The sequence below is a fragment of the Glandiceps talaboti genome, chromosome 4, assembly GCF_964340395.1.
Source record: "Glandiceps talaboti chromosome 4, keGlaTala1.1, whole genome shotgun sequence".
NCBI classification, from domain to species: domain Eukaryota; kingdom Metazoa; phylum Hemichordata; class Enteropneusta; family Spengelidae; genus Glandiceps; species Glandiceps talaboti.
Genome location: NC_135552.1, coordinates 24,671,153 through 24,815,331, shown reverse-complemented (window position 1 = coordinate 24,815,331; position 144,179 = coordinate 24,671,153). Strand labels below are relative to the sequence as shown.

The 144,179-nt window shown below is 34.5% G+C and overlaps 3 protein-coding genes across 4 annotated transcripts; 1 reads left to right on the top strand and 2 right to left on the bottom strand.

The window, feature by feature from the left end:
- Nucleotides 1–40,316: 40,316 nt before the first annotated feature.
- Nucleotides 40,317–79,208, bottom strand: LOC144433509 (zinc finger MYND domain-containing protein 11-like). Its single transcript, XM_078121817.1, has 13 exons — nt 79,072–79,208; nt 59,717–60,010; nt 59,201–59,356; nt 58,898–58,981; nt 56,553–56,645; nt 55,619–55,762; nt 54,762–54,842; nt 54,012–54,130; nt 51,259–51,550; nt 50,362–50,439; nt 48,656–48,832; nt 48,091–48,276; nt 40,317–47,685 (listed from the first exon to the last, which is right to left on the bottom strand). Exons 2-13 carry the CDS (start codon nt 59,996–59,998, stop codon nt 47,563–47,565), a joined length of 1,815 nt encoding a protein of 604 aa, XP_077977943.1. The 5' UTR covers nt 59,999–60,010; nt 79,072–79,208; the 3' UTR covers nt 40,317–47,562.
- LOC144433510 (formimidoyltransferase-cyclodeaminase-like) lies at nt 79,003–100,576 on the top strand. 2 transcript variants are annotated; one of them, XM_078121820.1, is made up of 15 exons: nt 79,003–79,395; nt 83,593–83,776; nt 86,047–86,175; nt 86,989–87,077; nt 89,052–89,231; nt 91,050–91,061; nt 92,976–93,113; nt 93,721–93,852; nt 94,174–94,235; nt 94,664–94,790; nt 95,223–95,384; nt 95,789–95,832; nt 96,279–96,417; nt 96,908–97,003; nt 97,637–100,576. In XM_078121820.1, exons 1-15 carry the CDS (start codon nt 79,342–79,344, stop codon nt 97,721–97,723), a joined length of 1,635 nt encoding a protein of 544 aa, XP_077977946.1. In that variant the 5' UTR covers nt 79,003–79,341; the 3' UTR covers nt 97,724–100,576. The 2 variants fall into 2 exon arrangements, with proteins under 2 accessions (XP_077977946.1, XP_077977944.1); XM_078121818.1 differs by lacking the exon at nt 91,050–91,061 and having other exon boundaries at nt 96,908–97,036.
- Nucleotides 100,577–105,704: 5,128 nt separating this feature from the next.
- On the bottom strand, nt 105,705–130,354 carry LOC144434469 (transmembrane protein 98-like). The gene is made up of 6 exons (XM_078122922.1): nt 130,229–130,354; nt 119,876–120,050; nt 116,835–116,972; nt 115,933–116,082; nt 110,844–110,903; nt 105,705–106,120 (listed from the first exon to the last, which is right to left on the bottom strand). Exons 2-6 carry the CDS (start codon nt 120,013–120,015, stop codon nt 105,871–105,873), a joined length of 738 nt encoding a protein of 245 aa, XP_077979048.1. The 5' UTR covers nt 120,016–120,050; nt 130,229–130,354; the 3' UTR covers nt 105,705–105,870.
- Nucleotides 130,355–144,179: the final 13,825 nt, after the last annotated feature.

The window sequence follows — 144,179 nt, the reverse complement described above, 5'->3', positions numbered from 1 at the left end:
AGGCAAGGGGACGACAAGGAACAATTAAGTGTTCTAGTCAACCATGATTGGCAGACGTGATTAGTGAAATGAACAAGACTAATCAAGCGTATAGGACTGTCTGGCTTTATATAGTGTTCTATGAAATGTCTCTAAACAATCGACAGTGGACAATCATCGTGGCAGTGCAATTGACAGTAAGGGGGCAATGTTCGTGGATTTCAGTAGAGGCTAAAGGAAGCCCTGGTAATACTCTTCAATCCGCCTTCTCCGTTTAGGCTACAAGTACCGACGAATCTTTGCCATCTTGATAGCTTTTTGTCTTAAGTAAGTCATGTTTTTGCTTTGATTGACATTGATGACAAATTGAGTCAGTTTACTGAAAGATGACTTGCGATATACAATATAAGTACGTTTTTGTTCGAGGCAAATCCCATGAAATCTGTTTGGCACATCTGCTGTTAACGATTGTACAGGCCATGACGACACGATAACGATTTTGTGCCACGGGATTAGCTCATCCGAGTTATACGAACTAATATCCATACGTGTGTTTCCATAAGAACGAGTCCAGAAAGGTGCTAGATATGATTTAAGATATTGTTTCACTCAACTGAGCTGTGAATTATGATATATAATTACTAGATTTCCGACATAGATTCATCCCATGAAAGACCGTGATAGAAATTAAGACTACTATCAAACAATCTGGTCACCGCTATCGCAGTGTGGTAATAAGCTGTACTCACGACTCAAGCTTTAAATTAAATTACCCAAAATGTGTGCCTGTAATACTTTGACACTGGGGTGAACTATTCCATTTCTTTAACAAATGCTTTTCATCATAGTAGCAACATCCGAGGTAAATGTTATATTAAACTTTCATTAAACAAGTCATGCCATTGTTCCTGTATCTACACAGGACACATTTCTATTTCATGCAATTATATAAGAGTTAATTTTGTACTCATTCGAAATTGGAGGATTGAGAGAATTTCTCCAATTAACATAATTGGATACATTTGTGGAGTAAATAAGGATATCCTTCACATTAAGCTAAAGGTTTCAGCATTACCTAAATTAATCTCTTGATCTTTTAGTGGATTGTCATTGATTGATTTATAGTATTTATATCACCAAGGAACAGTTCAAAAAAGAAACGTAACTTGTAAAATGTATATTTTATACAATGCACACAGCTCACATCGCTTAGGTACCGGCGAGAGAGCATAACAACGGACATAATGGTATGCTAAGTTAATTCCCAACTACGTAGGCACATGGAAAGTAATTAAATGTATTGGACCACAGTTTAACGCGAGTGAATCTCGAACCTGTATTTAACAGTATAGACTGCTCTTTTTTCCTATGTCCTACAATCACGCATGCTAAGAGATAATCCGGAAACTGTGGCTCACAATTGGCAAGCCGGTGACGCGTAAAATTTGCAGCAAAACACAGAATGTAATCACTTCGTCTGAGACAAGTCGAAATGTGCGCTTTAATTTTGACACTTATCGTGCTTGGACGATCCTCAAATAAGTTACAATCGATAGTGATACTGACTAGCATGCATGACTCAACAAGCGATGTCACTTCCAAATACAGAGACCGTGATATTGAAGACGTTCCAAAACTACTGAGAAATTGAGTGACACGACAACTCCAAACGTTCATTGGGAAATAAAGTAAACAAGGTATTAATTTCAATGAATAAACCATGCATGTTATTTATTGAAGGTATATGGAGAAATCTACTTACTCTAGTACTTAAACGTTGCTTTTTCGAACCCAAAATATGACATGGTCCATCATTTAGTTATGGCTTGATGCGTAAACTGATAAGGAGATGCTAGCTAGTGGCCACAATTGCACGCTCTATAGACGCCATGTTGAATTACGACATTTTGAAACTCTTTCAACGTGATGGAGATACCATTTCAATGTGATGGTGAATTGAGTGACGTACAGCATACTGATGAAAGGTTCTCATGTATATTAATGTCACTGGATTGAAGACAATTAAAAACATACTCACACATAGATATATCAACTCAGTAGATTTTAATTGTCAAAAAAATGTTGCCAGGGTAACATAATGATGCTGTCTAAATACCAAAAAATTAGTCCTTCCAGAGTTAGTGAACGCAATGTGATATTGACGCCACAAATGAAGTGTTATGCAAGAAATATTTTTTTCTGAATAGTTCTAAAATACAAATGACATATGTTGAGTAATTCATCTTTAAAGATGTACTAGCTGCAACTGGAACCGTTTATTGAAAATGTTTTGTTAGGTGCAATTAACGTTTTCGTAATATCGTACACCCTGAAAGGTATTACATTACCTGTGGGTAAACATATTTTGTGTTGCTGTATATAAGATAAAGCAATTCAAATTGATTTGAGGTCCGCACCCAAACATCAGCGCCCTTAGTGGTGAAAATCATTTCATCCTGTTTCTGTACTACTTACGGATAATATCGACCACAGATTAACATGTACAACAACTAATTATTAGTATTTTGATAACCATATGTGTCAGTGAATATATTGTGGTTGCAAAACGATACTCCAGTTATAACATAATGCAGTTTTAACGGTGACAAATTCAAAACAAAGCTTTTAAATTGCTCAAGATATAAACTTAACAATACACGACCTACGGATAATATTTACCACTAATTAACATATACAATGTCCCTTTTTATAAGTAATTGACCAATATTATGGAATACATATATTTGGTTTTGTAAAAAGAATGTCCCAGTTGCAGCTAGTGCAGGTTTAAGTAATATTGTGGGTAGAAGTGCTTGTATTGTTGTATTCAGTCGTATTCATCCAAATAAAGAATATTTGTATGTTCAAAAGCCTATTGTAAAGTCCACTCTTACCTATAGATGACAAGCCTGTTCAAGGCTACCTCTTTAAACTAACCTAAAGCGTGATTTTTGGCATGTTTTTTGTCTTTATAACATGCGTACTAATACAGAATGATGTAGCTTATTGTAAGATATTGCCATTCTTGAAGATGCGTTAAAACTAATGTAATCATGTATTTTAATCGACGGCTTCTTTGTTAAGGACGCTGATCAGTGCACAGACCGTAAGCAATTTGTCACAATTATTACATCATTTGAATCTTTCAGTTGTCCGTGTTCTACAACAATATCATATTTGTCACAGTCAGCAAACGGTATTAATACTACACCTGATTGCAACCCCCTACCTATTCACTTTTCACGTTTCATGCAGACTTACAACGTTTGATGTAGATGTCAGTGATTTGAGAAATGAAGGTCGTGACACTATACAATTCTATGGTGAGACCATTCAATATTTCGTACTACTGTGAGGGAAACGGTGTATGTATTGTCGCATTTAATGATACATTATAGGCTTGTTTTGTAGTTCCTTTCAGATTCTTTATATTGTAATGTGATGTACACCGATAATGAAATATTCCGCCCACGTTTCTATGGCAGTAGGTTGATAAAGATGCATAACAAAGCAGACATCTTTCCACATTTTATGTCACACTGTGTAACTTAAGAGTTGAAGGGTACATCAAAATGTCAGGGAAGACAGTCTGTTTAAGGAAAGGTGACTAGCAAATATTGAACTCTACAGATTCCCGACGCGTGCATTATTAATATACTTTGAAAAATTGACCTGTACGTCAGCATTTGTGTAGATACCCCTTTATAGGTGGTATTCATCAAAGTAAATCGGCCTTTTTGAAGATTTTTAAAATAGTAAAAAGAAAATCTACCATGTTTTTAATGGAAGCACTCGTTTGTTGGTTGTGTTAATCTGCAATTCTACTCTCTGTCGCTGAATATATTGTTGCTCATTAATTGATCGTGCAGAGAATAATGATTTAGTAATAGATTAATATGTACTAAGTCAAACAAGATGAATGGAGATAATTGTCACAAAAATCAATATCATTGATAACATTTATAAACGTATCTGTTTCACTGCTCTCTGTACACGAAACATTTGAATACAAACTAATGTGGGGCTATTTTTCAGGTCAATATCACGACTGTCCCTACAAGATTCTAAGCTGATATCAGCAAATAACATTTGACGAGTAACGCTGGCGTATTCAAAACATTGCTGGTTAACAGGCATCGTTTGCTTCAAGAATTGTCGTCAGAGCACTCATAAAACCACTCTTAATATTCTGTACAGATGCTAGACTTCAAGTTCTGCGCGATATTGACACTTGTAGCTTTATGCGAGAAAGAGAAATTTCAACCACAATGTCTGCGAATTGCTGCAAGATTTCAATTGATGTTTTTTTGAGACAATATAAACCCATATACGTTTATTAATACGTTTGTTAATGAGTCAATTCATTATTTTTTTTACTTCAATTGATGTTTTACCAATACTATACTAGTATATAATAATTGTTCGGGTTACCAACTCCTTCTTCTTTGTTACCATGCTATGTCAGTATTATATGACAATACAAAGCCATAATGTTCTGAATAATTTTGTTGTATTGTATGAAACTGACTACCTAATGGTAAAGGTCCATATATAATTTCTTGAGGAGGAAGTATATAGTGAAATTATGAATATTTCCGAAACTTTAAAGCACGCAGCTATTTAACAAAAGGCTAACATCGGAGGCATATCTGTTTGATAAGAATGTTATTCAGATCACTCACAATATCCGTATTTAAGCATTCACTTTCCTGGAGAGCTCTGAATGAAAGATTCCATTAGACTAGTTGCCAACTCAATGCAATAATCCTTCTACTTAATGACGTAGATAACACCGGGTAACCATTGCTAATTTCCTTTATATAGCACACACAATGATATCCGTGTCAAACCCGTTATAAGTTATTTCAAAATATAAGAAGAATTGACACCAGGGCTTTTTATCATTGCATAGCCACTACAAGCAGCTCTGTTTTTATTGTAGTTCGTTAATGGTGGAAAGTATAACACCTACGAAGATTAAAGCATAATTTGGAACGTTGTCTTTTAGCATTTCAAATGACATGTATGTATGTATGTATGTATGTATGTATGTATGTATGTATGTATGTATGTATGTATGTATGTATGTATGTATGTATGTATGTATGTATGTATGTATGTGTGTGTGTATGTATGTATGTATGTATGTATGTATGTATGTATGTATGTATGTATGTATGTATGTATTTATGTATGTATGTATGTATGTATGTATGTATGTATGTATGTATGTATGTATGTATGTATGTACAGTCATCAACTTTATTAAATACAAGATGTAAATACCTCCAGACTGCAGAAACGAGCAATTTACGAAAGAAGTGTGATGAAATAATATCAATAACAGTTATGACCATTACATGCAAGAAAAACGATTAGATTCAAAACAATGTCATGTACCCCTGCACAGTAGCATAAATAATACTAAAGTGTTTTACTAAACAGAATACATGTTCTAGCGTAGTCTATAATGGTGTATTATTATATTACATGTTCTTGCAAACAATATCTGAAATGTAGTGGTATAATGTCAGTGCGAGTGAAAAGTATGGCAATAGTCGATTTTCCGGTTCAAAGATGTATTGCGAGAGAGGACGTCGCTTAAGTTGTTACATTTAGTCGTGTTTTGTCTTTTTTACGCTTGAAATAACATTTTCATCAGGAAATGATGGAAAGACATGTTGTCCTCTTTGATTATGAGTGATTTTATAGAACAAAGACTAAACGCCATCAATGACAGAGGGGTTTTACTGGTGAACCCAAGGTACGGTCAGGTGACAACCATCCCCCTAAGTAGCGCGTGCAAACCCCTCAGCGCGTACACATTTACATTGCATTGTATTGAGAGACGCGCAATGCATCTTGGAACCGGCAACATGTCTATAGATGTCGAACACGTTAGCTTACTTATACTTGTCTATACGCTACAGTGTTATTGGATATTTGCTTACACCTTACGGTGACATTTCGTCTACTAAATCAAGATGATTGACCTTTTACCTTTAATTGTAATTACGCATTCATTTCTTTTAATGCCATGATGTAGTGGCACAACATTTAATAACGAATGAACATTGACAAGAAACGCAAGTTTATAAGATCTGGATTTATCGAAACGGACAGAATCTACTAAATCATCAGAAATATTCTAGTTTGTCGTATTACTGAAAAGTTACACGTATTAATCTGTGTTACTTGTAACCCTTAATAGCATACTGGCTACGTCTGGTTTATATCAGAGCTTATATCATAATATGCATTTTGCAAAATACACTCACAAAAAGTAATTAGATATGCACGCCTTTTACGCAATATCAGATCGTTCGCCTTTATTGGTAATCGTTAACACATTGGATGGAAATGTTTCGTCATTTCTGTCTGGTTTTCTTTTTTACTACCGTATCATCATCTCAGGGCTGTATCACCCCAATATGTAATAACCCAATATGTAATACTAACCCAATATGTAAAAAAAACCCTTAACCCAATATGTGATAACATTTTAACCCAATATGATATACTAACCCAATATGTAATAACATTTTAACCCAATATGATATACTAACCCAATATGTAATAACATTTTAACCCAATATGATATACTAACCCAATATGTAATAACACCTTAACCCAATATGTAATACTAACCCAATATGTAATAACATCTTAACCCAATATGTAATACTAACCCAATATGTAATAACATCTTAATCCAATATGTAATGATATACTAACCCAATATGTAATAACATTTTAACCCAATATGATATACTAACCCAATATGTAATAACACCTTAACCCAATATGTAATACTAACCCAATATGTAATAACATCTTAACCCAATATGTAATACTAACCCAATATGTAATAACATCTTAATCCAATATGTAATAATATTAACCCAATATGTAATAACATTTTAACCCAATATGTAATACTAACCCAATATGTAATAACATCTTAACCCAATATGTAATACTAACCCAATATGTAATAACACCTTAACCCAATATGTAATACTAACCCAATATGTAATAACATTCACTCTTGTATCGAAAGCACTTAAAAATCGACTGTTTGCATTCCACAACTGCAGCTGTTCAACAGCTTGTCGTATTAAGAAATAAATGCCTATATATTACATTTGTGGTTGTGTTAACGTTTTAAGTAGGGTGTGATGTCAAATGTAGTAATGACGCTAATTTGATTGAAAATACTAACCATACCTAAAACTCGATCCTATCATACGCATGTATTTTTTTCTTCAATCTATTGTATCATAATTATGATCAATTTTGTAATAAAACCTTGTTTGAAGTCGCAGAGTAAAATATATCACAAACCATTTATCAAAGTGCCATATATATATGCCCTGTGTGTCAAGCTACGTTCCATTTAATTTCCGGACTATAAATATCATGATCTAAACCATACATCAAACATTGGCGTGGTGCTTTAACGTTTGGTTAGAAACCATGGACGATAGAAACTTCTATTTAACGAGATCATTCGCAGAAACCAATTAAAGAACTCGTTCAAACTTAATTCGGATGAGATTCCTATTTAATTCTGTAAACACATGAGTTAATTCAAGTTCTCAATTTCATTTATAAAAGGTAATGCAATATTTAGGTGCATTACTAAAACTTACGTGGAGTTGTGTTACCTTATGTTTGCCGCATCTAATTGCCTACTGCTGATAATACACTCTCAAACATTCCCAAAAGCTTATTTCAAGCATGATATATAGTCTTGAATAAAGTGCACTTCATATCTACATAGTACATAGTATAAGTAACTAGCAAATTAAAAAGGATATCATAAAAGGTTAAATGCTGTGAACGTACATTATCTCTTTACAGATATACATGGACACGGGCAATCAATCATAGACAGCTACATAAAGCATTGCGTCGGTCTGTGCTTGGGTTTTAAACTGAAAGTACGCATTACAACAGCCATAGACTGATCGTTTGATAACAGTGTTAAATCACTTATAATGATACAATGTATATGATATATTTGACTGTTTTTCCAAGTTACACTGCCATTTTGAAACTTTGAATTTGATATTAGTTTTGATATACATACATACATAACGCACCCACACAAACACAAACACACACACACACACACACACACACACACACACACACACTCACACACACACTCTCTCTCTCTCTCTCTCTCTCTCTCTCTCTCTCTCTCTCTCTCTCTCTCTCTCTCTCTCTCTCTCTCTCTCTCCTTCAACTATTGGTCACGGTGACGTCAGATTATATTTCCTAGATGGCCATGGGTCACCCCACGACACTTTGTTTACCGAGGGTTGGGCACGAGAGAAATCGATTGTATAGGGGCAACTGCCAACAGGCCCAAGGGAAACTGACGTTCATGTTGCATGATAAACCACAATGCCATGTTTTCTAAAACACCGCATCCACTCCCTGCATCGCACACCTGCCTAAAATATGCAGTAACTTGTAGTCATCTGAAGGGGTATCGCAAGTCGACAGCGAGGATGTTCTCAAAACACCCTACGAATGTGCTCCTTTGAGTCACAGTTATGTACTTTTCATGTCATTTTCTGACACATAGGTGGCAAAAGTGTCTTCCAAAATAGTTATTGTAAAACTCGTGCAGCTTTTGTATAGTAGAATCCACGCAATGTCTAGTAAGTGATACCATATTCATCTATTGTAAAACAAACGTGAATATGGCGTCATCTGTCATTTGTGCGTGCGTGTGTGTGTGTGTGTGTGTGTGTGTGTGTGTGTGTGTGTGTGTGTGTGTGTGTGTGTGTGAGAGTGTGTGTGTGCTCTGTATACTCAGTTCACAAATTAGCAATAGATAAAAGGTACCTTAGGACTTACACGTTAGACTTATATGTTATTGGTGTTCTGTGTTAATTGAGACACTTCATGTCATAAGTTAGCTTATACATTACTAATACCAGTACAGCTGTGTGGCGATGTGCTTTGGAAGCCATATGATTTACTTCGGCATTTACTAAGACGCGTTAAGGGTCAAAAGATTATTTAATGAGATAAAGAATCCGTGACTTTCCTTTAAAGAAGGTCATCTCATTTATCAATATTTCAAGACAGAATGGAACAGTTGTGCTAGAATTCACTAAGTGTTAGCAACAATTCAATAAGCCTTATATCAAGAAGTACCTCTGCACACAGTATAGTCTCAAATCAGTTTGTGTCAGATTCTGAGCATTAAACTCATAGATTAGGCAAACCCCGTCACAATCTCAACTTTAGGATATTTAGAACTATTTATTTTGTCACTGCGCCATCGAGGTATTCGAATCATAACCATATATATATATTATGTTTGTGTCTGTGAATGTTTACAACAGGTTATTGTATATTCTAGAGGAATCTTATTGGCTTAACTAATGGTTGTCTAGAAACTATCACTGAGTTAAACTCTACAGAAACTGTCACTGAGTAAGATCTACAGAAACTATATCACTGAGTAAGCCTACTGAAACTGTCACTGAGTTAAGCTCCACAGAAATTATCACTGTGTAAGCTCTACAGAAACTATCACTGAGTACGATCTACAGAAACTATCACTGAGTTAGATCTACAGAAACCATTACTGAGTTAGATCTACAGAAACTATCACTGAGTTAGATCTACAGAAACTATCACTGAGTTAGATCTACAGAAACTATCACTGAGTTAGATCTACAGAAACTATCACTGAGTTAGATCTACAGAAACTATCACTGAGTTAGATCTACAGAAACTATCACTGAGTAAGATCTACAGAAACTATCACTGAGTTAGATCTACAGAAACTGAGTTAGATCTACAGAAACTGAGTTAGATCTACAGAAACTATCACTGAGTTAGATCTACAGAAACTATTACTGAGTAAGATCTACAGACACTATCACTGACTTAGATCTACAGAAACCATTACTGAGTTAGATCTACAGAAACTATCACTGAGTTAGATCTACAGAAACTATCACTGAGTTAGATCTACAGAAACTATCACTGAGTTAGATCTACAGAAACTATCACTGAGTTAGATCTACAGAAACTATCACTGAGTTAGATCTACAGAAACTGAGTTAGATCTACAGAAACTGAGTTAGATCTACAGAAACTTTTACTGAGTTAGATCTACAGAAACTATTACTGAGTAAGATCTACAGAAACTATTACTGAGTAAGATCTACAGAAACTATTACTGAGTTAGATCTACAGAAACTATTACTGAGTAAGATCTACAGAAACTATTACTGAGTTAGATCTACAGAAACTGAGTTAGATCTACAGAAACTATCACTGAGTTAGATCTACAGAAACTGAGTTAGATCTACAGAAACTATTACTGAGTTAGATCTACAGAAACTATCACTGAGTTAGATCTACAGAAACTATTACTGAGTTAGATCTACAGAAACTATCACTGAGTTAGATCTACAGAAACTATTACTGAGTTAGATCTACAGAAACTATCACTGAGTTAGATCTACAGAAACTATCACTGAGTTAGATCTACAGAAACTATCACTGAGCACGATCTACAGTAACTATCACTGAATTAGACTATCACTGATTCAGCTCTACAGAAATTATTACTGAGTTAGATTTACAGAAACTATATTTAAGTCAATGTTTTTGTTTCAGCCTCAAACTAGGTTATCTTGTAGGACTAAGGATTCATCACCAGTATAAAAAATAAACAATAACTGCGAATTAATCGTAAATAGTATAGCAATCTCTGAAGGGTTACGTCACGGGTATGTATCTTGTAGACTAGTGTTGAAAGTACTTCCATTCATTTTCAAATCGCGAATAAAATAAATGGTTGTTTGTTATTTTAATAACATTTTGTCATAGGATTACCACATAATCACAAGAGATAGAACATTAATAATTCATAGCCTACGCCATGCATGCCAGATGTTACTGCAATTTGAATGCCAGCAATGTGCACTGTCAATTCTTATCAAGAGGCGTGAAAGGGTGAATACATTTCTGAAATGTCTTAAATAAAATGTCGATTTACATAAAAGTTAGGTCTTTATGGTGTGCTAATTTGTGCAAGATAAAGTTCATTCTTGCTAAACATACTGTTAGCAGTTATTTGCTCATCAGCTGTGATCAATCATCCATGTACCAGATAGAGTTAACATGGCTATGCAATTATTAAAGATATTTGCCGATTCCGAAGAAAGTTAAATCTTAAGTTGTGTTATTCTATTATGCTTGTCTATATATGTGTCAATACGTTCCTTACCTTCAACCGAATCAAACGACTTCTCAATTCAAAATAAATTATTTATGTTATATATGAAAAATAATCACTTTCAGTGTTACATTATACACGCGGCATGGTATTATTTTGAGAGAATTTTTCACTTTACCTCCGATAATGAAGATCTAGGTACGTCAAAGGGATATTTATGTTGCTGGGCTCATGAGTAAAATACACGATATTTCAGTGTTGGACGCATCCGCCATTTATTATTTTGCACTTGCTGAACTCAAAAGCCGTGCATAAGGCGTTGTTACCTTTGTTCAGTTTGCGTATTTTTAGAATGTGTACATCCGTCATATTTATGTGCACATATATGTGCTGAACAGACAGGGAGGCCTGTAAATGTCGTATCCAGCTTCTGATATACTCTTTAAAGACTTCATTAGAGACTGTTTTAATGAAGGCTGTAGAGGCCATGACAAAGTTTTCTAGCACTTTTGGCTGCTAATGAGATACTGTTCATAACATTAAGATTTTATAACGTACCATAAGACTTTAATTCATGATGTAATATGACTTTTTTTTATAGTTAATGCTTGAATTCGTAATTAATTGAATTCGTAATTAATTTATCGTATAAAACAGATGTCACTTGAAACGGCTTAACTAGAACTAATAATTAGTTAAGTGTTGTTGATTTTTTTTAGATCTATAGTTTATTTTAATACCATCATAAAAAAAATATCACCTGAATAATAAAGTGAATGCAACTGCAATTGCGTATGTGAGATCAAACAACTCTGTATGATCCGACAATATATTTATCAGTTTCGGAGATGGGAATCCGATGTTTCCTTCTGGCAAAGTACGAATTTCGTGTAGAAAGCTAGTTATGTTTTATTCATTTTGCCGAAGCGGAGACACCACATGACATCTGATAAGATTGAGGGAAGACAATATCTAACAAGATACCCTTCTTTCGCTCCAAGGATTTCGCCAAATATGTGCTAGGGGGCTTCGACTACTTTTGTATGTATTGAAATATTTAGTACGTAAAGGAGTCGACTTACCCCGGTACAGGCGTGGAAAATTTGAAACTGATTCAAATGCAAAATAAGGAAAGGGTAAGACGCTTTAATTGTTAAACAGAAACCAGTTGAAAGCATATGGATTTGTATGGTTGGTATCATATCCTCAATAAATAATGTCATCATATTAAATGTAGACCTTTGATGATTAGTTAGATGTGACGCTTGACGTACCAACAGCCGTAAATCTACCGATGTAACTCAAAATTTTAGAATGCATAAATATCCCTATACATCACCTGAACGTCTTACTACGTGACAGCCTTAATAAGACATGTATGCCTATATCGATTGTAGTAAGCACCCCTCTCCCCCCAGTGCAATCGTGGACGTTAAATATTATAGTATCTATCTAAAAATATGGAAGTGCGAATATTTTGATAAATAAATTCATCTAAACCGTCACTATTGTTTCATTTGTCATTATTGTTCCAGTCATACATCAGTTAACGAAGTCGTTAACAACAACATTAGAGTGGGGAATATCTTGTCACATAATACAGTCATATGTTCACTGATGAATACTAACCAGATCACGTAATGTTTTTTTCATTTTTCAATAAGCTACACCAGTAGACGCAGACGTGATTAAGTTTCCACTTTTCGATGAAGGCACATCAATAATTATTATACATGTGATCAAGGCAAAAATGCATTGTTACTGTATCATTGTATATTTGAAATCCCGAATAAATTTCAAGTTTGGAACGAAAATGTCCAATGAAATGTAACACAGTAAACGCGTAAGTAAACTGGGTTTTCTGTACATACATGAATAAATAAATGTACATCCCTGAAAGCATATGCGAATGCGTACATACATACATACATACATACATACATACATACATACATACATACATACATACACACACACACACACACACACACACACACACACACACACACACATACATACATACATACATACATACATACATACATACATACATACATGACGGACTGATGGACAGCACATGTGACTATCTGATGCTTCTTATTGACTTATTCATTCAGTTATTTACGTAATTACTTGTACTTGATCTGGCATAGTGACATTGAAATGACCTGTTCTGTCTGTACTGTTTCCGAATTCAGTGTGCATTTCTTCACTTGATGTCGAAGTATTTAGTTAATGGTTGACTTAATAATACTCAAGTTATAACAATTCATCATGTTTGAAGTATAAGCGTTGTTCAGGGAATACACTTGATGATGTGTTTTAGGGTTATAGCATAGCAATTTACATGATTAATGAGTGATCAAGAGCACTGGAAAACAAAACCGCTGCTATCATGGGCGATTAACTAGTGCCCTTGGCTGTATTCTTATTTAATGACTTAGCTATTTAGATCATCTCTTTGGAGGAAAAAAACATAGGAACTTTGTTTACAGATACAAAGAACTCGCCCTGCTTAATCCTCCAGACATGGTTGTGGCATTTACAAAAGTCATAGAAAATTGTACAAGCATTGTACTAAATACGAATTCTTTTATGCATATCTATTCGAGTTTGTGTGACTGTATCGGCATAAATTATGCATATGTTCACACTTTCATGGTTTATTTACCCAAAGACTTTCCTGCAGATGTATATCTTGATTATTTTTCATGAAACGTCCATTTCATAATGAACATGAATAATTTACAGAATTATAATTCACTGACAGATTGGACAGTGACCTTTTCTTTAAAAAAAGACGAGAGAGTGCGTTCTAAAAGCTCATTTGAGAGTCACGATGTTTTATCAACCGTTTAAATACCATCATTTCAGTAAGAAGATTAAAAAGTGCTACCATCTGATTACCTGTCAGATCTCCAAGATATCAGAGTAGGAAATGAAGGTAAAGTAATGCGCTTCAGTGACAGGTAGGTATTTAGCGTATCACAATCACATAATTGCCTTAAAATGTCGACAACCTGAAAATATACATTCAGTGTGCATCTATGTTGTGTGTCTGTATGTCTATTTGTTTATGTATATGTCTATGTGTGTGGGGTGGATGGTGTGTATCTGTCTGTCTGTCTGTCTGTCTGTCTGTCTGTCTGTCTGTCTGTGCGTGTCTGCAAGTGAGTGAATAGGAATGTTTGTGTAAGAGCGTATATGTGGATGTTTGTGTGTGTATATATGTCTGTGTACGTGAGGGTGGGTGTGACAGAGTAAGAGAGTATGTATGAGTGAGCGTGTGTGCACGTGTGTCTTTGTGAGACGCATGTGTCTGATGTGTGCATGTGTGGTGTGGATGGGTGGATATATAAATGTGTGTGTGTGCGCGCGCGATAACACACACGCTTAACTGTGTCTGCATATTTATGTGTGCATATGTGTGTGCATGTGTGTGTGTGTGTGTGTCTGTGCATATGTGTCTGTGTATGTGTGTGTGTGTGTGTGTGTGTGTGGCAATTGATATACTCTAATTGTATCTTATTAGGCCAGCGGCAACATACATCTCATTTGATATTGAATATACAATATCTACAGTTATGGTAATTTCAACCGGTAATTTGTGTAACCTGCATTAGCAGTTCGCTCGATTACACTTCCCTTTCCTTCAATAGATAGTTTGCTCAATGTGTTTTTATACAAAGAAACACTCTTTGAATGCATACTGAAAGAAATGGAATGACAAACATGCGCACGGTGTTTTCATCCCTGGCAATACAAAAATTTAAATATACGCCAAGAGACCTAAAAGAATATATCACATTTTAACAGACAGTTATATAAATCTGCAAGTGTAAAATCGGATTGCAAGTTGGTATTTAGTATCTCCACTGCCTATTATGTATGTATGAATAATTGATTGCTTTTATATATTCTCCAGACATATTAATATATATTATATAAAATCAAAACCTGATATTACCACACCAATTCGTCTTCCTCGTAAACTGTAATTTGATGTCATGAAATCATTTTTGTATTAAAAGGAAAACTATGATCTTTATACCGTACTTCCTGTTTTACATTCCTTTCAAAGTCGTCTGTTTCCATTCAAAAGGCTACAAAGCTATATATAGGTAAGAAAAATCTAAATTACTCATTCCCAATAGATTGTTTGTATGTAATTGTATAAATTTGTTTCGTATGTTAACTTCAATTGCCGAACTCAATCTGTGTGTTAACGAGGAGATTGCTCTATACATAGTTGAGTAGCATGCTATTGTAACAGAACATAAAATTGATGAATGTGACGAGATAGCTCAATCCGAAAACTGCGTACATCTCTTGGTGTATAAAATATCTGAGAAATCGGTAATGGGTTTGATTATAGGTACAGACACAATTCCTTGCATGTGTGGTTTTCTTTTTGGCCATTTCTCGTAAGGGATGTACACAAATTATGCTAACTCGCTTGATATACAGTAACCCGGGAAAGGCATTTTTGTCGATAGCACCTTAAATTTATATAACGATTTCCAGCTCAAGATTTTGAGTTTGAATATTCGATATTTATTTTCAGCTTATTGCAGTAAAGTTCTTTCTTACAAAGTGATAGTTCATGTTCTTCAGACTTTAGCGAGTCTCTATCGAGAAAAAGAAGAAGAATTTCTTTAATGTAATCCTTGTTATTTACACCTAGCCAATGCATAGAGACGTTGCGTTATTTGCTTCCTTAGATTCAGCTCTCGCATGACTCTCCAACACTCGCTAGGTCATGGAACTCCTTCTTGAAGGTTCTATTGAAGATCTTCAACTGGCGCTAAATGCTGTTGCATAACAAACACATCAATGTGGTCGCCATTACGTGCAAAGTACTGAACCTTTCCTTCCCAATCAGCTGATTCCTTCTTATTAAGCAACATGTTATGGATGAGAACATTGATGTTGTGTAGTGGCTATATTTTTAGAAATACATTTAACTAGCGACATTCTTTGGGAATTAAGTCTGATTAACCGAGGCATCAAGTAGACTCGTACTGTCAGCTAAAATACACGTACAAACGACTGCTGTTATTTATTTCCTTAGATTCAGCTGTTGAAATGAGTGATCAATGTATGACCCTTATAGTGTCACACGAACTCACTGCCGATAGCTCAGACACATAATCCATGCATGTAAAGTCTTCGGCAAGGGATTTCATGTAGAGTATGAAAAAACTATATATATGAACGGTGGCTGTCCCTTTTAGAAATATGATGCCAAGGGGTTGGGGGGAGACACGTCACTCCGTGATATTATTAGTAAGACAGACATTGTCTATGAAAGGTTCATTTCGGTTTATAACTTTCAATAAATGTCCACTGTTTTTTGGGGTTTGTTTTGCAGTATTTGCCACTGAATGTTATGTATGCGTTTGTGTTTACAAATGTCTGTCTGTCTGTCTGTCTGTCTGTCTGTCTGTCTGTGTCCATACGTCTGCACTCGTGTTTATTGTTTATTAAATAAAGATATTTTCTTTCTTCATTTACTTGCTAATTGAACAATTATGATTATTTTTTCACAGTTATAAAAATACGATCCAAAATGTATGTTATAGTGTAATGGTGCGGCAATTACAATGATACACATTAAAGTTATGCAGTTGCTAATTATTGATTCTCTACTATGAGTGTGTTGTTGTCGGTGGCGGAATGGTTAAACCACTTGTTTCGTACCACTGGTTTCCAGTCCAATCTGAGTGTGACGTTTATAACATCCCATAGCGTATTAAAGTAAGAAGAGTGTCCTTGTAAGAATGTGGGTTTTTTTATCCAGGGCACTTATTTTGTCCTTATGCAACGACACTGATGTAATGAGGCGCTGCACTCAAAGGGTTTCTTCGGAGACAGGCTGGTGAAAGAGCTAGCCATAAGTACGGATTGTTATGAAGCGATAGAAATCTATATTTACATAAGTGAAGTGGTACAGCTCCCCCTCCCCCCCCCCCCCCAAAAAAAGTAACTTAAGTAGATTAATGGCCCCCCTTAACGCAATGAAGAAAAATCTTACCCAATGCAGGAATAATCCCCGTCTTTGAATTTATATTTTGTTTTTTCGGGACTCGTTATTGAAAAGTAGTTTTTTTTGTTTTCTATATCGTGTACTCGGTGCGTGTTGTTAAAGTGCATATTAAATTGTTCTTGTGGTCCAGATGTACGGTTACGTTTCTCAAAAGTGTAATTACACTGCCATTTTTTTCACTGTGAGTACAGGTCGTTAAAGAGTGTGTATGTGGTGTTTGGTATCAACAACCAGCAACATTCTTGAAATAATAGTCGTTGCCACCTTTTCCCAGTATGGTAACTAATTACTGACCATACGGTAAATTGTGATAGTATACGGTGACGTCATTATCTAAGTTAGACAGTAAAAATTCGTGATTTTTAACCCTCTCTCCTCCCAATAAATAATTTCACAATGATAAATAAATGACACAGATTCTCAGATTATTGCGCTTTCTACGCATGACATACTATAAACTAGCGAATGACAATATATTTTTAACGAATAAAGCAACCTTACTTGCTATCATATTCCTCCGTTATCACCGTGTATCGATCGCATCCGTGCGTACAGAAGTAAGGGTAGTGCCCTTACAATCATTTGCCAGCGACTCCTCACGTAATAAGATCAGTTTAGGACACTGCAATAGATACAAGATGTGAATCTAAAGTTTGATCTCATCTAGCGTATGTTCATGAGCGAACAAGTGGTTTATTTTGTTAATCTAATACAAACGTCTAGAGTCTTCTGATGCGAACAAGAAGAATCGGTTTGATTTCATTTCATCTTTCTTCGTTCGACGAAAAACAGAATATAGTGCACATTTTAAAATTTGCCATGTCCCGCTTACGCTTTCGAGGGTTCAACAAGTTTTTTCCCAGATACTCGAACCACTACATGATGCCAATATAATAACATTTGATTTGGACGCTATTCATTGTTCAAGTTATTATCTAAATGCCAGCACAATTTCGCGCCGATCCGTGCTTCAGGATAGTATCGTCCTGACGTCGATCCATCACGGATTCGCAATTCACAGGATTTGAGGCAGCCGTCAGTACGTACACCAGTCCTCAATTAATTCTGTCGCAGGATAAAAGAAGCCAGAGCAAAACACTACCTACACAGTATCAAAACTGGTTTGCCTCGAAGAGGAAGTGTGCATCCTCGGGCCATTATACCTCTATAATCTCAATTTTCCGGAGCTTTCTCACGATGGTAATACTTTGACTTATTTCTTTTCTAACAATGTGATGATCGATAATGCCTTACGCGACCATGAATATATGGTAGCAAATACTCATAATGACAGAAAGCAAATCCTAAGAGATATCAGAATAAATTCATGCTCTTTAACAGTATCTCCATATTCATGCTACTCATTTTCTCCCATAAATCAATGGCAAAGCGCGAGATTGACTAATGTACACATGGAATTTATTTACTTGCAAATTAAATTGTAGTCTGCCAGATATATGGCGCCAATTCGTGTCTGGATTACGCTGTTATATAGAGGGAGTAAAACTAATGCAGGTTTAAAATCTGAAAAAGTCTACCCAGGATAGATTTAAAACGTCTCCTTCATCGGTCGTAAATAGGTAGAATACCGCGAATAAGATATTATATCCTATCTCTTTAGTTGAATTTGTAAAGTGTGCAATGATATTCTTTTAGATTTTAGATATATGTAACATTTTCACTCATTCAAGGCAACATCTTAAAAGTATTATTTATATACACCCAATTTCCAACACAAAATATACACAAAGTACATCACATTCATTTCATTAATTTGCAAAATGCGATACCTTAGAATAACTCATTAACAATGAGAAGTAATAGACATTCCGGCAGATCAGAAACAAATTAAAGGTACGCAGTCAGTCGACACTTTTCCAATAAATTATTTTTTTTACCAAGTCAAAATTCTCGAAAGACATCCTCCCAACATTTACAAAACGATTCATTACCTTAACTCGCGCTTATTCACATTGCGTAACATAAGTCAAATACTTTACACAAAATACCTGTACGAGCTACTTTGTAACTCGTTGGCTATTAAATCATATAAACCGTTCCCATGAGAACGCTAGATGGACAATTACAACTGGCACTGGCAAGCTGTACCAATATTCTCGCAAAACAAAACAAATTGGTGATTTATGGACGTCATGAAACCAGTTCACAAAATATTTATTTTAGTTTTGCTGGGCAAATCGTTTAGTTTTACTTTGCTGCGAAAATTGGTTAAAGTTTGATGTGAAATCGTTGGCCATATCTAACCCGGCTACTATTGGCGTGGTTTTTGAGATCGCCCGACAGTTTGAGCAGGCAGCGTCATTTCAAGTTTATAAATACAAATTTAAAAAAGAAATAAAAGTAAGCATTTAATTTCAGTGACGTCAGCCATTCAATTGGGTTAACAAGACGAGGATATTAATTTGAAATCTTACCTGCTACCGTTGCTTCGATATTCCACCGTATAACCAACCGTCTTCAGAAATTATCGGATATATCCTATACACTGACAAGAAGTCTGGTACAACCGTCTGTGCTTTGCTCTGTTCTTCACTGCACTGTGCTGGCTGGCTGGACTTCTGCACACGTCAACTCTTCCTGAAACCCAAAAATTAACATACATATGAAATCTCTTACAGATAACGTTGACACAAGCTTTACTGCAGTTTTACTGCAGCTTTCCAACTATCATCGTGTGTGGCGCTCAGTGAGCCCAACAACAACAACAGTTGCCAATTTCCAACACCCTACAAAATGAGACATAACAGTCAGTACATTCGCCCGTAATCGTTATTTCTTTTCCAGAGGGATTATCTCTGACTCACAAAATAGAACACTGTAACACTGTTTGTAAACCATTTCTCTTTTAAAAATTCAGATATATCAATCAATGTCATCTCCTCACATTTATTTTGTTTTACTTTTACGCTTTTTACCACGCATTCCACATTTTGTTCACAACATGCTCTGTACCATACACTTTTAATGCAAACAGATCAATCGATGTGATGTCACGAGAATACTTGTTTTATGAATACAGTGTGACACAATCTGATTTTATAAGCTCGAGTGAATATACTTACTTAAACTATAATAGTATGTCGTTGTATATGCCTTCAATGACACCAAAATTGTATTCTGGCAATGTTTAATAGCACACTTGATAGCATAATAACGGTTTTCTGACATTTTATTATACGTGTGATAAATTACGTCATCTAATCATTTATGTATTATTTCTAAATATAATGAGTTCTGCCAATGGCAACTGATGGTTAAATCATAGACATAGATTACTGTCTGTGGTTAAATATGCATGAGAAAGTAGAATACAACAGGTATCTTTAAATCTACAACAAGAATTACCCCTGGAATGTATAAACTCAGCTTACGCCCTTTAACAAGTGAGTTGTAGTTATTTGAAATACGTTATACACAAGCAAATCTCACTTGTAAGGATTTATAGGAAATCAAGTCAGATGGATTAGCAATCGTAAAATTCTCAGTAGATAACTTCCATTACGATAAAATTCAATTACAAATTGTGGGTATCTACTTCATATTTCATTTTATACCTCGAGGCATAGGGATAAGTATTTATCCCTAGTATACAAGCATTCGCTCTTGTACTTCACTGTTATTGTATGATTTTCAAGTTTACCGTTGCCGCAAAAATTTACGAGCAATTTTGAATAAGTGATCCAATGTTTGTTTTGACCGTGAAAAACTAAATCAATAATATCTACCAGAGGCCAAAATCAACACTGTGACAATCAACTACCTTTTGTCGCAAAATGTAAATGCAATGAAGGGATCTACTAACATGATGTTTTTCGTTGTTGTTGTTTCGGGGTTTATATTTGCTGCTGCAGCAAATTGTTTTTATCGATAATCAATATGAGTGTACATGACCTTTTAAACATGCCTTTGTATTTTCAAACATTGGGAAATCTGGTCCAAGTTCAAATCTTGCCAAGAGAGAACTGAATGCTTCATTGCATATTATATAAGTGTTGGCATACCATCTGTATCATGTGTGCATGACCAGGTGTGCAGCTTAATATTAATCAGCATAAAACAATGCGACAATATTTTGTGAGCATGTTCCACATTCACGTAAAAATCACTGTTTTATATCAGTGATATAAATCATTATTTAAAAAAAATGGTTTCAGTGTCAGATTTTTCAACGAGGAAAAATTAAAAAGATAATTACTCGGCAAAGGAAACGATGCTACGCTTGTTTGTATGATAACAAGATATTAGTAATACGTACGTTGCACTAATATGTAATTAGAAAGCACATTTTCAAGGCGTCTCATCAATTATAAAGTCGTTTGGATGTAGAAAATTAATCACCCTTTCTCCAAAACATAGCAATCAATTACGTATAAACGTTGCATATACGAGAACGATAAGTTGCGGCAATTAGCAAAGGATGGAAATTGATGAGAAGGGAATTGTATTCGATCCTATGGGAATCTAGTCATCTATATCGTATCCCCCTTACCAACTGGGAATTGATGAATTAAAGGAATAAAATTGCAAGCACGTTTATCACCGATGTGCTCAGTGTTTTTTGTAAAGACATCTCAACAATCAAGGCATAGTCTCTCTATAGCTTTGTACACAAGAGCAAAGGAAAATATGGCGATTGTATGTATGTGTGCACATGCATGTGTGTATATGTACTATCGAAATGTATTCGTGTATGTATGTATGTATGTATGTATGTATGTATGTATGCATATGTATGTATGTATGTATGTATGTATGTATGTATGTGTGTATGTGTGTATGTATGTGTGCGTTGTGTCTGTCTCTGTCTGTCTGCCTGTCTGTTTGTCTGTCTACCTGCCTGTCTGTGCGCGCGCGCGTGTGTGTACGTGTCTGTGGGATTTACCTGTGTGTCAACAAATTGAAATGGAACTGTACAAAACTACGTGTGTGTGTGTGTGTGTGTGTGTGTACGTCAGATCTGTCATGTATCTATATTTTCAAATAACAAATACGAAATGGTTTCATAAGAACTTTTACTAATAACTGTACGCATTTTAAAACACTCTGAGTCACTAGCTTTCACCCTGTTTCCTCAACAACATCAGGTAACGTGTAGCTATAGTAGGAAGAGTTAAACTGTTCAGTATTGTAACACCAATTTGGTAAAATACAACGACTAACAGAACTATAAGATACAAAAGACACGTGACAAAGAAAAACGATGATAACCTTTGTAAGATATAATGATTTAATAGCAGCATCATACACCCTGCATAATATCGGATCACCTATGGGTAATTAAAGTATTTGTGTAGTTGTACACACAATACGGCAAAATAAATGAAGTCAAATGGATTGTTAGGTCCGCACATTAAAATCAGTGCCTCCAACGTGATCACGGTTTCAACTTGTTACTGTACTACTTATTAATAAAAGAGATCTCTAATTAGTATGTACAATGTCTAATTATTGTATTTTAAAACAGTTTTCAGTGAATATAATGTTGCTTGTCTAAGCTCAAAAATAATACTCCAGTCAGTTACAGCTCGTGCTAATAGATTAAACTGTCTTCAGTTTGTCCTCTTCATTTCAATGGCCAGAGAGGTACGTGGGATACATTATATAAAGTAGGAATATTGTCACCATTTTTGATATTATTATTAATAAGATATTGTATCACATACAGAACATGGTGGGTAAAATTATCAATTATGAAATGATTGAATACTTCCTAGACGTTAATATAACATATCGTAAAGGAAATGTGCTTAATTAATCACTTCCTCTTTAATTAGAGTTTAGCAGTTTATAATAACTTTGTTCAACTTTCTTAGCTATTCAATATATTAATTCACGATTTATTTAGACCAAGTCGGAATTAAAAATTGTAATTCTTTCTAAATCTAAAAGCCAAGGAGAAACACTGGCTTCTATAGATCAATAACCTATCTTTCGATAGAAAATTCTGAAATTGGCATTTTGATAAACATCTCCACAGCTCCTGTTACATCTAATCAATTATACATCACAAATATCTTCCAAACATAAAACGATTTTTTTTCCTGAATAAGATGAAGTACGCACTTAGTATTGTCTTGAGCGATTCATTAATATTCATCTCACTCTATGATGTGGAACGATTTCCTCTATAATTTCCTTGTTGGATGCCTAAGACCCCTTTGAGATGTCACAATCTTCTGTGATCTCCTGGAAAACAGCGGAACCACTAATGATGTTGTCAAGATAAAGTCAGTCATACCACTAATCAAGCTACTGTAGAGATAAGAACAATTTCCTGTTTGTCTAACCTATGTAAGTGTCGTTTTCAAACCAATATTGAACGGGTTTTCAATCTTGTTCAGATGAACATTCAGATAGGTTAGGGCGATAAAGCGCCTGCAGATATATATGTTTCTACGTCGGAATGTTATCACATATTTGTAGTGGAAGTTGCAAGTGAACACATAACTGTTAGGAAGTAGGATTGACGCACGTTTTAAATTTAAGTGTGTCTTATTTCAAATCATTTATTTAACGTGTTCATGTAATGATAAACCAGTATGCATTGCCACAACCAAATTATAGTGTATCGAATAAATACAAGTACTGTGATATTGTGCCAAAATCAACAAAATTAGGTTTCTTGCACGATATGCCCAGCGTGGAAAGGAGTAACAATATTAAACCAGCATCAAGAAAATGTTGAAAATGTTTTATTTATTATAGAGAAATTGTAAGTAATTTCAAGTTTTTGCGATCTACAAGTCCATGTAAAATGTAAAATGTGGGGGGGTGGGGTGTACCACAAACATCCATAACAAGATAGAGTAACGTCAAAAGCGGAAAAATAGAAGGATTGCATTTAAAATAAAACAAGTGCTCAAGAAAATAGAAACCTACCAAATTCATATATTGATGTTTGACTTTTCAAGATTCTACATGTACACTTTCAAAATGGAGGGACAGAGTTACACTCGCAACAGATTGGTTTTGGTACTATGCAAGGTTGAGGTGTATCGACGACTCAGATAAAGTGCAACAAATTGATTGAATTATTTCATAACAACAAAATTTGTTGTACAGACCGATTAGAAATACAGTGGTATTAGTATTTAATACTAATACCACTGTATTACTAATCGGTTTGTAGTCATTTTCGTAGTTGCAGATTATTGTCCGTCAATCAGTTCGTCGTATACTCTATCATATGTCGAGTCAAATGTTATTTTGCAAAATGGAGAAGGCAAGGTTTCGTTGCCGCTGCACTCAGAGATATCCAAACCAACATGATTGCAAGTGTATGCATCTGATTCACATACTATTTATTCGTTATTCATCGTACTCATGGTTCATTACGGCTAGTCCTGAACTTGTACTGACTCACAGACAGAGTTAACATATCTTTCAAGAACAATACACTAGAAGCTGTCTACACGTTTAACGGAAGTAGCTGCGTCAGGCCCGTGCGTCACTTCCGTCTACGAGGCAAAGTTCAGACCAATGTACAGTGGTTTATTTCTTATAGTTGTTTCATTTAGAAGGGTACACAAGGAGACGTGGCATTCAAATATGTCTCTGTTAAGGCCCGTACGTCACTTCCGTCTACGAGGCAAAGTTCAGACCGATGTACTTTGATTTATTTCTTATAGTTGATTCATTTAGAAGGGTAAACAAGGAGACGTGGCATTCAAATATGTCTCTGTTACGGTTTATTTCTCATTCAGTCCTTGTCATGGTAAATGTGCGTTAAATTGATAACAGAATGAAATCGGTCACACGTATTTTCTGTCATTTGAAGACAGCCATTAATATTTAATACAATAAGAAGAAATTGGCAATTCAATACCATACCAATGGGTATTACACAGAGTGAAATTGCGTGACAATCTATATTGTTACTGTCTTGTCTTGATATTAGTCAGATGCGTAGGGGGAATTCTTCTAATACAAAAAATAATGCTGATCTCACGATGCTAAAATCATATTAGAAAAATGCTGTTACTAAAGGTTGTGTTATATATAACATGATTGTTTTCCATTAATATAATTTATGTTATATAATATGGAATACTAGTCTTCTAGACTGGTTAAGAAGAGGATGTTTTGGGTTGTTTTGGGTTTGCTTTTTTGGGGAGGGGGTTGTTTGGGTTCTTTTGTTTTGGTGTTGTTGTTGTCTGTTTGTTTGTTTGTTTGTTTTTTTGTTTGTTTTGGTTGTTGTTGTTGTTTTGTTGTTGTTGTTTTTTTTTGGGGGGGGGGGAATTCTTATTTGCCTAAAATTATTTTGGTTCTGTAGAGTTATCAATTGCTTTGTGCCTTTACCATAGTTTGTCAGTCTTGGAGTTCTCTTTCAATTAAAATACATGCGAAATACATGTAGTATTATATAAGCCAAGTCCGACTCCCTGGATGTAATGTATAACTCGTTATTGTATTGCAAAATGGCAGGTCGCAAAGAATCAAAAACAACGTTTGTCCCCCAAGAAATTCGATAGTGTGATAGATAACACGAAACATGTATTGCTGGGAGACAATTTTTATACAACATATGTATGTTTGCTTTGCCTTCAATATATCACGACATAATAAATTATTGATTGTTATCTCGATTCTTCTTTCAATCCTCCAATGAAAAAATGTGACACTATTTTGTGTAGACTATATGTCTCTCTCTAGTTAATATTGTATATTTTGTAAACCCACGCAATTTTAAACTTTGATTTACATATATCGCATGATCACCTTCATACAATACTTGTCACAAAACAATTCTCTACTATGTATAATTAACCATACCAGTGTTTCTTCTTGAATCGAACGAAGGAAAACAATATGAGGTTTGATCGAGTTATGATACAGTTTGGGACCAGGTTACGACAGTCGGGGGGAAACCGCTTTCTGTTAACTGAGATACACACAGACCTCAGACAGGACAAAACTAACAACTATTGTTGTGACGTGTATGTTGATATTAAACTATTCAATGGATTTGAGTTCGAGTTGGAGTTGGAGTTGGTTTGAGGCATTTCTGATGACTGCTGTTATCTTGCAGTGTACATTTTTTGGTAATTTTCAGTGAAAGGATGATTATATCCACATTACAAAGGCACCGCTATCACTCACCTGTGTAATCTATATCCTATACCAAACAACGAAAGATCTCAGTAAACTGAAACTCGGTTTCTACAGTAGTATTACGTAGATGTCATAGCTTTATCTATGTGAGAACGAGGCAGAGAGCTAGTAGCTCGTACAGTCAAATATCAAGAACATTGTACATTTTAGCAACACTGGTAATAACGATGCCACGATTATGTAACCACAATTGCAATCATAATAAAAGAGATGCCAATTTTAAGTGTAGATACTGCCCAGTGTTATTCATATTTCACGTGACCCACACATCACAGTACTAATTGTTATCAATACAAAATGCATGTTGTCCCTTCGATAGAGCGTTGTTAGTACTGACTCCAAATAGTCTACTGTCAAAATGGCAAGAAATGGCTTACATGTTCAAGTAGCATTTGAATTGAAGACGGCTGAAAAGTGATAACAAAATAATTAACGACGACATTTACGAAACTCGCCGAAGTTCAAAGGTGAGATTGTGACTCGATGATGCAATAGAGATGTCTAAAATCAGACATGGTACTCAAATCAGAATGTTGTATTAGTTATCCACCATATACAAGGATGACAATTCAGGCGCTCTTGTCAAATGAAACGTTTTAGCCACTGTGAAATAACTTCACATTTATTTAAGCTATAAGTATACGTGACAAAGCCGTTATTTCAGACTTACAGGTATAAATTAAATCTTCATTTGTGGGGGTATCACAGCAAAGAAGTAAAGCCAACGCCGTTTATTATGAAATTCGAACATCAATTTTGATGCCCAATGTGAAACTTCAAAACTTGAAATGTGAAGGGTTAGGGTTAGCAAAATAAGATGAGTTCCCTACGGAAGTTCGTAGATATCGTTTTCGATGCCCAGAGGCAGGATGCTGGAAACTAACGATACGGTTTAATCCGTGAATCCGATCCCAAAGCCCTGGTACCATCTATTCCCAGTCTCAGCCATGTCGCCGAGGACTAGTAGCCAAATGCTGAACGAATATAGAACATTGATTGACAAAGTTAACTTCCAGAAACTCGCCAACTCTATTGTTTTACAGGTTGTTTATCACAAGATGGGCGTCACGACGTCAGTCATATAATATTGGAATGAACATTTTGTTATCTTTGACTGGGATATTAATTATGAAATTCCTCAGAAGCATTAAAGTTATCGGATTCCCTCACGACGTGTTATTTAGAAAGGACTTTCTGGGGTCAATTTAGACAAATTCGCGTGTCCTGTACACTGTCATGTTTCTCTCATTGCAGTTTCTCAAGATCGTGTTTAATTAAGATATGTTGTCGACTTCAAGTCTCGTCGCCCACGAACGAACAGTAAAGGGCAAATGTAACTATGTTTATGTTACTACAGACTATCATATTCACATCTCGTTAGACGTACTTTAGTATTTAGAAAATACATTGGATTCAGAATTGTGCATTGGTTTAGCAAGTTCCTTTCATCTTAAAAGTTAAGGCGAAGTGGCTGCTGCTATGGCAACGCCCCAACATATTTCTTAGTGCCGAAAAGAAAAAAAAGAAAGTTAAAAACGCTTTTGGACTGCTTGATTTACATGTAAGAGGACGTTGTTACATCTCGAGATGACACTTGTCACTTGTTTATTTCCATGAATACACGGAGAACGCTGTAGAGGTAGGTTCACTAGACAGGTTTCGTGGATAAAGATATTTCCTAAGTCTAAATCTGCCAAGAATCGTTACAACCTGAGCCTTAACTAATAAATCCCATGGTTGAAATATGGCCATCCAAGAAAACTACATGGCGTAGGTATCATTGAAGAATTACCTAACATTGGTTAATTCACGAGGGAATATAGCATTTTAATCCGATAGAGCCAACTGCGGCATTATATCGTTTACTTGAGAGAAGCTCTCTGGGAGATTTTGATTAGCATTAAAGGTAAAGTTGTGCCGATCCGCTTTGAATGACGACTGTTCTAACTCTAAGCCTTGTTACTATATCCTTTTTTACTACAATCTTAATGCCTTGTCCGATTCTTCTTCATTTATAGGCAAGAAGTCTATGCTTTTGACATTTACAATTTTAAAAGGGTTGTATCACACAATATATAAATGACATCGATACTGTTGTGATATCTACAGGGCCTACAGTCGTGTCTAGAATTAATTAGACATGTTTATATTTTCTTTTTACTGATATCATTACGAATGTGGATTGTAATTATAGCCTTGTTGTCGGATGATTTTCTATACCGAACTATGTTTATTTTTCGGTGTACAGTTTAACAACTAATCGCCATTTTGTTTCGGACTCTTTTGAATCGACACAAGGAGTTTATCAGGCACTGACAAAAACAACAGCATAGACAATGAGTTGGTGGTGTAAAACTCATTCACTGTTGAGAAATAATCATTCGAAAATTTGTTGACCGTAAACTTGACCTCGACCTTGAAGCATCTTCGTCTTCTACATTCCCCACATGGAAGCCTTTACACGGAGAAATGATTTTATTCCCCTGATGTGGTAAAGTTTGATGTGAAGGATTTACTGAGCTTGGTTAAAGTCCATGGGCAAGATTTGAACCAGCTTTCAACTGAAGTGTATCAATGGGGACCTGGTAGGACAGACTATGTTGTGTGAAGAATCAAATTTATGCATGTATAGAGAAACAATGAGTTATGGAAGTCTAAGGACCATTGTGCCTTGTAAGACTTGTTCATAGTAATTTAGTTTCTTAAAATACTTGTCACCCATGATTTCACACTTTTGCATCTTCACTATAATCCAAAACTTTGATAGAATAATAATTATGAATTCACTAAAATTGTACAAAAAGTACAACACTTGGAATAAACATGACGCGAGTATGGTGCCATATGTCTGCTTGTGATCATGTTATTTTGCTTTCACTTCTATATAACTTTAACATCACAAAGTGAAAGCTCTGAACCAACACAATTCGGAACATACCCTATCCGTAATGTGCATGTACCTTTGATTTCAAAAGGTGAAATCTATGAACCAATACAAATCTGAACATGTCATTGTAAATATATCTTTCGAATCATGTGAGCAGGAAGGTTATCGATCACTCAGATCTATATATGTGTGACATTTGGAATCATCAATGTTTCTGATATCGTCATTTCTGGTTATGTAAATAACGGTAAATACGTCAGTCGCCTGTTGCTTTGCTGTGAACGACACTGAAACCTGGTTATTTACGATGAAAAGTACTGTGTCAATTCACGGTACAGTTCCCTCTCCTGAATCTATCACCATCAACTAACATCAACGTTATTTTTATTTCAACTCTTTTGCTTTTCCAATCTAGATCTAGGCCTTTTTTGTCAATATTGGTCCTAGATAAGCCGAGACGTGATATGGGCAGGATATGGGAAAATCTTGTATACTGGCTAATAAGAATATGAATGCCTTCATGTAGCATTAATTGCCGTCAGCAAGTCAACGGATGATGATGATGTAGTATTTGGAGTTTCTGCTACACATTTGAGATACTATTTTGTTACCTTCACCAAAGACTAGCCCAAGTCTCCGGGCTTTTTTGGATTCTTCATTTGAATAAACCAATCTTTTGAAACACAACTATGTTCTTACTGTGTGAAATGATAACCTGAGCAATTGATGGCAAAACAGACGGGTGAACCAGTTGGGGAACTACTAGTAACTAAAGTAGGAAAAAAAGTTGAGGACAACATTTTCCATTAAAAAACTAAAAGCGAATAAAAAAACTCGAAACATTTGAAGATTTAAGATCTATGACTTGAAAAAAATCTCAAAATCTCCAGGGCAAATATTCACCGCATCCGGAGATTATAAGCACCAAATAATACTGTAATTATTGAAAATCACGTGATGACATTATAACCAATGGCAGCACACAAGGAGAAGTCGAGTTGAATAATCAAACAATGATACTCACCATGTACCAGCAATGTCAATAGAACACTGTGTTGTCTTACCAAGGATCGGCTCTCTTTAAGAAGTTTGGTGACTCTAAAACCAACGATTTCAATGGAATACTTTTTTGAATGTCAACCGCACATGCGTACACAAGATACAGAACAGCAAATCAGAAAATCTACAAAAGAAAATGAAGCTGATTTAACCAAATTACACTTTTTTGTTAAAAATTACACATTACATGTAAATGTTTTTTGTAATGGTGGCCATTTCTGATAGAACTTGATCTGTATTTTTTTACTAGCGATTTCTTTTTCTTTTCGAAAGAATGCAGCAGTCTTATATGAGCTGTCTAAGGGGCGAAGTTGTTTCACTTCGAATCTCTAGAACTGTTATAGTAGATGAAATGTTTAGCTTGTATCAAAATGTAATTAAGAATAGACGAAAAATTCGTGGATCCATGCAAATTTATCACAAAAATTACAAGTATTAATCACAATAATTACTTGACACATTCCACCATTCTTTGAAATGATCTCAGAAACCACCAACCACATTATAGTCACAAAATAAAGGACAGATAATTTCACTGTGATTTGAACAATAGGGATAGGCCTCGTCGTCAATAATTTTCCATTTCTATATCCAATAATTGACAGCAAGATAGTTTTGTAGGATTTTATGTCAAAAACTCCTGGTGTTGATGTATATTGAAACCGAATACGGTAAAAGGAAAATTGCTATCCGGTTACAATTTTCCCTTTGATTGTTCCTTTACATAGGAAATACAATATTTGTTTAACATATTCTTCTTGTTGGTAATAATGTGATATAGTGGTACGGGAAGTTGCAATCACATCTGGGGAGGGGGTTTAAACCATTTTAATTCCAAGATTGATACTTAGTATTGCACTGACATTTATCATATTAATAAGAGCTAAGACGTCTACATGTACAGCGAGCAGACCGTATTTGCCTTTATTCCAAGAATAAGAATGTAGAAGATCATTTCTGTTTAATTTGTCCATTTTATCATGACGACTGAATCAAATTTTTACCTAGTTACTTTTATAATACGCCTTATTACAAATGTGTGTCTCTTCTACAAAATCAAAGTATTATTCTAAATAGAAATGTAATAAAGAATAAGGTTTTTGCAACAAAAAAGGGGTACCAGCAAAGTCACTCCAACAAAAAAAAAACCCCACAAACAAATGTCTAAGTGCATATAGCAAATTACATGTAGGTTTTCTGTGATCTATTTATTTTTTTCTTTAAATTCAAGCCATCGTTTGTAAACTATGTTTTTCTCAATTATGTAATAGTTTAAGGCCGGTGGCCTATGATATTGTAATTATTATTATTGTTATTATTATTATTATTATTATTATTATTATCATTATCATTTCATTATTATTATTATTATTATTGATAAGAGCATCCAACATTTTAGAAATATATCTACGTCAGACACCATGATTTACCTATGTATCAAACGTTTTAATCCATTATCAGAAATATTCAGACATCTACGTCCATTATACATTTAACAAACAAATGTTTACTGCCAATTTGAAATAACTCGTTATTCCAAATACAGTCTGAAAAATCTTCATGTGTATAGTTATCTTTCTTCATTATGTGACAAGATAGAAGCAGGTCTCTACCCATCACAATGGGTAGCTACTCACCACAATGGGTTATTTGAAACTACTTATATCATTAAGTCATTTAAGTTTACAAGGGATGCATCGAGATATAAGTAAGAAAATAATGAGCGGTTATTTGATAGTGGTTGATTGGAGAATCCGGTCGACCATCACTTGGAATTGTACAGTGATTCAGACGAGTGCATTCACCGTCACCAAATGACTAGAATTTAATTTTAGAGATGAAACGTTTGAAATGTAAGCTTGAAAACGGTTTGACCAGTCGACGTGGCGCCGTTATAGGGTATAGAAACGAAGAAACTGTATAACCAGCAATGAACAAACCAAAACGTCGCCATGCTAACAACGAGGCTCGTCAACATGCAAAGTAACGATGTACTATAGTGACAAATTGAGCGTAACTCAGTACATGCACGGCATTAATAACGGTTATCGAAAGATGCATAATATGTATGGACATTGAACAATTACAGATAATTCAAAATCGATAACAGAACTAAAAGCACAGACACACTGACAAGAACAACAGAACTCAGAAAGACTATTTAGGAATATTATGTGTCCTGCAACATTGATACAAAACAAACACCTAAGAAACACGAAAATAACAAACTTAGGGAATAATATATAGACGGAAGCTATATTAAACATCTATGTTCTTCAATTAACAATGAAGATCTTCATTCAAAGACAAATTTTAAGTACTATTAAACCGCGACAGGGTGGTGACCCTGAAAGGTCACACCTCAGTCACGTGATAGGAGACGCTGGTAGAACATTTAGAGTTTGTTCTCGCAATGAGCAATTGCGGTTATTTGTGTACTTCTAGGTATTCTTGAATCCACATTCTTGCAAGCCAAAGCTTATTAATTTTCCAAGCAATAAACTGTACCTGTGTCTGTACCTGTATATGTACCTGTGTCTGTACCTGTATCTGTACCTGTGTCTGTACCTGTATATGTACCTGTGTCTGTACTTGTACCTGTATCTGTACCTGTGTCTCTAACTGTAACTATATAGGTATCCATGGTGTACAAGTCTAAACGAAATTTTGATATCTCTTACTTAATAGGCGTAATTTACTTAACCTTAAAATGTCTACTGACCTTGTCATATTTTCCTTAACAGGATGGATATTTCTGCATTTCACCCAAAATGTAGAATCATTCTGGCACGAATATATAACAACTAGATGATTCAAGCGTTGGAGTTTGAAATCAACAACAGTACTCTATTTGTATAATGATGGGTATATCGTAATTATGCTGATGACTTACCTAAGTTGCCCTTTTAGACAGCCAGTGTTTCTTGTTATAGCATGATGTTGTAATGGTTGATTCCTAAAAACTGAACCTTAAAGGATGGCGACTCTGTTAAAAGCAAACCACAGGCTTTACCTAAATAATCAGTCGCAATTCACCGAATGAAATTACAAAATTACATGAAAGACTTCATGAAAGGACGGTAGACAAAGTCCAGACTTAGACATGTAAACCTGAAGCCTGTATAATCATGTCTGTGATATATTTATAATGGTCTTTGGGGAATTCTAGAAGCTAATTAAAATTTAAATCAAAGTTGTTAGAGCAAATTAAGTAAACACGAGTGGTTGAATTGAATTGACTCGCGTTTAACAAACTAATGCATAGAACGTTAAACAGTATAATGAATAAAACGGAAATATAGACCCGATACTTTCTTTCATTACTTTATTTCTCGAACATTGTATGTTGCATACTATGGAATCTAACACTCGGGGAGGGCGGGATAGGGATGGGGGGATCCTGGATAGCGTTGAGGTGCAAACTTATTGTATTCTCATCTCAGTGAATTCGAATATTGGAATTGAATGATCACGTCTAACGATGAGAAACTTATAGTGTTTGTTCAAATTAACCATATAGTTCTGACAAAAGTTCACAATAGCTCAACATATGTATTTGACTAACAGAACCACTAAAATATTCAGTTATCTATGCAATATAAGTAAACGTGGAAATAGCAATTACAAATTTATAACATTCAACGTTTGCTCATAATTCAGGGTTCGAACCAAATGCCATATAAAAAATAGCTCCAAATATCTCAGTATATTTACATAGCAAACTTAGGGGCACAAATTACTGTCGAAAATGGAAGTTAAAAATAACCTGAAAGAATTGCGTTTTCATTTGTACGTTTTCAGAGTCACGGCTGATAATTTCGCACTCTGCAGTGCAAGATTGATATATGTACTTCAGGCCAAGGTGTATGGACTATGACACGTAAGCTTATATATGGAAGACAAATCGAAGTAACTGTTGTAGACACTGTCATAACATGTCTCCTTTGATTTTAGATAAATGGCCTAAAGTAAAGCCATGACAACGAACTGCAATGCAAAAATGGATTGGAGAATGAAGTTAATTCCCTTTAACGATTTACAGTGGCTATGATTTGAAATGTTGAAAGATGTTGATTGTTTTGAACGTTCGCTGATCTTTCAGCTGAGAATTGACTTTAATGCTAACCTTGCAATTTCTACATTTGCGAATAATTAATCACGTGACATTCAACCCTTGATTTTCCAAATAAACGCAAATTATTATTTTTCGTACTTATGTATCCATTCACATGAAAACCTGGATACGAGTATTTACCCAACTGGGTATCAACATGTAGACAAACTTGGCAATGATCGCATATGAAACTCGTCAAACGTAGCTGTGTGGTTATCCTCTTGAAAGTGAACATTACCTTTTATATAACGAAGACAAACATGCCAGTTAGCCGACATTAAGCTGACCTAAATGAACTGTTGAATCAATTTAAATAATAATTTGTAGTATGCCTTAAGTTGTTTTGTAGTGTGCTCATTCATTCGATAGGCCTTAGGTTTGTTGAACCTCATCAGACCACTATAGAGAATCTGAGGTTGTACCCATTCCTTATATATCATTCCTGTCCCGCTTTCACCGTTATACTTGAACAGTGTATTATTGGCTTACATTGTTTTCACTTCAAACGTGTTTGTTTCTTTCTGTTTCTGTTTCTCTTCTCATAGATAAGTTTACAAAACAAGATATCTTACATAAACCCACTGATCATTGCTACTTTTATCTATGAACTTTGAACTTGTGGGACTTTGAACGTTTTTAACTTTTTTTATCCCTTTTAAGTACGTTTTCCTTTCACCCTTTTAGTTTTGTTCAGCGCCTCTGAGCAAACCCTATTTGTTATACTGGCGCTCTATAAATGTTGTTGTTATTATTATTATGATCAACCCATCCTCACCTTACACACACACACACACACACACACACACACAAACACACACACACGCACGCACGCACACACACACACACACACACACACACGCGCGCGCGCGCGCACACACACACACACACACACACATATGCTCGGACGCACGCACGCAAAGGCAGTCAAGCAGGCATGCATACATACATACATACATACATACATACATACATACATACATACATACATACATACATACATACACACACACACACACACACATCGATAAATTAAAAGTATTACGATTATTTTGCATTTTTCGTTTATGCTATACGATAAGTCTGTATATCTTTAAGTAACTTTAATATTACCATATCGATATTTCTGACCATTTCATGCAGTCTTTAGAATTACGTATACTGGAAACTTTTAATTCAAGATCGAGACACGATACAGAGTCAATCGACTTTTGTTGACGTGTTATCAAATCCCACCTCATTAAAAAAAAGTCACATGACTCCGAATCACTGTCAAATATCTTAGCATCTAAAGAAAACTTTTGATGAGAGATATATGTGAACCTTATGTTGCAAATCCCTAAACCATAAAGCTTATCGTTCCAAAACTAAAGAAGCACTATCGTTTCGTTCATCTATGTGGTATTCATTGCAAGTATTCTCCTGAGTAACCCTACTTGATGCGAAGCCCTGATTTGAAACATGTCAAAATATTCATCGATTGAAGATAAAGGCCTATATGCCTAGACTGAACATTGTGAATATACGCAGTGCTATTTTTACATGTCATATCTCAGATATTTTGCGGTCTGCAATAATACCAATATCCCCCCCTCCCCCTCCCCCCCCCCTCTCTCTCTCTCTCCCTCCCTCCCTCCCTCCCTCTCTCCCTCCCTCCCTCCCTCCCTCTCTCTCTCTCTCTCTCTCTCTCTCTCTCTCTCTCTCTCTCTCTCTCTCTCTCTCTCTCTCTCTCTCTCTCTCTCTTTCTCTCTCTCTCTCCTGCAACGATTCCTACCCTTCTCGATCTCACTCTACCCGTCTTATAATAAATCGGATAACAACTGCCGAACTAGAGTTCCATTGACAGACTACATTACCGTATACGCATCGCATTCCTTAAAGCCTATGCAGCCTCAACTTTTCGCTATTTTTCATTAATTTTCACTGATTGAAAAATACCAAACCTTTATTGGGAGCGGTTCAATATCCAGGCACTTCAACTTAATACCTGTCTACGAGTCTTTGATGGTACTATATACACTCTTGATATCCGTTTATACGGTCCCTGATCATGTAATTGTTCGTTGTCAACAATTGTAAATGTATAGACTACTGTTAACGTTTGATCTCAAAGCGACCATAATACATCAACATTTGCTGTAGAAATTACTTATAAGTCGTAAAATAAGATTCTGAAATACGATGACAAGTGAAATATTTTTAGTTGTATCTATTGAGGTTTTCAGTTTTTCATTCCATGGGGGTGATTTGCTGTGTCGTCATACTGCAAGTTGACATTAATGACAATCAATAAGTAGGATTTTTATATTTACCAATTCGTGTTCATTTCACGTAAATTCTACGAGTATTTTGATTAATGGACATTTTATCTCATTAACGATGTGATTAATCGATTTACTAAATAACAATCAATCTTGCCTAAATTGTTAAATTGTGTTCATTATGAATTACTATGAACTTAATATTATTGAAGCTGATGTGACCTACTTCGTAAATTGAAAGAGTATAAAATGACACACTAAAAGTAGACAAAAATCGTTTTAAAATTCTTTCTTCCGTAAGGAAGAGATATATTAGTGGGTGGAAGTCTTTGTGTGTGTCTGTCTGTGTCACCGTTTTCTCCAAAACGGCTTGCTCAATTCAAAAAAATTTTTGTACACATATTCCGTAGGGTAATGGCAAGAACTGATTAGGTTTTAATAAACATTCCATGAATATTAATGAGCAATTTACGTAATTAATGGTTTTCGGGAATTAGGCTATATCTCAAGAATGCGCAATTCAAATTCATTATAACTTGGTACATACATTTGCGATACCAAAACGCACCTGTCCTGAAAATATTACTAATGTAGATTTTAGTTTTAATAAGTCATTGGCATATTTTCGGTAGGCCACAAAAAAGAAAAAAAAATAGTTTCTGGTCAGGAAATGTCGTCTAAAGTGGTGCGAATTTATCACCATTTTCTAAAAAATCGACTTGCTCAATTCAAACAAAATTTATTGCTTGTGTTCCGTAGGGTAGTGACAAGAACTGATTACATTTCGGTAAACATCCCATGAATATTAATTATAACGAGCAATTCACATAATTAACGGTTTTCGGTAATTAGGCTATATTTCAAGAATGCGCTCTTCAAATTCAATATAATTTGATACATACATTTGCGATACCAAAGCGCACTTGTCCTGAAAATATTATTGATGTAGCTTTTAGTTTTAATAAGTTATTGGCATATTTTGGTAGGCCACTAAAATGGAAAACATATTTTCTCGTCAGGAAATGTTGTCTAAAGTGGTGCGACGATGCGATTTTTTTTACATTCTCAACAAATGTTAATTAATCTACTTATCATTGCAGTTACTGTCATTACTACTTTACAGCAAGTATGTATGTGGGGCAGATGTCATAGGCTAGTTCATGATTAGTTTTGCAGTTGTCTTCACTGGTGGCAATTAAGCTAGGGAGAGTTACTTTTGTGTTTTCACTTTCATCTGCAGACTGAATTGGCTGGACAAACATGAAAAAAAATTAACACGGGAAGGGGGGTACTTAAGTGATGGGCATTGACCAGAAACAATTTTTTTTTCCTTTAAAACTCTTTCTATGTTGAGTGCTATAATGCTACAACATTCTATAAAGCTTCACATTACATGTTGTGGTTGGCCAGGCAATCACTAACAGCAATGGGCAAATAGCAATCAATGAGAAAAATATAACTTATTGCATATGTTCTGTTGTATTCCATCAATTGTCTGCAGGAACAACAATCTCAAAACTTTGCCCTTACGGAAGACATTCAGTTTAAATCTGGTTTTTAAAGGTTTTGTCGGCACACATTTTCTCAAAATACGTGTATGGTTACTTATAATGAGGTAGACTTCAGTGTTTGTCTGTCTCTGCTAGATCAGTCATTATATAATAATGATTATACCATACCATGCACAAGCCTAGATATTATCTTTGAACAGAAAATATGTACTACATATCAGTGTCGTTCACGTCACGACAACCAGTGTGTCACTGGTTCTGGAGTGCCCGAAATATGAGTCAAAGCGTTCCAAATAGCTACTATTTTTCCCAATATTTGTCTTCATTCAGCCGGAAAATACTCATGACCTAATGATTTGTCTCTACTCGTCTAGTTACTCGTAGTGACAAGGCCCCCTAGGCTCACTGTGATAAATGTGATTTAAACCCAAACCTTGTCAATGAATTGTTCAGGTGTCTGAAGTCCTCAAATATTTCTCTTTTTGGTCAATTATTAGTCATGAAGGTTTATCCTTGTTTGAAAACTGCTCTTGATAGACACGATTTTTTGCAACCATATGTTGTCTACTTTTAGTATATCATTTACGGGTATCCAATGAATACAAAATCACTGTTACGTTCAGGCCTAAAAAATTGTTGGTTCGGTTACCCGACCGACCTGAACATTTTTGTACGTATTCGAGGAAAAATAAAAATATAATCGCGAACTCGCGGCGAGAAATAGTGGATGCGGAAAAGGACACTGATATAAAACTGTTCTTCCAATCTGTTATGGCTGTACATCTGATGGGATGAGACCAATGACACAGAGACCATATGAAAAACATAACTACCTGAACTAGACACTCACACATGAAAGACATTTTTAAAACAATATACCTACCCCACCCATTCCACTTTGTGTTCCAGTGAGTGGAGGTTCATTCAAATTCACTGGATAAGGGTGAACTGGTACAAAATACATGTACAAAATACTACATGTCAAATGTTAGAGGGCGCTACAATCCAAATGTCACGTGCCGGCCGCGGGCTGAACAACTTCTGTTTGAAAAGAATTTTCTTCTACAATATTGCCACAATTTGTGCATGTTTGATAAGAACATAAAAGACCATGTAATCTTGTAAGCAATGGAGTTATGTGCCACGTCTAAAACAAATACGTTATTTTAATATATCAGGGCTGTATTAGGGGAGAAGGATTATGAACGCCTCTGGCTTCGTCAGCTGCAAAAATTGTAGCGTTAGTTTTGATTTTGAGGTTGTTTTTTTCTTGTTTTTTAAGTTTCTCATTCCATCATTTAACCGTAAAGCAAATTCTACAATCTCTGCAAGGAAAACGCAAAAAGACAGCTGTGAGACAGATCTGCCTCGCAAAGTTTATAGGTCGGTGATACTTCTTCCATGGGTGGATTTTTCTGGTAAATGACGCCTTACCTGCCAAAAAATCGGACATTTCCTAACTCCAACATTAATTACGGAGCCTTCAAGACCCAAGAAATGTTCAGAGGTACATCCACGTTTATATGTACTTCACTGATGCGCCCACTGTTGTAGGATGTCTACAGTCTCCGATACACGTGATAAGTCTCTCACCGATCTCGAGCGCCCTCTATGGCAGATACAATTTTGACAATGGGGAACCTGAAGGCCAAGGTCAAAGGTCAATATCTTAAAAGACAGCTTGTACCTGATAATAGGGGTAGACACTTGAATGGAGCCTCTATGCATTACGGTTTTTGAGTGGTGCAGTAAATATTTATTTTTAACTATAAATATGGCTGCTTTATCAAATTTGCATATCTCGCAAAAAAATTGATGTGCATATGTACGAAATGACATGTAACCTTTGTGCCACACCTGAAAGAAATTGGATATTGCATGTCTGAGAAATGATGTATTATGGACGCATGGACAGAAGAAAGAATGGACAGACAGGCAGAACCCATTGTAATATCCCCCCCCCCCCCCACCACACACACACATACAGACCAGACAGATATATATATATATATATATATATATATATATATATATATATATGCACTTATGTACACACACATGCATGCACATGCAACACAAACACGACCACCCCGGGCCAAAAGAATGACAAATGTATCATATGGTAGCAGTTTTTATTTTCTTGCATTAAAACTTACAAGTGTACAACAACTATGAACATGGGGGAAAATAGTTTATGTGCACAAACTCTACAATTACGGAGGGTTGAAAACATCCAACTGTACAAAACTGCAATGTCAAACACTGTCAACATTTATGTTACTTTAAAGAACAGTACAATACTCAGCATGTTTAGAACATGCCCCAATTGGAGATAAATAGTTATCAAAATGTGTTAACACTCTTGTTCTACTCTAATCAACGACTTTAACAAAATTAACATTTTTTTTATGGATTTTCTGTAATATTTATCAATATAACAGGTTTTAAAAGGAAGCCCATTTGCATATGAATGATTATATAGATTGACAGTAATTTGCGGTCTTGGGAAAGGGTACTAGCCAATTGTAATTTCGACCAATCAAATCAAACATCATGCTGAACTATATGCAAATTACCTCCCAATAAAGAAACCTGTTGGACAGGATCGTCTGCTCAGTAGTACTCTTTTGGAATACCCTATGCATTGTACAACAACACATTAGGTATGTTATCCACATTAAATGTTTGCACCAGTATTTGTCAGCCAAATTATTTGTCTAAATGAAAGGTGAAATACTTGTCAAATCAGGTCCATGATTACTGACTGTGAAGGTCACAAGTTAAAGTTCTAAAGAATGCATGCATATTATTTTCAATAGACCTAAGGTTTACTCATACTTCTTTCACCATTTAGGTAGCACTTTCAAACATTCAAAGTTTCAATTTTAACCAAGAATTGTGAATGACATATTTTAAGAGTTCTTTGACAATGAATGTGGTAACAAAACCACTAACAACACTGCTCAGAGGCTGAAGTTTGTATATATGTTGGGCTAAACATTTAGGTGTGTTCTAGTCTCGGTTACCAAGACTCTCGCCACTGAGGGCTCTGCCTATGAGACCGCCCCAAATGAGAGTCTGGGAAAATGAGATTTCAACTAGCCCATGCAGGGAGTAGCTTTCAGAGCAATGCATCATGGGAATACTTCACGTCCAACATTGCAGGCTGAACAATTTGGGTACCTTCACTACAGATTATCACTTCTCGATTGACTGATATATATTAATTACAACAAACAGGCCTCGTAAGCCCATTTTTTATGCTTGGAAGAAATGTAATGTGTGACTTCCATCACTGGGTAGTTGGAACGTGGTTTTCCAAGACTCTCGTTTGGGAAGGTCTCATAGGCAGAAGCCCCAGCAGCGAGAGTCTGGGTAACCTATGTGTGTACACTAACTGGTGAGATAAGGTATGAAAGCAGAGAATAGAACTCCATGAAACTTGTTGAGGTCAAAGGCCAAGGTAACAATGGACATGATTTAGTAATGACCTATCAAACATATATGCTGATGTGAATTTCATGGTCTTATGATTTCTGATAAAAATATAGAGTGTAGGTACTACTGAGGTGTCAAATATATGAGGTATAACCGGAATGTTTGAAAACAGGTTTAGCCAGTAAGGCTGTGATGAATGGAAAATGGCCAGTTTTCCAATAGCGATCAGACATATCTGAACAAACTATGACCAATGTATTATCACTTTCCATACAACTATTAAATAAATACTAGAAAGAATATAAATAGATTAACACGTTATAAAAACCTCTAGTAAAACTACCATCAAGGGACAGTTTGTTTACCTGTTGATGACTAATGTTTGATTGGTAGGTATAAGTGAAAATCAAAGTTCAAAGCTTTGAGTTGAGCTTCTTGACAGATATAAACTTCAATCTGTCTGCATACCTACAGCACGACATTCTGCTTTACACTCCATTAGTTACATCATGCTTACTGATCATGCTAACCAGAGAAAAAAGTAACCAAGTATAATAAAAAAGTAAGTATGATGTTAATGTTAAATCACTACAGTGGACATGAATATTTCATAAGGCTGGAGAGAGTGGACCATATATGGTTATGTGTTCACTTTTCTTTTTACCATAAATGGTAAACTATAAAACTAGTTTGTTGAATAACCATATATGGTATTGATATAAATATGAATGAGTTGACCATATATGGTTATGTGTATGTACATAATGTTTTTTTTCTTCTTCTTTTACCATATATCGCAAATCTTCTGATTAGTTTGTTTTATTACCATATATGGCATCTATATAAATATGAATGCCACTGGAATGAGTTGACCATATATGGGAATACACAAAGTACAAAAAGAAGGTACAAATGCACATTCAGTAACCAATCTGATTAATATAAGACTTGTCTAAGCTGACAATTTTATAACTGTTTAAACTACATTTAAAAAGTTTAACAACATAGCAATATAGACAATATAATAAACTACTTTAAGAAGTTTAAATTTGGACAAATCTCCACATACCTTTACAACATTTTTTTGACTCATTTCAATTACAATTTTAATTTCTATAATATCAAAATTTGACTCTTCATTCATTTACTAATCATTCAGATCATACACGTAGATTCTTTGTTTTTATCCCATCTACAAATTCAGCTCTTTAGAACTGACTCTTTTTGGTACAGATGACAATCAGTACCATGACTATATATAACGGAGTTATGGAGTCCTCAATTATGAGTGGCATTATGAGTACTATGACCATATACAACGGAGTTAAGGAGTCCTAAATTATGAGTGCCATGACCATATACAATGGTGTTAGGGAGTCCTCAACTTTTGCAACATAACAATGATGCTAATATGTCATAGCTTAGTCCTTCTATCACTGTGGGCAAAGGCATAAGTTTTTTTCTTAACATTCACTTACTTTTGACAGCACTCCAAACTAGAATGCAGGTATTATAAATAAATGGTTTGATGACAAAATTTTGTATATGTATACAACAATATCAAGGTAACCCTTATTATGCCATCAACTGTGTTAACACAATAGCACAAGATTATTTTAATTCCATGTATTGACATTAACATCAACTCTTCTCAATAGTTTGCTAGCATTCCCATCTCCACCCACCTCACCCTCACTCCACTTACAAAAAGCTCATAAACTCATCCTGTGCCACTTTGAGAGTTTGCAGCCAAGATAGTAATGGCTGGAAATAGCATATAACTTAAAGCGATTTACTGATCATTGTTTGGAACATGATATGATTGACATAATGACAGAGATCATGAACTGACAAATGATGCCATATTTGAATTACATGACAAACAGCAGTTTGGTAGACCACACAATACATACTCAGCCATATTAAAACAGCTAGGGAATACAGGCTAGGTTAGACCGCCTCAATGCATACAAATTCATCTACTTGAGTGTGGTAGGCCCAGCCCACTGAACTACTACTGATGCTCTGTCAATCTTCAAGGGCTTGTGTTTGTTCCATAAATTAGTATTTGTATCAATTGCAAGTATATCATATATCACTCCCTACATCACTTTTCAATCAAGTAAAACAACAGAAGGCTTTACCATCTGACAATGCATATATTACAAAAAATGCCATTCTTACCCATATTTAACCCATTAAAAAACCTTCTTTGTCAAAAATCCTCCAGGACCTCCAATCTACACAGTAGTTATCAAGTCATATTTGGGAGGTTTTAGCACTAGTACAAGAGATGTTTAAATTATGCTACCCTCTCAAATTCAGGATTATATGACAATTACACTTTCCCTATGCTCTTAAATTAAAGAACACCCATTTAGGTGAACTCTCTGCTTTAAACCAAAAATCTCGAGTTACATTGATTTCAAAAATATATCAAGTATATTGATTTAGCTGGCCCTTTTAAAATTTGGGAAAATATGCCATAAAGGTAACCTTTACATGTCTAATCTGACTGATATTACAATACCCAATTATATCTCATTACATGTACAAATGTTTTTGAATATGACATTGATTATAAATATTTATTCCATACTTTCTTTGAAGTAACCCACTACTGTGGAAATCAAGCTTTCGGCAAACTTAGACACAATCTAAACTAGTGTGTAGCATGCTGATATAGCTGCAATAGACACGGTATAATTACGCTCACAACTGGGTGGCATGTCAGTTTTCAAGTGACTGCACATTCAACCTCATTCAGTGTTTACACTAATTACTTAATTACAGGGAGACTATATCCACACAACCAAGACATCACTATTACCCACTTGTGTAATTTACCACATGCAACAACAATAGTTTTATTTTACATCAATCTTTGTTTGCCTATAGCTGGGTTGCCACAGTAGTATCATGGGCCCTTCTGTGTCAGCATTATATGAAATGTTTTTTTAGATTTGCAGAGAGTAAGCTTATGGTACATTCACAGCTAACACGAGATCATGCATTTTGACTCCAAAAGTTGGCAACATTATTAAACCTTACATGTCTTGAATAATATGCCAGTACAGAAGAAAACCTGTCCAACAACATTATGTGCCTAATCAAACACCTGATTTACCATTCCAATTAAATTAGTACACACTTGTACATATAATGTACATCATTAATATTTGACCAATGCTATTACAATATTTTGACTTCATGATTCACAGAGTCATTCTTTACTAGACATTGCTTCCTATGCCATACACTCAAAGATGAACTATTTTCATATTAGGAAACATGGTATAACACACAAGCTCTTGCAAGCAACAATGTCATTTCTCCAGTATGTTTACAAATACTGTACACAAATCATCTTTCAATATCAGTAAAACTGTTCCCTAAACACCTGTATTTCTCAAACCTCTACCAGTTTTAACTTACAATTTATCATCATACACCAGACATGATTTAAGACGCACATAAAACCATCTAGTTATTCAAATATCAGCAAGTTGGATTGTCATGATCGTGTTACAATTTGAACACACACATGCAGTCAAAACAAGAAAATATAATGTTACCCTTAAAACCATACCAAATGCTAAGCAATACAAAAGGGTCAATTGTAGAAAAACAACTTGCGTGATGGTATATGTGAAAAAAACAAGGCAAAATCTGCCTGTTTTTAGACACGACAGTTAAGTATTACGGGGGAATAAAATGCATCATACCTATATATGCGTCTGTAACGACTATATATTTTGAAAAATGGAGGGACAACACTTAAACACTGTTTCTTCCCTTGCATAATTTATATATTGTTTTTATAAGTTACATAAAGGTTAGCAAGTTGCATCTCATATAAAAATAGAGATTTGGAGAAGATAGCGTAACGATTGTTAGAAATTACAATTAAGCAATATTTTGGTCAATTTATATAAGTTGTCTTAGTTATAAATAGTAACTTTCAGTAAGGTTGTTTATTGGAAGTAAAAACATACAATGTTTACAATATTTTTTTGCATGGTTTTCAGGGAGTTTACTTTTAGTATACTAAGGACACAATAACAGATGTCAAAAAGAATTGTGTCTAAACAAACAAAAGCACTGGCCCTTGCCTGCCTTGAGGGCGCTAACACATCTTGGTAAATGCAAAATAGGAACACTTCATATTGATTTATCGCTATGCTTAAACAACTAAGATCCTGTAATGTATAAAGACATTTTTTGTCATTTTGAAACTAGACCGTCGGTGTCTTCATAAGACTACCACATTCACATGATGTTATATGAGTACACAAAACATGCCTAAGTTCCCTCAAATGTGATAATTTCCTTTACCTGTAGCAGTTATTTGTGCTTTTATAAAGTGTCACAACACCACACTGGCTCAAGTATACCTAGATGAATATGCTGAATGACCACATCAGTGTATGATAGGAACAGAACACAAAACGTTGTTAGCAACACAATCAACACGGTGATGATTACTATACTCCGAGTGTGTCTGTCTGTCTGTCTGTCTGTCTGTATTAATTATACCACACTATTACTGAATCATAATTGGCTAGGGTTTACCCTTCAATTTCACAAAATAGCAATGGAAAAAGCCTAAAATATGCATGCTAATTTTGTTTATAATAAACAAAGCAAATCTGATGTTCAGAAAAACATACGAAAATAACATTTAAGCGTATAACAGGTTTTTGGTTCAACAACAAACAGTGAGACTATAGTCTAATCACACAAGGAAATGTTTGAGAAATCAATCATGATGTGTAAAACACAGGTAACACAAAATGATGCTGGTTGAGTTGTTTTGATGTTAACACAAACAGATCAAAAAGTTTTCAAAAAAAAGAATGACCCACTTACTGGAAGCATTAGTTGATTCAAAGATGTATAAACTGATAAACCTCATAAAGTAACAATCAACCTTAATAATAATTATATAAAGAATGCATAAATAAGGTATCAAAAGGTTTTCGAAAAATATGCAGGACAAAAAACTGCTAAGGAACAACTAATGTATGGTCAAATCTGATACTATGCTCCAGGAGAACAGGTATTGTTTTTGTGATCTCGTTAAAATATTGGTTGACTGCTGTTATATTGGTAAAGAACCTTTGAAATATCATTCAATGCATCTAAAAGCAAAGTGTCAGAAGTGCTGCTTCATTATGTCTGATTGGTCTCTGAGTAGTGACGCCGTATATCTCTTTACGACCTGATTTTGCAGCCACTACAGAAGACAGTGGCTTCAGTATGGTTGGGCTTGAGATGTTGATAATGACTCAATGTTTTGTTTTTTTTTGTGTTAGTATGGCTTTCAATGACCTGACATCTAGTACAGCAGAGACAGTGGTTTCATAAGCAATAAATAAATAAATGGAGTTTTGGAATGTTATGTTATGAAGACTGAAACTACGAATTAAGACTGCAAAGAATGTCTTGGACTCAACCATACAGACTCAACACCACACATTTTGAAGTATGGATATGAGTTGCATATCTAGTTACTAATCACTCAACTGTTTGGTCTTTACAAATTCAACAGCTGTGCTGAACAAAGCAGTACTTCTCTTCATCTGCTTTTAGAGGTAGTGAATAACTGACTCTGGCTAGATTGCCTTGCTTGGTACTTTGACTTGGAAAAATTACTATGATTAGTTTTCTGGTCCAAAATATTTCTCATTGTTAAATTTCAAACATTTATAAAGATCAAGGCAGCATAAATTGTGTCTCACAAATGCATGTGACACACAAATATTTTAAAATTTTCAAAAAGTCACCAAGTTTGATAAAATCTACATCTATATGAAACTGAAAACTGTCACATCTACATTTAGTCCATCAGATTGACATTTAAGTTTGACCTCTAACCCTGTGGCATGACCTTTGACCCCACTGACATGACTTCATAGCGGGTCTATCTCTTTCGTCTGCACAGTTTCTTGTGTTCTTTGTGCCAGTGAATCTGTTGACAATTGATACTGCAATATGACGTGTTCCAGCAGCAGTGATACATGGCTTCTTCTTCACAGTTTATGCACTAAAAAAAAGAAGATCAAACCATGAATTTTGTCTCTCCAACTTATGAGCAAGTCACTACCATCCAAGGTGTGTAGGCCTGAATGAAGAATTTGGAGATAGTAGTTGTATGGTCAAAATACAAAACGAAGTGAGCATGGATCATAAGATTGAGTCTATGAAACCACATTGGAGATATAATTATTACTTTGTACATTTATTTCTTCAAATGAACCCTATTCAAAGTACCCTATCTATGGCAATACACAGTTCCAAGACTAAACAAAATCCCTAACAAATGTGGGATTCCTTTTGAATCAAATAGTTAAAATCATTTGATATATAACCTTTAATTAACGACAGCTCTAAAATTTTACTGTGAAATATTCTACAAGTTAATAGGTTATATTTTTTCACCAACACATACCCATTGTTTTTTCTTAGCTTGAGAGAGATCTTCTTTGTGTTTGGCTTCCATTTTCTTCATTTCCTCAATATATTCTTCTTGGCATTTTTCTCTGGCTTGTTTCTTTGTCCTGTCTATCTCTGCCATCATGGTATCTTTTATTCTTGATATAGTTTGCTGTTTGTCTGCCTCCATTTCTGCTCTCATCTGTAGATAAAAAGTTTTTTTTTTAAAAATAACTTTTCTCTCTCATAAATTGATATATCCATGTACATTTTTGTATATGTCATGTAGTTTGCCATTTTGCCAAACTGCATTGACAAATTCAAAAATCAGCTAGGACATTGTTCCGGTGCAGGCTGGGCTAGACAAAGTTTTTGTGTTCATCTTGGCTGGGAAATAATACTTACTGTAACCTTGATATCAAATGTGTACAAAATTATTTTGACCACAAATGAATTTTCACTCAGGTTTTCAATAAGTCATGTATAACATGTACCAACCAATTAAAACTAAGACCTTTCTATAATAATCCCTATCAAACTGTGCAAAATTCCATCATCCCATCATTAATGCAGACACATACCTTTTCCAGAGCCTCAGTGATGGCTTCCTCCTTTTCTTTATGATGGTCCTGTTCTAATCTTGTTTTGAAATCAGCAAATATACTGGTGTACTTTTCATGACAGTCACACTTGGCAGGGGGACTTTGCTCAGGAGGACTGGGCTCTTGGGGAGGGCTGTTGCTGGCTGATGTCTTCCGCTAAATTGTAATACAAACCAAAGAATGATTAGTCCTATGTTGTGTTATGTCAAAGGTCAAGTTTGCATTATGATTACAATTTAGGTGTGATGAACAAACTGCTTTCTGATAGTGCTATAAAAAAGTGGGTACAAAACAAATGAAAGATCTGATCTCAGCCTTATGGTGCCAATGGTAAGAATGTGTGAACCAGGGCTTGAATCATGGGCAATTATAGAAAAAATATCAAATTTCATTTAAGGTCAGATTCAAAGGAATATAAATTATCACTGAAACTTCAGAATCTGTCATTTCATGCCATCTTTATTAGTCCAGAGATGTTAACTGCTTTTACCATTTTTCATTTCATTTGACGGAAGATAAAGCCTGAAATGCTCCAAATTCTTCTCATTTACAGACATTTTTGTTCTTGTTAATTTTTGACCATCTAGTGACATCTTTATATTTGCCAATTATATTCTGATGTTAACAGCAACTTTTGTTTGCATTTATCTGTACAGCCATTTTTGCACCAAACATCTTTTTGGACATTTCCAGCCTCTTACGTTCCCATTTATTTTTGGATGTTTGTTAAGTCATTTTTTGCACTCATTTATTTTTAGATGTTTACCATTACCTTTCATATTCATCTAGTTTTATACAAGTATAAATGTACATAGAGCTCTTTTTGTAGTTATTATTCGGGCCATTTTTGTACATGTATACTGTTAAATATATACAGACGCATACAGTTCATACCTTAAGGACTTGACATTTCATTTTTTCATTACATTAAAGTCTTTTGTTGTTGGTCATTGTGTATTTATATTCTTACTACACTATTTACTTGTACATAAACATATAAATATTATAATTATGAGTGTGATAAAGTCCAATCTAATTTTCAAACATTATTGTCTACAGTAGTGATAAAAATTGTCAACCTCAGAAGACAGTACATGTATGACATAAGACTAGAATTGTGTGGGATGAGGATCAAACTACAATGTACCTGCACACTGCTGCTATCTATCGCTGCCTTCAAAGACAGCTACTTTTGCCTTATATCACAGTTTACATCTCAAGTTCGTTACTATTTTAAATGTGTACTTCATACATAACATTGAGGGTGTTGATAATATTCAATTTGTCAATACACTGTCTCAATTCGCCATTAAATTATGATTATATACAATTCCACTAAAAACAAATGCAGCACATATATACAAATCTATAAGTTGTATATGTCAACCAGCAACCAATATAGCTGTACATATCTTCCAAAAATTTTGTTCTTTTGATATAGAAATTTCACCAAACACAAATTGTTATTCATATTTGTATCATTTACAAACAAATCTGCCATTATATATGATGTTTATCATTAGCATTTGAATGCAATGGTTTGAGTTTTTGGTCAACAACATGACTTCTGCACAACCTATTCAACTTACATTATAGCATATCAGAACCAGTGATGTCATTCTATTTTGACATTCTAGCATTAGAGGTAAAATACTATTACAGGTACTGATAATTTATGATCTTACCCGTTTAGCAGGACATGCTTCAGTACTGATGGGTGAGCCTTGGTTGGAATCTTGACTGGAGGTCACATTGTCATTGGCCTAATGAATCAAATATTTGCAATCAATGTGAAGAAAATAGTGATATACCAGATATATTCATTATTCAACTGAGGATTATTTTGATGTTTAGTAAACAATTGTCTGGTAGTGCTATCTAAGAAATGTGCTTGAAACAATAGCGTAATCACATACAAATGTATAATCACCATGTCTCCTTAAAATAAACTTGATAATCTAACTTTTTTGACTCTTTACATTTTGAAACATATCAACAATTTGGTGGATGAACAACTACTTTAGTTGGAGTGCTCATAGTGTGGGTAACTCATTATCTGGATGATTGTTTGATCTCATCAATCTCATCTGTGGCTAAAAACCATGAGTGATTTTGTAATTCACATCACACTAAAATTGCTTTGGCTCACTCAGTCATGTCAAATGGGTGCCTACTAGAAAGTAATTGGTATTCCAAACATTAAGCCAGTGTGCCTAACGCACCAAAAACTACATTCTATCAGCGTCATTATTACAACTCAGTGGCAGGTGTAATAATTCTGCAATACCTTGAGTATGTTGTGGAATAATGCACTTAAAACGTGTGGTGTGTTTTTTGGGGTTTAAATTAGCTTCTCCTTAAGTTACTTTACAATGGAATCCACTGAACTGAAAAGATGTATGATATATCACAGTACTTTCTATCAGAGAGCTGATCTTATCCATTCATGTTTCACGTGTTTTTACATAAATGTAAAAGATACATATTAATTTTTTGGTATACAAAGATTATTTTGTTCAATGCTTCCTCTATGAATATGGCAGTCACACTACCTGCCGTGGGGTCACATTGCCTGTACTTACTTGAACTTTAACCTGCTGGTCACCATTAGAACTTGAAATAGCATCATCTTGTTCAGTGGTGTCTGCTTCTCTGGGTCTTTTCTTACTACGATGAGATTTATGTGTTTTGTGGGTCTTATCAGATTTTTCTCCTTTGTCTTTCTCTTTCTTCACTGGTTTCTCCTTGGCTGACAGGAGACCCTGGTGTTTTTTCAGTTCTCTGCAAGCATTATGCCAGCCAGGTGTGGATTTGATTTTCATCTTTTTGATATCTGTACCAATGTCTCTAACATTAGATTCTGCAATCCATGCCCTGATTGACAACAGAAAACTTGGAATAAGCATGTGATTACTGTAAACACATATTTTGGCACTTAAATATTTTAGTAGTATGGTAATTTTTCACCTTTGGGTCCATTTAAAAGTGGCACATGAATTGGGTTGTCAATGGCCGAGTGGTTAAACAACTTGCCTCTTACCACTGCAGTCAGGGTTCAAACCCATTCAGGGTTTGATTAAATTTACCACACTGTAAGTAAGAAGAGAGTCGTTCAGTTTGACTCTACCGAACAACGCAGATTTTCCCCGGGTACTCCAGTTTCCTCCTGCATTAACACTGAACCCTGAGGGATGGCCCTCACTGGACTTCTTGGGAGACAAGTGTTTATATACTTAAAGAACTATCCAGTATAAATAAAGATTATTATTATTACATGCTAAGTCTATAAGCTTTTTCATATTGAGGGCTATATTATTTCCATTACAAAAATTAATACATATGCCAAATGAATGCTTAATATATGATAGGATTATATTTATTACAGTATTAGTTTTTGTAATTAGAACGTTTATTTATTAATAGATTGCCAAAATATGTATCTTCATAAATTGCAATTCTTGTGGAAGTATTATTTTTAATTGAGTATTTGCCATGGACAGTGTAAGCAATTAAGTATATAATTTGCCCTGAAACTATCTCACAAGATGTTATCATGTGACAATATTGTGTGTATAACACGGCATGCAATCAATGATTTGATTATTATATACATGGTAAATTCACAGTAAATATTTAAAGCAAAGAAGTTGGAGAGGAACTCTGTCCAACGTCTATGCCTAAAAGTGAATTAAAGTTTGATTGGCACTATGCTGTATCATAACGCCAATTAAGGATGTTTAAAAAGCCTATTAAAAATAATTCTGCATGTTTCTCTTTCAACATTTTTTCTAATCTGAAAGTCAAAGAAAGGATGATATTATATGCAATAACATTTTCTTGAAAAATTTGCTGTCAGCAAATTATGAGTAGCAAAAAAAAATAATTAGTGAGTAAAATGTCAAGTGAATTCGTCAGTGAAATGAATCAGCAAAACATGTGATTAGTAAATATGTAATTATCAAAGGTGACATATGTGAATTGCCAAAAAATTTAATGAGATGTCAGAAAACATCAAATAAATACCTGATGTTACATCAATTAATGAAAATTAATCAGTAGTTTCAAAATGAAAATTAATCATCAGAATTTCAATACCTATTAATCACTACCTTATGGAATAAGTGACGACAAATTGATGATTTTAATAAAGCAATACATAGCCAGAAGTTGACATTTAGTACCAAAAAAGGGGCGAGATCAATAATTCAATGTAGGATTAAAAACTAAATTCTTTTACAGTGGTGGGGGGGGGGGGGGGGGGAGTGTTTTGAGACATTTCAATTCTCATCTTACAAAATGATATCATTTCAATGGATCTGTTTTGTACCCCTAAATACAAATATTTCTAAAAAAAATGTCATCAAATTCAGAAATGGAAGAATTTTCAGTATAGTAAATGCACAGCACTAAAATAAAGTGTCAACAAAAGAACTATTTTTTCCTGAGGCCTATAAGTAAAAGAATTTTGCTTTTTATCCATCCATACATTGAACTACTGATCTTGCCACTAATTGGTACCAGACTGTATTGATTCAAGCTGTACAGTAATAACAATCCAATCATTTAATAACTAAAACTGATACATGTACACTATTAAGTAGTATTGTATTTCTGTGTCCTAAGTATACATGTATCAGCTCTCCATGTTTAGTGTGATGAGAAAACAAGTCTTTGTAGAACACACAGCCCCCTCATATAAATTACTTCAATGTGACTGAATGCAGACGTGAGTTATGCGACTGAATGTAGACATTAGTCAAAAGAAATTGGTGGCAACAAATAAATACAACATGGTATCTATGATAATGCAGGAAAATTGCATGTCTGAGAAATGACGTATATACAGATGGACAGATGGATGCACCCACCCACCCCACCACACACCCACGCATGCATGCATGCATGCATGCACAAATGGACGGACTGATGGAGCTAACTGCATCAACACCATACATTTGTACATGTAGTTAGGAATGGAATAACAGGGAATGGTGAATTATGAACTATTATTTGATTCTTTTTGCTAATAAATTCCAAATGTCATAGTTCAATATTCTATAGACATCTACAATAAATGGAAACACTATACAAGTTTACTGCAGCAGATTCACACCACAGCAAGTTCAAACACTGGTAAGAGTTCCTTTAGCTCCAGCCATAAATCATCTTTAGACATAAACATACATGTAAATACCTAGGTGTTGGTATTTCTGTATTTACATTCCTTCAGACGCATTTAAAAAAAATATATTTAATGTACTTTATTGGATAACAACACACATGAACAAAAGAGGCATTTTATTAACATAAAGTCTGTTTTGTGTATCTGACTCACCTTTGATGTAATGCTCCAAAGAATCGCACATCTACCCGGTCGCCTTCTCTCTGAATGACTTTTGCTGGCCAGAAGCCAAAACCTTTCATTTGTGCCCAAACCAACTCATGAGTGATTGACTGCAATAGAGAAAATATAATATGTAACTACATATTATATACTGAAATGGAAATGGAGTGTATCTAAAAAATTATCTGCAGAATATGTACAAGATCTGTTAACACTGCAGCAGCTGTTACTGCAATAACTACAGTTTTTCATATATTTTGTATTTTCAAAATATTTATGTTCTTGCTCAAGCATGTATGGTCATCTAGTGATCAAACCCAATCAATATATTGCATCTCATAGACTTAAAATTTACTGTGAAATGATTAAAATTAAAAAATTAAAATTAAATTGTCAAGAACATGCTTTCATACCATTACACTAGTGTGTCATAACAGTGAACACAGTACCAACAACAACCAGGGGTTAGATATTATAAAGTCAGCTAATCAGAAAGACATGTACTGTTTCCGGTAAATACTTGGTATTTTTTCAAAAGGCAGAAATTTAACAACAATTTGCAAAAAGGTAGCAAGCTGTAGAGATTTTGAAAGTCACTCAGCAAAAATATTGAATTGCTCACACAGTAATGCACTACAATCATTTGCTGAAAACACTTAATGCACTATTTATATACATTTCATAGTTTAGAAACTAAGTCGTGTAATTTCTAAAAATAAATTTGTGTCTTTATATACTCACACATGGTCTACAAAACCAATCTTTTGATGTTCTACAGTTGGACATCTTGTAACAGTCCTTACACACTTTTATTTCACTTAACTGTAGGGTAATAAACAAACAATAATGTCAATTACAATAACAATGGTCTATACTGTATCTAGAATTTCAGCATTTGTACTCAAAAATAGCTATCCATCATCATATTATTCTGATAAGGACATGGTTATAAATCTGCATATGTTAGGATCGAATTGTATCAATTACTAGTATAATTCAAGAATCCCTTTGCTATTTGCCTGGTGGCAACATGCTGTCAACACCCGGATGGTGGAGGTATGACCTCCTCACCACCAGATTACTATCAAATACTGGTGAAACGTTAGTGCCAGCTCAGTGTCAGCAATGAGGTAGGCTAATGTTAACATACAGTGTAGGGTTGGGTGTAGGTATTGACCCTTCTAGCTGCTAACACATGATGGTGAGATGTACATGAATTTGCCAGGCTGCATACATTTGTTTTTATGTAAACTGTATCTTTAATGGCAAAATATATTGACTTTTAACCTATCATGGTTTATTGTGATCTCACTGACGTACGAAACCGAGACATTCAATTATTTATAAGCTTTTATAACATTTATCTATATTTTACAAAATTATGCAATATCATATTTCTTATTTGACACTGAAGTAAATAACAAGTTTCACATACAAATGAATACATACATGAACGGTCAAAAGTTTGATTAATTGTTTTTGGCTGATTATACCACTAATATTATTATTTTTTAAATTTCATTTATGAAGTACACTGACAATTTTATTTCCCTGACAACTACACAAGGAAAATGTTGGGTATTTTTCAAAGTACTTACATCATGTTTGCAGTCTTCAACTACCATTTCACATAACTCTACACGTTCACTTTCAGATCCATAGTATACGATATTGTTATGAAGCATCAAATCGGCATCACCCTCAAAGTCTTCTAAACTGCGATATTTGTTGTCGTCTACTTTCTGTGTTAAGAAAAGTTATACAAAATGAATTTCGCCAAACAACAATCTCATCACCTTCTGAATCAAAACATTTCATTGCATAACTATCATCATTTCAAATATGACGAAGCATACAAAACAAAATCAGAAAAATCTATACATGGATATATGCATAGACTTTCCCCTACAATGTTTTTGTTGTTCAATCACAATTTGACGGAAAAGTAAAATGTACTTATTTATTGTATATTATGCAGTGTTGCAGCCAGCCTTTTGAAAGAGTGGAACATAGTGTCCCAAGACTTTCATTTTTCATGGTCATTATAAATTTTGGGGGGACATTATAAAAAAGAGCGCCAATGGCATTGTAGTACAACTGTACAGTTTTTAAAATATTTACCCACATGTTGATCAATGCTAGGTATTTGCTGAATGATTATCCAGTTGCCTATCCAACCCTGTTGTTATCTATGCAATGTATGCGATAATTTCGCATGGTCATGTTGCTAAATACATTTGCATACAATTTTAGTGTGTGTCATCTATGACCCGTCACTTCCAAAATTGTGGGTCAGGTCCAAAAAATGTGTGTCAAATGACCCAAAAAAAACCTCTGGCTGCAACACTGTATTATGCTGCCAACTATCAGTGCCACAATTGTTTGCAATGGATTTCTTACTTCTAAATTGCATATTTGTTTGTGATTTCTTACTTCTAAACAGCATATCTGTTTGTGATTTCTTACCTCTAAAAGGCATATCTGTTTGTGATTTCTTACCTCTAAATGGCATATCTGTTTGTGATTTCTTACCTGTTGCATGGAGCTGAGGTCAGTGTGAGTATGGATCAAGGAGTAGAAGTATGGTGTGTCTTTTAGATTTAATTTCTTGTACAATTCTCGAGCCTGCACAGAAGAAACAAAACATGCGATATTTTGAAATTATTAACTATATTGCACTCCCTTAGTATTTAAATTTGCCAGAAAACACATTAGTCCCCAAATATTGATTATACCATCAATCAGTTTTGCTGGATATAGAAATAATATTCTGTGCAGACTTTCACATTCACCTTCAATTCTACATATTATTTTTGGCTGCATTTACACAAATTTGAAAAATAAAAACACCAGTGTGTTGGGCCAATAAACAATTGCATCTTAAAGGTGTTTCAAATTCAAATACCTGTATGTCGAGATGAAATTAAAAGAAACCGTTGAGTTTGTTATACATATTTACATTAAACGTGTTCAATTTCCGTTTGCAGAATTAGTATTAGTGGTAATAATTAGGTTTAAATTGTTCATACTGAGTTAGAAGTATTAAATTGGCCTTAACAAATTCAAATTTGTTGAATAGGAAATTGTTGGAACAAGATTAGTTTGAACTCTGTTGCTCTCCATTTACATCACTTCATAATAAAACATTTCAACATTGCTAAATAACACACAGCTTGAAAAAACTGATTTTGTGAAAATGGACCTAGTAACCAGTAATACTTATACTATAGTGAAAATTATGTTTTTTGGCACTGGATTTATTTTAGCTTAATACGCACAAAAGCTTTATCCGTGGAAATACATATACATGTAAGTCTTGTTACCATACTTTACAAGTTGTCATATTTCTGTATTCAACTGTTGTGAAAGTTGTCAATAATAGCATCACTGAATATGGCAGTCCAAAGGCATGTTATTTACAAATACTTGTTCGTCAAATTAAAAGTGTACCTGACATGTCCTAAATTGATATCCTACCAAATTTATCATATGGCAAAATAAAAACATTTACAGTATTTGAATTATTGGTTTATTTCCATCACTGTTTTTATCTCCTTTCAATAAGTAATTTAGTCATTGCATGGTTTGACTGTATCAATAAGCCTACATCTATTATAGAACTGCTAGTCAAGTGATTCTGATGGGTGATTCTCACCAAAATATTACATCAAATTCACAATTTATGCATTTCACCCTATCTTGTTGCAAATCATACATAACTGTCAGTTCATAATTTTCATAGCCTTCAACAGTTTTTACGATGTGAATTGTTTAGTCCTCAAGGATAATATTGATTAGTTTGGTGTTAGTTTCTAACTAACAGATTTCATAAGTTTCTTTGGTGCATATATGTGTGTAGGTGTGTGTGTGACCATCTGTTTCATTCTTAGCTATATGTGAGTTTCAGTCTAGTCTTTTATATCTGTATGAGATCAATATGGTGCAATTACTTCAGCACTGACTGCACAAATAATGACATATTGAATTTTACATTTTCTTTTTGTGGGGTGGGGGGGGGGGGGGGTGGCAGACAATACTTCTCAGTAATTTACTTTCAAAACTATTTTCAATTTGATCTGAAATATTAGAGGAGAAATGTAGTTTCAGAAAGATAAAGTCTAACTGCATTTGGTCATAATATCATCTCAAAAAGTATTTCATAATATAATTTCTCAATATTTGCAAGAAATTGATTACCACATCATCCAATATGTAATTGCCTTTCCATCAACACCTGGAAAAGATAGGACTTACAGGGATAACATTTATTGGGAACAAAGACAAGCCTGATTTCATTTCAGCTGCATTTCTTGGAGATGCTTTAGAGATCCAGAAAAGTCCATTTCACCAAACCTGCATCGTGCAACGTCTCTAAATCTACCCTTGCCAAAACAATACTGAGGCTAGTGATGAAAGAGATTACGAGAGCTTTTTCCTCTCTTTTGCATAAATTTGAATTCTGCAGTAGCTAATTTGCATAACAATTTGATTCGCTCATAAAATGTTAACATTTGCATATCAAACCATCTAACTTGCACAATAGTATGACTAACTTTGAATAACTTAATTATGATCTTTATCTTTCCTTGTTCTGCTCATTCTTTTGCTGAATTTTTATCTCTTTTACTATTTGACTAAAGCTGTCGTAATTAATTACGATCTTTATCTTTCCTTGTTCTGCTCATGTTCTTACTTGTTTTAAATTGCTGGTTTTTTTATGGAGAGTTTTTATCTGTCGGATGTTTATGAGCGTGTTTGCATTCTTTTCTTTCCCGAAATAAAGTTTAATAATAAATAATAATAAGAATTAACATTGTATACATAATTAACTCCTTTTCAAATTTATGATATTAGTTTAGTGTTCGTACTTTCCCTACCTTTTCCTTCATCCTCAAAAGAGTAAACCCCAGTAATTTATTAAGTTCTGATCGTCCAATGGTGTGATTCTTCTTTCGACATGCCTGCAAGACAAATAAGGAGGATTTAATATTTTGTTCAGCCACAGGATTTAATAAACACTTCTTTATAAGCTACATGTATTTATATATCAGCTGAGTACACATGGCACAATTGAATGTAATATTACAAAATGTTATAATCAATGGCAGTTTAATGACTAAGAAGTTCATTAGATGCATATCAAAGGTTTGAATGTATACCTTTAAGTTATTAACACTCACCACACAAACCCAGCAGTACCAATGGCCATGTTCTGGTGCTGGTTCTTTCCTCTTTTCCAGACATTTGGAATGAGCAACACGGAAACAGCCATGGCAACGGATAACTTCTCCCGATTTATGACACTCAAAACAGTACCAGTCATGGTCATCTTTTGTCTAGTGATGACAACAAATTCATAAAATTCATTAACTATCTATGAATTGTAATTATCATAATTAATTTTTCTATACCCTATATATACATTGTAAGTCATGTGGGTGTGTGTGTGTGTGTGCGCGCGCATATGCACACATATACATAAATGTACAAGAAAAAGTGTATATGTACATGTACATATACATTACATTCAATTCCAGACTGAGCACTTATTTCTTAAACACCATCATATTCTATACTGACATAAACCTATGTGACATGTGCTTATTGTGTACACGCATTCATTATTTGTTTGTTTGTTTGTCACACACATAACCCCTATAACTAATAGCCCAAGTACCCCATGAACTAGTACATACTGATTCATCTGGCTGTTCAATACACCAGTACCCTTCTTGTTCTATTCCAATCTTAGACCCTTTGTTTCCTTTGGAGATCTCTTTAATTATCAAGCCATCCTTGACTCCATAGTTCAACTGTCTTTGTGTATCCTTTGGGTTGATATGATATTCTCTTGACATAAACTTGGTGATTCTTTCCAGGTTGGCAATTTGTTTTTGTTCCCGAATCACACGGATGCCTTCCCACAGTTGCTGTAACATCTGGGTGTCGGCCTGACGTCGTTTCACAACTCGTGGCATGGTTTCACTGTCCTGTAGCAAAAAAATATGAAAAAATATGAAAATTTACAGTCAATATTTCACATGGCTACTTGTCCAGCTAGATATACATGTTTGTATGTACATGTGTATGTACATCTTACATGTGTGTAAATCCCTCCAATCAACCCAAACATCACTGCCTCTGTCTGTCTCTGTCTCTTTGTATGTACATATGTACATATGTATGTATGTATGTATGTATGTATGTATGTATGTATGTATGTATGTACATGTATGTATGTATGTATGTATGTATGTATGTATGTATGTATGTATGTATGTATGTATGTATGTACGTACGTACGTACGTACGTACGTACGTACGTACGTCTCTGTACTGTATGGATTAGATCATTCTTTATATTTGTTTCCAGATATTCCATACATTTATGCACACCCATTCACTTGTCACAGACAATCCAATCATTTACTGTCAGTCTGTGAGAGTGGGGTGGGTGGGTGGGTGCAGCTATGGAGGAAAATATTTTGTTTCTTTGAGATTTGCTAAATTACATACAATTCATGTATTATATAGTTTGTATATAGTTTGTAGACAGGTGAAATCTACTACGAAATAGTATCCATGTAACTTTGTTTCCCATCAGAGTTACATGTACATTGAATTGTATATTTATTAAGGTAATAGTATACAGGAAACCATATGGATTTCTGAAGAGTTCTATTCTTAGAATCTCAGTCACCCAGGTTTTAATAGTCCAGACACTTGGCTACATGTATTCAATATGTTGTACCGGATACATTTAGTTAGCTCTCTGGGTTAGCATTTTCATTTTTAGTCATGCTGCTAAAAATTAAAAATAACATGTCTAGAGACAAAGAAATTACTGAATTACATTTCTATAAATGTATATGCATAAATTGATTGATCTGATTTGATTATCCATTGATGTCAAAAATTGAAATATACAACTATACAAAAAAAAAGTCAACGGATATGAACACGTCAATAAATAAGGTATACACGTGTACATTGTACATAAAAATTGAGAAGAAACAAGACTCAAACAGGATAATCTGATTAAATAGAGAATTTTGACAGCTTAGAATCTTGCACATATGTTCAGTAAATGTGGATTTTTTAACACAAAACACGCCAACATATTAATATCATATATAGTGCTACACTGTATTTTAAACCTCAAATTGTATTCAGAAAACATGACAACTCGTGACAACTAGACATAATCCGTGCCATCTGTGCAGGCATGCCAGAATGCTTTTAATTACAATGTACAATGTACAATGTACAATGTACATGCAGAAGAAACTTGTTTCTGCTCTACATGTACAAAATGTATATTTATTGACTTATACATGTATGCATGCATGGTTCTTCTGTGTGACAGCAGCATAATTTTAATGATATATATATATACACTGATCATTACCTACATTTTGTATATGCATGTACATGTACAACTACAGACCAACTTCTGTGTGAAATGGATTTGTTTTGAAGAATTTCAACATTAGAACATTGCTTTTTTGTCAATGAAATATGATTTTCAGGTCTACTTCTGTAACTCTCACGTGAATATAGCATGTAGCAAGTACAGTAGTGTATGAATATGAAATATAAGTAACAAGTACCTATAATATACACATTATGCATGGGGAACAGATGGCAGGATAGATGGGAAAAGGGTGGGGGTGTCAAATCACAGAACATCTCACCTACATGTATCTTATTTGAACCTACGAAATGTATATGTACTACTGTACCTGTTTCTTGGAGGAAGATATTACAGTTGTGATATTTACAACTGACCAAGAAGGGGTTACGAGTTGGGGTACTATTGTACACGGCCCCTTACATAGTATGTAATGAGAATGACAGAACATACATAATGTATATGTACCAGGTTTGGTAAAATGGATATGTTTCAAGTCAGATATCATACAGTATGTGTATAATGTAACTATAATCTGTTGGGAACACAATACCATGTTATGAACAAAGGACATATGATTCTTTTCACTTATATTATTATGTATGATGTACACTGAACATACTGTACAATTTACAAAGTACATGTTCGTGCATATAAGTATGTTCACATGCATGCACATACATGTACATTGTACAATGCATAGCCAGTCTGAATATACATAGTATCAAAACCACACTAGTAGTAGTATATACAAAACTGTACATTGTCCATGTATTCAATGTCAATGTATACATGTACATACATCTACATGTATGCTTGCAAGTACATTTACAAAATGTATACAAAGGTGAAAGCCATTGTACATGTACATACAGGTAACACAGAAGTGGCTTCATTTCACTAATTGGAATTCAATGAAACCACCTTTACTAAGTGTATCATGTAACAACAAAACCTGGTTTAAATTTCACATCCAATTACTAAACAGTATTATTTACAATGGTTTCAGAACCCTAGTCACAGAAAAGAAATGATCTGGTCAAACATTCTGTGTCAAGAATACTGACGAGAACTCAGGTGCACATATTTTTGACTGAAATTTGTACTTACAAGCCCAATCATGTTACTATCACACATACCATATATGTATCTCCCCCAATACATCCATGGTTCATAACATACACAATCAATTCATTTTTCTTTGTTACATCCTGTTTTGCTATGTAGATTGAGATATATATTATTATTATTATTATTATTATTATTATTATTTATGGTTTATTTATACTGTACATACGAGCCTACTGACTGAATTGTGACAATATTACAACTGCAAATATTAAATTGTATTACATTGTTACAAATAAATTTAAACTTTGTACTCCACTAAAATACTTGGATAAATCCACGGGCCGATGCACTTTACCGCCATCTGTCTGGGACAATATTCTGAAGTCAGCATGTGTAAACAATGTGTGATTTCACATCCCTGAAGAAGACCTGAAGACTCAGGTTGAAAGCTAGGATTTATCCAAGTATTTTGGTGCAGTACAAAGTTTTAATTTATTTGTATTTATTCAACTGCACAGATAAGTCTTCATCATAGTATTACATTATATTCAGTATTCACTGGTCTATATCTACATATACATTGTGTATTTTACATTGTATTACATGTACATGTACATTATATTCAGTATTCACTGGCATATCTACATATACATTGTGTGTATTACTTTGTATTACATGTACATGTACATTATATTCAGTATTCACTGGTCTCTATCTACATATACATACAATGTAGTGTATATTACTTTGTATTACATGTACATGTACATTATATTTAAGCCTACCAGGAAATGTTTTAGAATATATCTCAAGTGCATTTAGTAACAGTATAGCTCACTATTCTATGAGAACTTTTAATACATATCTTGGATAGCAATGTCCATAGAAATGACTGAATGGGGTGATCAGTGCATGGTGAAACTTATTTCCTACTCCAAATACAAAGCCATGTCATCACCACTGTATAACAATACCTCATTATGGTGTAGGACATAATTCACACTCAATTCTATTCCTTTTATCACAATTGTTCACTACTTCCTGGTTAATACAATGTAGACAGTGAAGTAAGTATAACTGGTGACAGGTCAAACTATCATGTCAATTAATTATATTATGTTTTTCATAGAATTACACATTCAGATTTGTCTGATGATTATTACACAGATATCAATTATTAATCTTTGCTACCATTTAATTTTGAAGTCCTAAAACTTACAGAACACAGTGTGAAGGTATTGTAAGTTATTATCCAGGTATGAGGACTTTGTATAAATACACCCGATACTTGTAAAGTGTGTGGATTGAACATAATGGACATGTAATAAAATTATGTAAGGCCAAAACACAACATATATGTACAGTACATGTGTGTAATACATGTATGCTGTCTTCATGTATCAATGCAGATACCTTAGAAAACCAACTGCATATCTCCCAATTAGTGTCTTCTTCACTCTCTTCATGTTGTTGTTCATATGCAGTATCTACATCGACTTCATCTTCACTTGTGTGTTCACAGCAAACACATCCGTGTGAAATCTCTATCACCCCATTCATTGCTTGCACTGCTTTCCTTCCTCCATCGTACCACTCATCACCATCTTCTCTCTTCACAATTTTGTGATCAAAACCATCCCCTTCAGCTCTGGTAAACCTCTTGATAGAATCAAACTGATCAGTGTTGTACACCACACCTTTGGCAGACATTGCTGCTGTTGAGGTATTCCAACTTGATTAACAACATAAGCTTTGTGCCACATGGCACGGTGGGTCATCTGAATAAAACCTTCTTGTTCTGACATGTCAATTTCCCTTTGATATTCAGTCAGCACGACCTGATACCTGAACTCACCATTTCTAATTCTATCAATAAGATTTATAACCCTCGATGAAAGAGACAACTGTGTTGCTCCGTCACAATTTTTTACTGCCAGAATGATCTATGATTCATTCAGTGAGACTGTCATTGTACATATAGCTGTCACTAGAGATGTCATCGAAAGTGAGACTCTTTAGTGCACTGACTGTTGGACACATTGTTTAGTACTACATGTACATGCACTAAATGGTGTGTATGATGTAGATGATGTAATATACATTTGTACATGTACGTCATGTAGCCTAGAGGAAGTGTTGGTGTGATCAACCAGACATTTTGTGACTCCTTACCTGGACAATCAGTAAACTGATTAATACTACATGTAGAAATGAACAGGGTGAAGGCAAGTTAGTGTTTAAAAATAGAGTTGAAGTTTGTTGAGAACAGACAACCACAACGAATTTAACTTTTTAAAACTTTTGTGTGTCATCATCAGTATTTTTTCCTTTGATTTTTTGATACTGATGAATTCACATATAGACACAACCACACATTTCTACATACACTGTAATGCCATTCAGGTTTGGGCTATGACAGGGCTATACACGTACAATGTACATGTATGTTGTTGCATGCTCACTACATGTATCATGTCACATGTGGAACCCTCAAGGCTTTCCCAGTCAGTCCACAGGCAATCCTAGAGTCACCAAGGCCTGGCAATGATGAAATGATGAAAACTGCATATTCTTACAAGTCACCATGCATACATTTGTATACATGTAAATCTGTACACAATGTAATACGGGAATAACATGTAAGTGAACACCAAATTTTGGTGTGTCACCAGAGGTTGCTATGCACCAGTGGCATACACTGTATTTGTCATATTTGGAGGACACAAGATAAAAATATCATTCTGAATTTTAGTATTGGACAATATGCATGTGTGAATAAAAAAATTGAAAATCTATAACAACACCATCATCTCTTTTCTAAAATTTACATTGTAATACACATACACATGTGTCATATGTGTGAACATGCAATGTACATGTATGTGTATTATGTAAATATACATGTATGGAGTTACATTTATAGCCTACATGTAGATGCTGCGTGGCTATTAATCTCAAGATCTCTCTGTGAGAAGAGTTTCAAAGCTATGGTTTGTACATGTACAGGATAAAATATAATGTTCATGTACAGTACATAAATTTGTATTAAAAAATAAATTTCCAATGACACAGTACCTTTTGTCTGGGAAATTTATGATGCTTAACCTTAGGAATGTGGGACATTAGGTTATACACGATTTATGTCACACATCATTGTCTGGTGACCCACAGTCCTTCAGGGGTAATAGTCAATCCCATTGTACATGCAAGTGTGTTCTGCCTAACTGCTTTGTTTGGAGTGTAACTGTACAACCCCTTGTGTCATCAGTATTTTCCAAGACTAGCCAAACACAAGTATCAATAAATTAATGACAAATCACTATTACCAATTCTACTCATGTACCTACTTTCTCCAGCATCAGTTTTGAAAAGTGCATGCAAGACATGTACATGTATGTCATATTTTCCTGTTCCTTTTTTCGTAATCTAAAAAAGTAACTACACATGTACAAGAAGAAGTACATACATGTTTGTCATCAAAATATTAATACAAGAGTAAGATGGAAATGTGTCAAATTTCTACAGTCATATACATCTACATGTACATGTATTGGCTTCTAGTACTTAGATGTTATTCCCAATATTTTTCTCTTAGGTCACTAGTACTTTCCAGCTGAATGAAGAAAAATAACATAATTATACAAGTGCCAGTAATATCAAAGAAATATCAGGGGAAAGTAATGGCAATTTTGAACTTTCTGACTCATATTTTGAACACAGCCGAACCAGTGATGTAGACAAGCATTGGCGTGATGTAGCACAACCTCTAGTATATAGTCCATTTTTTTTTGTTCAACTTGGCTCATGCATGGTATAATACCTTGTATATGTCACTACACCTGTGTTAAGTTATGGCAACTATGGAGGAAATAAGCAACAAACAATCGTGTTGGCAAATACAAATGTAGTAATGAAATGTACATAGAATGATAGAGCTTGAAATGTACACTGTACATGTAGTACATATTAATTTATAATTCAATTTGCAAATTCCTTCAACTGAACTATATGAAAAGGATTCGAATGATAAAAAATAACAATGAGAAATTCAAAGTGGGAATACATAAATTCTACAGTACATTGTACCACAGACAATGGAGGAGGGACCCCGACAATGTATGTTCTGCTATTATTGTATACTGAATATATCAGCTTTCATTCATCAATTGATACCATACATACAATACACATTAGGAAACAGTTTGTATAGGAGATGATAATGTGTACTACAATGTCTCTCCTTATTCTCTATAATACAAGTATGTACAGTGTACATTTGATATGTAAATGTACACTATAGTATTACATTTTGTATTCTTGTTTTGTTTACAATTTATTCCATCTATAAATATACACGTCCCTGACTTAATTACTCTGCACATTTTACCAGGGTTCCCTATCATATCTATGTATACTTTTCCTACACATTTCCCAGGGTTCCCAGGGTCCCACATTCATTATCATGGAAACAATGCTATTTAGCAGCTACTACCGGTACATGTAGTATTTTGAAAAGATTGTATTCACATACACATGTACATGTACATGTATAACCAATCTGATTAAAATCTCTCATGTGCTGAAAGTGACTAGATGTCTTTATTTACCTCTATTTCCATTGTTTTGGGTCGTTTGTTTTGCTCCGGGTGATAGCCGCCTTCCCACATCTGACCCTGTCTAGTAGAAAATCTCCTTTGAATCTCAAGGAATTTGAAAGGTTTCTTCAACCAATCAGCACGCTTCTCTCAAAATTATTCGGAGAGACAGCACTGTCACCGACGGGTTGTGTCGTCAATGCAATGCTCCGTGTGTATCTTTGTTTTTTCAATTTCTCCAGTGTGCGCAGCTGCAAATGTAACGCTCATCCTGACTGGCTACTCAAAAACACGAGATTCAGACAAGATTTTCTATTACACAGGGTCAGATGTGGGAAGGTGGTGATCACCCGGAACAAAACAAACAACACAACACGATGGAAATAGAGGTAAATAAAGTCATCTAGCCACTTTCATCACGTCAGATTTTAATCAGATTGATGTATAACCTACAACACATGTATGTAGTGCAGTACACAAGGACTAACACTACTACACTAAATTGACTAATTTACAGCTACATTGTAGATCCTCAATGACGTTTTGATTTTATAAATTTTCTCTCATCCCCATTAGTCCTTCAAAACAATAGGTATGCTAATGCATACCAACATTTTATAAAACAAAAACAGAACACAATACTATTACAATATACCTACCAATGATCACAATTAAATTTGTCATGTTTAACCCTTTCATGACTAGAGACGAGTTTTAAATAATATGGGGACCCAATTTATATGAATATTTTCATAATTACAATAATATTACTTTATTAGGAAGTAACATTTCTTTAATTCCAGTCTAAAATGAAGTTGGTATATGCCAAAAACTTACATAAAACAAGAATTTTGTCCAAACAATTTTGGCGGGAATGTTTTCAGTATTGAAGGGGTTAAAGTTGAATTCAAACCATAGTCTAGGTTTACATGTAACTTATGATTTGTACATCATTATTTTGCAAGTGTTACATTACATGTATATTTTTAAGTGTCAGTGCACTGTTACTGGTACTGTGTAATATTTTTCCCAAAAAACCACGGCATTTTAATAATGTACAATGTATGATTTATGAGTATATTTCAAATTTGCACACTTCAGAATATTATGATATTTGCTGGTACTATACTTCTGTCAAGTGACTGTAAACTGAAAAATATGAAATTGATCCATTACATTAAATATTTTATACTACCATGGGCTATACTGTCAAGTCAGATAGCCAAGTCTCTGGGCTATACTGTCATGTCAGATAGCCAAGTCTCTGGGCTATACTGTCATGTCAGATAGCCAAGTCTCTGGGCTATACTGTCACCAGTATGTAAAGTCAGATAGCCAAGTCTGAGCTATACTGTCAAGTCAGATAGCCAAGTCTCTGGGCTATACTGTCACCAGTATGTAAAGTCAGATAGCCAAGTCTGAGCTATACTGTCAAGTCAGATAGCCAAGTCTCTGGACTATATACTGTCAAGCCAGTATGTCAAGTCAGATAGCCAAGTCTCTGGGCTATACTGTCAAGCCAGTATGTTTCAGTAAGTCAGCCAATTCTCTAGGCTGAGGCTATACTGTCAAATCAGCATTATGTTACAAGTAAGTCAGATCTCTTTACTATACTGTCCAGCCAGTATGTCAAGTCAGATAGCCAAGTCTCTGAGCTATACTGTGAAGCCAGTATGTCAAGTCTCTAGGCTATACTGTCAAGTCAGTATGTCAAGTCAGATAGCCAAGTCTCTCGGCCAGTATGTCAAGTCAGATGGCCAAGTCTCTGTGCTAGTCCAAACTTGTGCATCCTTGAAAATAATTTTATTTATGATTAACATTACAAAGGTTTCTTTTGTTACAACTCTCTGATTATTTTTGGATGAAAATGCTGTCACAGAATCCATCGACATGTTTGTTTGTTTTTAATCGTAAACACACATCATGTCATGCTGTCACCATGGATAAAATAGATATTACAAGAAACATTCATCATTTCACATCACAAAACATTTGCATGTACCATCAGTTTTATGATATTTTTTTTTTGTATGTCATTTATATTTCACAATTTGGATTTTATTTTCACACTCAATTACAAAATGTATCTTAAGGTTGACCAAAATATAAGTTTTACCTATAAAACACTACGAGAACTCATTATGATTATCCTTTCCCTGTTGAAACACAGGAATTATTGACAAATGTCTGCATACAGGTACATGTATGTGTGCTCTCTATGTGCATGCAAAGTAAATATATTAAAGAGATCTACAAAAAATGTAGCCTCTAAATTGGTTTCACAGTAATATGACAGATGACACATACTTCACCATAATGACAAGATTGACAAGTGAAAGGTTTTCTGTATTAAAAGGTGAGAATGGTACATGTACTGTCAATAACAAATTCTACAGTGTAACAACCTTCTCTCTGACTGGCACTGGCAGTGAAACTCCTGTGCTTCACTGTTATTTCTTAATAATTATTATCCCAGTTAGTCACTGGCAAGTAATCAACACATGACGACAACAACATCTCTATTTACATGACTGTATAGGATCATTAACATATCTACATACATGTATATCAAATCATGCACTTGTGCTACTTACATTTAAGAGATTTAAGATAAACTGACATGTACAGTCTCTCTCAGCAATGCCACCAGTGTACAAAGAACATGCACATACATGTACACATGAACGCTTTAACAAAAAGGTCGCGTCTTTTCATTCACTGGCTTTATAGCGTACAGAGTATAATTGTTGGTGGGAAGATGTGTGACCATAGTTGAAGGCCATATCAAAGTACATACAGGGATTCATCTCTGATCAACTTTATTATGGAAGAGTTGGAATTCTATCCCATGATAAAAACAATAGAACTAAATCTGCTTAACAATAAATCACATTGTTTTGCAAACCCCCTCCCCCCAAAAAAAACAAAAAAAAACAACAACAAACAACCGACTAAAAAATCTAACCCCAAAAAAACAAAAAACAACAAAAACATTTTCTGGGGATAACACTGCATACATCACATTAGTCTGGATGCCAATATGGTATCAATGGATAGCACTAGACTAACATTACATGTATGTGGAGTGCTACTGAATGACCTGACAATGACATACACAGTGTGTGACACCATGTGTGGCTGAGATCTATAAGACTACTACAATCAATGGACCATTTCTCCGTTGGGTCATACCAGCAGTACACAATACACAAATTGTAAGGTTTGTGGGCTTTACTGTCTACACTGTGGAAAACGTTAATCTACAGTTTCAAGATAGTATAAAATGGTTCAATAACAACAGTGTCAGGCAGCCAATCAGCTAATGACAAGTAAACAATAGACACGTCAAGCACTGCTGCTCTAAGTGGTCGTGACAATATACCACCAAAGATAATGGTCCTCATAGCATACATTTGTATTTGGGAGAGTACATTTATTTTAATAAAAGAAATTTTCTTTCCTATCTCTGTTTGTTTGGTGGGGGGTGATAAACTGTTTGTGTGTCACACTTTAAAGTTATTCTAAATGTATGTACATTTCAGACTCTGCCATGACCTCATGACCTCCAGGTATATACAAGCGTATTTTCACACGTATTTCACACCTACCAACTACCTTATTGATTGCTGCATAGTGCAACATTGAACAAATGTATAAACTGAATATGGAACAATTGTTGCTGAAATACAATAAAATATGATACTGTGATGTACAACGAAAAATGTTGCTTGCTGTGGAATCATATATCTTGTGGTATTTCTGAACTCAAAGCATAAATAATTTACTTGGTATATTTCGTCTGAATTACTCAGGCTTCGTCTGCTGTTATTGTATACTGCATGTAGCCTGGGTTAATTAATTATTCATGCTCTTGGAACTACTACATATATACAAGACATGATATGTCAGTTCATATTGTACATTGTAAAAAATTTGTTTCTTATTTGATATACATTTGTAGTTACTACAAGCGAATTTGACAATTTCACAAACCAAGCTTGCAGTTAATTTTTCCATATTACATGTATCTTTTCATTTGTTCACAATCATAAAATTTTATTTTATTGTAATAGTATCACAAAAACATGTACCATAATGCTAGGCCTTGGGTACCATCTTTTCCACTAGTTGACCTTTGACCCTTCACCTCACCTTATGGATTGACCTTCACAATTCAAAACAAAGAATGACTCTTGTACTATTTTTGAAGTTCAAATAGGCCTTGTTCATGACCCATAACCATGGTGATATCAACAGAAACTGATTTCACAGACTTGTATGTTGACCTCTGGGTTAACCAATACTACGTTACAACGAACATTGTAGCCCGTGCTGTTTCTGTTTATTGAAGTCATATATATGTAGGAAGTCCTTCCTACATGTACCTCCATGTTGGAGTGTACTCAGCAGTGTCACCCTTATCAAATGAATACAGGCCATCCTCTACTTCTTCTTTGAGGGAACAATTAGGGTGACTTTAATGGCATTATTAGTATGAGCCCTGGATATCACATGTCAGACAGTAACTCAATTCATGTCTGGAATGACAAGACTGAAATCAGAGTCTTGGAATGCCATTATACCCATGATCATAAATCATATTTCAGTACATTAGTACTTATCTAAAATCAAACCCATACAAAGATCACTGCATATTGTTTACTTTGATGAGACAGGAAGAACCTTAATGTCAGAAACTGAACACCAACACTACATCATGTCCATGAATTCCTTTCTTTCAAACAATAGGATGGATTACAGAATGTACATGTACAAATGTACCAGACAAACAATACAAAATTGATGTCATGTCATGTGTTTTCTTTTATGTAGTTTACTTATACATATACATGTATGTACTGTACCTATAAGTACATGTAAATGCATTAGAATAGAACAGTACACATGGTTGTATTAGATGAGTATACCATCTATATGTACCACTTACTACAATGTACACTTATATACATCATGTATATGCCCACTACTCATTTGAGGTTTGAGTACGCCATAGAACCATAGACCCTCCACCAGTGGAGGGTCTATGGTAGAACAGACTGAAGTACAGTGTACACGTACAGTGAACAATGTACAATGTGACAGTGTATGACCTTTCACAGGTCATATTAGCATCTCTGGGTCATTGACATATTTTACATCTCATAATTAATTAATGATCAATTTAGAATTCAAATAAGGTCAAAATACATGGCTGTATCAGATTAAAGACAATTCTGTTCTCTTCAAATTGGAAAGTCTGAAAATGTACACTGTACATGTACAAGTGTGTACCTAGTCTGTAAGATACAGACATCCATGCCACACCATCAGCTGGCTGATGTATCTTATGTGCAGTACAGTCTATAAAGTATGTCCCATGAATGCATGACGATGAATATTCATGGCCTCTGGGTTCATATAGTATCAACTGAAAATTTCTAATCACAGTTAAACATTTTCTAGAAGCAAATCTCAAATTTTCACTAACATCTCGTCAGCATAATCAGGGATGTACTGCAATTGACTTTATCATGTGTGACAAGGTGTCAGCAAAAATTTGGAATTCAACAGAAAATGTTTCACAGAAAATTTTCATTTGATACTACTGCATGTATAATGTAATTGCATGCAAATTGCAATATTAGAACATTAACAATTCTGCCTACATCACAAGTCATATTAATTTAAATCTTTATTTTTCTGTTTTTCATCTCCATAGACATGTAGAAACAATAACTAATATGACAGAAAACCATTGTGAGAGAGCAAGTGTGGAGTACTCCAAGAGCATAGTATTTGCACGAGTGCTTGCAGTGTTCTATACAGCCAATGCTTTCACAAGTGTAGTAGTGTGTGTAAGCGTAACAGAAAACACTGCAAGCATGAGTGGAAATACCCCTGAGTACCCACACTGGAACTAACATGGAATGGGGTTCTGTTATTATTATACAATGTACGTATGTTTATCCAAAATGGCAAAATTTTCAAAATTTCATAAAAATGACACTGTGTAATCACACACTTTCATGTACACTGAACAATTGCACCCTTCTTTGCATATTATTCACATGCAAGTATGCAATAATGTTATCAGTATTACACTGCAGTGCAAATACCACTATGCATACTAGTGCAAGTGATCTCTGGTACATATGTTCATGTAATAGTAATAATACCACTAGTATACACATACACACACACCAGTGCAAGTAATCTCCAGTACATACATGTATGTCAAAACTTACAGATAAATGCTTCATTCAGTAACAACAATTTACAAGGTAATAGCTGTGTGTTCTTCATTTACATCTCATTCATATTAATGTTTAGGCCCTGAGATACCAATTAAGTCATCTAAATTTAATTTACTTTACCCTGGGAGATTACACAAGGTCAACATAAACAATACTTTTGAAATACGAATAATACACATATGCATATGCATATGTATATATATATATAAATACATACATGTATATATTTATATATGATGCATGCAAATTGTTTGTGCATTAATATTTTGCATTTTGTGAAAAATATTTTACACATATACATTACAGCCTTTATATTCGTAAACAGAATATACATTTGCCAGCATCAAACATACATTTGTACATGTACATATACATGTACACATTTGTATAATTCATCTTTCCACAAGTATGTACTACTACTGGTACAGTGGTTATGTATTATTTACTAAATATGCACATGTGACAAAACAAAATACAGACACTGATAACACACAAGCTTACAAAATGATACATTTTTATCTCACTGTGAACACAAATCAACATTACTGTCAGATGAAACAAGGATGATTCAAAATATAAAAGTGTTTGTGTTCACAGTGAGATAAAATGTAACATTTTATATGTGTGCTTGCTATCAGTGTCTGTATTTTGTTTGTAATTCGTACCAAAAATGTTGTGTGAGATGTAAAAATGCACTGTGCTGCCTAGTTGAAACTCTACAGTCTTCTTGGTTTCGTAGTTATCGAAAATGTCTTCCATGTACAACATGTATCAAATGCATAAAACCTTCCATACATACATTTTAGTACCAGCATTTTAGTATGCAAGTATTGTGACAGAAAGAGACAATTTTTCTTTATTACCTATTGGCAGTCATTCTTTTGGTAGACAAACAATAAGAGAATTTTGATGATATATGTAGTTATGGATTTATTTGACATACTAGACAACTACAAAGACACTTGGCCCGGAATAAACATCAAACTTCAAATTAATCTAATTGTATTGAAGTCAACACAACTACATTTGTACATGTAGATTCAAATATGATGCGGAATAGAGATCGAATCTAATCTGTCGAATTTAATATGAAAATGAACAGCTTACAGGGTGTAGTGGCATATGACATGCTCAAGGGTCAAATCACATAGCGGATTGGACAGGCTTTTTCATACACAAAATAAAAGGAGACAAAAATTTCACCATAGTGTGCTATTTTAGTGTTGGCAGTGCAAATGAAGTTAATTTCAACACGAGAATGAAGTACAAGCTGAACATTGCCACCATACATGTACATTTACATTTGAAAATGACATGACTTTGTTTGCATAACAGGTGTATTGAATTCAGGTTTTTTTGTATTAGGTTTGATTCTTTTCTTTTTTTAATATGACAAAAGTTCAATGCTTATTGCGAGTTGCACTTCTATTGTTATTTTCGACAGGTACATGTACATGTAGTGTCGTATTTAATTGCCTGTCGAATTCATTATTAGTTGTTGCAACTAATTGCAATTAGTGTCGAATTTATCATGACATGTACATCATCTAATAATTAGATTGGACACATGAGAAGTTCAATGTATATTCCAAGCATCATTCACTTCTGAAAACCTCAATTTCATACCTACATGTAATAAAATAAACTTCAAATTAATTTTTCTCTAACTACATTGTACATTTGCTCAGTATCTGAAAGAATTTCCATTTTCACATCCACGTCATGTTTTGAAATTTGTTGCAGTTTTATGAGGTAAAAGCTTAATATACAAATACATACATTGTACATTCAAAGAAGTACTGGTATTTCACCCTAACTGTTCTCAATACATTATAAAAGATTAATAAATGTGGAAAATGTTTACTTTTTTACACATTTAATAAAAACACTTTATCACTACAGAAATTTTAAGTCACTTTTAGAATCTGAGAAATACATTACAGTTTTACCAGACAAATATCTTATTTCAGCTATTGCACGTATTAGATGTTCATGTGATAGTCAACTGGTATGTGTAAAAGGAAGACAGTTGAATATAGAAAGAAATGAAAGGATTTGTAAATTTTGTACTAAAAGTGAGGTAGATGATGAATTTCATTTTATTTTGACATGCCCCTACTCTGAGGAATTACGAACCAAATATATTTTAACCCATCATCTAGAAAACAGAACCTATTACACTTTTATGAAACCATTGGGCTGGCTAAATTTATTTTCAAAACCTTTAAGAAAAGACAAAATAATAGAGAAATATAATTTGTTGTTTTGTATTGCTACCGATGTGTACAGTGATCTTATTTGTGAAATTTCCTTTTTTTGTCAAGTAACCTTTGAACCTATGAAGTTTATGAGGCTGTGAAATGTAACGAAAAGCCAGTGGCCTAGTTTATGCAAATAAACCTTAATTGAATTGAATTGAATAAATGTGTAAAATGACTTATGTTTGTTATTATATATACAATGACAAACTTTTACTAATTTTTTAGCTTTTTGCCATTTATTTGCCATCTTTCACATTGATTTTTCAAGTAGGAAGCCCTGAAGAAATTGTTTTAAAAATTAAAAATCCAAAATAAATACCCTATCCTCATCCATATGGCCACTTTAATGTCATGTTACATGTACACATGTAGGCATGCATTTGTAGGTGTAGATGTGACTTGTCAATGCAAAACAGAATAGAGGTTATCCCGGAAAACTGATGGAAGGCTTACAATTTACAATGTACATCACTGCAAATATGAATGCAAGTGTATAAAAAAATTCATATAGTATACATGTACATGTACACTGTATATTTTTACATGACATGATAATCTACAACATCTGATCCAATGATAATACTCTGAGCCTCTTTGTACATAATACAGCAATATGGTTTGTAAGCCCTTGTATATTAAAATGTTTATAACACTGCCTTTTCAAAATTATACGCAATCATTATGATTAAGAAACATGAGAATATTAATAATATGATCAATTTCTGTTATTGTTTGTCTTATTTGCATCAAACAGGATACAGGAGGGTGTTCTGTCATTTACAAATTTGATAGATTTCATTAATTTTACACAAAAGCCTACATGTAGATCTGTTTGAGAAAATGTTGCTATATTTTTGTACTTCGTCCTTTATACTAGTAAGAATATTTACCCTTTCAGCTCTGCATTAAGTTGCAATCCTAAGAAGAGTGAAATCTACAATATAATTTCAAATTTAACGCAAAATATGTTGTGTGTCACACTATCTATTTTAGAGTCAGTAATAAATAATGAGATTAACATTATTAGTACAATATCAGTAACATATTTGCATATTAATTTAAATTAACACTTGTAGGCATACTTTGAACAATACTGTTAATTGTGTTCTAAAGGATTCATTGCCGTCTAGTTATTTTCATTTTGAACAATGTTACTTCACTGAATTACATTTTGTACATTAAATATACAATCCACTGCATAATGTTGCAATCATAGTGAGATTAGTTACTATTACTCAGAAAATGGTATGCAAATGAGATAAATAAATCATGAACGTGTGGAGTAATACTTCTACATTGTGTACTACAGGTAGCTCAACATTACAGTACTACAGTAAATGAAACACTTCATTCCAGTGAGGCACTCAAGTCTCTCAACAATCACACAAAAATGATGAAAAGTACATAAAATGGAAGTTGCATATAATATAGTAAATGATATGCAGACACGTAGACAGAAAGGAAAAACTACAAAACAGACCTGAATTGGGCTATTATGAATATAGAAGTAAATTACCATGTGTGTGTATATCCGGAGGAGGGCAGAATACTGATGTGGTAAATTGGTTTCCAGACAATTGACATTATCACAACTATTAGATGACAAACACTCAATTTTATCACTCTTCTACTTTCCTATATTGTTGCCAATTTATATTCATCAAAAGTAATTTAAGGAATGCAATAATCCTAGGATCCAATTCAATGCAAACCTGACTGATAAGCTTGCTTTGTGTACAGTGTCTAACTAATACAGTTGTCAGGTAGAAATATAGAAGATATTCATCCTGAACAAAAAAAAATCCAAATTACTCCTTTAAAGCTCGATAGATAAGACAGTAATAAATTACTGTGACAGAAGGTTATGGGATTTAAACAGAGGGATTTAAATCATGGGCCTCCTGTCACAAAATTCAAATATACCTGTATACATGAAATTGGCAACAATAAACATTAATGTTATAATTTATGTTCACATAGAATTCATATTTCTGCCATTATTTCTGGTGATTTATGCCATTAGTAACATTTTGTAAATAAAATGAACACCTATAACTGACTGGTACAGTGTAGCTGAACTGATATTGTGATAAGGTGGGAGATATGGAGAAATTTAAAGGTTGAAGTACTATTTGCATTGTCTCCTTTATCTTTTCTCTTCTAAATTGTTTGACAGTCTATTTGCACAAACAATGTTATAGTTCCAGTCTACATTAAAGGAAAGAGTAAGTGTCAAATTTTTCAATTTTTTACAAACATTTTGTGTAATTCTAATTGTCTATTTATGTTTTATTGTTATTGAATATGACACCTAGGGTGATGGTACTTTCAAAAGACAAATCTACAAATAACATATAATATTATTTTACTTTATCATGTAGTGGGCGTACACTGTCCTTAAAGCCAAGGCAGTGTCTTTCAAACTACAACATACTTCACAACATGTTCATATCAACATATGGTATGAACAGCTTCTGATAAATAACACCACTCAGGGTACGTGTACATGTCAGAAATATCAGTCAATGACATCTAATGAAGATGTTGACAATTACTGATAGTGATGCAGTATGAATGAACAGCTTACATTTTTCATGTTCAATATAATAATCTATCATGACTCTACACCCATGATCCAAGGTAAATCCCAAAAACAAACATCCTTGGAATAGGGCAGACAAAGGTTGGCGGGGACACTACTTATGAGTCAAAGAACTTCTTCAATGACAGCAACATAATAAGGTTTTCTTTAAATATGTATTTGACGATCATAGCTACAACCATATTTGGGTTTTTATTTCCACAACAAAGCAGCGCCTAGAGGTGTACTCTACCGAATAGATCATCAATCAGTCCGACTACTTGAATATCATTATAATATTCGATGAGTTGTTCGAGAACCCAGTCCGGGAAATATCTATCAAAATAACTCCTGACACGTCGTGGCGTTTGCCGTCACATTACCAAAGAAAAATGATATCATTACAAATTCTCAAACATGGTGTACCGGTCGAGTGGCACTGCCACAGTTGTCAAACTGGCATTGTAATGATTCGTATGTATAATGAATTATTTTTTTTCAGGAACGACTGACTGCTAGTACTGGAGTACTGCACTGCGCCATTCCTTTGCGATGTTGAACGGCGCAAATAAATTGATGCCAGGCGGGTCACAAGCCATCGGTGTCTATATCGACGAATCGGTGTATTTAATGGATAGTCTATTTAACAACACGCACCAGTATTTGACATGTGGGTAGTTTTGATCGATCAAACGTTACCAGACGAGGAACAAAGCCGTTTGCGTGGTGACTGACTCGTCCTCCACACACAATGGCGACCTTGCACTCCGTCGAAAACATAGGTTTATATTTGTGGTGACGGTCAAGTTTTTACTGTTCAGGGACGTTCTTTGGCAAAGAACGTATGTTGATGAACTGTCTAATGATTCTATACTTACCTATACTTGCTAAACTTGTCGAAAACAGCACTGATCGCTTCGAAATCTGTTGATTTGCCGGGAAATACAGTCACCCACTACCGATAAACCATTTCCTGACACGGCTGATGTGGAGGACGTCATGTAAACATGGTCCCATGACGTAATCTACAGAAAACTATGACGTAGTACACACTCAGCCTTCGGTTCACCTGAGTTCAAGACAACCGTCATCACACTGACTGATCGAGTTACAAGGTGAAACGGAAACATCCAGACCTGGAAACCACCATGTCAAGGATCGTAGAGTGCGTGCCAAATTTCTCTGAAGGTCAGAGCAAAGAGGTAAGGCAATTTTGCACATGCGACGTGGGCAAATACGTTTGTTAAGCGGGACAACAGTGGTGTGCTCATGAGCTGGCACGTTTCGTGCTTCTAAGTTACCTGTGACTGTGTAATGTTACTACATCGATCGTCGGGGAATATAATATATACAGTCGAGTGACAGTTAGCACTGTGTTTCGCACCACTTCTCGCGCTATACTTCCGTCTTTAATTTCTTATGTTATATTTGGAGGTGGACCTGTGATCTAAGAAAGTTTAAAAAGAGTGGAGTGTGTGCGAACGTGTGAATTGGTCCTGTCAAAATTTGTGAACACGACCACAGGGCGAGGCTCAGATATGTTCATCAGCTTGTCGGAGTGTATTTGTTTCTATGGCAACCAAGCTTCGCGCTGTAACATGAAATGATAACATAGCAATACATAACTAGATAGAGACAACAAGCAGTTGGGTAAATATGACATCCTAGTTTTCAACAACTACATGAATTTAATGAAATTAAACGCTCTGATGTCCTTGGAAATATCTCATTAAAAAGAGGCATTTATTATTTAATTAGCATATTCAGAAACGGGCCACATTAATAGACCAGCTTAAAATAACAATATTGAAAGTTCAATATATATGTGAGGTTAGATATCTAGAACGTTCACCTTTCAGTCACACTGGGCAGACTGTATTCAAGGAGTGAAATAAAGGTCGCATTCACAAGTCCAAACATGACCTCATACATACACTCTAGGTCTGGACAATAACAGGAACAAAGGAGAAATAAAAACCCAACCACCAGTTAGTACCAGTGGGTCTATGAGAAAACAAGACTGTCTGAAGAATTATCAAAGAATGGTTCACACCTTGCAGGTGTGAATAGAGGAAGGCAAATGAATTGCATAGTGTCATGATATCACACAGGAGTGCATACATGAAGAGCAGAAGACAGTGTTCTGTATTATTTTAACATATATATATTTAGTCAGTTTAATATTATCTTTATTTGGTTAAATATATTACAACAATGAACATTGGATATATTATATGCGTGTGTGTGTGTATGTATGTATGTATATATATATATATATATATATATATATATATATATATATATATATATATATATATATATATATATATATATATATATATATATATATATATATATATATATATATATATATATATATATATATATATATATATATATATATATATATATATATATATATATATATATATATATAGTTTTGGTAGTACTGGAACTCTTTCTTGGTGTCTGATGTGTGTCTGATGATCGCAATATGCGTGAAACTCCGAGTTACACCCAAGAAAGAGTTCCAGTACTACCAAAACTATTACGCTCTGCCACTGCGGTATAGAGCACTGTCTTATAGCAGATTGATACTCACCGAGTTATATATATATATATATATATATATATATATATATATATATATATATATATATATATATATATATATATATATATATATATATATATATATATATATATATATATATATATATATATATATATATAGTTTTGATGTCCTTGGAAATATCTCAAAACTATTACGCTCTGCCACTGCGGTATAGAGCACTGTCTTAGCAGATTGATACTCACCGAGTTATATATATATATATATATATATAAAAATGTATATTGATTGTATAGTTAAGACTGAACAGAATATTGTAAAGCTTCTGTTTTCTTGAAATGAAGCACAGACATTATAGTAATTGTGATTAAGCAATTAGATTTGACAACAAATGTCAATCAAATGGTAACCAAGGCAACTGTGGTGTTAGAGTACCTGTTATGCAGTCTATTAGCAATTACTGTGTGACCTTCAAGAAGCACATTAATACATTCGACAGGACCAGACATTACATCATACCATCTTAGTAGTGTAGTATTGTTTGATCACATATTAGATTGTCAACATTCAGTATTTGTGTGTATTCATTCTCTATTGTTTTGATATTTGCATAAAGAATTTGCTCCTATTGTAATGTAAATGTTATGAATAGTTAGTATTTTCCATATGAAAGAATACCAGGATGAACTAAATGTAACAGATGGCATTTTGAGAATTTGACACTATGATATTATTTTTCAGTCAGCATTTGACACACCTGCATTATACTAAGTGTTAGAGATACTTGTGGTTATGGGGTAACACTGGTCTATTTTATTCACTTGAAATAGATTTTTAATGCATAAATTTACATGCTTTCATTGTTCAATTGTTCTGCATAAAAAGTATGTCTATATTCTTTCAAATGTATGGCTCTAATAGTTTTGAATAAAATGCTGTTGGAAATACTTATTTGATTTAGTAATCAATGTTGAGTTTATATTTAAAATAAGATATTTGACAGTCAACATCAAGATGGTGAATTCTAACATGTCCAAACACATCTGTGTTTGAACAGTCTTTTGTGTTTAAATTTGCATCTTATTCTTACCAATAAATTCACAACAGAACAGTTGTCTAAACTCTGCATTTGAATCTATGATGAAATAAGATGTAGAAAAAAAAACATGTTGATAATCTCAGCAGACATTTGTACATAGAGTGTAGTTGTTTAAGTTTGAGATCCAATAATTATGTTCATTCTCATTTCATTTTGTCTAGTTTACAATGATAATGTGAAAACAGTGGATTTCTAAGCATAAGAACAGGCTAACTAACATAATAAATGGTCAACTTTGGAAGAGTGTATGAATATCAGTGTTTGTTAATTTGTCTTCTAAATTTGTATAGTCTGTCTGTCAGGTTGTCTGTGAATGGGGTATCTCTGTCTTTCTCTCCCCTCCATCTGTCTATCTGTCTCTGTGTCTGTCTTTGTCTCTGTCTCCTCACTGCCTTTCCATCGTGTTCACTTGCTTGATTGTTTTTTCTCTATTATCCATCCATCTATCTATCTATCTATCTATCTATCTATCTATATATCTATCTATCTATCTATCTATCTATCTATCTATCTGTCTGTCTGTGAATGTGTGTTAGGTTGCTCACTACTAAACTAACATCTTCACAGCAATGGTATATTTCTAACAAATATGAAACCAAAATAGTTTCTATACTAAATCTACATTATATAAATTCCTATATTAATAACATGATATCTTATTTCTAAATATATACACTGTAATTGTTTGACTGGTGAAAGAAAGACACAGATTACTGTGAAACACACACACACACACACACACACACACACACACTGCACAGTAATGTAAGTTATTTAATAAGATCAAATACCAGTAACCAGAAGAGGATACAGTATTTATGTAATCCCTAACCTGGGATGGTATGAGGATTATCATGACATCATTCATATCTATTTCCAGTCTGATTGCATGTACATGTAGGATATCATAACACAAATAATCTACTGTGTTCTCAACAGGTCTGTGTAACATTTCATTTCAGAGTAATTATTGGTAACTCAGTATGCATGTAGTTCGTTAGGTGAAATTCCTGTGTGATCTTGTATATCTTGCAGCTATTTTACATTGCTTATTTTTGCCCTTAAAAATACTACTTGCTTCTGTGTCTTCAGAGCTCTGTGTGACTTGGCACTTGCAGTACATAGTGCAATGTTATAGTGTCCAGGGTCCATGGCCCCAGGGATCTAGATTGCTGACAAAGGTGTTATTGACCAGAGTGTTATGATGAATTTATAAAGATGATGGTTACGTGGAAAATGTCAAAAATCTCTTTGTTTTTAAAAATCTTTTCTTTCTTTTTTTTTTTTTTGTTTATGTAAATGTGTAGGGAAAAGGACATTGCTGTGTTACATCATAGATAGTAACGAGAATTTCATTGTCTTTGGTTACAGGTACATGTAGATACATGTACCTTATATGCATACACATTGTCTTGTATGCTTATAAATCAGGTCAAAGGTTATACCCAGCAAACAACAAGAAGTGAAGTCTGCTAACAATATTTCCAACAACCAGTATACAATACATGAAAACAAAATTGTACTATTCTCAGAGTCAGAAAATTATTGATAATATTAATAATCCCAAATTTTTGCTGACATCTGGTTGGTGTTGTCAGGAGTGTAGTACAATGGGTTTATGTCACTATCAATATGTTTTAGTTTTCTTAGTATCAGCAGTTGGTTGAGCTTGGAAATTCTGTTTCATTTGATTTGTAATCATTTTATTTCAAATCTACATTTGTTTAGGTGATAGAAGCCATAGCAAATGCCATAGGGAGTACAGATGGTGTGTCTTTACTGGATGTGGATCCTGGTGTATCCACAAACCGTACTGTTTACACATTCGTAGGACCTCCTGATGCTGTGGTGGAGGGCGCCCTCAATGGGGCCAGGGTTGCTTACCAAATTATTGATATGACCAGACATACTGGTAAGTATTTTGATGTCATTAAACCTGACAAGCCATGCATATTACATGCATTTTGTAGAAGACTCATTGTCTTCACCGTGATTTAGCAACCCTGGTATTAAAGAGGAAAAATCTGGTAAATATGCATGTTAAAAGAGATGTCATACCTTGTACCCAAACCTCAGGAGAGCTCAGGTAGCTTTTTCCTCCCTACCAGCCTTGCTGCTCATAACTGTGAAAAATATTGATTGTGATATCACCCCTTCCCCACCCACTACCATCATCAGATTGTAATTTCTTAAATATTGAAGATAATAAAATTGGTTTTCTTAGTTTTGACTGACCATATCATATATGTCAAGTTTCTTATTTTCACAATAATATTTTGACAGAAAAGCAAATTGGGTGATCTTTACTTTCAGCTTTATGAAAACTTGTGATTTGCTTTCACATTGTACTAGTATATATTTCAGTTCCAACTGTGTTACTTTAACAAATCTGTATCATGATTTTTCTGAAATGTATCTGACTGTCCGATGCTAAGTACTGTGAACCATCCCAGATCAAAATTAATACCTACTTTTTGACACATTTTGATACAGTAACTGTATTATGTAGTATGTTTCAGCTGGAGACAAACTGATATGATAAAACAGTCACGTCTGTTGCATGTGAAATGTATCAGATTTCAAACGTGCTGTTGGATGCTACCATGCCATAACTGTTATTGTAACACTCTTAGACAGTAACTTGTATACTGATCTGAGTCGAAATTAATATCATTTTACAATATCTGGTACAAATTCTACTGAATATTGAAATGTGTTGATTTCATAAAATAACCAAATTGTATACATTTCAGCTCAAACTGTTGCATGTAACATGTACGTGTATCAATTTCAGATACAGTCAGATGCTAACTGTGAACTGGTCTGGGTCAAAATGTATATGATTTCTTTGACCATGCTGTGTACATGACGACATGTTTCAGCTTAAACCATGCCGTGTACATAGCAACATGTTTCATCTGAAACACTTAAACATAGCCTAAAAACATACAGACACGTATATTGCATATGAAATATACATCAGATTTTAGACATTCTCAGATTACTATCCTCACCAGGTTCTACCATTTTGTATTTCATTGACTAATATGTACATATAACCTGTCATGCTCCATTTCAAACAGTAGCTTAAAAAGAGCCATGTCTGTTTCATAAGGTACAATGTATGTCAGATTTCAGACATTACCAGATACTATACACTGTTGACAGGTGTAGGTCAAAATTAGTTACACTAACTTGATACATTTCTACTCAAAATTTCTTTCAACATACAGTGTAAAGTGGTGAATATTTCACCTCTACAATTACATTAGCCTAAAAAGAGCCTTGTCTGTTTCATGTGAAATGTTAACAGTATCTGATGTCAGACTCTGCCAGGTACAACAGTTGACTGTTCTAGGTCAAAATTAATTTACACTAACTTATGCGTTTGTACTACAAAATGGTACCAGTATTCAGTATTTAATTTCAACATACAGTTACAGTAGTATTAAAAAGAACCATGTCTGTTTTGTGTGAAATATATCAGATGCTAACTGAACAGATCGCTAAATCTGTGTCAATGTGCCCACTAATGATATTGTTGACACGTTTGTCTTTTTCATATGTTTGTTGTTGACATATTTGTCTTTGATATGTTAATTGTTGACATGTTTGTTTGCAGTATATTAATTACACTTGAAATGGTTATCTGGAACAACAAAGATCTTGTTGGCCCTTGCCACATATTAAGTCATTTCTAAACATAACAAAGAATTTAAGTTAAAACAGACTTTTTTATCTTGGAAGTATTATGGCACCATTTTCAAAATTTAAAATTGTGGCATGTATGACGTAATACTTTCTTATGTACTGAAATATGTCAATGAATGTTCTCAATTATCCAGTATGCAGTTAATAATGAAATAATTATAATCTATCATACTTAGATTCAAAACAAGAGCAGGGTCAGCAGGATAGATTTTGTACTGAAATGTAAGACTATGGCACAAGCTGCAGTTCTGACTCACACTGATATGGTTTGCTTTAAAACAAAATCATCCATTACCCATTGAAATTTATGCATATTTGATCAAATTGATATATACATGTATTATTGATGGGTTATCAGTAGAGCTGTATAGAGAATTTGTACATAATCTGAACCAGTACATAAAATACTATAAAGGCCTGCGATTGTCCTACCATAGATAATCATGGTGTGATTTGATAAAATCATTTCAGGTGAACATCCACGTATGGGTGCATTAGATGTATGCCCCTTCATTCCAGTCAGAGGTGTTAGTATGGAGGAGTGTGTTGCCTGTGCTAAAGAGTTTGGAGAACGCCTAGCTGGTGAACTGGGAGTACCAGGTAATGCCAAATCTGCAAATTGCACTCTCACTGACACTTTATAATGATATATACAATATATACAATACTATAGATTATAACAGATGAGGATAAAGGAAGCTTAAAATAATCAGACTGTAGGAATAATATGATGCCAAAGCAAGGAAACAATGTTTTTGAGTGAAATTTGTAGGCAGTTCTGACAGATTGGCAAATTTCCACCAATACTTTGTACTTCGCTATTTTATGTAAGTTACAAACAGTGTTGATCTTTGTTTTTGTTCTTTTTGTACATTACTTGTCATCAGAAGGCAGATGTAGATTTCACTATGTTTCAGATCATACTAAAACAATAATTTTCTGTTTATAAAAAGGGGAAACATACTGTTGACATACACTTCATGCATTTTTTTTTCTATTCCAAAACTTTGCTTGGATTTTTGTCTCTTTTAACTTCTTTCCTTCCTAGATGTTGTTATTGATCTGGTCACCTTTTGCCAGTATACCCAGTTACTACTGAAATATAACTTTGATTGTATTTGTATTATTTTCACATGAATTTCGCCAGCTTTCTAATCTTTGCATTTGTTATAAAGCTTATCAAAAATTAGCCAGAAAATAAACAAAAAAACAATGGATATTTTTGTCATGGTGAAGAACACATAACAAAAAATTGTAGCATATTTTTTGAAAGTTTTGTAAATTTTGTAACTTCCTTCATTCCATTAGTTCACTTCTTTCTTTTTATCAAGAACACATGATAGAGAATTTCAACTAATTTATCCAAATTTTGTAATTCTTCCTTCATTCTGTTGTTCCTTTTCTTTCTATCAGTCTATCTGTATGGGAACGCTGCTACAGAGGATTCCAGGAAAACACTGCCACAAATCAGATCTGGAGAATATGAAGCTCTACCTGAGAAGGTATGTTAAAATTTTAGATTCAATCTAGTATATATCTGTCACCTTACATTGAACATAAATACTGAACATTGAGCCTACAATCTCATGTCACCTTACAAAAAACATAAAAACCAAATTTTACACCTATTTTCATAATCACAGTTTTCAAAGTATAAAGGAAGTAAACAGTTCACTCAGTGGCTTTACTCAGAAACTGGCGTCATGGTACGCTGAAGTTTACAGAGTGTATGTGTTTGTGACATATCTTATCCCCCTATAAATACAGACTCCATACAAACAATACAAGACTTGAATGTATAAAGTTACATAGTTCTGTGTTGATGTGTACCGGTATGTATGTATGTATGTACCAAAGATCAAGTGATTGGTTCACCTTCTCATCTCAATATTTCAAAGTGGTTACACTGCCTACTTCTATGTGTACACAGTATAAATTTACTTTATCGATGGATCATCAGGTCACCTCAATGTCTCCATACGGCTTTTGCAATTTAATCTGTACAGTTCCAAGTCTTTCATTTTTGCACTTTTAAACCAAAATTTTTGTAATACATACTTCATTCTAATGAATTGTTTCAGAGATATTTCACACAGTGTAAATTGTTAGTTTGAAATCAAAATAATAAACTTTATCTGAGAGCTAATGTCCAAATTTTCATTAAAAGTAAAAATCCTCTTGTATTTTTGACAGTGTGAGGTAGTGACAGGGTCAAAGGTTGATCAAGGTCATGACCTTGGTAGTTTTGGGAGCTGATGAGATGAAAAGCTGTTGCCTGTTTTTGTACCTTTAGTGACTTGTTTCTGTAACTCTATGAATTACACCCATATATAGGCTTTAATGACTTGGTTTCTGTACCTCTATGTAATTACACCCTAAATATAAGGTATCAGGCTTTAATGACTTGGTTTTTGTAACTGTCATTACACCCTATATACGGTATAGGGTATCAGGCTTTAATGACTTGATTTTTGTAACTCTATGTAATTACACCCTAGTATATATATAGGGTATTATGATATTAGTGTTTCTTCATTTTATTAATTGATGAATTCATTGACTTGTTGTGAGTCTAATTTGTCTTGTTGGAGATTGATGACAGCAAACAAAGATAGTGTCAGTGACCTGGGTCAACTTTGATACAGACAAGATATACATAAATGTACATACATGTATGTCAGTCATCATGCCCTTGTACAGTATTTATATAAGATATTAGAAAAGATGACAAATTTGACATGTTTTAAAGGAAAACATGTGAAAGGCCAGGGATATGTGACCTCACAAGGTCAAGCAAACATACATGATGTCATGGTGCTGATATAACCCTGAGATTATCTCCAAAGATAACATGATAACATCACAATATTTACTTTGCCACATGGTTATGGAATGTCTGTGTACATTCAGAAAGCTATTCCCCAACTCTGACATTAATTATACCTTTTGATAAATTACTAATAACTTCCCTCGTTTATCATCAAATTTGTTAGTAACAGGCTATATGAGCATCTGGTATCCATTTGTACAAAATTTTATGCATGCAGGAGTTTTTGTGGCGCATGATATGTGAACTAGACTGAGTAATTGCAAAGCTGTCAAAAATGTGTTTGATAGACTGTTTGACACAAAACATTAATCCCAACAGAACCATGCAAACCAAGCTGCTACCACTAAAAGTGTAATTTTAACAGAAATCATAATTGCAGTGATTGAAATGTACTTTTACAGCAATGTCAGCTATGATTGTGTATTGATTGTTTTCCAATGGAAAAATTAATCTAAAGATTTCTAACAGTTTTGAAATGTTATTGATAAGCACTCAGTGATTTATTGAATCAAAGTGTTTAATATTGAGAGAATCACTTACTTAGATAATGTTAAAGGATTCTGAACCTAATACAAAAAAAAAATTAAAGAAAACATGTCTATCCACATAACAGTTCTGCCCTGTCTTCTTTACAAACTCACTATAGCTTCAGAAACCTGAGTGGAAGCCAGACTTTGGTCCAGCTGAGTTTGTACCAACTTGGGGAGCTACCGTCACTGGGGCTAGGAAATTCCTTATAGCATACAATGTCAATTTATTGGCTACCAAAGAACAGGCTCACAGAATTGCACTCAATATAAGAGAACAGGGACGAGGAGCAGAGGAGGTAAGGCTTTTAATTTTAAGTCTGTATTCCTCACACCTATTTAATAAATATAAATACTCTCACATGATGTTTATTGTCAGGATTTCAAAAACAATTATCTTGACCCATCTGTTGAATATTTTGTCTTGTTTTTGCTGAATCTGATCAGTTTTTGGAAATTTTGTTCTAGTATGAGTTTGTATTCAGAATGTTGTTTATTTGTTTTATGTTTCATTTTTGTCTGACTTTAGCTATTGTGGTAAATTCTGTGTGTAATAATTTCATTCCCAGAGCAATAAATTTGCTTTGCCTTTTAACTTCTTCATCTATAAACCTGGCATTTTGTTTGCAGCAAAGCTGTGTATCAACATTCCATATCATTATCACACTGACACTAGTTGTACCGGTACTTATGCACAATACATGCTATGTAATTTACTGTCACTTTACTTATGCAGTAGTAGTGTATGGTATGCACTGTCCACTGTCATGCATGGCTGAAATACACAAATAAAATCTATTTACAAATGATACAGCAAGTGGAATTCACAACTATTGTAACTCTACCATACCATATGACTGTACATTCGTACATACCACACAATAGATCAGTTTTATGTATGACTTGGTCTATCAGAAATAGGTTATTGTAAAAACCATATGTTGTAAAATATGACACTACATTGACCATACGATGGAGATTTGTTTGTCAAAGGAACTAAAAGATAGATTAATCACACTCACTGTAAATATAAAAGAATCATAATATGTTGTGTACTATGTCATTATGGTATTGCAATACTGTGTTGTACATTATGATAATTATGTTTTCAGTGGTTTTACTGTTCCCTGGTCTAGTTCCTATATGATGCATTACAATGACTACCATCATCTCCACTCATGTGTAGGGAAAGTCCTTATTCTAGCACAGAAATCTGTGTTACTTCCACTGGGTGAAGGGTAAATGACGCATGTCAGTAGTATTCCATCACAAATTGAGAGGCAGTTGCAATTGGTTTAACTCCTTTAGACAATTGTTCGTTAACTGAACTCCACCTCTCCAGTCTGAAACTAAAATCATGTGGGGACACAATAACATCATCACCTTTATATGAATGCAGTTGGTGGTATTACAGATTTCTGTTAGAGTAAGGAGTTTCCCTAATGTGAATGAAGATGATGGTAGTAATTGTAACACGTCGTAGGAACTATCCGAACTATTGCCCTGAACTGTGTCAATCAATCAATCAGTCAATGTATTACAATACTGAGTTGTAAATTATGATAAATTATGTTTTCAGTGGTTTTAATGATCCCCTGAACTGTCAATCAATCAATCTGTCAATCAATCAATCAATCTGTCAATCAATCAATCTGTCAAAAGAATGAAAGAAAGCATCAGGCTTGTGAAATACCCTCCAATCAATGCTGCTGAAGACACCAATCTACCCTGAATTCTTTCATGGAATAGATCTGTCGTTAGCTTAATTTTTCAAACTGTTATCCTAAAGGCTGAAATTATCAACAACAAAATTTGAATTTGTTTAATTTGAATAATGGAGCATTGATGTGTGACATCATAGCATAGAGAAACTATGCTATTGTCTTCATCGCTCCATTACAGTTTGACATATAATTGTACAGTGTTTCTGTGAGCTTCATAAAAAACAAGTTATATTGCCAGTTTTTGTTTTCTGTTTGTTTGTTTGTTTGTTTGTTTGTTTGTTTGTTTGTTTATCAATTTACATGTTGTCATCTTTATGCATGTTTTTCATATGTTTATGCATGTTCATCATATTTTTAGGATTTTAATAAATTTAATATTTTCTTTGACTCCAGGGAGGCCCAGAGGTTAGTACTCTTATGTCAGACGCATTCCCCAATATTTTCTTTTGTCAATATTTGGAGGAAAATAGTGAAATAAATCATGTTGAATAAAAGAAAATTTTGGAGAATAATAATATGATCATACCATGTGCAGGTCAAAAATTTTCAAAACATGTAGGGCAATTTTAAATTGTTAGCATACAGTTCAGACAGTCAACTTTTTAAAGTCATTGATACATGGTGAAATATGTAAACATCAGTAGCAAAATTCTTACGCAAAAGTTCAAAAACACTTCCACTGTTCAACATTTCATTAAGTTTACATAGAAATAATTCTGTGACACTTTTAATTTACCAAACAAATGAAAACTGTTGTCATAGAAATTAAAAGACTACAAATAGTATGTGTTTTCAGTGTAAATTTGCTAAGTTGGCTTGCTAGTGGTATAATCTTGGTTACATGTATATACACAATAACCAGCCTAGCCTTGAAGCAAAGATTAAACCCAGAGTTCTCAAATCTCTCAAATCTATTCCTTTGCGTTTCTGTGTGTGTTTACCATTGGTTTGTCAATAGGGAACTTGCAAACCCGCCATGTTGAATGTTGCATCATGGGGGAAATGTGATAATAAATACTAACCAATTAGTATAGTAAACAATGTTGATACATTGTTTGTAACCACAAATAATCAATTCACAGTTACCCTTACAATTGTGGGAGGTTAATTTTATCAGGTATTACGATAACCACAGATAATCCCATAGTCCTTTGCATCTGATGATGCTCAGTCTGGATTGCAAGTTCCCTATTCCGTAATACATCCTACATAAACACATTAAAGTATTCACCCCCATACTGTTGTAGGCTCTTACGTGTGTATTTGTGACGCTTTCAAAAAAAATGCTTTTGGATAATTTTTTAAGTTTATCCTCTGCACAACTTTCCTTTGGTTCTTATCCCATAATTGCTCTATCTGCTCTCTATCTGCTCTATCAACTTCTTCACTTTTTGAGTTCTTTGCACATGTTTTGTTTTATTTGTATTTTTTCCACAGGTGAAACATTTTGCCATAATATTCAAATTTACAAACTCTGACAGCATAAGAAAAACATGAAATTTTTAAATCATCAATGTTTTCTTTTTTTAAATTAAATTATGGATGCAAAAGCTACCTTTGTTAAAGGCCAAGTAGCTATAATCTTCATTGCTATTTTTTCATTAAATAATGCACATTAAAAAAAGTAAATTTAGCTCACTTTCCATAAATTCACCACCAGAAGGAGCTATTTGTATGGAAATGAAAATATCAAACAAAAAGGTGTTTGTTTTGTCTTGTTTTCAATTTGCAGTTCTTACAAGAAAGTTTAATTCAGGGTAGCAAAGGTGGTAAAAAAATAATAAATATATATGATATTGGAAGGGACTTAACCTAAAGTTAAAAACAAACAAATTCAAAGTTTGGTCCTTATATGCTGTTATGACTGTCAGAAATTGCTGATAAACTTTGCCACCTAATTTATACACTGAGTTATTTGTAATTTGATGTGTGACCACAACATCTTTTTATTGTACATAAATGCAAATTCTGTGTGTTGATATTTCTACATGTTAACCTATAGACAGCTAACAATAATAAAGTCAATGTTAGCAGAACTGTGTAATTTATTTCTTAGCACTATAGAGTTGTTGGAAATTAATGTGTAACCATGGTAACTTCACTTTTTAGCTTTGCACCCTAGGTGTATGGTAATTATCAAAATGGCAGCTTTTATTCTTTGCACCTCAGGTGTGAGGAAAATTTCAATATGGCTGCATCTGCACTGACTTCTAAAATGTAATTTATGATACATGTATATTTATTTTTTAGGTTTTTCACTCACTGTTTATCAATGGAACATTTTTTTTTCAAATGACAAAATTTTGTTTGATATTTCAGCCAGGAAGATTAAAGAATGTGCAAGCTATTGGATGGTACTTGGAAGAAGCTAACTTGGCCCAGATATCCACCAATCTAACAGATTTTGAAATTACACCAATGCACACTGTCTTTGAAGAAGCCAATAAGGATGCTAAGGTGAGGTTATGAAATTTACAACTGTTTTTCTTTGTTTATCAAAGTAACATAAATTGAAATATTGTCATGATCAGCGTATTTCTCCAAATATTTATGTCTCTATGGTTTACCTTCAATTGTATACATTTTACCCTCTCTCTTTCTGCTATCCATTCTTCAAGTCACTGACTCCCTCCCTCTCTCACTTGCTCACAGCTAGCATTTCATCAACTCTGACACCCTTTTCTTGCTCACACCTCCCCCCCCCCCAACCTATCTTTTATAGAGGTATACTTTTATTTCCAATGTATAATTCTTGTTGTTTGTTATAGTGTCTTATGTTGATTTATCACTAAATCTTAAACACACAGCATGAATACACTACAAAGAAAAAAAGAGCCACATCCCACTCTACAGGCTTATAGGTCACAGAATATGCAAAATTAGATAACAAATGCCACGTCACATTTGTACATTGTATTATTTTTTTCAATTAAATTCTTTGCATAAAAAGTTTTGTGTTGTTGTATAATAGATTTTGACATCAGTAATGTACAAGTTTTATTTTGTAACTTTTGTAACCCGGACTGCTATCAGCTTAAACGTAATGCACTGTGTGTATTTGTAGGAACTGAACTGGGCAACATGTGGTTCACAAGTGGTAGGTTTGGTACCATTGAAGGCTATCATGATGGCTGCTGATTACTACATTGAGAAGGAAGATTTATTTATACTAGAAGAAGACCAGAAGATTAGATTGGTAAGTTAATCTTATCTTGAGTTCACTCATCAAGACTCACAGTTTGAAATGTCACTTGTGTTGAAGTTTTATTTTCAAATAACAAAAAAAATAATTATGCATGATACAAACCTAGGTTTACCCTTGAATATGAATATGTTTATCAGTTAGAATTAATATAGGCAGGTGTACACCAAATAAACAAACAGATTGACAATGTCTGTCATTCAGAACACGTGAAATATTAGTATTAGACTTGAATGAAAACAAGAATGAAATGGATTAAAACAGGCCTTAATTTTTCAAGTGAATAAATGTGTTTTCAATATTTCTGTTCTCAAGGTTGTTGATCGACTGGGATTGAGTTCACTTGGTTCATTCAACCCAAAGGAAAGAATTATTGAGTAAGTAACACTATATATATGTATACATAGTCATTATATTTAGCATGTGCAGCATCTTGTGAAATTCTGCCATCAATTTCATATGAATGTCATTCACCTGATAGTTTGTGATAGGTTAGACCAATGTACAGGTAGGTAGGTGTAGCCACATTAATCACTAAAAAATGATGTCACAGTGGTAACTTACATTCTTGAGAATAACTGATAAGCTTTAAGAGGCATACAGCCAATGGACACGTTTGGTTAAAATGAGCAGTGAGCAGTCCTGTGAAGCCTCTTGACAAAATAAAACTCATTCAAAAGTTGAACTCTTCAGTTAACTTCAAAGTTAAAAAAAATCTTCTACAATACTTATATAGTGTTTGCTTGTATCTGAAATGTATTATCAGTGATGGGTTTGTGATAATTTTCCCGTATTTGATTGACAGGTATATGATACGTGATGATAGAGATGGACCATTGATGTCAATGAGTTTTAAATCCTTTGTACTCAACATTGGAGCAAGATCCTCAGCACCAGGTGGTGGATCAGCTGCTGCCGCCATCGGTGCGATGGTAAGTCTTATCATGTCTTCATTGCTCAGAACTTTAACACTACATCATTATTTATCTCAGATCTTGAATGTTTTCTTGACACATAAACTGCAGATTTAAAAAATATATATACTCAATGCCAACTAACTAACTTAGCTATAACATAAAAACCTTTGGTCAGGAAATGTATATACAGCAGTGAAACAAAGACTTGTAAAGAGAATATTTTATGTGTTAATTATTTTACACCTCTATACTTTGTTTCCATCAGAAAACATAGCTCAGATATTTGGTTGACAAGGGTGATGTCTTCAATGTATAGCAAATACGTCTGTCAGCTCCTGGTATTCAGTATAGGCAATTGTCACTATTGACGTTTAAAAAAGATGTTCAGTTGATTATTCCAGTGCATTGTAACATACATGTATGTCATCTCAATATTTGTCTGTATAGGGTGCAGGTCTAGGAAGTATGGTTGGTTGGATGACGTACGGAAACAAGAAATTCCATCCATTAGATCAAGAGATGAGAAAACTGATTCCACCATTGCATCAAGCTATGCATGATTTGATTCCTATGGTGGATGCTGATACTACAGCCTTTAACCAATATATGGTAAGTCAGAACCAACAGTGTGATGAATTGACACACAGATACACACACACACACACACACACACACACACACACACACACACACACACACACACACACACACACACACACACACACACACACACACACACACACACAGTAGGTGTTCACCTACTAACCATAACCCATGCAAAGGGTGTTTACACATTACAATAGATGTGTTGATTGGACAATTATTGTAAAAAACTTCTGTGTCTTTGGAGCTAGCTGACAGCATGTGAAGGAAGGACAAAGCATTAGAATAAAATTGCTGTTATGTATCAGATTGTCTTTGAACATGGAAGCAGTCATACAAATAACTGTACACATTAACACATTAATCCTCCTGCCCCCTGTGATGTTAATGATTATTCTTACCCTTTGTAGGCTGCCTGCAAACTACCTAAATCAACTGAGGAAGAAAAAGAACTGTGAGTATATATAATATACATGACTGTTTATTGGTTGTTACAATTATGAAAGCAACTAGCATGTGTACAGACTACCTACCAATAAACTTAACTTGCTGAGGGGTTACTTGGCAATAATCTCTTGAGATGTGAAAATATTACTAACACAAGTTGTACTTTGAACAAATCAGATTTTGTGCACCAATAATCAATCATATGTGTTGACTCCCAAAGACAAATATGGACTCTAAGAGTGAAGACCATAGGTGAAATTTTGATTATAAATGTACTGATTTCATCACTTATAGCTAGCTCTACTTTCCCAAGCTGTGACACCTCTAGTCTACTCAGTAATTGACACAAACCATGCCTACGATGATATTGTTGACTGCTAATATGATTATCCAACTTGTCTGCTGACAAACTTGCTAATACCTTTTCTGGTTGTCTGCTCACTATATATACAGTCGTGATCAATGCATGCAGTCATCATTGAAGACTGCTGTAGCAGTGCCCATGCATGTAGCAGTCACAATAAACAGATGTTGGCCGTCCATGAAAGAGTTAGCTACCAAAGGAAATATCCAATGCAAGTCAGATGTACAGGTAAGTGTGAGACCAGCGTGGTGTGTAGCGCCACCAACATCTAGTGTATTTTTCTTTTCTTTTGTTTTTGCACCTCGTCAGAAATACAAAAATATTTCATCATCTTGAGAAATATAAATCACATCCCTTCAGGCTTTCAAAGATAAATTAATTTAATAGTAAAAGAAATATGACATGATAGCAGAAGTGGATCAGTTTCAAACGTCACTAATATAGTTTTTCATACATTTGATGAATTTTTTTAACTAGTCTGTACTTATCACCTGTACTGCTTCAAGTAGCAGTTAGGAATACTTAGCGGACAGGAAAATGAAGATAAAAAGTTGATTACAAATGGTGAAATTCAGCATAAGTTGGTGCTATCAAATCTGTTCAGAGGCTGAATATTCAGTATACAGCTGTGTGTCAGTAAAAAGAATCTAATTATTTTACTCAGAGAACAACAGAGTCCACTAATTCACTGATTTCTACATCTTACTTTCATTGACAGGTGGGAGCCCGTGCTCTTGAAACAGCTTTATGGGGTGCATATTACAATGTCATGATCAACTTGCCAGAGGTCAAAGATGAGGAGTTCAAGAACAAGGTAAACATATCCCCTGACTGTTTTTGTGATAACGTTGGCTGAGCCTACTAGAAAAGAACAATCAAATCATGAGTGCAGAAAGGACGCTCAGTGCGTAGCAATGAAACCTTGCAAATATGCATTCATTCTACCATTACTAATACAAGATTATGCACACATAATTCTTCACCAGTTATCAGAAAGACAAAAGATTGTACAGTTTGACCACTAGGAGTGCTGTTCAGAAGTAGCTTTTGTACAGTGGCCTCTGTGACAAAAATCCTCACTCCCAGTGTTGTATATCCAAAGGTGATGGCATTCTCAACCACTGTGAAATTATTTTTCACATTTAAAAAAGATTGTTTAGATCAGGTGAAAAGTTACTATAAACAGATTTGTTGACCAATTTTCAAAATTACTGCTTCAAAATCCTCATGTCAGCCATCAACACCTTGACCATTAAATAGATGTGATAACACTTCCATAGAGTGTCCATACCAAGTACCATAATTTTAGCAGAGAAGTAACTCAGATACACGATGGATGTTGATTTTATTTACTTACTGCCTTTAAACAAATACACTAGTAGCTGATGAGAACAAATTAAAATCAGAGAATGTTTTAGTGATAGTGTTGTTGTCTTTCTATTGATAGGCAAAGACTGATGTTGAAGAAGCCTTGAAAATAGCACAGGAAAGCTGTGCTGAAGTCTTAAAGTTGGTGGAGGAACGAAAGGAGTAAATATCGCAAGAAAGGAACTCTAAAAACCAAGTATTAAAATAGTAACCAAACTAAAACTAAGTAACATCAATTAGTATGTGCCATTTAAAGATCCATGATTTTATGTAATTTCTGTGTTGCTATGCATCATGTTTCTATGGTTACACCCAATACTGCAACTCTGCTGTAGACTCAAAGCATTACGTCAGTTTTGTGTTACTGTGTATCTCGTTTCCATGGTTATATCATGGCTATATCAAGTAGTCTAAGTCTGCTACACTTTCAACATATTGTGTCAGTCCTTGGGTTGCTATGCATCTTGTTTCTTTGGTAACATCAATTGTAGAATCATAATTTTGTGTTCTCAGTTCATGGTTGCTGTGCATTTTGTTTCTATGGTAACGTCCAAAAGCTCAGAGTAACAACAAGCATTGACCCAAGTATTGCTAGTGTGTGTGTGTGTTTGTGTGTGGTAACAATTGAGAAATGTTTTTTTTTGAAAACCAAATATTTCTGAATATTTCACGAGACTGATATTTGTATACTTAGCATGTTGTGTAATGTGAAATATGAGCACAGTATAATATTTCTGAATATAAGCGTGATAAATAGTACTCTTCATATCTGTCAAGTCTAGCGGAGTATAAGAAAAATAATTCTAATCTGATGAAGTGTTTATGATTTTTCATTGGCTTGAAAGACAAAAAAAAACACAAGAAATATGATAGCACTTTTGTTTTCTTTGAAACTAGTATTTTTGTGATTTTATTTGCTGTATTATGTAAGATATTACAGAGATATGTTGTTTTGCCATCATGAGAGTGTATTGTATATTTTGGTTTCTGTTTAATAATTCATAAATTTCACTTTAGTGCATTAGATGCTGTTTAGTCACAAAAAAATAGTGATCTGTAAGTGTAAAAGTGTGAACACCTTGACATTGACATTATCACCAGATACATTACTATGAATCTAATGTATTTTGTAAACTCACCAATTGTAGTGTTATTACATTCACTTCATATGTCGGACAAAAATACGAAAAAATATTTGCAAGTCTCCTGGTCAGTGTGCCATACATTATACTTATTGCCTGTCTAGCCCCCTCTAGAGTTGCCTTCGGACTACACATGAACATTTGTGCTGTTCAGAAATGTATGTGCAGTAGGACTTTCCTTGGGCATTGTTTCTGCAAATCATGTTGATTTCATTTCTCAAAATTCCATGCAAATTGTGTTTATTTCGTAGGGTGAAATTTTATACAAAAAAACATGTTGCACCTCATTACTCAATATACTATCCTACACAATGTCTTCTCAATCACCCATGATATCTTTCAAAGAACTTTGGACTCAGTTTGATTTTTGTACACCCTAAAAACTTCAAAGAGAACTCTTTGTTAATCACCTCAGTCTACTAGCTTAGATTGTCTAAATTTTCGCAAAACAAAAGTCACTTTATTTTACCATTTGTTTCCATTTCCCTATGATTTCCAACTTTTACAATCCTTTTTATAAAACACGTTCCCTGGATTTTTGAAGCTATCCCCATCCTTTTACATAACTGTGTCTACCCTCTACCAATTTAATTGGCTATTATCAATCATATTTTCTGCTATTTATAAAAGGTATGAAATGTTTTGAACAACCCTGAATGAAGTGTTATTGTTATGTTGCTCATCATTATGTAAGATGCATATTTTCTTTTCTTTGACATCTTCATTTCATACACCCGGCATCAAATGATATTGATGTTTCATTTCATGTACCATCAAATGATACTGACAACATTTTGTGCCATTTACTGTTCAAATGCTTGTATTATACAAGCATATAAAATGTGTTGTATGTAAAATTCATCTCACAACAAAGACTCATGGTACATGTACACATGTGATGTGTTCCATTAATGACCCACTAAGGTTTGAACTCAAAATCTGTCACAATATCTACTTGAATACAAGAAATATCTCACAAATTAAATAAAATTAGAGTTTCATATTACTTTATTTCCATTTAAAATGAAATGAGCAGAGGCTAGTCTGATGTTGTACTTACAAATTGAGAACTTTGAAAGTAGGAAAAAAGTATCTGAAATTGTTAGCACCCAGCAAGTGTATGAAACAGGAAAATATTCATAAGTGAATTATCAATGCATCAGGGAAGCAATCACTCTCTGGTCAGAGATGCATTGAATTAGATGTAATTGACACTTTCATCTGTAACTCCCTCATGTGGTATCATTAGATTTTCTGAAATCAGGTATGCTATTTGAGTAATTATGGTTTATACATTGTATAATTTGTAACACTATAACTGGTTTCAGACATGGTTTAACTATGTATGGGTATAGGATGACATGAATTGTCTTACCCAAGTACATGATATTTAGACCAAGGTCCTGTATACATTTATGACCAACTGTACACCTAACTACGTTGAACAGTCTGAAACCAGCACTTTGTGTGTTGGCTATTAACTATGTTAGCAGTACTAATATAATGGTGTTGGATGTAAAAATTAATTACTGTATCATATCTATTGCTATAGTCTAGTTTATCAGATGCTAGGACATAACTGTTATGCTCTCTAAGGTAGTGCATTGCAGCCTGGAGTTAGTTTATAACAATGCAGTGTAGTCCTGGCATCTGAAATAGACCCGATAAAACCTACTGCGAGAGTTTTGATTAAATAGACACTATATCTGAAATGATCATTGATTACGATATGAAATCAGCTTGAATTTTGTTCATTCCTTGACAGATCAGCTGTTTTTTTAGATGTGTGTGTGTGCAGTTTTCACAATTTCACAGAATCAGTGCCTTTTTGTATAGAATTTAGACGCCAGTGTCTGTTTATGCAATAAAAACAAAGTCATGTGTAACATATACAGTGTGATTTCTAGACTTAAGTTGTATGTGGTGTTCAGAGTGGAAATCGTCTGTGTATGGAGTGTATTGAGTATGTGTGATTCCAATATTTTATCTCTTTTCATACAAAATCACAAGGCAACCACATATATACTTAGCTGAAAATGTTTTATTTGCAATTTGCTTTGCAAAAAGAATGATATACGTACAAAAAAGAGATTCCCAACTTGACAATACAGTTGACAACAGACATACAAACAACTTTATACCCCCAATGGAAAAGTTGCAACAACACCTACAATGCAATCACTATCACAGAACAAGGATTAACATGGAGAATGACACCTTGTCAAGGGCCTAATGCCATAAGCCCGAGTCACCTAACTAAATTCTAAAACTCTTTCGGTTCTAAAACTTCAGCCAAGAAACAGGTGTTGGATATGTGAGAATGCATGACAATGTATCAGTCTGTTTGTCCTTGCAATGCTATTATAACCAGTAGGTTTTTGAAATGCAGCTTGCTCTAGCAGAAGAATTTACAGTGATAACATATCACATGTATATAAACTTTTATACATCTTGTGACAGATAACACTAATTGTAATATACATCTGCATGATGAATTTTGAAAAACCACAGAAAACTATGAAATACTACAAATGACAATAAATCAATTCTATCATGGCATTCAACTCGGTGGCATTCAACTCAGTTCTCATCTGTTGGCCTGTCTGTCCTCTTAAACTTACTACAAGTGCTAAAGATAACATTACAAAAATTGACTGCATTTCATGCAAGACATTTTTACTAGACTTAGTTCTTCTCTAACATAACGTTTGCAATATAATTGATATTCATATTTTCAATTTTGACTATATCTGAATATGACTAGGATATTGCATCAGCACCATTCTTGTACACAGGCAACTTCTATATCCCATCTCAACAAATTTCACTGTACATGTATATGCAACCTTGCACAACTCTGTGCAGTAATATTTAAAACTATAAATGCAAAATTTGCAACTATCTTTGGTTTGTCTACATTTTAACATGACATTTCCCTATGTAAGTTTGAATGAATTTACCATAGCCAGACAAAAATAACAAATTCTATACACAGACTTACACAATGTTGTTGATACAGCAATTATTTGCTTTGCCATACTCCTAGCTGCCAAGTACTGGCTAATGTAAAGAAACCAGTCAAATTGTCCACATACTGAACATTATACAGGAAGTTTTCTTAATAGATTCATCGTTGCTTGTACAGATTTTGGTAAACTTACTAAAATTTGGTTGATCAGGTTTATTTAAAATTACTGAAAGTACATGATAACTGGATTTTTAAAAAAGTACCAACATGAAGATTTCTACACACAGTACTCCCAATTTACTAGACTCACAGATTCATGGTTGTTGCCACTCCAGTAATGTTAATGATTCATAGATTAGTGATAACAAGAATGTATAGAATACAATGTCAGTCTATTCCATGCATACAACATATGTACAAGAGATTACTTGCACCAATGCTGATAGTATTTGCACTGCCATGCAATACCAAAAAAAAACATTACTGCATACCTGCATGCAAATAATATGTAGATGAGGGCATAATCATTCCTTGCACACAAAATTGCCTGATTGCACAGTATGAAAATTGGCCGCTTTGGATAAACATTTTAATATTAACAGAACCAATGCCACAGTGCCAGTGTGGGTACTCAGGGGTATTTGCACTCATGCTTGCATTTTCTACTGCACTTTCACTCGCTATACTTGTGAAGGTATAACAGCAGAAAACACTGCAAGCACTCACACAAATACTCAAAGTATGCTACACTTGCACTCTATGTCATGGAGTGCTGTCAAATTATCCCCAATACAAATAAAGATTAAAATAGTAACAATACAACAAGTATTACATCATTCAATACTAGATATATCATCTAATGATTATATAAAAAAATTTACAAAAATCTATCATTCTTCTAAATTTAAATCTCTGATTGTTAAAAATCTGATAATATATAATTCTATATTAGAAATGATGTGATGGTTTATAACACAGATCATGGATCCTACCTCAATGTTTTGATTATACAATAATTAAAACAGGTACAAGTTTACAATCACAAACGTCTCTAAATATCACTCATTCTGCATAACTTACACACTTTTTTTCATTGTAACTATGGCACTTACTTTATGAAAGGCACAAATTTATGAATCTAGCCACTGAACTGGCATAATAACAGAGTTTCGCTTAGCCTCACACTTTTTTTTCATTACAATTTTCATTTCAACAACCTGTTGCATTAAAAATATACTTTCATGATTTCATAATTAAATCTTTCACACAAATTTGAGAAAGTTACGTAACATTTATACACTAATACAATGTGTCTGTGACTCAACATGACAAATACCACTGCTCCTTTACCTGATGGTGAAGTCCATGATGATGTCAGGGCCCTGGGGGTGGTCAGAATAACTTTACACCTGGTCAATGACAAATACTATGTAAATCAAATCAAATATTTGCATATTAGACAATTGTGTATCTGACTAATCTGAAAACATCACATCAGTACAAATCAAAGTTGACTATAGGTATCTCATCTCACAGTATGCGAGTTGTCATATGTTTAATAGCCAAGATGATATGTGCCTACTGAGTCTGTTTTGTTTTTCAAATTCTTGACTTCAAATCTACCATAAAACAGCAGTGTGTGCAATATAGAAAACATCATCCTTTCATTATAACCATTAAGTACATTAAATTTAATTCAATTCTAATTTCTAAAATTATCAGTGATTCCTAATATATTATCTTTTAAATCAAAATATGGCACCTTGAATCTACAAAACATGCTGTACAGTGTAGTTTTGTAACAAATCTCATCAAAATGACATGATTTTGTATGCAGTAAAAATTAGTTTGTTACACGAATATATGAATGCAGACATGAAGGTCAGAGGTCATCTGAAGGTCAGAGGTTACCCATTGTGCTTTCTAGCTTTTCTATCTGATAGCCATCTATGTGCTTGTATGCCCTGTGACATACTCTCTTTGGCAGTTATCTAAATGTATCAGTTCTATATTTTGTACTGGCTATCACCAAGTACTATATTTACAGACATTACACCCCGTATCACTTTTTAAACTAATGAAATGAAAAGTTCTCACTAAAAATGAAATACATAAAACCTATTTACAAAAGTTCAAGAAATGTTTGACTCTTCCTTGCTATTGCATTGCAAAATATGGCATGTTAGGAAAAATCCAGCCTTTTAGAGATTCACCGTTTTATAAACAAAGAGTAATAGTATTATGAAATGTTTTGTCATGGTTTTCTTTGTGACAGAACAACTATACATGATAGTGTATTGAAACTACTTATATGTTGTCTTACGAAAAGTTGATCATATTGGTATGACTAATGTACTGTACATAGCAATTAAATCATCTAAAGAGGTGCCAATAGCCCTAATTACATTGAAGTGAAAATCCTCCATAACTTCTACATCAGGAATGCATTAGGTGGGTTCCATGTCTGTAAATGTGCTTGCATCCTAAAAGCACTACCCCCCTCCCCCTCCCCCTTTCAGGAATAAATTCAGTACCAGGTCTGTGTCAGTAGAACATTATCACATCCTGAGGCCCCCCCCCCCCCCTTTTCAGGATGGGTTAGGTGTGTTTCATATCATAAAGTGTAATCACATCCTAAAAGCCCCCCTCAGGAATGCATATTAGAGGGGTTTGTGTACATGTAAACATGATCACTTCCTAAAAGTCACCTGCCTTTCTACATGTACAGGTCTCCTGAAAACCCCTGAACTGGTCTGCACACAGCAGACATGATGGCACAGAATTTATCACCCTATGTACCAAGACACACCTTGAGTACAATGACACTGTTATAAACAGGGTTACAGCCAATGTCTTCTCTGATAAACTTTCTACCCTGTTGTCATCACCTACAAGTAATTGGTTTGTTTGTGCCACTGTAATCACTACAATCTATTTGACTGAATACTTGATAGGTTTTCATACTGATTTCATAGTACATGATGCTGTGATCTTTCAGTTCTCTTACAACATAAGAGTTCTAAAATTACCACATGAAATTCAACACAAAGAAATTCATAAAGATTACTTCATAAACCTGCAGTGAAAATATATCAAAAATGAGATAAGATTTCAGAAATAACACAAAAACAAGGCAAAATTCTACACATAGTGACAAAGGGATAGTTTTTACAACAAATACAAGTATCAACTCACTAAAAAGAAAAATAAGATTTAAACGCTCACACTTCGTATAATGTGCCACTATTTACATTTCATAGTCATATTAACTAGAGAAGTTAATACCGACAAAAAAAAATGAAGCGGATTTATCTGACTTCGAAAAATAAAAGTTTCAATTTCTATATAATCGTTAAAAACACATGAACTGAACTGTTAAGTTTACTTTTCTGTGATCTATTTGTCAGAGTACCGATATGATTATATGTATGCAACCCATCATAGTAAATAATGACCTGAAAACAACCCACTTCACATTGCTTCACTTCATAGTTTCATATGACAGCACAGATCTCAAGCTGAGTATATCAACAAACAACTTGAGGTACTGATCTGCATCAGATCATTTTCAATACTTTTTCTTAACAGTGCATTTTAGGAAAATATAATTTGTACTTCTTTTTCATTTTCCTTGTTACAAACAGGCAGATCACATATGGGGCGAGATCAATAGTTCAATGTAGGATGAAAAACTAAATTATTTTACTTTGGGGTGTGAGTGTGGGAGTGGGGTTTTGAGCCATTTTAGTTCTCATCCTACAGAAACAATTTTAAATTTAATGGATCTGTTTGTACTCATGAATAAAAAATATTTCTAAAAATAAATGTTGTCACACTGAGAAATGGGAGAATTTTTACTAAGAGTAAATGCATGGCAACAAAAGAAGTTTTTTCCTCACTACATACTGGCTTTGTATTCATAGCACTACACACTACACTACATACTGATTTGAAACTGATTGTGCTCTCTGAAACAATTTTCAATTTTGCCAATTTAGTGCAGGGGGGGGGGGGGGGGGGGGGGGGTCTGGGGCCTAAGTAAAAGAATATAGTAACTGGTTTTTTTTATCCTATATTGAACTATTGATCTCGCCCCTAACTTTTTTTGTTCATGATACAAGTGTCTTTGGGAATAACAACATTGTGATATAAATAGACTCTGAGAAGTTTTATAGAGATATATAAATATTTTTGGGGAAAAAGTCAAGCATGTGAGGTTCTGTCATCAGATTTCACAGTCCTTTCAATCATTGCTTGATGTGAAGTATTGGAAGATATAGAGAAGCTCCTAGTTTCGGTGCTTTCATCAGCAATGGCAGCCTCACGTAAAATTTGCAAATGTTCTTCCATTTTGGATAGTGAGTCGTCTATCCACAGCATGCTGTTCTGTGTAATACAGGCATTCTTTGTGACCAGTACAAGGTGTCTCACTGACAAACTCAACGCTGTGAACCTGTAAAATAGGGACAAAATTATAAGTAGTTTGTCACAGATCATATTTATGAAATGGACATGTTGGAAAAGATGTTAAAATTCCAAATTTTGGAACAGACATACATGTACAAAATGTTACACAAAATGAGAAGTTAGAGAAAGATGTAGAAAATAGATATGAAAGAAGTGACACGTTACTTGGTATGATTATTTTTGGCCATACATTATATTTAATATGCTTACTTTGGAACAACAATATGTAGTTTTTAATAAACTCATTATAAAATTTAAGTCTACATTGGTTGCCAAGATAACTTTATTCTGTTAGTATCCAAAACACACACACAAAAGATAAAAAAATTTGAGTTCACAATTGAAATAAATCACTTGCTTTGTTATTTTAACATTATCAACATCTTTGCTCAGATTGACAGACTCTAAAATACTTCATAGGATCCATACTTTCAATCATATCCTTACTTGAAAATTGATCATATCAGCCTTTGGCTAAATTTCAAATAGTCTGTGACTGACAATAGCCAATCCTGGTCTGTACAATGCCACAATAAACATCTCACTTGAATTGCGAGAGATTTATCATTCTCATTTCAACCTATGTATCAGGCTGTGCTGACAGCCAAGTCACGTTATTGCATTACTTAACTGAAATTTAATCCCTAGGTGCAGTTTCAACTCATTGATTTTTACATTAAAACATACAAAATGACACTAACTAATGAGGCAGTAATACCATGGTAAAAGACTTCACTCAGAAATAGAAAACTCTTCATCATCATTAATTAAAGTCGATTTCTTCCCCCTGACGGGGGGTCACCGACTGTCCTTCTTTCCATGTGGCAATCACATTCCTCCACCTCTGCCTGTTCCCATAGTCATTGATGTTCAATCCAATCTGTTTACATTGTCCTTCCACCATACTCCTCCATGTCAGCTTTGGTCGCCCTCTCCCTCTTTTTCCATCCACCTCCAGATTCCATGCCCTCTTCACTCCTTCTCCCTCATCTTTCCTCAGCACATGTCCACACCATCTCAGAGAGCTACGCCTTGCTACCTCCACAATTGACTCACCTAGACCTAGCCGTTCCATTAGCACCCCTGAGCCAACCCTGTCACTCAATTTGACACCACATATCTTTCTAACCATAGCTCTCTCTGCTCTCCTCAAGATACCCTCTTCCACTGCTCTCATCACCCATGTTTCTGCCGCATATGTCATAACCGGCCTCACACATGCCTTGTAAATCCGACCTTTCATTGCTAGAGTTAGCCTACAACCACATAGTATGGATTCAAGGTCTCTGAACTTCCTCCATCCCAGTCCCACTCTTTTTGTCACTGCAAGCTCACTGCCTCCTGCACCATCTAAGGTATCACCCAGATAACAGAACTCTTTCACTCGGTCCAGTTCCTGCAGCCTTTCACTTACAGCACTTGCATGCTCCGGGTTATCACCAACAAACTCTCCGCCTCGTAGGCATTTCCAACACTCATAATCTGTTGCCATCACACTTGTCACTCTCCTTACTCCTGCACACCTTCCATGAATCCATTTCCTGCACTTCGTACACAGTATCGAATTTCTCATTACTCTCCTATGACAAATCCCACATGGGTCAATCTTTGCTTTTGCCCTGACTTTATTGCCTGCTGCACACTCCATGATCTTCGTCTTTCCCATGTTCACTTTCAGACCCTTTCCTTCGAAAGCACATCTCCAAGCAGTAAATAGCCTCTCCAGTTCCTCCATGGACTCTGCCATCAACACCAGGTCATCTGCATAGAGAAGCTCGAACAACTCCCCCTTTCGCACCTCTTCAGACAGCACATCTACAACTACTGCAAACAGAAGTGGCGAAAGTGCTGACCCCTGATGTACACCCACTCCTACCCTAAATTCATCAGACAATCCTGATCCCACTCTGACTCTGGTCTTTGCATTCTCGTACAGCTTCATAACCGCTCTAACCAACACTTCCGGTACCATTCTCTTTCTCAAAGCCCACTCTATCACACTCCGTGGCACTCGATCAAAGGCTTTCTCCAAGTCTACAAAACACATCCACAGCTTCTTCCGTTTCTCCAGGTAACGCTCCTGCACTCTTCTTACAATAAATATTGCATCAGTTGTGCCCCTCCCTGGCATAAAACCATATTGCATCCCATCGATCTTGACTATTGCCCTCAGTCTGCTTTCAATTGCCCTTTCCACTACTTTCATTCCATGCTCCAACAGCTTCACTCCTCTATAAGACCCACATTCCATTGGATTACCTTTTCCTTTAAAGATCGGCACCAGGATGCTGCACTTCCACTCCTCTGGTATACTACTCCCTTCCAAAATTTTATTCGCCACCGCCACCAATACTTGCCAACCATGATCCGATGCCATCAAATACTCTTTTGTTATTCCAGATGGACCACCTGCCTTTCCATTTCTCATGTTCTTCAGAGCTTGGTCTATTTCTTTCCTATCAAACAATTTTACTGGTCCCTCAATTGGGTTAGCTTCAGCTAACCCGTCCCATGCATTTTCCACATTCATTATGCCCTCCATATGCTCCTTCCATACCATTTTCTTTTCTTCTTCCTCAAATACTATCCGCCCATTCTTGTCTTTTAGGCATCCTCCCCCACAAACATCAGTATTCTCTTTCTTAATCATTCGAATTTTCCTGAAGATGCTGTTCCTATCTCCTTCTAACTGCTGGATCTCATCTTTTGCAGCCTTTTTCATCGCTGTTGCTACTTCCTTTCTAGCTCTCTTTTTATCTTTCCTATACAGGCTCTTATTCTCTTCAGTTGGGTCCTTCTTCCACCTCAGAAAACTTTCCTTCTTTTTACTTATCGCACCTTGCACCTTGTCATCCCACCACCATGTTACACCATGTGGTGGCTTTCCCTTGCTAACCCCACATACTTCCTGTGCTGACTGTACAGCACATTTTCTGTACTTGCTCCACGCATCAAGTTCTTCACATTCCTTATATAATACATTCATCCTTTCCTCAAATTTCTCTCTTACTGTTTTGTCCTGCAGCTTCCAGATTTTAACCCGTTTCACCTGAGGTCTTTTCCTCACTCTCCTCCTTATTTCTAGTTTATCCACATCAGCTACCACCAGGCTATGCTGGAGCTCACCTGGTATCACCTTTATATTCCACACCTTTCGTCTGTGCGTCTGCTGCATCAAGATAAAATCAATCTCTGTTTCAGATCCTCCAGACCTGAACGTTGCTTTATGCTTCTTCTTGAACCAAGTGTTCAGAGTCACCAAGCTAGCCTCTGTGCAGAATTCAAGTAATCTTCGACCACCAGTATTTCTGGCACCAATGCCATAACCTCCATGAACTCCATCAAAACCATCAGACCTAGCACCCACATGTCCATTGAAGTCCCCACCTATTAGTAGAATCTCTGTGGATCTTGCTAGATCCACTTCCAATCTTAACTTCTCATAGAATTCGTCTTTCATAGCCTCATCAAGTCCTGCTTGTGGGGCATACCCACAGACCACTCTCACCAGCTGCTTTCCAAACAACATCACAAGAGCAACCAGCCTATCATTGACCCTTCTGACATCCATTACCTTCTCAACTAGTTCTTCTTTTACCATAATGCCAACTCCAGCCGCCCCCTCACTACCTGACCAAAAAAGCTTGTATCGACAACCCTTAGCCCCAATGAATCTGGCACCACCTCCTTTCCACCTCACCTCCTGTACACAGCACACATCCACCCTCCTTCTCATTAACTCTGCTGCTATCTCCATACTTCTCCCTACCATCGATCCCACATTCCAACTTCCAAACCTAAGTCTGCCATGGACATCTGGCACATTGCCGTCATAATAAAGAACAGGTCTTCCCAAGACTTCCTTAGGGTTTACACCTTCCTGTTTGTCGTAGGCAGGTGCCGCCCACGGCAGCCTTCGGGCTGGCTGCTGCCCATGTTTGTTTCTCACCATACTGAAAGAATTATTGGTGCAGAGGTTTTATGGCCGGATGCCCTTCCTGACGCCAACCACAGATTTAGGCGGTGGGCCTAGCCTTCGCCTAAAGAGACATACCCTACAAGGCAGCAGGGGGAGTTTACATCAGAGCTACCATCTCCTAGCCTTTGCCTAAGAAGCATACCCTGCAAGGCAGTAGGGGGAATTGAGTTCAGTTTCCATCTTCTTATCCATGAGCTGGCTAAGCTAAGGTCCATGGACAGGCCTTCATGATACCGGAGGACCATTTCTACCAGTAGGGACTTGTCCGGTGCCACCGGATCCTTGCTGGGGTAAGGTTCTACCCCTCAGTAACATGACGGATGTAGTTTAATGTCATACCCAGGACAGAAAGTTAATACCTATGACATGATGAATGACAAGTGTAATTATCTCAGACCATTTTTCATTCATCTTGTTTGTGCAGTAATTTGATACCAAATGTATATTTTTGTCTATTGTCACAAAAAATTATATATCCACATTATGAACATACTAAAAATGGACAAGAGATCAGAAGAAAGAAATCAAAGAGAACAACTGTTCACTCTAAAACCTGTCAAATATCAGAATGCACAGATAAGTAACTCTATCATTAGCAGTAGAGATTACACTAAAAAGGTCAATTATGGTCTGAATACAATAACATTTGGTACAGTCTGTGTCTGTCTCCTTTAACAATTAATCTACCATAGACAATATAATGTACATAATGACATCTTTATGACTTTACCTTGCTTCCAGCAATTTGGGGTCGAGTGGTGGATACAAGCAGCGTACAACATCGTCTACCCTGTGAAATGAATTCAAGAATGGATTATAAGGTACTGTTGCTAGTGACATGTTTTGGTCATAATGCCAGTAGTGATGTTGACAAACTTGTCAGATTTTCTGTTCAGACACACACACTTATGTCGATGCTAAATCGGCATAAAGATATTGCTGGTTTTATTATCAACCTCCGAGTCCCAAGTTTGCCTGCCTTATGCTTTGCTAAAACTATATACAGCATGTGATATTAGGCCCACTTGATAGCCTGAAAGGATTTAATTGTAATGTTACACTGGTCTAGCACTGATGATGTAACGCTGGACCAGAGACGTAACTGTACGTGTCTGAACATGGTATATACTCATATGATACATTGTAAATTGACATACATGTAATGTATGTTTGTTTTGACTCAGACAACTAAAAGTGCACATTATGGGGGTGTGACCAACGTAGTCCTACATCACTTTAAGTTTTTTATTTCTACTTACAGATGTGTTTGTGATGACTGGCATCCCTACTAGCAAAAATACATTGTACACTCTACATTGTAGGATTATGTGTGTGACCACATTTGGATTTGATCAGCATTTGCAGTATGCCTTATAGCTAAATGTCTATGTCATGCTGTGATAGTAATTTAAAAAAACAACCATCTGACATTTTTACTTTTCACTGTGACTAAGACTCATTAGTAATAGTTAAGTAGGATATATGAGGCGCATGAGTGCCAAGTTGTGCATCCTACTAATATCATGCACGGCTCCTTTTGTGGTGATGACTTGATGATATTCAGTATATAACTGCATCACCATCTCTCCTTTTCACATATACACCCACATTCACACTCAAACGAGATCACATTGATCAGTTGTCCAGGGCCTAAGCAACATGGTATTACTAAATGTACATCATAGGGGTAATTAAATTCAGATTTTATCAGCTTGCTATGGATAAACTTTTACGTAACCTACCCATGGCCCTACTGGTCTAAAAAGCTTACATTTGAAGATTTCTTTTATTCTACTAGTAAATATTTATGATAACTCAGACCCATCGGTACAATTACATGCACATTGTATCTGTGACCAAACTGGGGGCTTAGAATCCTAGATCATGCAAATTCCTGTGGATAAATTTTGAAATAATTTGTTGTGACCTTATACGTTGAACATGCAAGTTAGCTAAAAATTACAAACAACGTCAATTGGTATCTTCAGTACTGAATAAGCAGTCACTGAGGTAACATTCTAAATCTAAAGCTAAATCTCTGGTTATCACATTCGTGTTATCACATCAGCGGCGCCATAAGAATTACATAGAAATTCTTTTGTTCAAGATAGACTTTTTCTATGCTCTGCCAAAGTGGGCCTTTCCCTTATTCGGAGATGTTCTCAAGTATACATACTTCTCAGTACAGGTCTATGTAGTAAACTGGTTGGCAGACAAACAATCATATAAATAATACATTATACTATGTTGTGTTCACCTTCTTATCTTCACCCTATGGCCTAGTTTACATCTACTTAACCTGAATATTACAGTACATGTTAGCATAACCTGGTAATTAAAGTTTGTAGTGCTACTACCAGGAACAGTAATTTAATTGTGGATATAAACTACAGGTGGTATAGGGATATGTTTTATGATATATTATACAATGTAGTATATTTACAAGACATAGCACAATCTAATGTATTCAAATTCAATACTGAACAGAAACACACCGTAACAAGGTGTTTTTAGACATCAGTGCAAAATAGCATCTGCACAAGTTAATTTTGACAAGGTCCTTTGTGCAGAATTGAAACATAGAAAGAAAAGGATTTAAATTCAACCTTATTGGGAGCAAGTTCTTGTTCCAGTTATTTCATATCAAACTCCTACCTATCTCTTCAGGTTCTAGTCTCTGCACAAAGTGTGCATTCTCTGTAGTTGGACAGATCTTAGTTTATTCAACAAACTCATAATTTTAACAAGGTACTAAGTCCTGTTTTGAACAATTGACTTATCCCACATTGTTTTTGGTGCCGAGACCAGGATGTCCAATACACAACCAGTCCCCCAACAGTCTCTCGAAAAGATGAAGGTTTCACATGCAGCCCACTGCAGACATATGATAAGGCTCCTCGAGAAAGGAGAGGAAGACATGGCACACAACCGAGCATTGGATACAACGGTACTACAAACTCTCTGAGCCAACCGTAAGCGAATCCTGTCCAAGTACACGAAATTCATCAACCTTGACAAAGAGATTTATTCACTAGCCGAAGCAGAGGAATTAGCCGCCATCATCAGAGAATCAAAAAACTACCTTGACCGAGTACAAAATGTACATACGAAGCAATTCATATACTCTGAATTCGTCAACAACAACACACAAGAAATTTCTACGGAACCAGCGACAACACAATGAACCCCAGAGCCGCCAACACAACAACAAAGCCCGGATCAACCAAGGAATCCGACAATCACTACAGCAGGCCCCTCAACACTGAACCAAGCCAAGAATTTCGTAAACCTGCCAAAACTGACGCTACCAACCTTCAGCAGAGATCTACTAAAATGGGTTAGTTTCAAAGACGAATTTGCTTCTGTTCACGAGAACCCAAATCTTTATAACATTCACAAATTTCAATATCTCCGTTCACAACTAAGAGGCAAAGCTGCACGTGCCATACAGGGCATATCGCTAAAAAATGCTAACTACGGAAATGCAATGACAATATTATTAGAAGAACGCTATGGTCAAACTCACGAAGTAGCTGACACATATATCAGAGCTTTCTACGAATTACCCACACCAAATGCCAAACTATACGGTCTGAGAGATTTTGATGATACTATTTACTATTGAGACTTATGTTCACGCACTCAGTACACTTGGCAATGAGGGGGACATCATTCCTTTCCAGAACCTGTTTCTAATCAATCGACTTATCCCACATTGCTAAAGAGTATATGTTTTTGTAGAACCAGTAGTAACCTCATACTTTATGTACCTACATCTCCTGTAACCTGTCAATGATCTTGGAATCATGTTCCAATGTATACAATAATTCAAAACATATAAATATACACATACACATAAGCATCCATCTTTAGTGTCAAAATTGCTGATATTGACATTTAACCTACAAGGCCCAGTATTACAGACACAACCAGTCATACAGCAACTCAAGTGGTACTACCCACTTGACCTAAAAATGTCTTCTAGCATCTTTCAACAGTACCTTTCATTTTATTTCCCTTTCGTGAAGATTTCAAAATTCTGACAATTGAGACGATTTGCAAACTATCAACACTCTAATGTTATAGGCACATCAAGTTGACTAGCCTCAGACGTTATTTACCCAGCTACTTTACTATCCTGTACAACCTTTCATTAATTATGTTCAACAAGGCTTGGAGTATTCCCACCATTTTGATGTTATATGCAGACACTTGAGACATACACTTTAAAACATGGGTATGTATAATTACCTTTTCAGAAAACCTGTTCTTGTTAGAGATGAGAAACTGAGAGTAAAACCCTATTGGTATCACTCAGAATCCAGACACAACTAATAATAGTAGTCTGCTGACAAACCCACTGTCTGTATGAGACCACAGTGTGTGAGTGTGTACATGTATGTGTACTTGTGTGAATATGTATGAATGTGCATGTATGTGTGTCTGTTGGTCTGTCTTGTCTGTCTGGTTGGTTGTTTGTCTGTATGTGTGAGTGTAATACATGCGTATATACATGAACATGAATGTGTGACTGCATTTGCATACATGTATGTGTAAATGTGTATGTACAAATGTATATGACTGTGTGGCATGTCTGTCTGTCTGCATGTGTGTGCGTGTGCGTGTGCGTGTGCGTGCGCATGTGCGTGTGCGTGTGTGTGTGTGTGCCTGCTTGCATGCGCAAGTACATACGATGTTGCTGAAAATATGGCTTTGCATGGTAGAAGTCCTTGCAAAAAGTTCCCAACATACACTGTTTCACTTAACCTTTGAGATTTTGGGTATCAATCAACAAAATAGAAGCCTAGTATACAAAATGTATTTGTTTAACCTATACCAACAAATCACTTTTACTGATCTCTTTACAGACAGCCAATTAATCACACCACAATAGAGAGTTACGGATCATTTTATGCTTTATCATCCATGACAACACTCGTGGTATCACATTTCATACAAATTTGGCCTCCTCCATTCAATACTTTCTTTGATGGCTATGGATACAATATTTTAACAGTTACACAAAGGGGAAATGTGATAAAATTTAGCTTATACAACATTATGTTTTGGGGACAAGTTTGAGTATACACTGAACATATTTGCTATCCTGCACAATAGTTTGTGATACACTATTGATTTGGGGTGTATCCTACATGTATATTTGACAATGTGGTCAAAATTAGTAATAAATTACTTTGTTCACCCAACCTGGAACTTTCATTTAATACGGAAAACTACTCAATAACAGAAATGCATAGTTTTTAGTACAATATGAAAAACATTATTATGTGTGATGTCAGCTTTACTATGCAAATTAAAGGTACACAGTCTGTAACTTATATAATTTTGGTGGTTACTTTTGTACCATTATGATATTGAAACACCCTTATCTGTTAAATTATTAAAATTTATTGGTGTTTAACGACTTCAAACAAGTAATTGGATATCACACAAGACATGAAAGTGAACATAATTCATTGGTTACCATCATAATACTGAAACTAACTTTCTCAATCTCTGTTTATACCAAGCTTCCTTGTGCATACTTTTAAACACATCTATGAAGCCGAGTTCACTCAGAATCTACATTTGAATACAGGGCAAGCTTTAGTGTGAAGTATAATGTACTTTGTATGTACGCTGACTTGGCCTAAAATGAGACTTCGGTATAATAATTTACAGAATATGCCACTTTAATAAATTGTACTTTTACTTTTTCAGCTGAACAAATTGCACATAAATGTTTCACAACACCAAGTGGCTGTACAAGCCATTCCTGTTATCACAGCCATGATATAGGTGACATAATTCCCACTCACCTTGGGTTGATTTGTTTGGCCACAACTATAACATCTTGAAGATAATCTGGCGTCTTGATATTGTTGGAGTTACCCATCGTTACGGCAACTAACTTTTCTGTTAAATGTTTACATGTCTTTAAAATTTCTATACAATGTGGCATGAGACCGCTGCAAAGAAAGAGAAGGAAACTCTTCAAATTGCTCAGACAAAAAAAAAGACCACTTGACAAACATGTCCTTATCCACATAATCATAATGTTGTCACCTGGGTTAGGGTACACTGCTGATAATAATATGATATGATCACATGAGATTAAACAGACTCACATGAAAGAAGTGCTTTAACTGAGTATTAAGCACTATGATGATATAACTTCACAATGAAGTGTTATAGGACAACTGCACCACTACAAGTTTTATGGAAGACAAATTTTGTCACTAATATTCTGCAATAGTGACTTTCTACATAAAGTAACTGCATCATTCGCAGGGCTGTCATAGCAAACTGTATAAATTAGTATTGTAATCAGAAAATAAAATGGTGTGTGCTGTAACTAAAATGCATAACAAATGATTTTAATAATAACACTATATGAAAAGTCTCTTTTAAGCAGGTCTGTCATCTCTGCCCGAAAAATCAACCTACACTCTACAAATAATCTTTATGATCTTTATTTTCAACAATATTTTAGTTAAAATTAACATTCAACTTTCTCCCCTCGTATAAATACAATTTGAAATGTGAATATGCCATTCTGTTGGCTAGACTTACATGTAAAGTAAAGTTGTGTTGCTGTTTGTACTCCTGTAACCATAAGCTAAACAATTTCGATAACCAATTTCATAAATCCAATTTAGCTTTCTCCATTGACAATAAGTTAATGTTTTATGTCAAATATTTTCAAATGTTATTAACTTACGTGGCATCATCAATCCAGTCATCATCCTGAAGCATTTCTTCTAATGTAGGATTTGTAAAATTGACGTCACTTAATTCCACCCCAAGGTCTTCTAGTGTGCTACCAGATTCATATGCTCTTACTAATGTTACATTAGGTCTGGAAATAGAAATGACAACAGACACATACAATCAAATATTGATCAAGTCTATGTTCATAAATGTAACTTCATTTTGCACCACGAAATACCAAAGCTTTTGCCAGGTAATCACCATGGCTTCATCAATGTTTTCTCAAGTCACGACACGTGCTTGGAAAATGAAGTCAAATGTTTTAACATAGACTTAGTGTTTGCACAGATGAGTTTTCGTCATTCTATTGCTGAAGTCATTGTACAACATTTAGTTTCTCCCTAGAATGTTTTCACAAGAGGGTTCCAAGACTGAGAACACCTGTAGGCTGTAGTACATATTTTTGTATTTGCCATGCAGTTGGAGACAGGAAGGGATGATTGTCATTACATCATAAGGGTGTTCTGAAAATATGGGGTGGGGGGGGGGGACTAGAGCCATTGTTTATTTGCTGAGGGAGTACACTGATTTTTCTACATTGTCAATTAATGCATCACTAAATACCCTATGCAAATTTTAACACCTGGCTAATCAGGCAAACTGAAATAATGAAATGTATTAAAGTAGAAATTAGGAATGGTGTCTATAGTATAGAACTGAGAGTGAATCTGCTGAGATTCTAATATAACAAATAAATTTACTCAAGTCATCATAAAAGATCATTACATTACACAATGACCATTATTACATGTAGGTCTCATGTTCTCTGTCATACAGGGGATTGCACACTGACTATCACTACATGTACAGTAGGTCTAGTGTTCTCTCTAATAAATAACAAAATCTTTTATTGTTGGTCAGAATAAAAATTGTGTTTTCATGTGAGTAATCACACTGTGCAGTAAGGGTTGGTAATGGGATACCAGACTTTGGTGCGTCACCACAAATTAGTGTGTCAGTGGCACATTGTATTGCCTCAAAGGGCATACTGAAGTGATCATTTTGATATAATTAATTGTCATCTCAATGTACTCTTTGTTAGTGTCACCACCAGGGATTGAATACATATTAACTAATGAAACAGACTGTCTTTCATCAAAACCTTGTTTTTCAAAAGAAATTCAAATATTCATTGCATAATGAAAGAGTTTATTGTCACATAAACTAGGTTTGAAATTGTTTGTCTTTTTCTCTAAGTGTAGTTATACAATTTTATACAGTGATTTTGTCTATAAATTAATGTGAGCCATACATTTTTATTCTCATCACAGCATTTGGATTAGAAATGTATGGTTGTTATACACATGTGAAAAAAAAACACAAGTAACACAGAATGTGCTATTATGTTAGGTTGGTAACTGAACTATGCTATATAAGGTTTATCCTTGAGATGCTTTGTCTGGGTTTGTGGTATACTTTCTTTAATTCACGTTGCTAGTGGAGCAGGCTATACTATGGATAGCAATAAAGAAGCCATATATCAAGCGGCCATTCAAAACAACCAATAAAATCTAATGGGAAATAATGCACGTTATTTTTTTCATTTCTTTTGGCACACTATTACCTTTACTAACTTGTCAATGAAAACCCACTGTCAATGCATCTGAACTACCCAATTGTTTGGTATTCTTGGGAACTAAGAGATTGATAAAAACTATGCTTATGTGAACATACAAAACTGTTCCTGATTTCATAAGATGTTGGTACTAGCACAGTTTCCCTTGATTCTGAAATGTGTATCAGAATAGGAAATTACCAGACTTTAATACACATTATATACTGTATATTTATCAGAAATAGTGATATCAACTAATATATTCCTTTGCTTACTACATATTTCAAATACTGAAATCTCTACAACAACAAAAATATAAGATTCTACAGTTATGAAGTTGTGACCTTTTTTAATCCTTACGATGACTTCTCACCATTATTAAATACTTCCAGGTGTACGTTGTTTCATCTAAACAATACATAACCGTCTGTATGTATATCATCCACATTTGTCACATTTGTATCATCGTATTTTTACTTGCACAAAGTCTAATATTTTCATGGGTTTGTTTTTGGGGTGGGGGTGGGGTATGGAGGGGGTTGAAATACTTCTAAAATCAGTTTTTATTTAAACATTAATGTGGTGGATAACTTTGGTAAAATACCTGACAGTGAGGTAGAACTTCATTCATTTACTTAGCGCTAACAAAACCACTGACCTTGGCAGTTATTATACTTCCTGTCTGTCAAAAGCATCCTTTAATATTACAAATTTCCAACTGAACACACTCCATATTTCATCATACCCTGAACTATAAGCCACACTAATATACCACATATCACTTAGCAAACATTAAAAAGTAAAATGTACAAGATTGTATGCAATGTAAACTATGACCTGTCTAGGTACGGCTTAACTCTCACATTTCACATGCTTATTACAAACACCTTTATTTACATCTGTGAATTATTTATATGGCTAAGTGACACGTGCATTTACCCTATTTGTCTGTTCAGCTTTATATAAAGTACTGTGGATATAGCCTCCATCACAAGGTACAAATGTACTATTGTGTAAGGTATACATGTGTGCATATGTAGACAGCAGAGTTACACCTTCATACTTGGGTCTTTGTTTGGTACAGCAATCTGTTGTGAACCACAAACATTTCATAGTCTTCATTTCTAGTCTTCATCAAACATGTACGCACACATGCACCCATGCACGCACACACTCAAATGCGCACGCACGCACTCACACACTTGCATGCATGCACGAACGTACGATCATTCGATGCCACATTGACATCCAGACTATTCCATTCCTGACTAAATGTATGTGCCATGTGGTGTCTCAAGAAAACCCAGTCTTTATCATGTTGACCAAAACTTCAAAAGTGGCATACTATTGCAAATTCATACAGGTTATCGTAAACATTCAAAACTATCCAACATAACTATGAGCGGTAACAAGGAAGGCTTAAACTATCAACTTACCTTGACATATCATCTTGCATTCGTCTGAAATCTATCTTTCTACAATACCGATGTCTACAGACAAGTACCAATGCCACTAGAGATCCGATAAATATGATGCCAAGAATTGCAATAGCAATAGCAACCACTACATCCATCATGATGTACGCCTCAACCCAACACACATCCACTGGATCTGAAATACAAGTTAAAAATTACAAGAAATTAATTATTTCATTATTCTATGCCAATTACCATCAAATGAAAAAAAGAATGCCTGAATGAAAAGATAAATGATACATTGCAAAGCTCAAAATTAACTTTTTTCCTTGGATGATGACAATAGTATCCTATTCCTGAAATGAAAACAGAGCTCCTCTATTGGAAATATATTAATGTGTGTTATAAAATAATGTCTGTAAATCTTCCACCCTTGAAACCATGCATAATCAGTGGTACCCTGAGTAAGCTATCAGCTGTAAATTATGGCAGCCCAATGACAAGAATTAGTAGTCTTTGGACAAGGGACTACTCTTATTTCGAGCCCTGCATTGCTTCCCTGAACATTCATGCATTGTAAATGTATGAAGAATCGATAGATGCATGTACAGACTGGAGGTGAAGAACAAGTAGTGAATACAACTTACTTTAAACAAATCACTTTTTACACAAAGCTATCCAAAATACATGTAATTACTCATTTTTCATATGTAGTGTCACTTTAAAATGGCAACTTGTGCAAACAGAAATATAGTGCTGGCTAATTTTTTATCATTCAAAAGCAGTTGATTTCAAATATTTGTCACACCCATAGGGGCATGTACAACTGTAGACATCAGACCATTGACAAACAGAACCTGTAACAAACAGGGAAAGTAAGCAATCGAATTGGATTAATAACACTTGGTACAGCATGTTGGAAACACAGACACTTATATGTATGTTACATGTCATCATTTGATAAGAACAGTTTTTTAGCCACTTTACAAAACAGTTCACATTCACAACAAATTTCCAGTCCCCCCCCCCCCCCCCATTTAGAAAGAACACAAGGGGGACATACAGCAAAACGTCCTGCAATTTATAATTATATCTTTAACAATTACTTGCCATTTACCTCCATTCAAAGATATCCAGCGCACAAGATAAATAAATCCCGCTAAAAATGCCCCAAAACTGAACTCTTAACTTTGAAAATATGGCAATGTTCATTGATTGTAGTCTGGTCCAAAATCCTCTCTATGCACACATGCATTATATGAAACTTATTAAATGTAGCAATCACCATCAGCCTGCTGATTGGCTAAGAATAGGGCGACAGCCTATGACATATGCAACCCCTAGTTTCAATAAGGAACGATGACAACAATACATGTATAAGTTTGCATACAGAAGAGTTACTACCGGACTTCTGGTTCAGTGACCGCCCTTTAGTTATCTTATAGTATAGTGCGTATATTGATACATTTGTAGTAGCAGGATATATGTGATATTTTCCTAATCGAAATATGTGTCTCTGTGGTCAGCACATGTACCTATAAAAATGATAATTTGAATTTCAACACAATATTTCATTTTTGTAATCATAAGCTCTAATAACCTTTGGAGTTACCAATGAACCGCTGTCATTCAACAAATTTAAGAACCAAAGTCTTCAAACAAACACTTCCCTGAAAATGGTCTAAATTTGTTTTCCAAGCCAAAAGAGATGGGGAAATCAAAATTAAAAATCCAAATTTGCCTGGATTCTAGGCTAACATTAGTAGAACAAACTTGGCGAAACAGGTCTCTGTCACTAGTTGTAGTGAAAAGTGAGTTGTACACTAGTACTAGTAGACTTAGACTCTCTCACAGTCCTTGAAGCTTCGCATAAATAGTACAGGGCTAGGGATAGTGGGATACCAGTATATGAGTACAATTATGCAGTACTATATGAGTACTATATGCATGAGAATTCATACATATCTACAATACACATTCTGTATGCATGTGCACACACATGCACTCAAAAGTCACATTCTATGTATGCATGCACACGCACACACGCACGCACGCACGCACACGTACACACACACACACACACACACACACACACACACACACAAACACCTATATGTACATATGTTGTAACCTGCAGACACCAAAGCTACTACAAACCCTAGTGCTGAAATGTCTAGTCTCCACTAAAACTTAGCCAGTAGTACTATACATGTAGTGTTGAGCTTCAAAGTTACTCCACACTGCAATGACCCTACATGTACATAAATTAATTGGTCAACTTTTGGTACATTTAGTGAGCCTCAATCTGAGCTTGCTAAAAATAGAATCCATCAGTGTATCTTTACTATTATAATACAATTGATAACAACATTCAACTAGTATACTGGTCAATAGTATCACTGAGGTGACACTTGCTAATAATGGGCTGAGTGTTTGATGTTACTATTTTGGGAGTGAGTAATGGCGCTATATCAATATTGACATTCTGAGGTTGGATTACCATCACATAAATGATTCAAAAATTAACATGTAACAATCAGTAGTTATCCCACAACTAAAATATTATATTGAATTCTGTTTTTCCAAACCATTAAACAAATTCTCCAATGTCAGCTATAATTAATATATACAATGTACATACGGCCAAAAAAGAAGAAAAAAAAGTTTCTGTTCAGAGCGCGCACATGACTTAAATAATCTTAAATGTTACATGCCTCTTCACATGCTTATGTAAGTCACACATATAGTGATACCACCTATAAGCAGCTGCAGTAATACTAGAAAGAATGCTTGCAAGCAGAAAACTGTCAATTATTGACAATGCCTTGACATTGTAATTTGTATGACCTGGTGATGTTGATACCCTAGCTTGATCACTGATACATTTGTGGTAGTTGTATTTTCATACATGTACATATAGATTCCAGAATCTGCTACATACACTATAGGTTTACATGTACATGTAGTATTGTGCTGACCCCTGTTTCACAATAATGTAACTTGTAAGTTTTTATTTAGCAGTAGCTTTCTCCCATACTGTGCTCAAAGCACTTTTCAACAATCACGCTGTAGTAAAGTCAGTATACCTTATTTCTTTGCATTTGTATCTATCTATCTATACAAATGTGTGTGATTGTGTCATGGACTTTAACAAGCTAGATTGGAAACACTACCTATTCAGAGATAATATTCAGATGGTATCATGACTTCAACCCTGTTATTTAATATGTGGGAGTGAACTTGAACGACCAACAAGTGGGAGAGTGATTGAAGACGGGGTTTTGGAAGAACTATTGACATTAGAACAGTGACGGAGCAAGCTGAGAAAAGTGAATTGTCCAGACTACAGAGCAATGGATTCAGGCCAGAAACTTACGGTGGTCACTATCATAAACCAAACAGTAGTGTGTAAGAGCGACCACCACAAGTAATCCAATGAAATGAACAGACTATCTACAGTGTGACTGACCATTTTATCTGTCAGGACAATCTGAATCTTTTCCACTGCAAAGTACACACACAAGTTAAACTTATATCAGCAGACATAATGACACACATTCATGATATCACACGACATTGTATACTAGTAGTAAATATTAATCAACTTTGTCATGTAGCTTGATAAAACCCTATCATTCATGTCCTTTACACTATTGTACAAGCTACAAATCTCAATGTACAATATCAAGAAGGATGTTTCCTGCAAGTTTGGTTGCAAAATCTTTATTCAATATTCTGACATTTTTTAACATACTTTTTAGAAATTGTGTCAATTTGATAAAAAGTTCTTCCCTCTGTTATGTGCCCATGTTAGGAAGTCTAGAAAAACACACTTTATGCAGCACAGCCACAGGATACAGAAATACTTCTCAATAAACTGACATACAACTGTAGAAGTTAGAACCAACTTAAGCCAGTACGACTCGTTCAACTTTTCAAAGGTAGTGTCAGGTATGCACACTAATTGTTGGCATTTGTACAGTTGTACACATCAATGTATGTGTACATGTGCATTGTGAAAAAAAAAAAAAACAGCTGCCCTCTCTGCTATTGCTATTCACACTTGTCAGAAAGTAAACTAGCTTGTCTACTCGTTTGATCTGTGATGCTACTAGCCCTGGCCCACTACACTCGTTCTCTATCAATAATCATGTGGAGTATAGCAAAGTCACATATCCAGCAAGTAGACATGCATATGTATTATAATGATATTACACAAACATATGCAGAATTGGTATCATTTTTACTCATACATGACGTTATAGCCCAGAGACTTGGCTATTTGGCTTGGCAGGTTGCTCTGAATAAGCAAGTCTCTGGGTTATACAAGTGTTAACTACATGAGTTAACAAACATACACTTTGTTTTGGCTACATGACTGATGTTAATAATTATCTACACTAAGCTGTTAATGAGATTGTATTTGAAATCCACTGACCTCAACATACCAATTATGAGAATCAATAATAGTACAAATTATTGCATCACTTCCACAGTATGACATCACTACATACTTATACTATATAGTATTTGTTTTCATTTATATACAAGTGTGTGTGTGTGTGTGTGTGTGTGTGTGTGTGTGTGTGTGTGTGTGTGTGAAAGTACTCAAGAGTAAAACAGAAATTTCATTTTGAATTTAGGTTTTGAATTTGTCACTATCTCATTTAAAATCTAAAGTTACCCAGTTTCAGATGGTACTAAAACATCCATATCACTGTTGACAACAAGGAAAGGGCTTAATCAAAGGAATAAAATATCAATATATGTATGTACTCATGTCAACATAATGTTAGCCTGTCTACTTGCCGATTTCATGACGCCACTAGACTCATTCACTACATTGTCGTTGATAGCAAAAGTGTGGCAAGTCACAGAAGACATACAGGCTAACAAAATGAATGCGTTGATAATCCTCCAGAGTACAATAATACTTATAATGCAACAATTTTTACTGTTCAAAGAAAGTGATATTTTCATTGAAATTTTATTCTTCTTTAATAGCTAATGTGCTTTCATACTCTTCATTCTCTTTACCAGTTATTACTGATCACACTATGAGAAAAATCAAATATCAATTCAATCAGCCATGATTGATGACTATCACCCTACACACAAAATATGTCAGTTGCTACCTGCAGGGTTGCAGAATGAAGCAATTACATGTAAATCAAAGACATTGCTGGCCGTACAATGAGTATGAACATATTCCATTGTTCACTTTTCATGTTTATACCATACCACCATATGTGGCAATAAAGTAAAGTATTAACAGAAATATAGATGTAACAGAGACAACATTATTATTATAATTATCACACTCAGTGTTACTATGTACATTGTAGGTGTGACATTTCTAGGCCCAAATTTCACAACAAAAATGAAATGCAATATCATATATTTCTACTATATATATTCTTAACTACCAGAATGGTAAATGTATTAGTTGGTACCCAAAAAAGTATAAGTTGGGCAAACCAGGATTAATTTCCCATTAAAAAAAAATGTGTACACTATAATGACCCTAACAGGCTGGTATATGTACATCTGTAACAACAGCAACTCTGGGAATACTACTTCTACACTGTAGTACAAGCTTTCTCTCTTTATTAAAAGTCATTTCGACATGTATGTACACACAATCTTTTTAATATGATAATAATAATAATAATAATAATTCTTTATTGTATTTTTATTCAAATCTGGACATCAGACCTTTTCAGACCAATCAATTAATGATACAACACTGAGAACATCAAATAACTACAACTTGACAGTGCTAAAGTACATATGGAATGTCAATAGTTCAAATAGAAAAGCTATGTTATTATCTGTACAATACCAACTGTCATACTCAATAAAAAGATTACCCTTCCATTAATTTTATCTGTTTTCATGTACAGACATACAATGTACCCACGAGCTACATTTGCAATACGTACAGATGTGTTTATAGAACCTTGCATTGTATTTTCCAAATGTCAACATTACAAGTAAAATACAGTCCAACCAATTTCTGTTGTGACATTGCATGTATTCTCAGTATGATAAAAATCAAAAGCTGTGTTGAGATTTTTCATGGAAAGAAAATAACTCCCAACAACAAGAAGTAGTATTCATCATGACATGAAATACTGCATCTCTGACACATAAAAGCAGACTTGGGATCTATTATAGACATTCAAACCTGTGTAAAAATCATAAAGCTTTAATCTGGCACAAACTAATAGAAACTACATGACTTAAGCTAGCTTTTCTATCTACCACTGATTACTTGCATGTAGTCTAGTTCCTATACAGTATCATTACGATTTACATACCTTCACTAACACACTTGTTATCCTGACTAACTTGCACGGTGCACTGCAATACTGAAAACATTACTGCATACATGTACATGCAAAAAATACGCAAATAAGTACACAGATATCCTTTGCACTCATCTGCTCATAAAGTACAAGGGACGAGAACCCTGCAAGCACTCATGCATACATGTACTACAAGTTAGTACACCAAACTTGTACTCATACAAATGTACATCATGGGGTTCTGTCATATCATTGTAGAAATACATAGTCTGCTGTAAACACATGTACATTTGTATGTTGCTCTCTTACACTTCAAAGTAAAGAAAACAGCATTTCCAGAACCAGAATACCATTACAATTTCCTACTTTTTCTACAATTGTAAAAAAAATTTGTAGTTGATGTCAGCTGAGTAACAAGCAGTAGAAAAGATTTGCATACCTGTAATCAAAACAACGCACAGAGACTGGTGCTAATGTACTAATGAAAAATAACAATTTCAATCTGCTGATTTCTACATTTTGACACCGCTAAAAAAAAGTGACAAGTTAGCATTTCCTGTATATCCTTTGACAACATACAATGACTTTAAATTAAATAATATTGTTTAAAATCTATTTAAAATTTCTTTTAAAAAAACACTTGGGTTGGAATTCTTGGATATCAGCCTCAGAAAGACAACATCCTGTCATGTCTCTGTTTGCCCACGACAAACAAATATTATAATAACCATTCTGTGCAGGAAGACCTTGATCCTGTACAGTGTTTACCTACAACTCAAAGTACATCATAAATCATGTAAAATGCCTGGCAGGTATACACAGAGAAGGATTGCTATGTGGTAACAGGTTACACTATTTACTGTGTATGTGTGGATGTACGTACTATTTTCCAACTTAGCCATGCTCTTCTACATTCTGCCTTGTGTAGAAATACATGTACAATCTATTATTCAATATTCAATACATTGAAGACAATTCACAAAAACAGCAACAATGGCATTGTAGCACAACTATACAATTATTTTAAATGTTTATCCACATGCTGATCCATGCTAGGTATACATGTAGGTCTTCATTTGCTGAATGATTATCCAGTTGCCTATCCGGCACTGTTGTTATCTTTGCAATATACATTATAACATATATGCTGTTGCTATGGGTGAGGTCATGTTGCTACACATATCTGCATACATTTTTTGAATGATCTTTCACTTGTCTATGAATCCCTGATGTTATCTGCGATATACATCATCATTTGGTTGTTGCTATGGGTATGGCCTTGTTGCTAGGCACTTTTACATACATTTTTTGAATGTTTATTCACTTGTCCATTAATCTCTGTTGTTATCTTTGCAATATATGCAATCATTTGACTGTTGCTATGGACATGGTCTTGCTGCTAGGCCTATTTGCATACATTTTTTTAATAGTTATTGCAGACAGTGAAAGTCAGGACCCAATTCTGACATTTTCCCATTTACCTCATCCTGCAAAAAGCTACTCAAATAATCTGAAACTCATGCCAGCACTATGCTGGTGTGCCAAACACAGCCCAAACAATCACATATCGAATATCTGCTATTTACAGTTTAATTACTACAATAAGAACTCCCTCTCCGATGACTAAAAATCTAGAAATTACAAAAATGTAAAACTTTTCATATTTTCAAATACCAGGTCCTTACGATGTATGTGAGCACATGCCATACTAGATGTGCCATTTTGCAAACGTGACTTATCTGTGGTCATCCAAGTTCAGTTCGGACTTTTGTAGGCAAAGAGATCTAAAGGGAGTAAGTACTCGATCGATTGCTGCCAGTTAATTTTATTATATTAGGCAGTGCAAGGGTAGGCTCTCATTTTGAGCAAAGCTTTTAGCAGGATGGGAATGGGAAAGGGTGAATGTCAGAATCAAGTCACATCTTACTCCATCTGCATATACGAGTGATGATAATGTAGAATAACATACTGAGATCATCAAATACATGTACAACACCCAAGAGCAGAAAACAAATTTCTTTCCTGGATACAGTAGTATATCACTGACGTTCTCACTTTAATTCACACAAAACTGATATATGAGCATAGGTATATGATAAATCATGTTAAATTCAGGCTGAGACATGCACACACTGGCTGATGAGTGTAGTCACTCAGTGTTCATATAGTAGTATTAACTATAGTACATATACTTATAGTTCAGGTACATTGTAATGGATGTGTGATCATAAAAACTTCAACTTGATATTGACTATTTTTACAATACATGAAGCCTGGCAGATTTTACTCATTTTTAGCAGTGAGAGAAAACACACATTCAGCTTTGTGGTGTATATTACCATACGCTGCCAAAAAAATTCATAATTTCTATTTTCATTTTTTTAAAAGCCATCCTTGCACTATCAATGTATCATTTTGAAATTGGCACCTTATTTCCATACATTCTTCTTTCTACCAAGGGGGTATTTGTGTCTACACAAAGTTGAGCAAGAGGGGATTTTAATTTTGTTCATATGAGAGCTGCTGCTGTGTAAAAATAACATGATTAACAGAACAAATATATGTAAATCATACAGTGCTGGAGTTTATTTCACTCACCAGCATCTGTTGTCATCATAAATCATTGTACAATGTAATTATGACTACTGTCAGTACATGTACATTGTACTGTACTTCACTAACCAGTCACAGTTGTGCTATATATGATATACACATGTACTAGGAAAATCTGAAAACTGGCATTTTTTTTATTAAGCTTATCAGTGCATTATGTTGCAATATACAACCTGTTTTGCAATCTATGCTTAATTACTGGTAATATTTTAAACAGGACTTCCCTTTTCAATTGAAAATGTTTCATCCCTTGTTTCACCTATTAATATAGATGTTGTTATTAATTTCTGCAACAAATGATTAACCAAATATAACCACTATTATTGCTTCCATTTGTTGAAGCAGGAAAACCCTACAGAAACTCCTTCATATTGTTGGGTGTGGAGGGGGACTGTGTGAGGATGAGTCACCATGATTGTAGGGGAGCCATCACACAGGATGTTGTGATGTCTGTCTGCACATAATAGGATAGTACTGTATACATTGTAAGGTGACACCAACAGTGGTGGGCACTTCACTGTATTTACAATATTTTCCATGAAATTGAAATCGGTTACCCTTAAATAGTTTCTTATGTTATATTATTTAGAACAACTGTACAATAAGTCCAATTTAAGGAGGGAAAATTATTGATTCATGGACAAGTCAGAATAGAATTGTGTAAAATGCCAAATGCGTCTGCTACATTTGTATAATACTAATGTTGGTGTCACAATTGCATGTCCCTAAAGGGTAACAGTCAAAATTGAATTTAATAACACAAAGAATTATTCCATAAGCGTTATCATGTTGATACCTCACAAACCTGTCATAACTGAACATCCGTGACTGCAGTGAACTTCAACACAATTTATATTAACGTTACATGTACAGCAAAGGCATATATTATATATACATAGCTCGACCGCAATAAAATAAATACATGTATTTCCTCAATATTTTGATTTTCAATATTCAAGAAAAATACGCATAACTGTCATAGCATCTCTTTTCCCCATTTCTCATATGATATCTGTACGCATTATTATCATGCGACATACTGCAGTCTACACAAAACGAGCCAGCAGAGTAAATAACATCATTCCGATAATACGTAATCTACTCGGAGTTGGCATGCAATTCCACTGATAAATTTTACAACCATAACAAACACCAACTACGTGCAAAGAAAAGCCAAGACTGATTCCGAAATGTACGTTTCAGTCTTTTCAAGACACGCAACGAATGTTATGGACGTGGATGTGAAGGCGAGAGCGATTCTACGGGCTCGCAAAGCTCACGAAGTTGAGCCACCCGAGTCGAAAAATTAACCCATTTTGCGAAGTTTCAGGTTGACAGAGCGTGAACAAGAAGTTTCACTACGAACGGAGCGAAGTGGGATTCGCTTTGTTTTGCCATACGAGTTGGAGTACATGTTGTGATATTACGGATAATACTAAACAGGTGTTCTTACCTTTCACTCCACACCCAAATTTGGGTTTCTGTGTACTTTAGCGGACAACAAATTCATGTATTCGTTCAGCTTCAGCTTCAGATCCAAGTTTTCAGTCTTCGGGACAACAAAGATGGCGATGCAGCTGCAAACCAATAAAAGGGCTTCATACTGATCATGTGACGTACCATCGGAGTCACCTGTTTTGACCTGGACAGAAAGTTTTAGTTCATCGACTTTGTACATTGATGTTGTAATAACTACTAGCACTTTTAACACACGTTTCATATGCATTTTTATTTCTGGTACTTTAAAAACGCATTTCCATTTGTTCTCCTCAGTTCATACATGGTACGTAGGAAGGACTGTCTAGTGACCTCATCACCCTTGCTTGTCCACGGTCTACTGTTTGCCCCAAAAGGACTGGGAAAAATACAGTTTGACATTTTTTCTTTGAATTTGGAATCGTGGACAAATTAAATTGCTTCAGCTGATCAGTCTCAATTTGGAGGTTAAAAATTTGCGTATCTGTCTTTGGAAACAATTATCAACAGTATGGTACCTGGTTATGGTGTATGGTGTATCGTACTGTACCATTCAAATCCTACGTGAAAGTTTGTAAACAAAACTTTCTCGTAGTTTTGTCCTCGTCGTCAACTGAAAAAAAACATGGATGTTGGCTTTTAGTGATAAGAAGTATAAAATGGAAACATGAACTAAAATATATCGTGTTTGTTTACATGTCACCGTTATTCAAAGGACATAATTTATTACGTACATGAAATACATAAACATTCCGATATAGTGTTGGAGAGAAATAGGGTTGGTCTAATAAATAACTCGCGTCAGATAATCAGACATACGGATTGAAGTCTTGATTAACCGGCGATTTCAAATGTTTCCCAGTCCTTGAAATTACCATACTGTTCAAGCTAGTCCTGCTTGCAGACGGTGCCCGGGTTTCGCTGAAGGGACGACTTACTCAGTCTGCAAGCTGTGGACTGACTATGTTCAAACATGCTGTTGAATACACACAATATTTTTCGTATAAACTCAAACACTTTATTACAAATACTGTAAGGGCTTATCTTCCACAAAATAAACTCCCAGTATATACGTATTTTTTTGTGCAATTTCTATGCATACTCGTGTGGAAGGTGGCAAATTTAAGTAACACCATAAATCAGGTACAAATATGAGTATCTCACGTCCAAATTTATAGGGTAAGAGTGTTAATTTTCCAGGGGTATATATCATACATGGGCGTCATATACCCGCGTCATATACTCATTATTTTCGTCGTAAACTCTGATTTCAAAAGTACGATAGGCTACTAGTACTATGAAAACAATATGGTGCGTAAATAAGCTAAAATATTACCGTAGAGAGAGTATGAGGTAAGGGATCCGGACCGTCCAGTTTCTTTGGCCTTTGTGTAGATTTTTCCATCGGTCTGACGAAAAGTCACTGACACCCTTCTATGTAAAACCGAAAACAGGCTAATTTTTCATCACTTTATATTTCTATAACATGATGACCCCCCCCATATCATATTCACATGTCAGGTATTTCATCCCGACTCAGAGTGGTACTGTTTGACTATCTCGCAAATACTTTATAAGACAGCACCATATTATGTATGTATGTATGTATGTATGTATGTATGTATGTATGTATGTATGTATGTATGTATGTATGTATGTATGTATGTATGTATGTATGTATGTATGTATGTATGTATGTATGTATGTATGTATGTATGTATGTATGTATGTATGTATGTATGTATGTATACATATACGTACGTTTGTGTTTCAAATTTTCAAAGCAGGATGACCCCACCCCACCCCCACTGACAATATTATATTTGTATGGTAATGATACATTGCACGTAATATATCTTTGAAGACAAAAAAAAGAAAAGTTTTTAAAAGTTGGTTTTAACGTCATTGTTAAAAAACGTAAATAGTGGCGTTTTTCTGTCGTTGATGGCGCCTTCAACTTTTGAATCGTTCAAATTTCGTCGTCTGCATACGCACACGCCAACACAAGGTGGGTGAAATATTCATAACATAAGCATAGCAGTGTCGTAAAACATAACTTTATGATGAGTCAATAATAACGAGTAAACTTATAAGTAACATCTGTGTGTGAATTCCCAACAAAAATAATATTGTCGTATATATATTATTATATACACCAGGTAATATTTGCCTCCCTCAACCAGCCTGCCATATGCAATGGCGGAATGTACTCCCGGTCCCGCCGATACATGTGTAAAATTCGTTTCTATTTGACCCGCATTCGTGAGAAACTTGTGGTGTTTGATGTGCGTTTTCATATTTTAGTCAAAAAGCATGAATGTCCCATCTGACAAGTGTGCAAAATTACACTTTCTTTCGTTTTTATGGCGTATGTATCTCTCAGTGGATTTATGAGGAAAATTGGAGCATAAAATTACCATCACATTCACATTGCTCAGGTGGCATTCAAAGTGTTGATATTATCACTTTCATTTTGATTATGTACAGATATCGAGAATGTTAACAAGATATCAGAAACGAAAAGGTAATGTAAAATATTGTGACATATACACTATCATGCAAACAAAATAAAGATTTAACTTGTGGGGCAAGATCAATAGTTCAATGTAGGATAAAAATAGATTATTTTACTACAACAACAACAACAACAACAACAACAACAACAACAACAACAACATAACTAAATTGGCCAAAATTGAAAATGCAGCTCAATCAATTTCAAATCAGTATGTAGTAGTATGTATTCATGAATATAAAGCCAGTATGTAGAAAGGATAAAATACCTCTTTGTTGACACTTTACTAATTTTAATGCCATGCACTTGTTTTTCTATTTCTCAATTTCACGGCATTTTATTTATAGAAATATCTTTATTTAGGGGTCCAAACAGATCCATTAAAAGTAAAATTGCTTTTGTAGGATGAGAACTAATGTCTCAACATCGAACTACTGAATTACCCAAAGAATGTTGTTGAAGAGGTAGATACTTGTTGTCTATATTGAATTTTAAGCTTCTGCTTCAATGTATGCATTTTCCAAGTTTATTTGCAAAGTATTACAAATGTTTACCTTGTACTTCTAGAACAGGCATGTACTGGTCTTGTGACCAGGACAGTAGACTTGGAAGAATGGAAGGAGGTTGTAGCCATGGACACACAAGTGAAACCAAACATAACTAAGTGCGAAAGACTTGAGCACGGTGATGAAAATTTGAATGAGAAAACAAGAGAAAAGGTAGATGGAATACTATTTTATGGCTAAAATATACATGTATATACAAACTAAACTCTCTTCTTTAATAAGGAGTTGAAGTTCACTTCAAACTGTAATGGAAATGTACTGCTTTGTTGAATTCAACTCGTGACAAACAAAACAAAAGGGAAAAACATCGTAAAATATTTTTTCTATTTGCTTATATCACATTTCATGACTTAAGAAAACCAAGTCATTAAGATGTGAAGTAGGCATTGGTATTTAGCTTGAATATATAAAAATATTGATTTCTTTCTTTTTTTTACCTGTGTCACTTCACTCAAAACTTTGATATACAGATAAAAAGACAGACATGGGTCCAGTGTGAACAGAAGTCTTGCCTTAAATGGAGGCGAATTCCTTCCTCAGAAGCTGAACTGTTACATGAGGATAAACCATGGTATTGTAATATGAATCAAGATATAGAATGTAACAAGTGTGAATGTCCAGAGGAACAGTGTGATGAACAAATTGCCAGCAAATATGGGTATCTCTATGTGTATAGTCAACTTCCAGCAGGTACACTCGTCTGGGCTAAGATGCCTAGCTATGCAAGGTAAGTTACATTGTCTACACTTTGTTCTTGTGCAGATTGCGGATTTATACCTTTATAATAAAGCAAATTGAATTAACATGCAAAAGTTGAGATTATAAAATTTCAAATTTATTCTATTGAAACAGAGGATATTCACACTTTTGTTTAATAAACATGTAAAATTAGTACTTATGTAAGATTTACTTTAATTTACAAATGTACCATACCATATTTTACTTGCATTGCTGCACATGCATACCATAGATTACTGGCATAGGTGCATGCACATACAAGTGGTATTTGCACTGCAGTGCAATACCAAAAACATCATTGCATACCTGCATGCAAATGGAGGGTGATCACTATGCCCGGGAAAAGCATGGCCACAGAGAACCTAGTATGCCAAACTTGCACTCACACGTGCACATCATCGTGTTCTGTCATTATTTGCTAAATATGAAAACTTAACACTTTCATTCAAAATATTGGAAAAGATTCTATTTTCAGTATGAAAAGGAGAGGAGAATAATTAATGAACAAATAATGCACAAAGTGTGGCTATATGATTGGTAAACAAGCCACAACACCAATTTTTGATTTCTTTGATATCGTTATATCAATCCAAAATATTGTCTCTCCGCACAGTCAGAAAATTTGTGAGAATAATTCCAAATTTTTCCAAATTTGTCAGGTGTGTATGACAAGACTTTAGGTACTTAATGATATCAGTAATTTATGTTAAAATGATAAGATTTGTATCACATTCTTATTTTTCAGTTGGCCAGCAATACTGTGTCCAGACCCAACTGATAACTGTCTTGTTAGCACTGATGATGATGGCGATATCACGTCATACCATGTGGAGTTTTTGGGTAAACGACACTCGCACACCTGGGTTCTGTATTATAATGTCGAGGTATATGGGAAAACGAAAAAAAATAGTGAACCAAAGGTAAATGTAAATATCTATTAAATGTAGCAAGGATAACCATGGTTCGAAGAGTTGAAGGGAGCCCTCAATGGTTAAAATTGTGAAATACATGACTGCACATTCAGTAATCAGCAACGAAATAAATGGGATTAAATACATGACGTTTTTTTGTATAAGTATCCAGCTTATGTTGACATCTATTATATATTTTGAATGAAATTTTGTGAGCATTTTCTGTTCAAACTTAATACTATAAAATGAAAGTCAAATGTGCACTGCATATGAGAACAGGTATAAGAAATTTATACAGTGATGTGAAGAATTCAAGGGAGCCCTCAATCATCAAGTATAGTATATGTTCATGAAGTAGATAAGATCTGTCGTGTCAGTGTAAGTACATTACCATACAGCCCTGAATTGTTGTACTAAACTGATTATCAAATTGATTTGTAGCATTATATGGTTCATGGCTATGCCAAGTGTGTAGAATAAAACAAACACACATATAAAGTTTAATTAGATATAGAGGCCAGCTGAATATTGGAAAAGAGGATATACAACATCACAAGGTCAGAAATCAGTGTTTGCCTCGGCACTTTCAACCAGAAACGTACATCAATTTGTGCTGTCAATGAACAATTTAAATGATCTAGGTCTTGTTCATCATCACATTTACTCCAAGGACACTAATTCTAGTAATTGTTACATATCTAAACTGCCCCTGGTGTATCAAACATTCAAACTGATAATGTTAGTTTTTAATTGTGACATTTAGAAAAAATTTACATATAAATCGCATGTAAGTAGTTTTCAGTCTCTAGTTTCTTATGTAAACAGTAATAGAAAACGTAGATAACAATACCCGTAAGACTTACTATTAATTGTCCAGAAACCAAAGAAGAAAAGAAAGATACAGACTTCAACCTCATGCACAAACAACAAGGCTCTACGAGAAGCAATCGAGGAAGCTGATAGTTTAGTTCTTACACCATGTACTGACCGTCTAGAATTATGCCAGTATAGGTATCAAGAGAAACCAACAGAAAACAAAGGTAGTTTGCTCATTTTAACTAAACTTTCATAACTTGTTGATGAATCAACAGGTTTGATTTTCATGTTTCTGCAGACTGAGGTAAAACAAAAATGTGTGAATTTAATAAACTAAAGTAAGGATATTTCTAACATTACATGCTTGTAGTGGTAGTAGTTCTTGCCCTATTGTTTGATCAAAGTAAAAACGAACATCTGCATTTTTTTTTTTAGAGAAAGAAAATTTTTAAGTTTATTGGCTATATTGAATTGACATATGTCAGTGACATATGTACCACATTTTAGAAAGTGAAGGTTACAGTTTTCTAGTCCAAGTTCAAATTATGTGACAATCATCATACATGCAGCAGAACAATTTTTGACCCCTACAGAAATGGTGACATTATCAAGGGTTATTCATGAACATCACCTATATGCCATTTGATCTTGACACTAACAACTAAGTGTGAAACTGAAAGTCGCTTTGTAAAAAGACTAAATAGTATTTCAGTGTGACAAGTTTGATCTACAGTATGTCACACCTCTTAAAGTGCTTACAAATAGCAATGTTATCTTGTTAGCAGTCATCAAATATATACCAGAAGTAACACCTTGACAACTGAATGTCATCCTCAAATGTAATTTGCTTTTAAAGTCAGTTTTTATAATGTATGCTACATGAATTGCAAGGTTAATGACAAGAAGTGAAGCATTCTTCTAAATATCCTAGGTATAGTATGGGATTGCTTGTTATAGTGAGACTTGTCTTCTCATGTAAGGAGAATGAAGTGACTCATTCTTCCAAACACTTTACAAAACTGTACTGTACAGCTAACTATGTGTTGATTTACGGCTCTTTTCAAAGAAGTTTGCCCAAGTGATTAGACGAACTATCAAGATCAATGAGCCTGATCACAAGGTTTCATGTTGAGATAGATACCAAAAAGATAACACACAAACATCACTTACACACTTTGTGTCAACTCTTTATTAAGTTAATGATATAAAGAGTAACAGCATGCACACTACTGCAGTTACAATAGACATGAGGTATAATTTCTTGAAGTTCAAACGAAATCCATGGTCATCAGCCAACTGAATTTTGTTTCTTTTATGCATTTACTGTTTATATTATCATTAACTAAATTAAGAGTCCACACTGTGTATGTGATGTTTGGGTTACCTTTTACGTGTCAATCTCAATGTGAAACCTTGTGTGATCAGGCTCACTGATCGTGACAGTTCACTTAACAGCTTCGGCAAGCTTCTCCGAAAAGAACTGTCACTTTCAAAATGAAAACAGCACAATCAGTCTATACCTCAAATGATATTGATAATGGTAACTCAAAATACACTGTTTGTACAATGCAGAAAAAAACAAAGTTCCACCAAACTCAGCTTGTGATCATGTCTGCCTCTTATTAAAAACTTCAAATTTTATTGAAAATCATTAGTACATACAATTGAGTCATTACTACCAACTCGGGTATGTCAAAAAATATTCAATAAAACTTGAGCTTCACTCCAAGTAATGGTGTTACAATTGTGTAACCTCAAACAATATACCAAACATGAAACACTTTGAACACAAAGTAACGATCGAAGGTTTACATGCACAAAATAGTAAAACAGTCACTGCATGAAAAATTAAATGAGAAAACATATCCTAGATGCACAAAATATTAAAACAGTCACTGCATGAAATTTAAATGAGAAAACATATCCTAGATTTTTTTTACTTTTACATACAGACTTATTGACATGTTTTTGCTATTGAAACTTACACTGTACAGAATTTCAAAGGAACAATGTATCAAAAGCCAGTAGTAGCCTTCCAAAAGAAAAGAAATCGGGAACAAAGCCCGGAAAGAAAAGGAAAACAGAAATGGTGTACAAGAAAGTAGAAAGCAATGGCATTCAGGTAATTAATCTATAAAATTTCCATCAATCCATAGATTACCAGATGTATTGATTTTTATAATGTATGTCAGTAAGATATCTTTAAATGCTGATATTCCTTCTGATTCATTTCCTCTCTCAGTCTCATGTTCGGTTTTGTAATTAAACCTTGTAAAGATGGAAGTTTTATGCATCTTTAAGACTGCACTTTCCATTAACTGAATAAATTTATCTACAAAAATACATAGTAACTATCAAATATTTCTGTTTAAAGAGTGTCATGAAAGCACAAAATAGATAATAACGATTGATTTTCCTAAAAGGTGAGCCTTTTAACAGCCATAGTTTAAAGCATGCAAAAGATATTAAACAAGCATCTGGACATGTTAAATTTGAGAGAACGAATACATGGTAATTTGAGATTCGGGTGGTGTGGATCTATTTTGTAAGCAAATCATTATACATACTGAGCAGGTGATAAAGGATTTGGGCCGATCCATAGGCCCAACTATCCATCCAACTGTATACACAACTCTCAACTGGCTATAGTATTGTTACTCCCTGAAGGGGCATTATTACAAATTGGCCTCTGTCCATCCTTGCATGTGTCTGTGTGTCTGTGTCTGTCTGTCTGTGTGTGTGTGTGTGTGTGTGTGTGTGTGTGTGTGTGTCCTTGTGTACTAGTGTGAGTGTAAATGTAAATGTTCATTCATCCATAATACAACATTCAGTATACAATTTTATTCAAACCTTGCGCAAAGGTGACTTACGACATGAAATTTCTCAAAGGTGACACATATATGGGACATATAGACTTCACATTGTGTAATGATGTATGCAAATTTGACTGAACAGTGGCCATATTGTAGTTGAAAATAACTATTTTTGTATAAGTCAAAAAGTGTAATACACAGAGACTCCATTCAAGTGTCTGACTCCATATTATCAGGTGCAAGTTTTTTTTTAAGACCTGGACCTTTGACCCAGGGACAATTATCAAAATCGAGTCATTATTGCATATCGTAGACACTTTCAAAGATGATGACTAACTTATACTGGAGAGGTATATCACAAAATGTTTATACTGATTTCTACCCAATATCTCATTGGGAGCTATGTCTTCCATACAGAGTGATTTTAACAATCAAAAGTGAAATGATTCTTTAAATGAGCCTGGCTTTCACTGATAGTTTAAAATGCTTGTAGAAATTTATCAACTTATTGAAGATAAAATAATCTAATCAAGAAAATAGTTTTACTTAATATATTTATAACGTTAGCCTAATTCATTGAAGTGTTCTTTAATATCTTTATTACACTTATTAATAATGTACCCAAATAAAATTGTCTATTTTCTATACAGTTGTAATAAAGCTATATATCTTATCTTATCTTGTTGACTAAATTCCTTACATGGATAGTATTCAGTTGTACATTCCCAGCTCTGTTGTTCATGACTATCATGGATTATTCCTCCTGTCTCATGCACAAAAATACATCTACTACATACAAAGGCTGATCAAGCATTACATGTTCCCTTCAATCAAATTTTTGAAAGAACCGAAGGAAGTACTCTGTACTCTGTGTCTCATTCCAATATAAATCTCCGCTTATTAACAATGTGTCATCTATGATTACTTGTTATCTATTTCTGGGGGAAAAGGAAATGAAATTATTGTATTACAAAGCATTAGAAATCTCATAATTTTCCTACATACAATTTGCATTTTTATTATTTTTCAAGATTTTGTAGTCTTCCAAATGGAGACTATAGTATTGCAATGGTTTGAGTCCATGTGTCCTTCCTTCCAGCCATCCATAATACATCATTTCTCTGCCATGCAATATGGAATTTCAATCAAACATGACACAAAGGTGACATTATATGGGACATATGTATGTCACTTTGTTAAATGACATAAATTTGACCGAATGGTGGCCATATTTGTAGTTAAGAATCGATATTTACCGCATGTCAAAAACTGTGATACATACTAGACTTCATTCAAGTGTCTACCCCTATATTAGCAGGTGCAAGCTTTCCTGTAAAAGATTCACCTTTGACCTTGACCTTCAGGTCAATTATCAAAATCAAACCATTTCTTGCATATTACAGACAGTTTGATTTTGTAGTGTTTATTTGTTGTCAATTTCTTTTAAATCATGTTTACATGTAATTCAGAAGTAAATTCTGGCACTCATCACCTGTTGTGAATGTGCCATATTTGTAAAAACATTGACAATATATTACTGCATAACTCAAAATCTTTAATTCATAGAGACTCCATTCAACTTCAAGTGTCTAACCCCATATAATCACATGGCATTGAAAGCTTTCTTGTTAGCTAATGACCTTTCATCTTAACCTTCAGGGTGGACTATCAAAATTAAGCCATTTCTTGCATATATATATTACAAACACTTTACAGCATTTAAGTGTGAGCAGTTTCTTTTCAATCATATGTCTAAATGGTCTACAGAACTAGAGAAATATACACATACATTACCTTAGGTGCTCATGTAAATTTTTACAGAACTGGTGTTATTTGTAGTGAACAAAATAATTTACTGCATAACTCAAAAATGCTATAAAATATTTGTTGGAAACTACATTTTCTATGAAGTCTTGTTGAACTTTTCTCTAGTGGATCAATTTAAGTGTGCTCAAGATTTCAGAAAATGTATCTTTGTAGCATGTGGCTATTTATTCTATGACATACCATAGTTAAAAGACATTAAAGTCCTTGTGGTCTTCTTTCTGACAGGGCAGAGAGATGCCAAAGTCTAGACTAAATGTGTGGAGTCCAGCTATGTCATCTTTGGTAAACTCTATGAAGTATGCATCTAATGTAAAGGTAAAAAATTAGTAATTTCAAGAAATTGCTAGTAATTTGAGAGAAAGGGTTCTCACTGTTCTGAAAAATAATTAGTATTGGTTTCATTATCTCAATTCATTTTCCAGATGATCCAACCATAGCACAAGTATTAGCTTCATGGGACAAGTCAAGTCAGACTGGATTGTTTTGAGATGTGATAAACAGTTGTCTAATAGGCGATTCAAGTAAAATGCTTGAAATTTAGTCCCCAAGTCTCCTTGAGATAAAGTTCATGCATAAGTTACAATGTGTAATTAAAGACTCAACCTATGACCTTATACTGCAAACAAGACATTGTAGTTGCTGGTTGATGATTGATTTAAACCACTTGTCTTTGACAAGTGGTTTTAGCCTTGTCTTAGTTTCACTAAATTTGCCATACTGTAAGTCAGAAGAGTGTAATTCACTTTTACCTTACCGAATGACAAATTTAGGCACTCTTGTTTCCCCCTGCATTCATTAACACTGAACTTACACCAATAAAGAAGACTTATTTATGTTGGTTATCCTTAAAAATAAGATATTTATTTAAATTTGTTTTATGATTATGGTAATATTCACATTCAACTATAAATATTATGATATCATCCTTATATGTAGGTGTGGCAGGAAAAAGCAGCAGAATTCCAAAACAATGTCATAAACTTCATGAAAACAAGAGATATGCCAATTAGAAGGCTACCTTTTTGGCAAGGTGTACCTGTGAGCTTGTACCAACTATACATGGCTGTTCAAGACTTTGGAGGATTTCATAAAGTAACGTCTTCTTATGATATATATATATATATACCAAAGAGAATACTACATCTCTTTCAGCTACAGTCACATTATCATTATATCTGTTATGAAAGTATTCAAACTAAAATATTCCTAAGTGAACAAGTGTTATATAAATGTCAAGATATCTAATGGCACCTTTCTTATGGGAATCCTATAGATATAGTCTACTCGAAAAAGTTTTTCTGTAGAATTCTTACAGTTCCATTGGAGTCTAGTATATGCCTTATAGAAATCTTATTAGACTCCTATAGGCTGTTTTTGTGATGACTCCGATTACATTTTGTGAAACTTGCAAACTCGCATCTTAAAAGATGTATTCAAAATTATAATAGTAATTACTTCTTATATCATGACCAAGGTTCTAATTACTTATGAGTAATTTTTTTACTGTAAAGGTTTATAGGATTGTGGAACTACCTGTTTGGTGGCTTTACTTTTAGAGGGAGTTACTTATGAGTAATCAAAACCCTTGGTCATGATACGATAACTAATTATTAGTCTGTTTTACTGACCTGATGAACATATTTAAAGATGCATTCTAAATGTTTGATTCCTAGTGGTTAGAACATATTTTTTTCTGTCATTTGTCCATGTAGGTTTGTAATACACCTTGTGGATGGTCATCAGTGTATAGAGATGCAACAGGAATTAACAAACCTGGAACGTCAGGATCAAATACTGCCAAAATCTACTATCAAAGGTGATCATTTTCCTTTTTTGATTGGAAAGTAAAGTGTGTAACCTTCATGTCATTATGTTGGGAGTTACTCTTAATGTTCAAAGCAATGTGTGATTGGTACTAAAACTGTGTGTGTGGAAAAGACATTGTGGCAGTACAGTTGTCCATATTTCTCTGAAGTGTGTGATACTTTCCAATCAGTATAATTTGAAAGTCAAAAATTTAAAATAGAATGCAAATTAGAGCTACTTGTGACACTCACCATTAACATTGATATGAAATCAGTAACTTGTTGAAAAAGTGCATAGCATTTTGTACTGTTGTCCTAAAGTGTGGCTTTTAATTTCCATCAGAGGAAAGGATTACTGTTACAAATTTTTTGGGCTTCACATAATCGAAAGAATACACTATTGTAGAAGCTTAATTAATGACTAATATTAATTCAAACAAATTCTACAAACTTGCAAATTCAGTGGCTACATTGAAAAGTAGTGCTATTATCAGGTAGGATGCTACAAAATAGATGAAGATGAATTCCAATGATTTAAATGAACTGAAAATTTAATCTTTGTATGTACTATAGGAATCTCTTACCATATGAACTGTATAGAGGTGGTAAGATTTATGATATTGTACTGCCAGAGGAATCTAGAGATGGTCTCGAGAAAAAGACGTGGGATATATTGAAAAAGACAACATCATGTAGTTCAAGCTTTCAAAAACAAGGTTAGATCATTTACAGATGAATGATTTGTGTAATGTTTGTACAATTAAGGAATTGATAAATGGCAAGAAAACATGTAATTCAGTTATGAATGTTTCAATGAACATAATTAATTGGTAATGTAAATTCTGTTTATCAAGCTGTAATAATTTAATTGGTTCAACTGAACAATGTAGCCTTTGTGGTAATTATTTTTTGTCTTGTTAAACTTTTCATACAAGGATACATTTTCTGCGATATAAAGTTTCAAAAGAAACCTCAAAGTATGCTTACTTGAAAACATAATCTGAATCTTGCAGTCACAGAATTTGTATCATTATGAATACATATGTTCAGACTTTGTGTGTTTATTCTAAGTACTAGTTATCATATCCAGTGAAAGCTATCATATAATATATTCAGTTATCATATTCAGTGAAAGTCACATTATATTATATTCAGTTATCATATTCAGTGAAAGCTACTATATTATATTATATTATATCATATTTAGTTATCATATTCAGTGAAAGTTATCATGTTATATTATATTCAGTTATCGTATTCAGTGAAAGCTATTATATTATATTTTATAATATACCTAGTGATAATGCTGTGCCATGATTCGCTAGAATCAGTCATGTGATAGGAAAATAGAATGACTATTTCCCTAGGGAAATAGTTCCATCAACTATTACATGGTCACGTGACCACCGCAAGTTCACAGCAGGTCAAAATGGCAGCTTCTGACGATGTCGTCTGCCACCGCGAGTTCACAGCATGAGGTATATTATAAAACACATATTGCCTGGCCTATATTCGGGCTATAGCACCCGTTCATTACCCCCTCGTGACTGAGTTACCAGAATCACATGCTATTTCCCGAGGTCGAAGGCCGAGGGAAATAGCATGTGATTCTGGTAACTCACAGTCATGAGGGGTTAATGAACGGGTGCTATAGCCCAAATATAGGCCAGGCAATATGTGTTCAATATTCAGTTATCATATTCAGTGAAAGCTATTATATTATATTATATTATATTCAGTTATCATTAAAGCTGTACTAGCTGCAACTGGAACATTTCTTGAAACTTTTGTTCGATATAATGACTTACTCATAATATACACCCTGCACAGTATTGAATTACCTGTAGGTAAACGTATTTTTGTGTAGCTGTACACATTGTATGGTGAAATATATTCAATCAAATTGATTTTTGGGCCCATACCCAAAAAATCAGTGG

Coding starts and splice junctions, on each gene's coding strand:
- LOC144433509 (XM_078121817.1), bottom strand. CDS start 59,998: ATGCCACGAGTTGTGAAACGACGTCAGGCCGACACCCAGATGTTACAG. Junction 50,440..51,258: donor ACCAGCAGGTTAAAGTTCAA/GTAAGTACAGGC, acceptor TTGATTCATTAG/GCCAATGACAATGTGACCTC. Junction 48,277..48,655: donor TCACTGAGGCTCTGGAAAAG/GTATGTGTCTGC, acceptor TTTTATCTACAG/ATGAGAGCAGAAATGGAGGC.
- LOC144433510 (XM_078121818.1), top strand. CDS start 79,342: ATGTCAAGGATCGTAGAGTGCGTGCCAAATTTCTCTGAAGGTCAGAGC. Junction 95,385..95,788: donor CAGCCTTTAACCAATATATG/GTAAGTCAGAAC, acceptor TACCCTTTGTAG/GCTGCCTGCAAACTACCTAA. Junction 96,418..96,907: donor AATGCAAGTCAGATGTACAG/GTAAGTGTGAGA, acceptor TTTCATTGACAG/GTGGGAGCCCGTGCTCTTGA.
- LOC144434469 (XM_078122922.1), bottom strand. CDS start 120,015: ATGATGGATGTAGTGGTTGCTATTGCTATTGCAATTCTTGGCATCATA. Junction 110,904..115,932: donor GCCAAACAAATCAACCCAAG/GTGAGTGGGAAT, acceptor TTCATTTCACAG/GGTAGACGATGTTGTACGCT. Junction 106,121..110,843: donor CCCAAATTGCTGGAAGCAAG/GTAAAGTCATAA, acceptor CCTATTTTACAG/GTTCACAGCGTTGAGTTTGT.